The sequence below is a fragment of the Artemia franciscana genome, chromosome 2, assembly GCF_032884065.1.
Source record: "Artemia franciscana chromosome 2, ASM3288406v1, whole genome shotgun sequence".
NCBI classification, from domain to species: Eukaryota; Metazoa; Arthropoda; class Branchiopoda; order Anostraca; family Artemiidae; genus Artemia; species Artemia franciscana.
This window is the reverse complement of record NC_088864.1, coordinates 62,028,195-62,172,373: the sequence shown is the minus strand read 5'-3', so window position 1 is coordinate 62,172,373 and position 144,179 is coordinate 62,028,195. Positions and strand designations below refer to the sequence as shown.

Genomic DNA, 144,179 nt, shown 5'->3' with positions numbered 1-144,179 from the left:
TCGCTCCTTACTTTCAGCTAAAAAAATTCTTTTTTTTTTATTTAATTTCTGAACGTTTTTGAATTAATGCATGTTTGGTTTTGGCTCTCCGCACATAAATTATTAAAATGCAATTTGTATAATAATTCTTTTTTGGGCTAAACGGCTTTCTCTTAGTTTTGATCAGACGATTTTGAGAAATAAGGGGTGGAGAAGGAGGCCTAGTTGCCCTCCAATTTTTCGGTTACTTAAAAAGTCAACTAGAACTTTTAATTTTTAATGAACTTTTTTATAAGTAAAAAATATATGTAACTTAAGAATTAACTTACGTAACAAACTTTCATAACCTTATATTTTTATTATGTATACGAGGGGGTTTGTACCCTCGTTAATACCTCGCTCTTTACACTAAATCGTAAGTTTTGTCCCAATTCTTTAAGAATGACCCTTGAATCAGAAAGGCCGTAGAATAAATAGTTGAAATTACTTAAAATACTTTAGCATAAAGAGCGAGGTATTTATCTCCTCCTAAATACCTCGCTATTTATGCTAAAGTATTTTTAGAACCCCTCGTATGCGTAATAATCTCTGTTCATTTTAAGTTTCAATGCTACTCCTTCCTTTCGTTTGAAAAAACGTTTTCATGTTTATTTTTCATTGTTTTCTCATAGTAATGCTAGAAAATCCTGCGCCCTTTCCATTGAATTTTTCTTCCCCCATGACAGATTCCTCCAAGGAAAGATCCTCCAACATAGCCATCTCCCCTCAGCCCCACCCCCAAACAAAATAAAATCCCCCTGAAAACGTCTGTACACTTCCCAATAACCCTTACTATATGTAAACACTGGTCAAACTTTGTAACTTGCTGCCCCTCCCCCAGGGATTGTGGGGGAGTAAGTCATCCCCAAAGACATAGTTATTATGATTTTCGACTATGCTGAACAAAATGCCTATCTCAAAATTTTGATCCGTTGACTCTGGGAAAAAATGAGCGTGGGAGGGGGCCTAGATGCCCTCCAATTTTTTTGGTCACTTAAAAAGGGCACTAGAACTTTTCATTCCGTTAGAATGAGACCTCTTGTGACATTCTAGGACCACTTGGTCGATACGATGACCCCTGGGAAAAAAAAAACAAAAAAAAAAAAAACAAACAAACAAATAAACACGCACCCGTGACTTGTCTTCTGGCAAAAAAATACAAAATTCCACATTTTTGTAGATAGGATCTTGAAACTTCTACAGTAGGGTTCTCTGATACGCTGAATCTGATGGTGTCATATTCGTTAATTAAGATTCTACTACTTTTAGGGGGTGTTTCCCTCTGTTTTCTTAAATTAGGCAAATTTTCTCAGGCTCGTAACTTTTGATGGGTAAGACTAAACTTGATGAAACTTATATATCTAAAATAAGCATTAAAATGCGATTCTTTTGATGTAGCTATTGATATCAAAATTCCAATTTTTTATAGTTTGGTTACTATTGAGCCGGCTCGCTCCTTACTACAGTTCGTTACCACGAACTGTTTGACTGTTAATGAACCATTCAAACGATACTACAATGAGGCCGCTACTTGTGGATGATTTCAAACCTAAATAGGAGGATTACTGTTTATAAAATTGGAATGTTTGTCAAAATCACTTTTCCCAAAGCTTTCATCATGGAATACATAGTAAGCGGGTTTCAAAAAACGGGAATATACCCTTTCAATAGAAACATTTTTCTTGACTTTCTCTGCACCTTTTTGACTGATCAACCAGCACCAGAGACGTCTCCATGACGGGCTAGTCTGAAGGAGCATCAACCAGTCCTTATAGAGACAGCTTGGGTAACACGGTGCTGCCAAATACCAGTAGCTCAGTGGCTTCTGTGACTATGCCAGTGACTCCAAATTCGGTTCGTCCTCACCCTAAGGCAAGTTTCTATGCAAGAGACGGAAAACAGTCTGGGAAAAGAAGAGAATTCTGACAAACACATCTGAAAAAAAAAGTGTATCAGAAAAAGTAAACCCAAGCCTCATTAAATAAAAAAACAAGTTTTTTAACTGAAAGTAAGGAGCGACATTAAAACTTAAAACGAACAGAAATTACTCCGTGTATGAAAGGCGCTGTTCCCTACTCAACGCCCCGCTCTTTACGCTAAGAGTTTGACTCTTTCTCTCAGTTCTACTTTATAAAACAGTAAATAACTTTAAAGTGAAGCGCGGGACGTTGAGTAGGAAACAGTCCCTTTCATACACGGAGTAATTTCTGTTCGTTTTAAGTTTTAATGTCGCTCCTTGCTTTCAGTTAAAAAACTTGTTTTTTTTTCATTTAATTTCTGAACGTTTTTGAATTAATGCATGTTTGATTTTGGCTCTTCGCAAATGAATAATTAAAACAAAATTTGCATATTAATTTTTTTTGCTAAATGGCTTTCTCTTAGTTTTAGTCAGAAGATTTTGAGAAAAAGGGTGGGGGAGGAGGCCTAGTTGCACTCCAATTTTTTGGTTACTTAAAAAGGCAACCAGAATTTTTAATTTTTAACGAACGTTTTTATTAGTAAAATATATTCATAACTTACAAATTAACTTACGTAACGAACTTCTATATTCGTATATTTTTATTATGTATATGAGGGGGTTTGCCCCCTCGTTAATACCTCGCTCTTTACATTAAAGCTTTAATTTTGTCCTAATTCCTTAAGATTGACCCCTGAATCACAAAGGCTATAAATAGGTGAAATTACTAAAAAATACTTTAGCATAAAGAGCAAGGTATTTAGGCAGAGATGAACCCCCCATATGCGTAATAGTCTTTGTTCGTTTTAAGTTTTAATGCTGGTCCTTACTTTCAGTAGAAAAAACTTTTTCATATTTATTTTTTCATTATTTTTTTTTTAAATAGTGCTGGAAAATCCTGCACCCCCTTCATGGAATTTCTCTTCTCCCATGACAAATTCCTCCAAGGGAATATCCTCCTACGTAGACCCCTACCCTCAACCCCCACCTCCCCAACCAAAAATCCCCCCGAAAAGATCTGTACACTTGCAAATAACCATTACTATATGTAAGCGCTGGTCAAAGTTTGTAACTTGCCCCCCCTCCCCTGGGGACTGTGGGGGAGTAGGTCAGCCCCAAAGACACAGTTATTATGTTTTTTGACTATTCTGAACAAAATGGCTATCTCAAAATTTTGATCCGTTGACTTTGGGAAAAAAATGAGCGTGGGAGGGGGCCTAGGTGCCCTCCAATTTTTTTGGTCACGTAAAAAGGGCACGAGAACTTTTAGTTTCCGTTAGAATGAGCTCTCTCGTGACATTCTAGGACCACTTGGTCGATACGATCACCCCTGGAAAAAAAACAACAAAAACAAACAAACAAATAAACACACACCCGTGATTGGTCTTCTGGAAAAAAAATACTAAGTTCCACATTTTTGTAGATAAGAGCTTGAAACTTCGACAGGAGGGTTCTCTGATACGCTGAATACGACGGTGTGATTTTCTTTAAGATTCTATAGCTTTTAGGGGGTGTTTCCCCATATTTTCCAAAACAAGGTAAATTTTCACAGGCTCGTAACTTTTGATGAGTATTACTAAATTTAATAAAACTTATATATTTAAAATCAGCATAAAAATCTGATTCTGAGTATGTATCCATTAGTATCAAAATTCCGTTTTTAGAGTTTCGTGTACTATTTAGCCGGCTCGCTCCTTATTGCCTTCTAGACCCAGAATACCTAAGGAGGCAAGTAAGGTAACGAATTTGAGAGGTTTTACAAAAAATATTAATCAATAAAAATTATTTTTACATTTTCATTAAATTTCAGTCTGCTGAAATCTAGGTTGATTTTTTTTTAAAGGAATAATTCAAAAGTTGATTTTAAGATTGGTTAAAAGTATATTAACTGAAATTTAGAAAATAAATAATCTGATTGGGAAATGCAGTGAGAGAAATGCCTTGACTTTGTTAATTTAATTATTTGAAAATCCTCGTTTTTATCAAACAGTTCGTGGTAACGAACTGTAGTAAGGAGCGACTGGGCTCAATAGTAACCGAATCTCCAAATCTACTTTTTAAAACAATAAAAACTTTAGCATAAAGAGCGGGGCGTTGAGGAGGGGAGAGCCCCTTTCATATGCGGAATAATATCTGTTCGTTTTAAGTTTTAATGTCGCTCCTTCCTTTCAGTAAAAAAACTTGTTTTTATGGCACTTGGTATTAAACAAGTGAAATATAGCAATCGCCAATTCTGTCGGTCTGTCGGTCCCAGTTTTGCTACTTTAGGCACTTCCAGGTAAGCTAGGACGATGAAATTTGGCAAGCGTATCAGGGACCGGACCAGATTAAATTAGAAATAGTTTTTTCCCGATTTGACAATCTGGGGGGGGGGGAGTGGGGGGCCGGTTAATTCGGAAAAAATAGAAAAAATGAAGTATTTTTAACTTATGAGCGAGTGATTGGATCTTAATAAAATTTGATGTTTGGAATGGTATTGTGTCTCAGAGCTCTTATTTTAAATTCCGACATTGGGGGGAGTTGGAGGGGGGAAACCTAAAATCTTGGAAAACACTTAGAGTGGAGGGATCGGGATGAAACTTGATGGGAAAAATAAGCGCAAGCGTAAGATACATGAATGATATAATCGGAACTGATTCGCTCTCTTTGGAGCAGTTGGGGGGGGGGGGGGGGTAATTCTTAAAAATTAGAAAAAATGAGGTATTTTCAACTTACGAACGGGTGATCGGATCTCAATGAAATTTGATGTTTAGAAGGATATCGTGTCTTAGAGCTCTTATTTTAAATCCCGACCGAATCTGGTGACGGGGGCGGGGAGTTGGGAGGGGGAAACCTAAAACTTGGAAAACACTTAGAGTGGAGGGATCGGGATGAAACATGGTGGGAAAATAAACAAAAGTCCTAGATAGATGATTGACATAAACGAAACGGATCCGCTCTCTTTGGGGTAGCTGGGGGGGGGGGCGGTATTTCTGAAAAATTAAAAAATGAGGTATTTTTAACTTACAAACGGGTGATCGGATCTCAATGAAATTTGATATTTAGAAGGATATCGTGGCTCCGAGCTCTTATTTTAAACCCGACCGGATCTGGTGACATTGGGGGGGAGTTGGGAGGGGGAAACCTAAAACTTGGAAAACACTTAGAGTGGAGGGATCGGGATGAAACTTGGTGGGAAAAAAAACACGAGTCCTAGATACATGATTGACATAACCAGAACGGATCCGCTCTCTTTGGAGTAGTTGGGGGGGGGGGTTAATTCTGAAAAATTAGAAAAAATGAGGTATTTTTAACTTCCGAACGGGTGATTGGATCTCCATGAAATTTGATATTTAGAAGGATATCGTGTCTCAAAGCTCTTATTTTAAATCCTGACCGGATCTGGTGACATTGGGGGAAGTTTGGGGTGGGGAAACCTAAAATGATGGAGAACGCTTTGATTGGAGGGATTGGGATGAAACTTGGTTGGAAAAATAAGCAGATGTCTTGTATACGTGATTTACATAATTGGAACGGACCCGCTCAATTGGGGGGGGGGTAATTCTGAAAAATAAGAAAAAATGACGTATTTTTAACTTACGAAGGAGTGATCGGATCTTCATGAAACTTCATATTTAGAAGGACCTCGTAACTCAGATATCTTATTTTAAATCTCAACCAGATCAAGCGTAATTTGGGGGGGGGCCGTTGGGGGGGACCGGAAATCTTAGAAAATACTTAAAGCTGTGTGATCAGGATGAAACTGGATGGGAAGAATAGAAACCAGTCTAAGATGCGTGACTGACATAACTGGACCGGATCTGCTCTCTTCGGTGGAGTTGGGGGGGGGGGTAATTTTGAAAATTGAGTTATTTGTAACTTACGAAAGGGTGACCAGATCTTAATGAAATTTGATATTTAGAAGAATCTTGTGCTTTAAAGTTCTAATTTCAAATTCCGACCAGATCCTGTGACATTCGGGGGATTTGGAGGGGGAAACTGGAATTCTTGGAAAACATGAAAATTGATGTATTTCTATCTTACGAATAGATGATCGGATCGTAATGAAATTTGATTTTTAGAAGGAATTCATGTCTCAGAGCTCTTATTTCAAATCCCGACCAGATCTTTTGACATTGGGGGGAGTTGGAGGGGTAAATCTTGGAAAAACACTTGGAGTGGAGGAATCGGGATGAAGCTTGGTAGATAGAATAAACAAATGTCCTTGATACGTGATTGACAGAATCGTACTGGATTCGCTCTCTTTGGGGGAGTTGGGAGGAGGGGTTCAGTGATTTGGCGAGTTCAGTGCTGCTGGACGCGCTAGGGCGATGAAAATTGGTAGGCGTGTCAGGGAGCTGCACAATTTGACTTGATAAAGTCGTTTATCCAGATTCGACCATCTGGGGGGCAAAAGGGAGAGGAAAAACTAGAAAAAAATAGGTATTTATAACTTACGAGTGGGTGATCGGATCTTAATGAATTTTGATACTTAGAAGGACATCGTGACTCAGAGCTCTTATTTTAAATCCTGACCGGCATTAAGCCTCTTATTTTCCTTTTTAAATTAATCTATTGATTCATAGAATTTTGTTAGAGCTCATACCGTATGATCTCTTGGCTCTTAGCTCTTCTCGCCTCGTCACAAGTGCCATATGAGCTCTTAGGTCTTGTTTTTTTTAATTTTATGTAAGAATGATTTCTTTCATAAACAAACTTTTATTGTAAGCTTTTTTTTCTTCTATGTCTCTTCATTCTATTTTTACCTGAAGAGTTTATCAAACAGTTCGTGGTAACGAACTGTAGTAAGGAGCGACCCGGCTCAATAGTAACCAAAACTCTAAAAATGGAATTTTGATACCAATAGCTATATCAAAAGAATCGCATTTTAATGCTGGTTTTAAATATATAAGTTTCATTAAGTTTAGTCTTACCCATCAAAAGTTACGAGCCTGAGAAAATTTGCGTTATTTTAGAAAATAGGGGGAAACACCCCCTAAAAGTCATAGAATCTTAACGAAAATCACACCATCAGATTCAGCGTATCAGAGAACCCTATTGTAGAAGTTTCAAGCTCCTATCTACAAAAATGTGGAATTTTGCATTTTTTGCCAGAAGGCAGATCACGGATGCGTGTTTATTTGTTTTTTTTTTTTTTTTTTTTTCCCAGGGGTGATCGTATCGATCCAGTTGTCCTAGAATGTTGCGAGAGGGCTCATTTTAACGGAAATGAAAAGTTCTAGTGCCCTTTTTAAGGGACCAAAGAAATTGGAGGGCACCTAGGCCCCCTCCCACGCTAATTATTTTCCCAAAGTCAACGGATCAAAATTCTGAGATAGCCATTTTATTCAGCGTAGTCGAAAAACCTTATAACTATGTCTTTGGGGACGACTTACTCCCCCACAGTCCCCGTGGGAGGGGCAACAAGTTACAAACTTTGACCTGTGCTTACATATAGTAATGGTTATTGGGAAGTATACAGGCGTTTTCAGGCGTTTTTTTCAGTTTGACTCTTTCTCTCAATTCTTCTTTCTAAAACAGTAAAAAACTTGAGCGTAAAGAGCGGGGCGTTGATGAGGAAGCAGCCTCTTTCATATACGAAGTAATTTCTGTGCGTTTTAAGTTTTGATGTCACTCCTTACTTTCAGTTGAAAAAACTTGTTTTTTTTTGTATTTAATTTTTTACATAGGTGTACATACTGCGAATTCTCTGCGAACGAGATTGGAAGCGCGACTTGAGACAGTTACATTTCAATTTGATTATTCAATTAAAATTTTTGTGAAATAGTTAATGAATACAAACTTCCATTTGGAACCAGAAAAGATGACTATATATATATATATATATATATATATATATATATATATATATATATATATATATATATATATATATATATGACTCGAGAAATCTACAATTTGGATCAATCCTACAAGACCCGTGAAGTGACCAATTAAATGACATTTTGTGCGGTATTTTTTTTCCTTTAATGTTTTACTTTTAAAATGATTTTTATGCCGGTATAAAATGCATTACATAAATTTGTTTTATTATATTTGGAAAGTTATTTTCGATAAAATAATTTTGAAAAAAGGGTGATATCTGTAAACTTTCGAATGTAATTCTTGGAACAGGAAGCATATCACCTAATTCTTATGCAATGTGGGTCAATTTTATCTTGCAATTTATATTGGATTCTAACGCCCTAAGTAGAACACGGATTTATAGAATTCATGATGCTTTGTCTTTTGGAAATGAGAAAAACCAGATTTATAATACCAGAGAGCGGAACTGTGGCGATTTTGATACAGAATGTGTTTCCAACAATCTTGGAAATCATTTATTTACAACCTTCTAAAGTGTTTAAAGATCTTCTCGTGCTGAACTTCTGTAAAGTTCTTCTGTTGTATTTGTTTTCAAACCATCTATATAGACTTTGTAGAATAAATGAATAGTTTATAATAAAGAGACTTTTCTTCTATCTCCTCGCACGTGAACCTTTATGTACGGCCTTATAAGGTGTTTAAAGGAGAACCTCTCGCGCAGACCTTCTGTAGAGTTCTTCTGTTTTGTTTGTTCTCAAACCATCTATATAGACTTTGTAGAATAAATGAATAGTTTGTAATAAAGAGACTTTTCTTCTATCTTCTCGCACGTGAACCTTTTATGTACGTCCTTCTAAAGTGTTTAAAGAAGATTCACTCGCGCAGACCTTCTGTAGAGTTCTTCTGTTGTGTTTGTTCTCAAACCATCTATATAGACTTTGTAGAATAAACGAATAGTTTATTAGTAAAGAGACTCTTCTTCTATCTCCTCCCACGGGAACCTTTAGCTCTGAAAGATTTGGCTTCACGCTTACCAGTACACGCTCATCAATATTAGAGCACTATCAATATAAACCTAGACATCACCAGAAAGGAGTAGAAATGGTTTACAATCTAATAATTTAGCAAAGTGATTGATCAGGGTGGGGGTGCGTTGGGCGCACGCCCCCACCTAATGTAGTGATGAATATACAGTTGCGATTGGGACTGTTTGCTTTTCTTGGTAAGCTAACTTTTTATTGTCGAAAATTTGTTTTCGAGTCTTTTTATGGCCAGAGGTGTCGTTTAGGGGGGGGGGAAGGGGACAAGTTGTCCCCCAATAATTTGGAGAAAATACTGTAATTCATTAAGTGACGTTACAATTGTTCATCGTTTTATATTTCAAATTCGTTATTTACTTTGACCAGAATTTTTTTTAATTAATCCCAGCTCGTTTTTAATGTAAAAAACGCAAAAACAGGGGTACATTGCGCTTCCTCATTAATATATGGACAAACATACCACCTTTTATGTCTTATCATCAAGAAATTAGGTCATCCACTTCTTATACAAGCTCAGCTTAACATCAACCAGGGAGAATTTTGCTCTTGTTTGCAGGTCTAAAGCTTGAAATAGATTATACTGAGAAAAAAGTTAGAGATTGAATTAGACTATAGTATGTTAATTTTGCGTTTTAATGTAGACTAAGCAAATATTTGATATTTGGTCTCGGCTTTGATCCCGAGTATTGAATGGTATTTTACTTTTGTTGCTATTGAAACTATTTCCAGTAGCACTAATCACAGGGGGGGGGGTATTTGCCTCCTGAATTTTCCCTATCTCTCGATTTCAAAATAAATTGTTACTTGATATTTTCATTCGAAAAAAGAAAAGAAAAAATTGCCCCGCTCTTTAATCTTGGATTTTTCTCATTCGCTATTATGGCGACTTTGAATTAAGATCAAATTTCTTATAAGTATAGAATTGGGGCCGTTGAGAAGGAAATATATTAAAAAAAACAATTCTTAGGCCCACTTCATAAAGTTAAGAATAATTGTAGTTGGCACGTTTTGACTGCAGCTACACTATAGTTTACGCACAATCCCGTCCTAGTATGCAAATATATAACCAAAATTATACATTTCCCGTGTATTTTGCCATGCGTCATTCTTGTTTCAACCCATGAAATTAAATAAAAAATATATTAAATATCCATAATATTAAAGATAAATATTAAATAAAAAATATGGTTTGTTCTAATTTTGTTCGTTTTGGGTTTCATTTATTTGTTTGATAAAAATTATTTTATCAACAAATGAAAATGTAAGAAAAACGAAAACAGCAGACTAGTATACTCTTAGAAGAGTTTATTTTTTGAGTACATTTATTTGCCACGATTTTCTGAAAATGTAAATCTGTAAAGACCTCGATGATATGTTGAAAGGATTTGAATTAAGCATTTAAAATTCTCTCATTTCTATAACTATCTATATATTATATGGCGTTCATTAAACATTAAGACAGCGGCCACACTTACGAGGAAAAAAAAAAACTAACAAGCGATCAAAATGAAGAATAGATGACTAATACAGTCTTAGACCATTTTTACTCTCTAGTACATGTACTCGTCATGATCAGCCAATTCTTAAATGATATATTTTTTAAAGACATTTTTATGGCTATTTTAATGTTTAGATGATTTATATACTATATTAGAGTGAATTAGGTACAATCATGAGACATATTCTACCCTCAAATATAAATTACAATAATTTTTGGACTTAACGGAAGGGAGGCCAGGAAATGTAAATTTGTGAAGGCTTTGATTTTAACCTGGTGCCTTGCAATCTTCTTACATTTGTTTCCGAATATACATACGGAAATGGTTTTCTGAAGCCAATGAAAGAATTTGCAGGAACAACTGACTTGAGAAAAGAGGCATCGGCTTTTCCTCCTCGACATCCCGCTCTTTACGCTAAAGTTTTTTATTGTTTTAAAAAGTAGAGTTGCGAGAAAGAATCAAACTTTAGCGCAAGGAGCGGGGTGTCCAGGAGGAAAAGCCCCTTTCATATACGGAGTAATTTCTGTTTGTTTTAAGTTTTAATGTCGCTCCTTACTTTCATTTCAAAATACTTGTTTTTTTTTTATTTAATTTCTGAAAGTTTTTGAATTAATGCATGTCTGATTATGGCTCTCCGTACATAAATTATTAAAATGAAATTTGCATATTAATTCTTTTTTTGGCTTAATGGCTTTCTCTTAGTTTTTATGAGACGATTTTGAGAAATAAGGTGTGGGGAAAGAGGCCTAGTTGCCCTCCAATATTCCGGTTACTTAAAAAGGCAACTAGAACTTTTAACGAACGTTTTATTAGTAAAAAATATAGGTAACTTAAGAATTAACTTATGTGACAAACTTTTGTATTATTATATTTTTGATTATATATATGAGGGGGTTTGTCCCCTCCTTAATACCTCGCTCTTCACACTAAATCTTAAGTTTTGTCCCAGTTCTTTAAGAACCCTGAATCAGAGAGGCCGTAGAATATATAGTTGAAATTGCTAAAAATAATTTAGCATAAAGAGCGAAGTATTTATCTCCTCCTAAATACCTCGCTCTTTATGCTAAAGTATTTTTAGAACCCCTCATATGCGTAATAATCTCTGTTCGTTTTAAGTTTTAATGCTTCTCCTTACTTTCAATTGAAAAAGGTTTTTCATGTTTATATTTTCATTGTTTTTTTTAATAGTAATGGTAGAAAATCCTGCGCCCTTTTCATTGAATTTCTCTTCCCCCATGAAATATTCCTCCAAGGAGAGATCCTCCCATATAACCCCCTCCCCTGAACCCCACACCCAAACCAAAAAAATCCCCCTGAAAACGTCGGTACACTTCCCAATAACCATTACTGTATGTAAACATTGGTCAAAGTTTGTAACTTGCAGCCCCTCCCCCAGGGACTGTGGGGGGGGGGGGGGTAAGTCATCCCCAAAGACATAGTTATTATGGTTTTCGACTATGCGGAACAAAATGGCTATCTCAAAATTTTGATCCGGTGACTTTGGGAAAAATATGAGCGTGGGAGGGGTCCTAGGTGCACTCCAATTTTTTTGGTTACTTAAAAAGGGCACTAGAACTTTTCATTTCCGTTAGAATGAGCCCTCTTGCAACATTCTAGGACCACTTGGTCGATACGATGACCCCTGGAAAAAACAAAACAAAAACAAACAAACAAACAAATAAACACGCACCCGTGATTTGTCTTCTGGCAAAAAATACGAAATCCCACATTTTTGTAGATTGGACCTTGAAATTTTTTCAAGTTAATTTTTCGTTAAGATCCTATGACTTTTAGGGGCTGTTTCCCCCTACTTTCCAAAATAAGGCAAATTTTCTCAGGCTCGTAACTTTTGATGACAAAGACTAAATTTGATGAAACTTATATATTTAAAATCAGAATAAAAATCCGATTCTTTTGATATATCTTTTAGCATCGAAATTCCGTTTTTTAGAGTTTCGTTTACTATTGAGCCGGGTCGCTCCTTACTAGTTCGTTACCACGAACTGTTTGATTATGGCTCTCAATGACACTCAAAATAGCTCAGTTTCCAGTAAAGCGCTAGTTTATTTGACCCTAGAGAAACTGTAAATCCCCAAATACAAAATCTGTCAAAGTATTTTTTCTCAGTAATAAATCTAAAAATCGTTCAGTTATCCAAGGTTTTGTACGATTTAGCATTTTACTTTCTCCCATTAGAATACGGACAAACTAGGGTAATACTTTCATTATAATAGTAGGGGAATTTTGAGCGTAATAGATATGACTGTAACCTTTTAGGGTATTTTTCAATGAAAAGGCCGCCTCCTCCGAACTTAAAAATTTATTTATTCCAAATCCTGGGTGGATGAAACAGTTTAAAAAGGGCAGATTACTCATCCTTAAGTTGACATTACTGAGAAAATTCCTTTCGACAAATGTCAAATACGCAAAATCTGCCCAATCATATTACTCTATAGCTGTTAAAAACTATACAAAAAATGTTAAAACGTTTATACGGTTTATACCAAAAAAATGGCCATTTGAACAGGTATCTCCGTTTTTCCCAGGTAATGCAAGATATATGCATCCAATTTAACTTAACTCCGGGTAAGTGTAAAAGTAGTCCGTCCAAAAATCTACTGGATCAGAATTTTTTATTTTTTATCTGTGTCTCTTGCTCAAGAAGACTGAAATCCTCCTTATATACCCTGATAATTTTTGCTGTTACGTGGGCAGTGCTTATGTTGTTAGCATTTTGACTAGTAGAGTTCATCCGCAGCATAGTAGAGAGAGTAAAAAACAAGCTGTCTTCTTGATCTGGAGTCAATGATGCATTTTGGTTAGTCTGTATTGATCAAGCCTACATAGATACCAGTTGCGCAAATATTTTTCAAAAGCAACAAATAGCTATCGTCGCGATATTGCGTCAAAACCAGACACTCACAGTTGGAAACTGGATTCCGAAGAGGCTGATTTGCTGTGGGAGAAATTTCTGTTTTCACCCCCGGAATAGAGCCAAGATCTTTCCATGCTGATTGGCTGTGGGAGCGCCGGAGGTTAACGCCTAGTCCAAAAGATGTGTGTTGAAATCCTTCTATGGGCAAGATACGACTCCGCGCAACTGGTGTCTATATAGGTTGTGGTCTTGATAGGAAGGACCCCAGCTTAGATACCAATACAGTTATGAAAACTCCTATCAGGCCCATGAGAAGCTTTAGATACAGAGCTCTGAACTTGGCGCCTCCTCGAAGCCCGCGCTCTGACGCGTAGATCGTAATAACAACACCACCGGCAGGAATAAAGTTATGAAAACTCCTATCTTGCCCATGAGAAGCTTGAATAGTTTTGTTGAATACGTGCCAGTTTCCTGTCTCCAGCCGCTAGCATCGCTACCGCGCGCTAATAACTATATTGGTATCTAAGCTGTGGGAAGGAGGTAGATTGAAAAAAAGAGTACAGCTGGAGAAGAGACGGCCTGATGAGCTGAATATTTATTTATCTTGCTCATATTTTCCCTAAATTACAGGGTAAAAAGCCAGCTTTGTGAAGAGTACCATATAATCTGTGAATTTTGAGCTCTCTGATTTTAGCGTCACGAAGGTTTCGGTTTAAGAACTCACCAGAATTTCTTAATTCAATAGAATTGCTTATTTGACACCTCATGACTTAAAATAGAAGAATAACACAATAATTAAAGGTTAAGTAAAACAAGATCTAAGAGCTCATAAGGCCCTTGTGACGAGGCCGGAAGAGCCAAGAGCTCATATGGCATGAGATCTAGACAAATTCTAAGAATCAAAAGATTGATTTAAAAGCAAAATCAGAGGTTTAATGCCAGTCGGGATTTAAAATAAGAGCTCTGAGTCACGATGTCCTTCTAAATATCAAAATTCATTAAGATCCGATCACCCACTCGTAAGTTAAAAATATCTCATTTTTTTCTAATTTTTCCTCTCCCTTTAGCCCCCCAGATGGTTGAATAGGGAAAAACAACTTTATCAAGTCAATTTGTGCAGCTCCCTGACAAGCCTACCAATTTTCAGTGTCTTAGCACGTCCAGAAGCACCAAAGTCGCGAAAGCACTGAACCTCACCCCCTAACTCCCCCAAAGAGAGTGGATCCAGTCCGGTTACGTCCATCACGTATCTACGACATTTGCTTATTCTACCCACCAAGTTTCATCCCGATCTCTCTACTCTAAGCGTTTTCCAAGATTTCTGGTTTCTCTTTCCAACTCCCCCCAATGTCAACAGATCTGGTCAGGATTTGAAATAAGAACTCTGAGACATGAGTTTCTTCTCAACATCAAATTTTATTAAGATCCGGTCGCCCGTTCTTAAGTTAAAAATGCCTCAATTTTTCCAAAATAACAGCCCCAGCTCCCGTAAAGAGGGGATCCGTTCCAATTATGTCAATCACGTATCTAAAACTTGTGCTTATTCTTCCCATCAACTTTCATCCCGTTCTCTCCACTCTAAGCGTTTTCCAAGATCCGGATCTGATCGGGATTTAAAATAAGAGCTCTGAAACACAAGATGCTTCTAAATATCAAATTTCATTAAGATCTGATCACCCGTTCGTAAGTTACAAATACTTCATTTTTTCGAATTTTTTGAATCCCCCCCCCAGCTCCCCCAAAAAGAGCAGATCCGGTTTGGTTACGTCACTCACGTATCTTAGACTTGTGCTTATTCTTCCCACCAAGTTCCATCCTGATCCCTCCACTCTAAGCCATTTCCAAGATTTCAGCCCCCCTCCTCCAATGACACTGGATCCGGTCGAGATTCGAGTTACGAGGTCCTTCTAAATATAAAATTTCATTAAGATCCAGTCACTCCTTCGTAACTTAAAAATACCTCGTTTTTTTCTAATTTTTCAGAATTACCCCCCCCCCCCCCCAACTCTCCCAAAGAAAGCGGATCCGTTCTAATTATGCCAATCACGTATCCAGGACTTGTGCTTATTTTTACCACCAAGTTTCATCCCGATTCCTCCATTCTAAGCATTTTCCAAGATTTTAGGTTTCCCTAAACCTTAAAAATACCTATTTTTTTCTAATTTTTCCGAATTAACCGTCCCCCCACTCTCCCAGATGGTCGAACCGGGGAAACGACAATTCATAATTTCATCTGGTCTGGTCCCTGATACGCCTGCCAAATTTCATCGTCCTAGCTTATCTGGAAGTGCCTAAACTAGCAAAACAGGGACCGACAGACAGACCGACAGAATTTGCGATCGCTATATGTCACTTGTTAGATACCAAGTGCCATAAAAACCTTTAAGGTTAATGCAAAAATTAAAGGTTAATGTAAAAAAAACGTGGAAACGATTGAAATTCTTAAAAATGGGAAGAAGCTTAAAGGGAGAAAGATAGCAAACTAGGTAAACATTTGTGTGAGTGATGATGCCCCATTTTTTGTGAGAGAGGCAAGAAAAAAATTATATGAAAAAAAATTGTGTCTTAAATCGATGGGTATCATTTCATAGGTATCAAACACAGTTCCCCCATATCTTCAATTTGAACGTTCGGGTGGTATGAAAGTGAAGTTTACGTTTGATGAATGGATTGAGGAGCTAACACATAAGCCTCCCCTCTCTACAGCTTTCAGAAGTGCTAAGAAATGAGTGTTTTATTGAATGTGTTTAGATTATTTATTGATTAATTATGATTAATTATGTATTAAAAAGTTGATAAAGATGAATTTGAAATGTTTGGGTTAATGTTGCTTTTTATTTGTGAGTAAATAATTTTACATTTTTGTTAATGATAAATTTTTTGAATGGGTGATAGTCTTTTTGAATGGTTTTGCTTTATGTCATGAAGCTTTCATTAATATATCTTTTTTTAATTGTATGTCCGCTTTGATGGAATATATTGTTAATTTTTTTATTTATCAAGGTCTAGATAAATGTTTAGTTGTAATGATTTCTTTCACCGACACCACCCTATACCATCACGTGCATTAACCCTTACTGATAATGGTTAGAGATAGGTTGATGAGATGAGGTTGATGATGAGATTGAGGTTGATGAGAGATAGATGATAGAGATGAGGTTGTTTTACCTCCGGGGAACGGTAATGTCACGCAACTTGAAAGTCGAAAGGTTTATTTTTGTGGACAGTTTAATGAAATGATAAATAGAAATTTAGATAGTAATGGTACTGAGATTTTCCCAAATTAACCATCAAGACATTTTTAAAGGAGGATACACTACCCTTGTATTGTGACAAGGGCCACTTTGGCCTTAGCATTTTTCATTTGAATTGTCAGGAACTGAAGTCTTCGCATAATTTTTTAACGGAACTAATAAGTACTAAGGACTTGTAGATGATCTCTTTAGCTGAAACGAGGTTGAAAGATAATAACTAACAACTACTAGATATCCCTGTTTACAATTTAAATGTAAGGAATCTAGAGTATTACCAACGCGAAGGCCTGGCAGCTTATATTCAGGTTGAGTATAAGGCTTCTATAAGAGAAGATATTACAGTACACAGATAGAAAGTTAGCAAGTGTTTTGTTCTGCATGTTACTAGAGAAAATTTGAACTTTTGTATTGTTGTAGTATATAGATTTTTACGTGACGTTTAATGTGACAAAGCTGCTAACAATTGACCAAATTGACACATCTATTCTAAAAAAGAAAGATTCTAAAAAATCGAAATCGGATGACTTTAGGGGAAAGGGGCATCAAAGGGGGGCTAGTGGTCCTCTGGTGAAGATCATCAGTGGAAATATGCATTTTCATTAAACACCGATCAAGATGTGTGGCAATCATGACGGGTGTGTTCTGAACAAGGCTTATAAGCTTAGAAGGCATTTTATACAGCCACGTTCTTTGGAGGTCCTCAGCAATATTTGAAAGTACACCTTCACTAAACGTATTTTTTAACAAGCTAAGCAAACTTATGCATAGAGGTATGTATGCTGTGTATCAGCATGCATCATTGTTATTCTTCTTGGTCATTTCCGAAACAATTTTCTATGTTGGATCTTGTCTGCAGGATGTTCACCGGTAAATAGAGGAAAAAGCAGAAAAAAGTCAAAAGTTTTCGAATATCGGTCTCTATGTCGATATTTACGTTTCGATATTTGCTGTGATATATCGATAAATTAATATCGATACTGATTATCGCCAAACACTACCTTTAACCTCCTTTGTTGTAGTATATCGATAAATTAATATCGATACTGATTATCGCCAAACACTACCTTTAACCACCTTTGTTGTAGTATATCGATAAATTAATATCGATACTGATTATCGCCAAACACTACCTTTAACCTCCTTTGTTGTAGTTCCAAAGCTAGCTGAAACTCCAAAGTGGTCAGATGCATCGTTGATATTGACCCTGAGAAGACTCAAATGCATATTAGAAAAGATAACCTATTATCCAGAAGCTTAGCTGATATTCCCATAATTCTTGTAGGGATATTTACCCCCGTCCCACGTGAAATTTCTTCCGGACACTTCCATCCTCGCTGAAAATCCCACTCCCCGTAAATTTTTTGGAGAACATTCAGCCTGAAAAATTCTCGTTAGTATACTTTTATTTGAAAAAAACTAAGTTCTAATCGTTTTTCCGATCACTCCGGAAATCCCCCCTTCTGTGGAAAATATTTCCTAGGGATCCAAAACACTGAAAATGTCCCCTAGAATATCTCCACATGCAAAATTGAATAGGCAAATAGAAAATAAGACAAATAGAAAAACAATTCGTTCAGGAATTTTTGTCAAATTTCCCCAATACCAATTTCCTCTGGAGAGTTCACCCCTTGGTTTAATAAGACACACTGTGTCAAATCAGGTTGTCGAAAGAGCTTAGCAGTAATATGTTAAGAACAACTTAGAGCATTAAGTTGAAATTTCCAGGGCGTGATGAGAGGGATGTTCAACTGACCAAAGGGCAACATATACATACTATTACTACTGCTACGGTTGTTACTACTAATGCCACTACGGCTAAGAGTATGAAGGGAGAAATTTCAGAGAATATTAAGAGGGAAGTTAAACTAAATCAAAACAAACAGTGTCCATACAGGTTGTCAAAAGGGCGCATCAGCAATATCTATAAATAAGAATTGTAATCCGTAACTAGCAATTTATATTTTATGGTTATTTACTTGTCAAATCAAACAGGACCGGGGTCTCATAAGGGACCCTTCCATCGACGTCGTTTTTCCTTCTTCAGGTTTATACCTAATACTTTTCTTGGTTTTTACTTTGTCTTTTTCTGGGCTTTCTGCCCAGTTTTTTGTGATGGGTTATAAATAAAATGATGATGATTATTTGATCCTTTCAATGTAGTTAATGCAAAAACAAAAAGGTATCTGGAACGAGAACTTGTTATATATCATTCAAATTGCTTTAATTTAAAACCAACATTTTGACTTTGACGTCTGCATTTTTTGTTAATTGATTTCTTGTTAATTGTAAGTATTTTGGTGTTCTTTGTTTAGTTTTTATAACTTCATTGAAGACGCCACTTCACTGACAGCCAAAATATTCGTAGGTTTCATTCTAGTCATTGTCTTCGTAAAGAAAGTGACACACAAATCCCCATTTTTATGAAGGCAGTGGTTGACACCACTGATGGGTCTGGTTGACGCTTTGCAGTAGTCCCAGAGACCTTTCTAAGTATAGCTTAATTGTGCCTGTTTCATGTAATATGACGAAAGGATAATGTTTATTATATAATTATTGACACTCCTAAGTTTGTCTAATGTGTGTGCCATGCTGTTGAAATATGATTAAGTAGTCTTAATCGGACTGTTTTCACCTGAGTTAACTGTGGCGCCATCTTTTTTTTTGCAAAAATTCTAAGTTCAGCTTAATTGTACCTGTTTCACGCAATATAACGAAGGAATACTATTTATAATATAGTTATTAACACTATTAAGTTAGTCTTATGTGTGTGCCATGCCATTCAAATATGATAAAGAAGTCTTAATTGGACTGTTTTCACCTGAGCTAACTGTGGCGCCATCTTTTTTGCAAAATTCGTAACATTAAATTTGCTCGGAAGAACGCCAGATGACAGACCATTGCCCCAAGAGCTCCTGTCTAACCGTAAGAAGCGGAAGCGATGCCGCAAGCGTGGTGGAAAACGAGGTCAGCTGATGATCCCAGTTATCGTTTCATTAAGATCAACTAGTCTTGCTCCGAAAACCTCACCCCATCAACGTATCCTTGTTAAGATAGACTGTTCTACAAATGCCAATATGCCATCTCTTATTCCCTTCAATCAAGCTCCGGTATGTTCGACTAGTAGTGATCTGCCTCCCCCTCTATTAAGGTCAGTGACTTTTAATTCGAAAAATAGAATGCCGAATTTTCTCGTTATAAACTGCCAGTCATTGTGTAACAAAATGGAAGAATTTGAAGTTATCGTCCGTCAAAATAGTATCCCAGTTATCGCAGTTACAGAAACTTGGAATCTTGATAGGTTGTCAGGTCATATGGCAGGCTACGAAATTTTCCTGAGCACACGTGCTGATCGAGGTGAGCATAGACTAGGTGGAGGTGTTGCCTTGTACATACGGAAAGACATCCCTTGCAAATTATTACCGCAATTATTTGATCCAGCTCATGAAGTAATCTGGGCTATTTGCAAACCTAAATCTCTTCCCCGGCGCTTTTCTTGTATTATAGTTGCTTCAGTATATTACCCGGAAAGTGCAAGAAACCGGGGTGACTTGGTCTTCTACCTCCAAACGACTGTTGATCACCTGAGAAGTATATACAGTAGCCCTGCTTTTATTATAGGAGGAGAATTTAACCAAACCAAGAAGAGTTGGTTATCATCTTGTTTGTCTTTAAAACAAGTAGTACACATACCTACCCACTCTTTGGGGGGCATATTGGACCTTATACTCACAAATTGTGATGATTTTTACTCCCCTCCCTTTTTTCTTGGTCCTATTGGTATGTCAGACCACAACACAATTCTTTGGAAAGCAAGAGAGTCTTTACCAAAGCCCAAACTATCTCGTGTCACTGTTCGTCCTTGTACGAAGTCGGCCATCTGTGAATACGATCGATGGATTGGCACATATGACTTCCCCGAAGTGTACAATATCGGGTTCTTGGAAACTAAGGTATCCGATTTCAATGCCACGTTATACAGTCAATACCTAAAGATCTTTACAACAAAATCATTTGTTGTTAGTGAATACGACAAACCATGGATATCTCCAGCTATTAAATCACTAATAAAAGAGAGGTCTCGCCTCTACTCCCGTGGTGATATAATCAACGGTAAGAAATTGCGAAATCAAATAGTCTCTTTGGTAAAGAAAGCCAAAGCTCGGTATGGTCGTGAAACCATGCCCTCCCAATTACTCACTTCAGACCCCAAAAAGTGGCACAACGCTGTGAAAAAGGTGGCCGGCCAAGCTTTTGACAGCAGTGTAAAGATCAGCAATGATGGCGGGTCCTTAATCAGTGCAGAAGAAGTGAGTGAATTCTTCACCAAGATCTGTACTACCTATCCAACTATTACGGCTCATGAAAAGTCCACCATACTTGAAAAATGTGAGCCTGAGAACAACATAATAGTCAGTGAGTTTGATGTTTACACGGAATTACGGAAGATCAAACCGAATACATCTTCATACCCTGGTGAATTACCTGCCAAACTGCTACGTGAATATGCAGCCTTCATAGCATTACCACTGTCCAGCATCATTAACGAGTGTTTTGCTTCTGGCTTTTTCCCGTCACAGTGCAAAAGGGCCTATATTAGAATTATTCCAAAAAAAGCGCCCCTAGTGCATGCGACGATCTCCACCCGATCTCACTTACACCTTGTTTGGCGAAAGTAACTGAGGCCTTTATACTCAAGTTTCTTCTGAAACAAATTCATGGTCGTATTGATAAATTCCAGTACGGTGGACTCCCCAAGTGTAGTACTACAGTCTACCTAGTATGGATGTTTGACTGCGTCCTCCAATGGCTTGAAAAAGGTAGCTGTTTCGTCGACATTTGCGCAGTGGATTTCCGAAAGGCCTTTGACCTAATCCGCCACCGGACTGCAGGCATGAATCTCCAGGAAATGGGGGCCAAACGATGCACCCTTGGCCTTGTACTTGACTTCTTAACTGGCCGAAAACAAAAAGTCTTTGCACTCCACGAAAACGATTCGGATTCATCATGGTCAGATACTTCTTGCGGGGCCCCGCAAGGCACGAAATTAGCTGGAATAATTTTACTGGCTGTAATTAATTCCCTGCTTAACCATCACGACGACCGTTACAAGTTTGTAGATGATCTGTCCATAGTGCTCGCTTACCTGGTCGAAAACACTATCATAACAAAGCAGTTTTCAGACCAGTTATTTGATCAGCTAAAGACCGAATGCTCAAGTCATGATCTTACCATTAACGTAGCCAAGTCGAAGATAATTCGTTTCAACCCTCTGAAGCGGAATATAGATATGCCTCTAGTCCCTTTCCCGATTGTGAACGAAATAAAAATCTTAGGAGTAACTTTCACTAGTGACTGTAGTTTCAGTGCCCATATTAATTTAACCGTCCGCAAGGCTAATGCAAGCCTTCAGACATTTACCAAAATGAGGCGTTTTGGGTGTGATACTAAAAGCCTTCTCCATGCCTACACGTGTTATGTTCGCCCGTTGCTCGAGTACACGTGCCCGGTGTGGGGTCCATCTGCTATCCGCACAGCGTACCTATTACGCGACATAGAGTGCGCCCAGAAAAGAGCAACAAGGATTATACTCCGAGACCGTGGCATACCCTACGATCAAGCCCTCGCTAAATTAAATTTATCTCCACTTAAAGTCCGGCTGGAACACCTTATTCACCAATTTGGAAAATTCATCCTAGCTAATAAGAGCCACCGATCTTTACCACCCGAACCAGCCCCTCCTAATAGCCGAACTCGATTACGAAATAAACTTGTACCCCCTAAAGTACGAACCAATCGATACGCAAACTCATTTGTGCCTTTTTTCACATCAGTTTTTAGTGCTGAGTTGTAGTGTGTGATTTTTGTTTAAATGTATGATTTTTGTGAAAAAACTGAATTTAGCTCTATGCTATGATAGTTTTTAATAAAGCTGTACTCATAAAGCTCCCACTCTTTTTAGCTAGTTTCTTGTATGCTCTTCCCATGCCGATCGAAGACATTCGGCTTTTTGTTGGTTTGTAGGATTTGCAAAACAGCAAAATTTTATAATAAATTATTATATAATAATTATTAGATTATAACAGATAATTATTATATAAAACAGCACAATAGTAGATAAATTATCATCTAATCAATTTAATTGACTCTGCGTTTCGGAAATTTGTTTTTTACAAAATAGCTGATCTTGGTGAACTTTCAGACGGATTTCATTTAATTTTTGAAATTTATGCTTCCAACTCTTTGATACAGTCCCTGACTAACTTCGTATTCTTTCTGTTTTCTGACATGGATTTGCTAGTGAAAATTTAAACAGAAACTGCTCATCATCCGGCGTGTAGAACATCATCATAACACGGCAACAACATCTTAACTCTTAAACTGTCGGTCAGCCAGGACTGCAACAACTTGAGGTTATTCAAAAGATCTCAGAACCTCAGATTTTCATTTTACGTATGTTATTGGAGGCCTATTAGCCCTATTTATCATAATATATCATATCTAATATTATTCTTCAAAAGAATATTTACTACTACAGTTAGCACAAGCGTCACTCAGAGCTTCACTTTTTACCCCCCTCCTGAATCCCCCGCTCTTTACGGATGGTTCAGAGACTGCTCAGGAACTCTAGAAAAATCTTTCTTGAATATTTTTTTTATTGTTGAATAGGTTTGACTAGTTGTAATTTTATATTTTTAGTTGGAGTTGAGGGGTTGAGGGGAGGGGATTACGTGAAGGAATCTTTCCATGGAGGAATTTACCATGGGGGAAGAGAGTATTCGAGAAGGGGACGCAGGATTTTCTAGCATTATTTAAAAAACAATGAAAAAATAAATATGAAAAAGTTTTTTAAACTAAAAAAAGGAGCAGCATTAAAACTTAAAACGAACAGAAATTATTACGCATATGAGGAGTTCCCCTCCTTAATACCTCACTCTTTACGCTGAAGTATTTTTAGAAATTTCAACTATTTATTCTATGGCCTTTGTGATTCAGGGGTCAAGTTTTTTTATGGTTGATTAGGCTCGACTAGCTGCAATTTTGAATTTTTTGATTGAGGGGAAGGGGTTACGTAGGGGGATTTTTTATGGTTGGAAGTTTTTTTTATGGTTGAACAGGCTCGACTAATTGTATTTGAAATTGATTATTGTGAATAATGCTCCATTTTCCTTCATGATTGGTAAGTCTTTTAAAACTGCATAAATGACCAAAAGACTGGTAGATCAAATTTACAGAACTTTTTCTCATTTTTACTATATTGATTTCTTGTTATATTTGAACACGACAAAATATGAGTTAAAAAAGGACTTTTGAAAATTTAGATGTTTTAGAGGGTCTGAGCAAACAACGCTTTTAAATATACTATCAGTTCTTTAAACCATTTTTTGCAAGGAAGGGGGGACTCGTCACGCTAAAATAGATGGGGATGGCTCTAGCCTGCTAGGGAAAATAACTGAAATTATAAGTTTCAACGAGAATTATGACCAAGACAATGAATGTTTCGAAATATGATCAAATTCTGCAAAAACCTGTCTATAAAGTTCTTAGAATCATGCTTAAACTCTTGAATATGACAGAAAATCAAACAGTTCGTAGTAACGAACTGTAGTAAGGAGCGACCCGGCTCAATAGTAAACGAAACTCTAAATAACGGAATTTTGATGGTAAAATATACATCAAAAGAATCGGATTTTCATGCTAATTTTAAATCTATAAGTTTCATCAAATTTGGTCTTTGTCATCAAAAGTTACGAGCCTGAGAAAATTTGCCTTATTTTAGAAAATAGGGGAAACACCCCTTAAAAGTCACAGAATCTTAACAAAAATCACACCATCGCATTTGGCGTATCAGAGAACCCTATAGCAAAATTTTCAAGCTCCTATCTACAAAAATGTGGAATTTCGTATTTTTTGCGAGAAAACAAATCACGGGTGCGTGTTTATTTATTTTTTTTTTTTCTTTTCCCCAGGGATCATCGTATCGACCAAGTGGTCCTAGAATGTTGCAAGAGGGCTCATTCTAACGGAAATGAAAAGTTCTAGTGCCCTTTTTAAGTGACCAAAAAATTGGAGGGCACCTAGGCCCCCTCCCACGCTCATTTTTTCTCCAAAGTCAACAGATCAAAATTTTGAGATAGCCATTTTGTTCCGCATAGTCAAAAACCATAATAACTATGTCTTTACGAATGACTTAATCCCCCACAGTCCCTGTGGTAGGGGCTGCAAGTTACAAACTTCGACCAGTGTTTACATATAATAATGGTTATTGGGAAGTGTACAGTCGTTTTCAGGGGATTTTTTTTTTGGTTTTGGGTGGGGTTGAGGGGAGGGGGCTATGTGGGAAGAGCTTTCCTTGGAGAAATATGTCATGGGGGAAGAAAAATTCAATGAAAAGGGCGCAGGATTTTCTAAAATTACTATAAAAAAAAAACAATGAAAAAATAAACATGGAAAAGTTTTTTCAATTGAAAGTAAGGAGTAGCATTGAAACTTAAAACGAACAGAGATTATTACGCATATGAGGGGTTCTAAAAATACTTTAGCATAAAGAGCGAGGTATTTAGGAGGAGATAAATACCTCGCTTTTTATACTATAGTATTTTTAGTAATTTCAACTATTTATTCTACGGCCTTTCTGATTCAGGGGTCAAACAAATACAACGTAGAGACAATAGGGAAATTTTTTTCAAGACAATGGAAATTATTTATGTAGATATTTCGGCCCTATGTCCAAGGGCCGTCTTCAGTACAATACAAGAATAAGAGAGAAACTATATATATATATATAAGAACTTACATCAAATTGTGAGAATTAAAACTGATTAGTTAAAAACACTTATTAAAACATTTTTTTTTTAAATATATAGCCCTAGCATCCTTACTTCAGCGAAGTTCAACCAGGACTGGCGAAAAGAATGAAACGAAGAAATATAAGCTCATTCAAACTAAAGAGAACAAAATGATTAGATGCAATTTCTTAAAGCTAATCTTGCTTGTTTAGCAGCCTGTCTCAAAGGCCTTTTCGTAGTTGGTTCAGTACTATTATAAATTGGTTTAGTAAAATATTTTGTTAGATCATTTTTAATTAAATTTGAGTATAAAGAATTTAGTGAGTATTCCCCCAAGTCCCTGTTCAAAGAAATATTTTTATTTATTTTGAGATTAATTTCAATTGATTCTCGAACCACCTGTTTTATTCCCAAATCATTACTAATGAGTGAAGAGTTTTCAAAAAGTATCATGTGGGACGGATTATTAAATATATGCCAACCTTGAGCAGAATCAAAGGAGTTTTTGGAATTATTTGAAATTAAGGCCTTGTCTATGTCATTTTTATGCTGTTGTAACCTTTTGTCTAGATTCTGATGGGTCCTGCCAACAGTATTTTCCGCAATCACAGGGTATTTGATAGACCCCTCTTTGGCGAGTAACTGGGGTCTTATCTTTACCCGAATTTAAGAAATTGATGATTTTAAAATTATTAGTAAAAACTACGTACAGATTATTTTTTGTGCAAATATTTTTTAATTTTGTTGTAATCTTTGGGATATACGGAAGATAGACAATATTTGAGGGCTTATCAGTAGCCTCACATTGTGAAGTATCTTCTTCGATTTTACAAGAATGTTTTCTTATTCTACGGCCAATTATTTTATTTACAAAAGGAATGAGGTATCCATTACCAAAAAGAATATCTCTGATAAAATTTATTTCTGCATTTATATATGAATGGGAGCAAATATTTAGGGCACGATCAATGAGGGAAGTTACAACTGCTCTTTTAACTTGTGGGGGGTGATTTGAATTAAAGTGAAGATATCTATTGTTTTGTGTTGGCTTTCGATATATAGTAAAATCCAGTTCATCAGCATTACGAATAATTAATACATCTAAAAACGGTAGTTTATTTTCAATTTCAACTTCAAGGGTGAACTGCAAATTTCGGTCATAAGTGTTAAGATGATCTAAGAAGCCCCGAAGTTCAGCTTCCCCATAATTCCAAAGTGAAATTACGTCATCCATATAACGACCCCAATAGACATGTTTTAGAAAATAAGAATTCAATGCCCAATTCTCAAGATTCTCGACGTAAATATTTGCTAGTAGCCCGGATAAAGGTGCCCCCATGGGAACCCATTTTTTTGCTGATAAAAAGAATTAACGAGGGTACAAACCCCCTCACATACATAATAAAAATTTAAGAATATAAAAGTTTGTTACGTAAGTTAATTCTTAAGTTACGTATATTTTTACTAATAAAAAAATTCGTTAAAAATTAAAATTTATAGTTGCCTTTTTGTGTAACCGAAAAATTGCATGGCAACTAGGCCTCCTTCCCCATCCCTTATTTCTCAAAATCGTCTGATCAGGAAAGGAATTAAAATGTAAATTTCATTTTAATAATTTATGTGTGGAGAGCCAAAATCAAACATGCATTAATTCAAAAACGTTCAGAAATTACATAAAAAAAACTAGTTTTTCTAACTGAAAGTAAGGAGCGACATTTAAACTTAAAACGAACAGATATTACTCCGTATATGAAATGGGTTGTCCCCTCCGCAATCCTTTGCTCTTTACGCTAAAGTTTGACTCTTTACCACAATTCTGCTTTTTAAAACAATTAAAAGCTTTAGCATAAAGAGCGAGGGATTGCGGAAAGCTTTCCATTATTACATAAAAAAACTAGTTTTTCAAACTGAAAGTAAGGAGCGACATTAAAACTTAAAACGAACAGAAATTACTCCGTATATGAAATGGGTTGTCCCCTCCGCAATCCCTCGCTCTTTATGCTAAAGCTTTTAATTATATATATATATATATATATATATATATATATATATATATATATATATATATATATATATATATATATATATATATATATATATATATATATATATATATATATATATATATATATATATATATATATATATATATATATATATATATATATATATATATATATATATATATATAACTGTTCTTTAGTCGTTTAACGGATCGAACTTATTAGAATGAATGTTATTTAGTCGTTTAACGGATTGAGCTTACTTGAATGAACTGTTATTTAGTCGTTTAACTAATTGAGCTTATTTGAATGAAGAAGTCGTTTAGCGGATTGAGCTTATTAGAATGAACTGTTATTTAGTCGTTTAACTGATTGTGCTTATTAGAATGAATGTTATTTAGTCGTTTAACGGATTAAGCTTATTTGAATGAACTGTTCTTTAGTCGTTTAACAGACTGAGCTTATTTGAATGAAGTGTTATTTAGTCGTTTAACGGATTAAGCTTATTTGAATGAACTGTTCTTTAGTCGTTTAACAGATTGAGCTTATTTGAATGAACTGTTCTTTAGTCGTTTGACAGACTGAGCTTATTTGAATGAAGTGTTATTTAGTCGTTTAACGGATTAAGCTTATTTGAATGAACTGTTATTTAGTCGTTTAACTGATTCAGGTTATTTAAATGAAGAAGTCGTTTAGCGGATTGAGCTTATTAGAATGAACTGTTATTTAATCGTTTAATGGATTGTGCTTATTAGAATGAATGTTATTTAGTCGTTTAACGGATTAAGCTTATTTGAATGAACTGTTCTTTAGTCGTTTAACAGATTGAGCTTATTTGAATGAACTTTTTTTAGTCGTTTAACAGACTGAGCTTATTTGAATGAACTGTTATTTAATCGTTTAATGGATTGAGCTTACTTGAATGAATTGTCATTTAGTCGTTTAACTGATTGAGCTTATTTAAATGAATAAATCGTTTAGTGGATTGAGCTTATTAGAATGAATGTTACTTAGTCGTTTAACGGATTGAGCTTATTAGACTGAATTAATTTCGTCGTTTAACGGATTGAGCTTACTTGAATGAACTGTTATTTAGTCGTTCGACTGATTGAGCTTATTTGAATGAAGAAGTCTTTTAGCAGATTGAGCTTATTAGAATGAACTGTTATTTGGTCGTTTAACTGATTGAGCTTATTTAAATGAATAAATCGTTTAGCGGACTAAGCTTATTAGAATGAATGTTATTTAGTCGTTTAACGGATTGATTTTATTTGAATGAACTGTTATTTAGTCGTTTAACGGATTAAGCTTATTTGAATGAACTGTTATTTAATCGTTTAACGGATTGATTTTATTTGAATGAACTGTTATTTGGTCGTTTAACGGATTAATCTTATTTGAATGAACTGTTCTTTAGTCGTTTAACAGATTGAGCTTATTTGAATGAAGAAGTCGTTTAGCGGATTGAGCTTATTAGAATGAACTGTTATTTAGTCGTTTAACTGATTGTGCTTATTAGAATGAATGTTATTTAGTCGTTTAACGGATTAAGCTTATTTGAGTGAACTGTTCTTTAGTCGTTTAACAGATTGAGCTTATTTGAATGAACTGTTCTTTAGTCGTTTAACAGACTGAGCTTATTTGAATGAACTGTTATTTAGTCGTTTAACTGATTCATGTTATTTAAATGAAGAAGTCGTTTAGCGGATTGAGCTTATTAGAATGAACTGTTATTTAATCGTTTAATGGATTGTGCTTATTAGAATGAATGTTATTTAGTCGTTTAACGGATTAAGCTTATTTGAATGAACTGTTCTTTAGTCGTTTAACAGATTGAGCTTATTTGAATGAACTGTTCTTTAGTCGTTTAACAGACTGAGCTTATTTGAATGAAGTGTTATTTAGTCGTTTAACGGATTAAGCTTATTTGAACGAACTGTTATTTAGTCGTTTAACTGATTCAGGTTATTTAAATGAAGAAGTCGTTTAGCGGATTGAGCTTATTAGAATGAACTGTTATTTAATCGTTTAATGGATTGAGCTTACTTGAATGAATTGTCATTTAGTCGTTTAACTGATTGAGCTTATTTAAATGAATAAATCGTTTAGTGGATTGAGCTTATTAGAATGAATGTTACTTAGTCGTTTAACGGATTGAGCTTATTAGACTGAATTAATTTCGAACTGATTATTCGACTGAATTAATTAGAACTGTTATTTAGTCGTTTAACTGATTGAGCTTATTTGAATGAAGAAGTCGTTTAGCGGATTGAGCTTATTAGAATGAATGTTATTTAGTCGTTTATCGGATTGATTTTATTTGAATGAACTGTTATTTAGTCGTTTAACGGATTAAGCTTATTTGAATGAACTGTTATTTAGTCGTTTAACAGATTGACCTTATTTGAATGAAGAAGTCGTTTAGCGGATTGAGCTTATTAGAATGAATGTTATTTAGTCGTTTACCGGATTGAGCTTACTTGAATGAACTGTTATTTAGTCGTTTAACTGATTGAGGTTATTTAAATGAAGAAGTCGTTTAGCGGATTGAGCTTATTAGAATGAACTGTTATTTAGTCGTTTAACGGATTAAGCTTATTTGAATGAACTGTTATTTAGTCGTTTAACAGATTGAGCTTATTTGAATGAACTGTTCTTTAGTCGTTTAACAGACTGAGCTTATTTGAATGAAGTGTTATTTAGTCGTTCTACTGATTGAGCTTATTTGAATGAAGAAGTCTTTTAGCAGATTGAGCTTATTAGAATGAACTGTTATTTGGTCGTTTAACTGATTGAGCTTATTTAAATGAATAAATCGTTTAGCGGACTAAGCTTATTAGAATGAATGTTATTTAGTCGTTTAACGGATTGATTTTATTTGAATGAACTGTTATTTAGTCGTTTAACGGATTAAGCTTATTTGAATGAACTGCTATTTAGTCGTTTAACGGATTGATTTTATTTGAATGAACTGTTATTTGGTCGTTTAACGGATTAATCTTATTTGAATGAACTGTTCTTTAGTCGTTTAACAGATTGAGCTTATTTGAATGAAGAAGTCGTTTAGCGGATTGAGCTTATTAGAATGAACTGTTATTTAGTCGTTTAACTGATTGTGCTTATTAGAATGAATGTTATTTAGTCGTTTAACGGATTGATTTTATTTGAATGACCTGTTATTTAGTCGTTTAACGGATTAAGCTTATTTGAATGAACTGTTATTTAGTTGTTTAACAGATTGACCTTATTTGAATAAACTGTTATTTAGTCGTTTAACGGATTAAGCTTATTTGAATGAACTGTTATTTAGTCGTTTAACAGATTGAGCTTATTTGAATGAACTGTTATTTAGTCGTTTAACGGATTAAGCTTATTTGAATGAACTGTTATTTAGTCGTTTAACTGATTGAGGTTATTTAAATGAAGAAGTCGTTTAGCGGATTGAGCTTATTAGAATGAACTGTTATTTAGTCGTTTAACGGATTGAGCTTACTTGAATGAATTGTCATTTAGTCGTTTAACTGATTGAGCTTATTTAAATGAATAAATCGTTTAGTGGATTGAGCTTATTAGAATGAATGTTACTTAGTCGTTTAACGGATTGAGCTTATTAGACTGAATTAATTTCGTCGTTTAACGGATTGAGGTTACTTGAATGAACTGTTATTTAGTCGTTCGACTGATTGAGCTTATTTGAATGAAGAAGTCTTTTAGCAGATTGAGCTTATTAGAATGAAATGTTATTTGGTCGTTTAACTGATTGAGCTTATTTAAATGAATAAATCGTTTAGCGGACTAAGCTTATTAGAATGAATGTTATTTAGTCGTTTAACGGATTGATTTTATTTGAATGAACTGTTATTTAGTCGTTTAACGGATTAAGCTTATTTGAATGAACTGTTATTTAGTCGTTTAACGGATTGATTTTATTTGAATGAACTGTTATTTGGTCGTTTAACGGATTAATCTTATTTGAATGAACTGTTCTTTAGTCGTTTAACAGATTGAGCTTATTTGAATGAACTGTTATTTAGTCGTTTAACGGATTAAGCTTATTTGAATGAACTGTTATTTAGTCGTTTAACTGATTGAAGTTATTTAAATGAAGAAGTCGTTTAGCGGATTGAGCTTATTAGAATGAACTGTTATTTAGTCGTTTAACGGATTGAGCTTACTTGAATGAACTGTCATTTAGTCGTTTAACTGATTGAGCTTATTTAAATGAATAAATCGTTTAGTGGATTGAGCTTATTAGAATGAATGTTATTTAGTCGTTTAACGGATTGAGCTTATTAGAATGAATTAATTTAGTCGTTTAACGGATTGAGCTTACTTGAATGAACTGTTATTTAGTCGTTTAATTGATTGAGCTTATAGCGGACTAAGCTTATTAGAATGAATGTTATTTAGTCGTTTAACGGATTGATTTTATTTGAATGAACTGTTATTTAGTCGTTTAACGGATTAAGCTTATTGAATGAACTGTTATTTAGTCATTTAACAGATTGACCTTATTTGAATGAAGAAGTCGTTTAGCGGACTGAGCTTATTAGAATGAATGTTATTTAGTCGTTTACCGGATTGAGCTTACTTGAATGAACTGTTATTTAGTCGTTTAACTGATTGAGCTTATTTGAATGAAGAAGTCGTTTAGCGGATTGAGCTTATTAGAATGAACTGTTATTTAGTCGTTTAACGGATTGAGCTTACTTGAATGAACTGTTATTTAATCGTTTAACTGATTGAGCTTATTTGAATGAATAAGTCATTTGGCGGATTGAGCTTATTATAATGAACTGTTATTTAGTCGTTTAACTGGTTGAGCTTATTTAAATGAATAAATCGTTTAGCGGATTGAGCTTATTTGAATGAATAAGTCGTTTAGCGGATTGAGCTTATTAAATGAGCTGTTATTTAGTCGTTTAACGGATTGAGCTTATTAGAATGAATGTTATTTAGTCGTTTAACAGATTGAGCTTACTTGAATGAACCGTTATTAGTGGATTTTCATTGGGATCTCTTCGTTCCTTAAGCTGAACGGATGGGTCCTTTAGAAATATGCCTGGAAAACACAGTTGACCTTTGTCGGTTTTAATCAAATAAGAGGTGAGATATAAAAGAAAAAAAAAGCAACAGGCAATTACCTTTGATGCCCTATCGTGTTTTTCAGTACAAAAAACTGCATTATTTAGCATTACTCTCATATCCCTTCTTTTTTACTTTTTCCTTTTTCCTCCTTTTTTACTTCTCTACTTCTTTTTCTTTTTTTTGTTATCTACAATTTCTGGTATTCTTTGTCTTTGAGAGAATAAAAAAGAAGAGGAGCAAAGAAGAACAAAAAATGATAAAATAGTGATAAAACAAAACATAGAAATTAAGTTAATCAATATTTTATTATTGCTTGAATCCGAGAAGCATAAAACTTATAAAACAATGAACAGAAGATTTCACTATAACCGTTTCATTAAAAAACCAGGCGAATTAATTGTGTTTTAACATTAACACATTCCAATAACACATATTAGTTAATGTTGATGATCGGTTTTTTAGTTGATGGTGATGTTGATGGTAATGATTTTAGTTGATGATCGATTTTCTTTTTTTAATCTGACAAGTATCTGTCTGACACTGTGTCTATGTCGGTGTTTTTCTCTTTTTTTATTTGACAAGTTTTATCTGACTGTAATACCTGACGTAAAGTGCTAATTTGGCGCCACGCGCTGTGAAAGTCGTCTCTAAAATAAAAGTCTCTCTCTTTCTCTCACACACACATATTTAACAATATTAAATGAAGAAAGTATTTTTATACATATCTATAACCACAGTAGTATTGTTATTTGACTAGAATTTCAGAGTTGTAAAATAAAACACCATCAATTTCCAATTTACTATTTTGTAGGAAAATCGTTGTAACTTCTTTAGTTTTTGTTGACTTTAAAATTGAGTTAAAGTTAATCATTAGAATGCGTTAATTTTAATATGCATGTCGTTTTTATTAATAATAAAGAAGCAAAATTAATCCGATTAGATATTAACTAAATTAAATAATCAATTAATTATTCAAACTGATATAATTCATTAATTAAAAATAACCTAATTTACCAAACTAAGTAAAATTAAAGAAATTTTTATGAAAATAAAAAAAAAGAGAAAAGACTAATGAAATGATGATTAAAGCATCAAAATTTTAGCGTTATTCAAATATAGGAACTATACTGCTTCTAAAATGCAGTATGAAATTTAACGTTAAAATTCTTTGGTTAAAAATCAGGCAAAAGAATAAAAATCAACGAAATACAAAAAATGACGAAAACAACATTAAAATTAAAAAAAAAAACTACAACTAACGTTTAGACTTTTTAGAACTTAAGCCCCCCACAATACCGGTTTTACATTTTGAATCAACGGTCTCCCCGGGCAGTATGGTTTCAGGCACTCGACGCTTCTTCACTGACGTTGGCGAGGTTTGCTTCAAAATTTCTACGTCATTGAGAACGACCTGTGCCCCGCCTCCAGCAGTAGGAAAAACATTGCCCTGAAAAAAAAAAACCTTTATGCGAAAAATAAGACAGAAAAATAACGATATACAGCTTCAAAGTTTTAACATCCTTTAAAACGACTTATGCATCGCTTCCGGCAACGTAGAAAACAACGCCCTGATAAATATAAGCCCTAAAAAAAAGAGGAAATATACGAAAATAGCTAAAATTAAGAATAAAGAAGTAAAACAACAAGACAAACTGCTGAAATTTGAACGTCACAGAACCACCATCACAGGGAGCTAGTGGCGAAAACATTGCCCAAAAAATAAAAAACCCCAAAACCTTGTAAAACAAATGAAATTATCTAACAAATTTAGTTTTTAAATGAGACGGTGAGAAAAAAAACTAATAATGTGATACTTCAAAAGCATCTGTATATGCAGAAACGCCATCTAATTGTATTTTAATGCCACTCATTGCGCAATCTACATTTGCCAATTAGTAGCAAACTCAAGTACCGTGAAAGCCCATAGAAGACTCCGTAGGCTTGGTTCCCAGAACTAATAATGGCGAGGTTGTAGAGGACAACGAAACAAACGCTTCCTAATCGCAGTTCGTACCTCAGAGCAACGTTAACTGCAAATCACCCTATGAGATTTCATCAACTCTAAGACCATGGTATAACGACCCGGTGCTTCCTCTAGTTCATGCAAACCCATCAACGCTTGAACCACATTGTTTTTCAGCAAAGATGAAATTGCCAAACATTTTACTCTGCAATGCCCGCTCACTGAATGACAGAATAAAGGAGCTTGAAGTCCTGATGAGACAACTTGCTGTCCCGTAGCAGCAATGACTGAATACTAGGACGTCACAGAAGAAATCGATCACATTCAAAGCTATATGAGCTTTTTCAGTGTGGCTCAACCACCTAATTACTCAATGGCTACTATAGTAGATCTCCTTTTGTTCGACAATTGCAAGATGTCCAATTTAACACGCCCCTTGCCACAGCATGGTAGAATCTAAAACGGAAGGGCGCTAGAAAAGACGTTCTATTACTGATAGTAAACTTCCTGAGACACAGATATCAGTGCATCTATGAGCACTTTTTACAAGGGATTTTGACTCAAAAAGTGCAAAAATAACATGTGACGCTCCACAAGGAGCTAAACTAATTGCCCTCTTGTTTTTGGCCGTCATTAAGTATGTTTTGTGTGAAAACATTGACGAAGATTCGAATTTTTGGATGATTTGTATTTCCTGCGAAATACAATCTTTTTGAGAGGTCTCGAGTAATCTCCCAGTTTGATAGTGAACTGAATGACAAATTCAAACATGAGTGCAGTTCAAATGATCCTCAGATAAACGTTAATAAGACCAATGTGACGTGCTTTAATCCTCTGAAAAGAGACGTTGCTTTCCCTGACGCAAACCAAGATTAGAGTATTGGAAGCTAAAGTGGAAAAAATGGTTATGAAGCATGGGCGCTCCGAAAAGTGGATGAAGATTTGCTACATGTTTTCCAGAGAAATTACCTACATATTGTTCTGTGTTGGCCTCAGGCGGCTTGGTGCTGCGGTGAGTTGTTAGTAGTAGTAATAGTATTTTTAATATAATTCTTGTTTGAACATGCTTGATTAAAGACCGAAAATATGAATAAAATTTGCCTTTATTCTTTATACAAAGAAAACAATTTTCAAAGTTCTCCTACCCAAACCCCAGAAAAGAAAATTGTTAGGAACAAAAAGGAAAAAGACCAAATTTTACCTTATAAAGTCTGGTTTCCAGTTCCCCACCCGAATCCTTATCCTGAGTGGTCAGCACATACCGATCACACTTTCCAACAGCCTGCGGAGATCCAAGCTCTGTGACTGATTTTCTTTTGCGCATCAAAGGTTGGAGAACAGTTCCCAACGGCACAGAAACACCTGGCGATCTATGATCAAGCCACTTTTCACCACCAACAGACTTGGATCGACGCTGTCGGAAATTCTCAACACGATCCTTGAAAATTCAAAGAATGTCAAAGTAAATCTTCAAAAAAATAACCAAATATTTCATTTTTGTTTTAATTAATTGCACAGTGCACAGCGAATGTAAAACAAACAAATGCCCAGTGAAAGTGGTATATATACACTGTGGTGGATACTGTGGCATAATGTACCCTAGCAAATTCAGTACCAAAAAAGTTGACATATGAATAAAGAGTCAAAAGGGGAGGGGGTGGGTCCTTTGAAAAAAACAAAAAAAAAACATTTAGACAAGCAAAGTAGCAATATTTATATAGACATTACTTTCCGTTTTTACCCCCATGGGGTTTTTTTCCTTAGTAGAGAAGACTACCGATGTTACTTTAGAACAAGAGTTAAAAATTATTTTTGAACCTGAGAGTTTTTTTTTCAAGTTCAACAGCCAATATAATTGAACATTCAGAAATTTCTTTCTGATGATTTGACGAAAGAATAATTACGATATTTTTTTATACTACGATATTACGAAACGATATTTTATACTCAAGTATATACAGAATACTACGATTACGATATTTTATACTAAAGTATATACAGAATTTCAGATAAAAGTTTCACGGGGTGGGAGGGACCAACCCGCTCCCTCCATCCTGGATACGCCAATGGTCTCGGGTAATGATTATTTTACACTGTCATTTTCCATTGTTCTATGGCAACTGAACCACCGGATAGCTGAACACCAAGCAACTGAACCACTGTAACACAACCACCGTACAACCGAGCCACAATGCAATTGGACCACCTTACAACTGAGCCACCATGAAACTGAGCCACCGTGTAACTAAACGACCGTGCAACTGAACCCTCATATAACTGAACTCTCGTGCAACTCAAACACCGTACTTAACATTGGGTAAAACACAAGTTGGAATCTTTGCTTGTTCAACCTTGTTGGAATTGTTTGTTTTTAAAGTCATAATATAAATGACTGTAAAGATGACTATTAAAACAGCTCTATTTTGTTGTCAACAAAAAAGGAAAATCAGATGTCACAAACTCTTAAAGCCAGATATATTTCAACTTTTTGTGTCTGTTAATGGGATTTCCCTTCGCCCTGTCACTGTCTAAGGGCCTAGGCGTTTACCCCCTCCCCTCCTCTCCCAAGGAAAAAGCCTCCCCTCGAAAATACCCCATCACGGAAAATATGGTTATCCGAATTGGAATGTTTTATTTGGGTTCTGTTATTTATTTTAGTTTAGCTGAAAACTAATAAAGAAAGAGGAAAAGAGGAATTCATATCTAAGTCTTGCCCCTCCCCCACCGTGCAAAAACATTCTTCTCATAGAAAATCCCACAAAAACTTCCTCCCTCCCTTCAAAAAACTCCCACACGAAAAATATCCGTATGTTTCCCAATAACAAACACTATCTGTAAGCAATAAACAAATTACGAAACTTAAAAAGGTACTTAAACTTCTGCAATGGGGTTTTCTGAATGTTTTGTAGCTAGGGACAGAGGGAGACACCTCAAAGGGTTCATTTTAATGCCAAAACATCTCAGCTCTCATTGAGCCTTCGGATAAATACACGATTAGTTCTAGGGGAGAGAGACGAAAGGAGGATGGAGGTGGAAATTAGGTTGGGACGGAGGTTATAATCACCATGCAGTTTTAGTCTTTTTTTAAAGTCGAAAGTGATTGGATATTAACCAACTGCAAGGGGTATTATTTGGGGGGTATTTTTCACGGGAAGGTATTTTCCAGGGGGGGGATATTTTCCGCGAGGTGGTATTTCCCGGAGGTATTTTCCATAAGAGTTATTTTTCTCGAGGGAGGGGCTGGTTGTCCTCCAATCCTTTTTCACTTTTAAAAATGGCACTAAAACTTTCAATATCCAATCGAACAATAAAACGTGATTAATAAGCGTGATTAACAAAAACCAGTCTACGGGGCAAGGGCTGTAGGTTATTTCAAGTTACTTATTGTTAAAATCTAAGGATTTTATAGAAGGGATGGTCGTAAAAACTTTGGAGAAGGCTCATTCGATTGGTAACTGAAATTTCAAGTTCAATTTTGAAAAGTCACAAGTAATCAGAGGACAATCAGCCTCTCCCTCTTAACTGCTATTATTCTCCCAAATACATCCGATCAAAATTAATTTTTGTTCAAAATAGTCTAAAGGTCAAATAACCATGCCTCCAGGGTTCACAAACCCTAGCCCCATGTGCAAGGGCTATAAGTATTTAAGTTGCAAATTGTTAACATACAGGGTGTTTTTTTTTATGAAGAAGAATGGGCATGTTTGATCCTATAAATAGAAAAAAACATGGAGCATTAAGATCAAACCTTAGGGAAATGTCAAGAAGAATGCCAAACACAATTAGAAGATTTTTTTTTCCTTTATTGGTTGTGAAAAGGAAATGCCAGCAATATCTTCAATTGCTGATGGTGTTAGCCATCACATCGCACGGAAAATGTTTAGGAGAATCTTCAACTAAATCAAAAGTACTTTTGCATCCAGTTTTACAAGACGACGTATCTGCAATGTGTCAAGAACAGCTGAGGGTATAGACCTGAGGGTATGAAGTTTAAACTTTCTGGGCATGTTGAAGGAATGTTGAAAAAAAGGCAGGAGTGCAAGCAGTCCCCCTCCCATACCCTTTTTAGCTGCAATCTCCTCAGAGACATCTGATCAAAATTCGTTATCTAGACTGACAAAGGTCAAATTTTAGCAGGTTTTTGCAAATTAGGAGATAAATGTGATTTTGTAGAAGTGCTCATAATTGCACTTATGTCGTTTTTACCTCACTGGCAAATGCACTAAAGCAAAGTGCAATTTTGACCATGTTCCTTTATGTAAATTAGCATCAAGCGGGCGTTGTTTCGGATCTGATAACCTGCTTATTTATGTCCCCTCTTCCTTTTTGCGAAAAAAAAAAAAAAATCAAGCTGCAAACAAAAGTCAAGTGCCCAAGCTTAGATAGTCCCAGCTGATACCAGTCAAAGATTCCACACTGGACAATCCGCTTTTTTAGGCAGCACTTCGGATCGCATTCCTCCCTTATTAAATACCCCTCATTATCTCCCTCCCTATCCGATACAAAGCAACATGTCCCAGGTATCCTCTCCCCGAAACGCACCTCCAACCCAGAAATTTACTCACGGCAAGTTATATCACCATTGCACTCAAACCCTCCCGCAATCCCCTTACTCATATCCTTCCTAGTCACAAACCCCCTTGCATACCCTATCCACCCCTTGCACCCAAGATGTTGTTGACTGGTTCGGGCCTCCGCCCGTCATTTGCCAAAGTAAATCCGACCCCCCGTCCTCCCAGGAAGTTCCCACCCCACTTCCGTTTCCAAGCACCTTCTTGCCTTCCCATTTCCCCCTTTCATCTCTATCAAAAATCCTCCCAATTCGACTCCGTCTTACCCTATCTCCACGAAACCCCACCTACAGCCCATTCCTTTTATCCCTCGTGCCTACCTGTCAACATGACTCATGTCTGAGACTTTTTGCATTTAATAATTGTCTTGTAATAAATCCCAATTGTTCTCACTTCCCGTCTACTGGAAACAAGTTGCACCTTTCTCATCAGTTTTCGTCTATATCCTTCCCCACCCCCCAACTCCAAATCCCCAAGGTAAATCCTTTTCTTGCCCTTCTTCTCCAAAGCATCATAAAATTAATTAAAACCCCACCCAGGAAATTTTCAATCTCATCAAGTCTCCCTGTCGCGATTCCCCAATCGGTTCGTTTTTCCTAAATTTTTAGTTACTATTGCTGGAAGTCTTAATTTCGAAAAGCTTACCGAACTAGAGGTGCTTTCAGAATCAAATCTAATAGATATTATAGCTGTTACTGAAGTAGTCCCATGACTCAGGGTCCCTGTGCCTGAAAAATTATTCATAGCTTATTAAACCCCGACCTTTTAACCACCCACTCGGAGAAAAGGTGACGGTGCTTTGTTCTTTACTAAGAGTAACCTTTACCCAAAGGTTATTCGAGTCCCCAGTTTATCCGAGTATGATGAGATCCTCTGGCTATGTGTTAGACCAAAAGTACTCCCTCGTCCATTCAATATTATTGCAATAGCTGTTTTCTATTACTCCCCAAATCAAAATATCGATTCAAAACGCAAATTCATCCAGCAATTGCAAAAAAAGTGCTGAATTTAATATTTCTATGTACCCCAATGCTGGTCTTTTTTTTTAGTTGGCGATGCCAACGACCTTAAAATGGATTCTTTTTGCTCCTCACTTAAAGTAAAGCAAATTGTTAAAATACCAATGACTCGGGGAAATACCTCTCTTGATTTTGTTTTAACTAATATGTATAATTTTTACAGCCCTCTCTCAGCTCTGCCCCCATTAGGTGGGAGTTATTATGTTTCGATTCTTTTATCCCCCCTCCTCAAATTTTAAGCATTCTTTCTCAATGTCTTATGGTACTTATCACCCCCTTCAAAATTCTGGTCTTCTTTCTTTTGTTATGTGGCTGAATACTGAAGATTGGTCTGATATTTATAATTTAAAAAATATTGACGAGAAAATGGCTACAATCCACAAAAAGCTAACGGATAAATATCAAATAGTTTCCGAGAAAAAGATTTAAAAAGTGCTCCACTGATAAACCCTTTATTAATCAAACTATAAAAACATCAATTAGAACCTAATTGAAGCTTTTCAAAAACGGTAAACTAGATGAAGCCAATAAACTAAGAAAGTAAATTGAAAGAGAAATTCGTAAATTGGCACGACCGTAGTACAAAAATAAAGTCAAAGAATTGCTCACTAATAAACTAAAAACTGGTATTTCGAGGTTAAAAAGGTGTGCGACAGGAGGCTTGTGTGGCTTAACTTCAGTCTACCCGAGCCCCCCATTGTTACTGCCAAAAATCTAAATAAATTCCTCGGTTCCATTGTTCAGAGCCTTCCGGCATTGTCCGACCAATTACCAGCCGAAGCCCTATCCCCTTCTTTTCCCACTGTTTCCCCGTCTGAGATAGAACGGACAATTGAAAAATTAAGGAAAACAAGTCTTTGTCCTCTGCATATCCCGTTTCCTCTTATTAGTGCCTTCGGTGGCTTGCTTTCTAAACCATTGTCTGTTCTGTTTAACGAGATTACCGAGTCTGGACGAATTCCAAAAATTTGGAAACATGGTTTAATAACCCATTTGAAAAAGAAAAACGGAAAGCCTGGTTTTGAAGGTGTTCGTCCTATTATTCTTATTCCTATTTTCTAGAAACTTTATGAAGGATTCCTTGCAGATTGGCTAAAGGAAACAATCTTGCCTCTTACTGACCTGAGGCAATTCGGGAACCTAAAATCCACTTCTACTTCCCACTACCTCGTTTCTCTGATTGACCACATCGGAATATCCTCAAAAAGACTAATTCCTGGCTAAATTTAATTGACCTTCAGAAAGCATTTGACCTTGTTTACCACAATATTTTAATTGAGAAACTTGTCAGCGAGTTCAATATTGATCCCTTACTAGTGAAACTGGTTGTCCCCTTCTTAACAAATAGATCACAGGTTGTCAAATACCAGAATAGTTATTCAAATCATCTCCGTGTCCACAATGGCATACCCCACGGTACTCTCCTAGATCCCTCCTTTTTCAGTCATGATTAACAGCCTCACGAAGGAATTTCGTGACCGACGGAAATTTGTTAATGACCCAACGGTTGTTGGAGGTTGCTTCAGAAATTAAATAAGCGACCTTATGAGTATCCTCTATGAAATTGGAGACGAGGCCTTGGACTTAGATATGACAGTAAACCCCTCTAAGTCCATGATAATGCCGACTTGTTTCCCCAAATCCTCGCCCTGTTTTCTTAATCCTATCCCTCCTGAAATTTCTGAGTCTTCATTTAAACTACTTGGCGTCACAATTTCTTCAAATTTAAAGTGGGATATCCACGTTAAAGACATCATCTATAGAACTAATGTGTCTATCGCCCTCTTAGATAAGTTTAGCGCCCCCCTCCCATTCCTTAAGGATTTACATGTCTTTTTCCGCCCCCATTTCGAATATTCTTGTCCAGTTTGGCACCCTGGTATCTCTCGCGGAGAACTGAAAAAAATTGAATCAGTCCAAAAAAGAGCCTTGCGAATAATTTTCAAAGAAGGCAAGGTGCCATACTCTCTGCTCCTAAAAAAAGCTAGTTTGGAAACCCTTGAACGAAGGAGGGTTTCGCTGTGCCTCCCTTTTGCAAGAATTGCAATAACAAACCCTCGGACGGCAAGTATTTTCCCCAAACGTCACTCCCCATCCGGATTACGCCCGCCTCAAACTCTTTCTGAGTCATTCCTATTTTCCCCCCATTCGGTGCGTTACTTCCAGATATGAAAAAACTTTTGTCCCCTCTATCACAGAAAAAAATGAACAAAACATCCCACTAGTTTTTACCTTTTTTCTATTGACTGATGGTGCTGCAGAGGTTGTTGCACTTATTTGCTTGTCCCTCCTCCCCTTTGTTTTTTTAGTTTCCGGTTCAATTTTTATATATTTTATATTTCGTTCTTCTTTTATGTTCATTCACTTATTTTTATTCCCTCCCCGTGTGTATGTATGTGTATATATACATTATATATATACATATATATATACATTATATATATATATATATATATATATATATATATATATATATATATATATATATATATATATATATATATATATATATATATATATATATATATCTTGTTCTTTTTTTTTGTCTTTATTTGGTTATTTTGCCCATACTACATTTATATTGCCCATAATATTTTAAACACATATGTTTATTAATTAACGTCTAGAAAGGTCTGATTCATCTGAAAAAAAAGAGAAACAAAATTAGCTTTAATGGTTTGTGACATCGGATCTTCATTTTGTACAAAAAAACAAGCTTTTTTGTGAATGATCTTGACAGAAGTTTATACCATGACTTTAAGGAAGAAACACTTCCAACAAGGCTGAACATGTAAAAATTTTAACTTGTGTTTTACCCAATTATATTGCCTCATATTTTTAGAATACTGAAAAACTGAGATCAGTTGTTCAGCTGAATGATGGTTCACTCACACGAGGGTTCAGTTGCACGGTGGTTCAGTTGCAAGATGGTCAAGTTGAATGGGGTTGAGTTGCACGGGGTTTTAGTTACACGAGGGTTTAGTTAAATGGGATTCAGTTACACGAGGGTTCAGTTCCACAGAGGTTCGGTTATTCAGGGGCTCAGTTGTTCGTTGGTTCAGTTACAGGGGTTCGGTTGCTTGTTTTTCAGTTACATGGTGGTTCAGTTGCACACACCATTCTTCCTATTTGACTAAAGTGAAGTATACATTATAAATGTATGATATAGAAACTAATAGATTTTAGGCAAATATTTTGTACTTATTACAACATTGAAAATAAAATAAAAATTGCAGTGAAACCAGACCAGAATTTACTAATAGGCCATCTACAACCTGCGACTCTCACTATTCCCCATGTTTTGGAGATTTTTCCTAAAATCTATTAAAAATGGAGCGGCAAAAACGCTAGGGCCAAGAGGCATAAAAGCTTAATCTGTTTCGGCTATTAGACACAATTTATGTCTAAAGTTGTGACATAGATAAACCGAAAAACGGTTTATCTATCCTAAAGGACCAGAATCCTCCACAGACAGCACTAGCTAATAAGTAAAGGCAGGAGGCTTTACGGTTAATAGCTCGAAGATTTAGGCGGTGTTATATTTACATTAGACGCAGTTAATTTTGCAGTTTACACTGTGATTTTTCTAAAGTCCTAAAGTCCCAAAGCTCTAAGTCGGCTTTAACCCATCACTCGGAGCTGTTTAAAGGGAGGCGGATAATAGATACAATTTACGTCAAAATATAAAATATAAAAACAATAGACAACAAAAATAATATAAAAGAATAGACATATTTAAAATTTTCAACAGAAACAAGTTTTTGTACGTTCCTACTACCTTTGTTTTACTTCACAGGTTACATAGCGTTACATGGGTTATAGGCGCATATATAAATATGAAAATATATATAAAATATGAAAACTCTATATAAAATATATTAAATATATAAATATGAAAACTCTGAAACATCTCTATAAATGTTTAGCTCAACAGCAAGACAAATGTAAAAATATAAACTTTAAAGGGCGAAAGGGCAGCTACGATAATACATTATTGACAGACGGCTATCACAAGCTAAAAAGAAAAGGCTAAAAACATGGAATCAAAGCCATAATACAAGTCAAAATCATTAAAAAATAAGAACCTAATATTGCAGATATACTAACCTGGGTATTATTCTTTCATCCTTCTGCATTTGAGATGTCATGACATTTTCCAAAGGGGAAAAAACCTTGGAAAAGTGTACTTAATTGCTTTTCAACTACTTTTTGAAGGCAGTCCCAAACAGTTACTACAGATGAGTTTAAAGATAAGGGTCCATATAGATAATGAGACCCAAGAAAAATAGACTGTGAGAAAGAGAGCAGGGAGAGGGGAGTCGAAATTAAAGTCGAAGAGAGGGAGGGAGAGGAGAGTCGAACTTGAAGTCGAAGGGAGGAAAGAGCTGAAGAGAGGGAGGGAGACGAGAGTCGAAATTGAAGCCGGAGAGAGTGAAGAGAGCCGAAGAGAGGGAGGGAGAGGAGAGTCGAAATTGAAGTCGAAGAGAGGAAAGAGCCGAAGAGAGGGAGGGGGAGGAGAGTCGAAATTGAAGCCGAAGAGAGGGAGAGAGAGAGGAGAGTCAAAACTAAAGCCGAAGAGAGTGAAGAGAGCCTAAGAGAGGGAGGGAGAGTCGAAATTGAAACCGAAAAGATGGAAGAGAGCAGAAGAGAGGGAGGGAGAGTCGAAATTGAAGCCGAAGAGAGTGAAGAGAGCCGAAGAGAGGGAGGGAGAGGAGAGTCGAAATTGGAACCGAAGAGAGAGAGAAGAGAGCCGAAGAGAGGGAGAGAGAGGAGAGTCTAAATTGAAGCCGAAGAGAGGGAAGAGAGCCGAAGAGAGGGAGGGAGAGGAGATTCGAAATTGAAGCCGAAGAGAGGAAAGAGAGCCGAAGAGAGGGAGGGAGGGTCGAAATTGAAACCGAAGAGATGCAAGAGAGCAGAAGAGAGGGAGGGAGAGGAGAGTCGAAATTGAAGCCGAAGAGAGGGAAGAGAGCCAAAGAAGACAGAGAGCTGTCTTCTGGTATCAATGGGCAAGCAGTCGGCATATCGAGCAAGGATATTCTTTGGAGGAGTGGATGTCAGTCAAATCTTCGACTCCCTTGTCTATGCGGAAGTTTCTTCCTGCTCCTAGAAGGGGTGTAAAAATTTGCCTCATTAGAGTATTCTCTGGGATTTACTCTTAGATTTAAATCCCTCCGAATAGTCATCTTGCAGTACATAAGGAGCCAAAATTCAGGGATAGAAGAATTCATGTTTAAAATGGATCAAACCCAAATTTAGAATATTTATAGCTAACGGACCATTGTTATATAATCTTTCAAGCCTTACAATTCGGGAAGGAGTAAAGAATCGACCTTGAAAATATCTTTCCAGTCTCTATTTCGCGCTGTAGATCCATTCTTATAAGGGTATACACACATGAGAGATTTATGACGAATCATTGTTCGAAGAATGGGAAGGAGTAGGATGTGGGAAGATATAATAGGAAGAAAGAAACAAGAGGAGGAGTATAGAAAGAACTTAAATCTATAGCCTATAGCCTTAAATCTAGTTTGGGGTGCTCCGTCTATTCTTGACAGTTTCATTTCTCTAGTACACTAACTTTTCATATTTACGATAATTCAGTTAGAATAAGTCGTCAGTCTAAATTAATTCCAATAAATTTGGACTTTCTATTTTATTCTAGTAGTCTATTTTCTTCTTTTTCAAAAGCATGTGATCAGTCCTTATCCAACCATGGTTTACAGCAGTTGCCGCAATCTGTTTAAGAGCAAACCACTATGAGTTAAGGATTGCATTTTATGGCGGATCCATACGCTCTTTGGAGGTTCAGATTTCCGAGGCCTTTTTTTCTTTCATATTATTACTTATTACTAAACCAACTATTTTTTTTTAATTCTTTTAATTATTAAGCAACAGTTTTCATGACTAACACTGTCAAAGACCTCCACAGACAGCTTTCATGACCTCCACAGACAGCATTAGCTTAAATGCAGAGGCAGGAGGCTTTACGCTTAATAGCTTGAAGATTAAGGCGGTGTTATTAAAGCTTGAAGATTAATGCGGTGTAAGATTAAGGCCTTACGCTTAATAGCTTAGACATTAGACGCAGCTAATTTTGCTGTTTACACACTGATTTTTCTGACGTTCTAAAGTCCTAAAGTTTCAAATCGGCTTTAACCCATCACCCAGAGCCGTTTAAAGGGAGGGGGATAAATAGGACAAGCTACCCCGGCTGTTGCTGGGACTTGCCCATTTTGATCAGATTTTTCACTTTGATTCGGAGTTTTTGCTTATATTTGAGTCAGAAGGTGGGGGGGCACTGTAATTATTTTTGCCAGGCACCACCAACCCTTGGAACGGCTCTACCGTCAACCTAGGTAAAAGTTTGGAGAGTAGACACGGTTAGCATTACATTTTCAAAGATTTGGTCTTCTAAACAATTTTAAGACAATTTAGAAAAAAAAAACAGATAATAAAAAAAAAACACAAAAAAACTTGACAAAATAGGAAACCACTAAAAAGACATATTTACTGAATTCTTTGCTAATAAAAGCTTTCACTGTCTAGACAGTCAAAGTAAGTTTCTTGTAATCAAAAAGACGAGGAATAAGTCTAAAAGGAAGTCTAAAAAGAATTATATCAGAAATACTACAAAATAAAATGAATTGTCAAGAGAAATGAACTCAAGTCAATAAAGAAGTACACAAAAAAGAAAAAGAAAGCATCTTACCCGTCTAGATTCTCTTTCTTCTCGTTTTGTTGTGGCCATGTCCAAAGCCTGCAAATCTGTGTCTGATGCAGCCGGGGGCTTTGTAGCTAAAAATGAATTGTTGCGAATGTGAGTAGAATCTTTTGTTTATTCCTTTATATTATTAAAAGTGGATTGCTAATCGAGGCTGATAAAAGTTGATAAAAAGAAAGGGTACGGCTGGCTTTTTCTGAATGATATCACGGAACAAGAATCGATTCTTTTAAGGGGATGAACCCTTCCTGTTAGCCCTCTCTCATTCTTTTAACCCTCCACAATATTAAGACGAAATCTTAAGAGTGACAAATTAATCACGTCAAAGTGTAGAATGAAAATTCATCAATGTGCTCAATGATCTCAATTTAAACACTGTTTCATTTGACAGTTGAAACACAGATTATACGAAAAATTAAAAAAAAATTCTTACATAACTATTAAAAACAGTCAAATAACTTATATTTTGTCTCCATAAAATTATTACCTTTGCATATATTGTAAACAGGCCCCCCCCCACTTTGGATTTTTTTTTTTAAATATTCAATACTGAACATTAGGTTTTTGGTGCAAGATTAAGAGTGTTTATTGTGAGATAGCATGCTAGTTCTTATCCTTTCAGAAAAAGTTGAAGCTATAGTTTAGAAACGGCAACGCATCAACCCATCACCTTTCCTACACTTTGCATGGACTTGATTAAAATGGCTTCTGAATAGTTAAAAAAATTGACATCAGCCAATGTTCAGATGACAATTTGATTTTAAATTGTGTCTACCGTTTTTTAAACTGGAGATAGATGAAATTGGTGTAATGGAGATGGAGGAAATTGAAGCTTGCCACAATACACAAACAGCAACAATTTCTTTGCCCTCGGACGCGATCAAATGTTGACAATGGATCTGACGGGTTTTGAGTTTATATATTCTGCTTGTGGCCCTTTTATTTCTAGTCTGTTTACCTGTTTTTTTTTTGTTTTTTTTTTTTAAAGAAATAAAGTTCACCCGTTTAAGAAGTAAAGTCTGACGAAGTTAAAAAAAAAAAACTATTAACAAGTTTAACATCCACATGTTAAAACCTCTCCTTAAGTTTCCGTCCTCCCTAAAATTCTGACAAATTTTATGAAAGTGAGCTAATGCCTCATTAGTAACACTAACAAAATTTGTTACTTAAAAAATGAAATCATTTTTTAAGCGTCACAGGGAAGATTTGGTCCCGTAAAGGACAAGATTGACAGCAAAAACTTTTCAAATCTTGTGATTTTTGGAAGTGAAATTTTTGACATGTTTGCTACATTTGTTTCACTTTCGAGAAGATTGGAGGCTACTAAATAATGCCCAATGTGGCTCTAGGTGAAACTAAGGTCTAAGGTTGCTACATTTGATATTTTGTCCAGGAAAACATTCCTGCTTAAGGCAAAAGTACTACGACTCACGAAAGAAATGGGCCCCTAGTATAAATAGTGCACCACAACGAAGATCCTCAACAAGCAGTATGGCATCTCACTAAAACAGCTCTAAATCACTTCTGGCTGATTTAAATTTTATCCCTTCAAAAAAGCTACAAAACTAGTAAAATTAAATCCAAGCCTTACGGATTAGTGCTACGTGTATCTAATTTAATTTTTTCCTCGTTTTTGCGTTGTCTTTCGTTTTCTCGTACTGTAATATTTAAAACCTTGAAAAATTCCAGACTAGACCTTTATCAAACTGAGACAATCTAAAAAAAAAATCTTCAGATGTTTTGAAAATGTTTTTCTATTATTTCATACATTTTCACTAGTTTGTGAAACTTTCCAAATAATTGAAAACTTTACAAAACAAGAGATAAGAGCTCATATGGCACTTGTGACGAGGTTGGAAGAGCCAAGAGTTCATATGGCATGAGCTCTAGCAAAATTATGAGAATCAACAGATCGATTTAAAAGGAAAATCAGAAGCTTAATCCCGGTTGGGATTTAAAATAAGAGCTCTGAGACACGAGGTCCTTCTAAATATCAAAATTCATTAAGATCCAATCACCCACTCGTAAGTTAAAAGTACCTCATTTTTTCTAATTTTTCCTCTTCCTTCAGCCCCCCAGATGGTCAAATCGGGGAAAACAACTTTATCAAGTCAATTTGTGCAGGTCCCTGACACGTCTACCAATTAACATCGTCTTAGCACGTCCAGAAGAACCGAATTCACCAAAGCACTGGACCCCCCTAACTCCCCCAAAGAGAGCAGATCCAGTCCGGTTACGTCCATCACGTATCTACGACATTTGCTTATTCTACCCACCAAGTTTCATCCCGATCTCTCCGCTCTCAAGCGTTTTCCAAGATTTCCGGTTTCTCCACCGACTCCCCCCAATGTCACCAGATCTGGTCGGGATTTAAAATAAGACCTCTAAGACACGAGTTCCTTCTAATATCAAATTTCATTAAGATCCGGTCACCCGTTCTTAAGTTAAAAATACTTCAATTTTTCTCATTTTCCCGAATTATTACCCCCCCAAACTCCCCCAAAGAGAGCGGATTCAGTCCGATTATGTCAATCACTTATCTAGGACTTGTGCTTATTCTTCCCACCAAGTTTCATCGCGATCTCCCCACTCTAAGCGTTTTCCAAGATTTCTAGTTTCCCCCTCCAACTCCCCCAATATCACCAGATACGGTCAGGAGTCAAAATACGAGCTCTGAGACACGAGATCCTTCTAAATATCAGATTTCATTAAGATCTGATCACCCATACGTAACTTAAAAATACCTCTAATTCTTTTAAATTTTTCCTCTCCCTCCAATCCCCCAGATGGTCGAATCGGGGAAACGATTGTTATCAAGTCAATTTGTGCAAGTCCCTGACAAGCCTGTCACTTTTCATCGTCCTAGGACGTCCAGAAGCACCGAACTCGCCAAAGAACTGGAAATCCCCCCAACTTCCTCGAAGAGAGCAGATCTATTCTAATTAGGTCAATCTACTGCTTATTCTTTCTATCAAGTTTCACCCCGATCCCCCCACTCTAAGCGTTTTCCAAGATTTCTGTTTCCCCCTCCAACCCCCTATGCTCCCGGATCCAATACAAATTGAAAATGGAGCATCTGAGACGTAAGATCTTTCTATATATCAAGTTTCATGAAGATCCTATCACCCATTCTTAAGATAAAGATACCTCAATTTTCACGTTTTCCAAGATTTCCAATTTCCCCCTTCAGCTCCCCCAAATGTCACTGGATCTGGTTGGGATTTAAAATGAAAGCTCAAAAGCACAAGATCCTTCTAAATATCAAATTTCATTAAGATCCGATCAACCGTTCGTAAATAGAAAATACCTCATTTTTCTCATTTTTCCGAATTACTCCCCCCCCCAACTCCCCCAAAGAGAACAGATCCGGTCTAGTTATGTCAGTCACATATCTTGGACTTGTGCTTATTCTTCCCATCAAGTTTCATTCTCATCATTCCGCTCTAAGCGTTTTCCAAGATTTACGATTCCCCCTCAACTCCCCCCAATGACACTGGATCCGGTCAGGATTTAAAATAAGAGATCTGAGTTACGAGGACCTTCTAAATATGAACTTTCATTAAGATTCGATCACTTCTTCGTAAGTTAAAAATACCTCATTTTTTCTAAGTTTTCAGAATTAACCCTCCCCCCACTCCCCCAAAGAGAGCAGACCCGTTCCGGTTACGTCAATCACGTATCTAGGACTTGTGTTTATTTGTCATCCCGTTCCCTCCACTCTAAGCGTTTTCCAAGATTTTAGGCCCCCCCAACGTCACTGGATCCGGTCGAGATTTAAAATAACAGCTCTGAGACATAATATCAACCTAAATATTAAATTTAATTAAGACCCGATCACCCGTTCATAATTTAAAAATGCTTAACCGTCCCCCCAGATGGTCGAATCGGAGAAAAGACTATTTCTGATTTAATCTGGTCCGGTCTATGATACACTTGCCGAATTTCATCGTCCTAGCTTATCTGGAAGTGCCTGAGCTAGCAAAACCGTGACAGACAGACCGACAGAGCTTGCGATCGCTATATGTCACTTGGTTAATACCAAGTGCCATAAAAAGTAAAATTCCAAAGACAGTGAATTTCCCAAAAATTCCAGATTAGGTCCGATTATACCTTTCAAAAATCAAGATACGTTTACCATTATCTAAATCAAAGTTTTAGCAAATTAAACCCGCGGTCAATTTTTATCACTGATGAAATTTCGTGTGTTTAAGCCAAGGCAAACTCGGCAAGATTAAAGTAGACTATACAAAAACAATATTAATTTTAAAATTAATTATAATTATTTATATATCTGGCAAGATCAAAGTAGACTATAACTCTACTTATATAGACTGGCAATATAACTCGACAAGATTAAAGTAGACTTTACAAAAACAATATTAATTTTAAATTTAATAATAATTATTTATATATCTGACAAGATTAAAGTAGACTATACAAAAACAATATTAATTTTAAATCTAATTATTATTAAATATAATTTAACTTAATTTTTGAAGCAGCAAAACTTTCCTAGTTTGACTGGATTACTCTCTTGTGCAATAGTCCTTAATGTGTATTAAGCCCTATTGAAAACACATAAAGATGCTTTCATTCAGTCCCTTACTGTTGTTGATCCTACCTAATCCCCTTATGTTAATAGACTCGAATCATTGTTGAATTTAAATTCAATGGTAACATATTACATTCAGGATTTCGAGCTACATATAAGCAATATACTATAAATTTCGAGCTATATACTATATTTCGAGCTACATGTTAGCTACGGTCAATGTTAATATAATAAATGAACAATCAAACGAGTACGTAATAGACAAAAAGAAACAATTTCTGTATTACAATAGAGCTTCCATAAATCTAGGAACAGCCCAACCCCTCAAAAAAGGGATTTATACCAGGATCAGGGCAAAATTACATAAACAGGGAAGTCTACCCCCCACTCCCTGTGTACGTCCTTGACTGATGTTGAACTTCCTTTGGAAGCAAGACCTTTTAGATACAGGCCTAATAACATCCTAACAACTGACTCCTAACAACTCCGATTGAAAACAAAAGCCAACTGAACACTAGTTCACAAAACTAGTTCACTAGTCCTCTTTTTTCACGTTCACTAGAAGACACGAGCCACCAAAATACAACAAAACCATTTTTGATCGAATGCCTAGTTTCAACAAAAAGGATTTAAAAACCCAGAAAATGAAATTAAAAGCAGCAAGAGACAAAAAAACTAAAGAGGGAAAACATTTGAAAATAATAACAAAACACAAACGAGCTCCAGCATTGTCAAACTCCGTTCTTAAAGCCACGCTCTTTTAGGTTTAATAGGCGTTGATAGATAAACAAAAAAAAAACAGAAGGACAATAGAAGGATAATTAGATAAAAAAGAAAGGAAAGAAAATTATTTATATGTAAATGTACTTATCAGTAAAAGAAGAGAAGTAAAATTAATTTTTTAATTTAATTCGTGTTTCCCGAATGTGAACAGTTAATTCCACAATTAGGCTAAACAGAAAAAAAGAAAAAGAAAGAAAGAATAAAAAGATAAACAGAAAAGAATAACAGAAGGACAATAGAGGGATAATTAGATAAACATAAAAGAGAAGAAAATTATTTATATATGAATGTACTTATCAGTAAAAGGAGAGAATAAAATTAATTTTTAATTTAATTCGTGTTTGCCCAATGTGAACAGTTAATTCCACAATTAGGCTGAAAAGAATAAAATGAAAAAGAAAGAAAGAATAAAAAGATAAAAAGAAAAGAATAATGAAAGGACATATTATTTTATGCCTTTATCCGAATCTAATATTAGTTCTTCCTGTGTTGAATTTTACATAAGTTAGCAATAGATCTTTCCAATCGAGACTGAGCTAGCTAGTTCATGGACAATGCTTAGAGCCGGGCCGACCTTACTCACAGTTTAAGTATAAATTTAAGGGCAACATACATAGTAAAATTTAAGTCATTGTTGGTATATTTGACAACACATGCGCTGCCCCCAGAAACGGCTTCAGAGGGTGATGCTACTCCTGCCAGTAGAGCCGCATTTTTAATATTTGGCCTAGTATTTGTTCCGATTTATGAATGGGACCCTATCCAAGCTTTTGGTTTGGGAATGGAGCGAAATATGTTATTTTTAATTTCGACAACACGAAAAAATCCAAACAAAGAAGACTAAAAAGTATTTACTTTTTGCATTTAAATTTCTCTTTAGAAGTATTCAGGACCATATAACAAACACACTTTAAAACACAAAACTGTGTTTTATTTTGCCCCAAGGACTTTTTTCTATTTTTTGACAACACGAAAAAATATAGAAAAAAAAAAAAAAACAACAACTAAAAAGTCTGCTTTTCAAGTTTATGATTTCCCTCTAGAAGTCTTCGGAACCATATAACAAACACACTTAAAAACACAAAACTGTGTTTTATTTTGTCCCAAGGACTTTTTTTCTAATTTTTGACAACACGAAAAAAAAAATATAGAACAAAAAAGACTAAAAGTCTACTTTTTATGTTTAAGATTTCTCTATTGAAGTCTTCAGGACTATATAACAAAAGCACTTTAAAACACAAAACTGTGTTTTATTTTATCCCAAGGACTTTTTTCTACTTTTTGACAACACGCCTTGTTTTTCTTATTTGTTTTAACATTTTCTCGTTTAGTTTAGATTAGCCAGCGTGGTCGCAAAGATTGTTGAAAACATTTAAGCTGTTTGTTTTGTATGCCCATTTGTAAATTTAAATAAGGAGGAAAACACGTTTAAACTTATAAGCACACTTTTCGCTTGGGGATTTATAAATTTCACCCAAACTTTAGGTCTTATTACCCTTTTTCTAAATTTCTACTTTCCTATTTTACTTCTTCTACTACTTCTACAACTACCTCTTCTACTTCTTCTTTATTTCTTGACAGAAACATCAATTTACAAAAAAAAACGACATAAAAGAATAACAACAGAAAACAAAAGAAACGAAACAAACAAGAGAAGGGCAAAAGAACAGAAAACAAGGGAGAACGAAAAAAAACAATAAAAAAACACTTACGATTTCCAACGTTGTCAAACTTTTTTGTTGAAGCCATATAACCTAACTTCCTCAGATATCTCTCCCTCGCTGCCAGTTGATGGTTCAAATTTTCTATTTCCTCTGCATTCTTTCGTTCGGCATTCCTTTGAATTCTCTCCTTTTCATCAAGTAATTTTGTTGAATACTTCGATTTCACTCTCTCTACTTCCATTTGACTTTGTCGCAGTTTCAGATCTTTATCATTCAGTTCTTGGTCTTTGCTAGCAAGACGACGCTCTAGCTCAGCTAGGCGTCGCGTTTTAGTGTCGTTAGATTGCCTTGCATTCATGTAATCGGTGTCGACTTTTCGCCTCTAGTAATTGATAAAAAAAAAATAGTTTAGCAACAGCTCTGACTACTAAAAAGCTTTTAATCGTTTATTAATATAGCTAAATGAGGAATATTCTGAAGAAATTATAGATAATTTACAAAATTATAAGTGGTATAAGAAATTAAGGTAACTTATAGATCCATGAAAAAAAAAAAAAAAGGAGCTAAGAGCTCACATGACAGCAGCTCTAGCAAAATTCTAAGAATCAATAGATTGTTTGAAAAGGAAAAATCAGAGGCTTAATGCCGGTTCGGATTTAAAATAAGAGCTCTGAGACACAAGGTCCTTCTAAATATCAGAATTCATTAAGATCCGAACACCCACTCGTAAGTTAAAAATACCTCATTTTTTCTAATCTTTCAACTCCCTTCAGCCCCCCAGATCGTCGAATAAAAAAAAACGACTTTTAAAGTCAATTTGAGCAGGTCCCTGATACACCCATCAATTTTCATCGTCCTATCATGTCCAGAGGCACCAAACAAGCCAAAGCACTGGACCCCCCCAAGCTCCCCCAAAGAGAGCGGATCCAGTCCGGTTACATCAATCACGTATCAACGACATTTGCTTGTTCTACCTACCAGGTTTCGTCCCGATCGTTTTCCAAGATTTCCGGTTTCCTCCTCCAACTCCCCCGAATGTCACCGGATCTGGTCGGGATCCGGGGATCCCCGGAGACTTGCATGTCTGCAAGAATCTTAAAAAAGGTTGAAAAGAGCATGCTCATTGCTAAGGCCTTGACTTTGACCCAACTACAAAATGCCTGGTACGCCCCAGGGGTACAAAAAAATTGTTGAGGCACCTTGCCAGAAAAAATTGATATTTGAAAGAGTAACGAAAGATGCTGCGAGAGAAGATCACTAGAATATTCGAAATGCTTAGCAGATATTTACCGGCAGATGTTTTTTTCCTAATCATTTTTAGAGCAAGTCAACACCGGCAGATGTTTTTTTCCTAATCATTTTTAGAGCAAGCTTAGTACCAAGTGGGGTCATTGTCCAAGCAGAGCGCATAGAATTAGCCATCAAACTGTCAAGCTATTTTTCAAATTTACTTTCCGCAACAAGGCCAGGCGACAAAAATTACTTTGTAGTGATTATTCAGCAGAACATAAAATATAAGGGGGCATAGGTCTGTCCTACCCCCGTTCTAATTGACGTCACTGGTGATTTCAATGTAATTGTGAGTTCAACGTAAAACAAAAAGGAATTTTTTTGGGAGGGGGGGGGAGGGAGGCTACAAATGAAGGAGAGTTGCAAATTTTTAAATCTAAATTTATATTTTCGACAAAAAAATGCAACATTTTGACATATTTATTAATACAAAAAGCTTCTAATAAGATCATGGGAGGGACGTTCCCAGGGTGGGCTCGAAACCCTATATGATGGTGAGTTTCTCGATAGTTCTTATTCAAATTATCAAATAAAATTGTTTGTTTTCTTTATTAGATCTCTGCGTGCGTGCCGAGAAATCAATAGCTTTTTTCAGGAATACTACCAATAATTGACATGTCACTATGTTTAAAAGTTTTCCGCAGGCACTTGCAATTTTATCAAGATTTTTTTTTAATCAACATTGTTTAATGGTCTCTGTGGGTTCTTGTGAACTTTCTTTTTGTCTTCAGACGCAATACGTTTACTATACCGGAGCGCGGTCTATTGGATTCATGCTGACTATGACTACCTTAGTTCTATGACTATCTACCTTAGTTCTTCTGCCCTAGGAGTGACGCATGGACGGATAATAGATAAACTTATCTATTAACAAATGAACTAACATCATTTTTATACAATCCTAATAAGGGGATTAATGCCAGATTTGCCTCTCACTCATTCGAACTATCTGTCTTGGCTTTTTCTAGTTAGCCACAGCTTGATGCCCACAACTATTCGATTTTAATTATACGGAACTGCATGTATGCATTCAAAAATACAAGATTAACATTAAAAAGTTCCAACTCTTATGACAAAAACGGTAAAAATACTAATATGACAACAAAGGTGGTAAGTTGGTAACCAAAACAAAATAGAGTTGCTTTTATTGAACAGAATTTAAATTATAAATTAAAAAGAGAAAACTAACCTTACTAATTTCCACATCAAGCTGACCCTTCAAGGTTTGTACTTCAAAGTTGAGCTTATGACTGTCATTATCCAAAGCAACAAGACGATCTCTAAAAGCAATTCCTAAAAAAAAAGACGTTACTACCTTTCTTTTTAGCCGAAGAGTTGCGACCGTTTACAGGATCAAGTTCAGGATTTTTTTTACGGGGTGGGGGGGTAGTATTTACCAAAAAATCCACCCGTGGCTAATAAATTAGTTATTATCAAGTTTTCCGAGCGCAAAAATTAGCTTACATGTAGTTTGTTATTTTTGTACGAGTTGGACAAATATTTCAGGAGAGAAAGGGGGGGGGGGGAGGGCTTCAGGTAGCCCATACCCCTGGGTGCCTGACTGTTTATCTAGGTTATATTGATAGTTTTGCTTCCCAAAAATCCAGCATATGAGAGAACGTGATAATGAATACGACGATCAGGTTAGATTGTTAAATTGGATTAATTAGAAGCAAAACTACAACTATTATGATAAATAGATACCTACGCAAAAACATGAAATGTACTGAAAACATACTGAAAGTAGAGGGTGACAGTTGTAGCGCTTGGATATCCTTTAAATCAATAGTACTGAGAGAGAAAAAAAAATATAAAAATAAAGAAAAACTCTTCAAAAAAAAGTATCTCTTCAGTCTAAAACTATTCTAACCTTTTTTTTAAATAGCTCTCTCTTTGATTTAAATTCAACATATAATTTTAACGTCCTAAGTAAAAGTGTCAGTGACAAGAATTAATGTTCTAAGAACCCAGGGCGCAGGAATAGATATGAAAACTAATGCTATTTCACATTAGTTATGAGTAAGGGGGGCTTAAGTCCCTGTCTGAGCACCTCGAGCCTCGACCGGTGCGTTGGAATTGTCATCGAGTCCACCTACCCACACAAACGCTCGCCCGACTTATTTCCGACTTTGACCCAACTACAAAAGGCCTGGTGCGCCCCAGGGGTAGGCCACGCAAGAGATGGGCGGGTGTCGTACGCAGTTGACTAACTTCTTAGAAAACTGGCTCCAATAAAGCTCCAATCATCACCAAAGACAGACCACTCTGGAGACGATCAACGGCACTGACCCCGGCTCCCTCTACGCTGGCAACGTTGCTGAGCAGGAGCTTTAAGTCAAGATGGGTGACGTTGAGTACCAAGAAAATTAACAGAAAGGAGTTTTCTTACGCTATGTGGCAATATTATTAAGTTACAATTAATTGTTGATGCTGCGACAATATTAAAAGTAGAATGTTCATGGCGCAGAATGTCACTTAGCAGTTAATAAGTTCAGAAGAAAAAGGAAAAGAATTAGAATTTAGATTTGGATAGTAAAAGAGGTTGTCGTTACTATGACATGGCCAATATGCCCTTTTGATGACCTGTATATTCATAGTTTTAATTTAGTTCGACTCCTTCCTCAACACTTCCTGAAACTTTCATCTTAATAATCTGACCTTGCTAGTAGTTGCAATTGAAGTAGTAATAGTAGTAGTAACAGTGGTAGTAGTAGCATACACATATTGCCTTTTGGTCAATTGATCTTCCCCTTTAAGCATTGCCTGAAAGTTCCGACTTAATCATCATCATCATCATCATTTTATTTATAACCCATCACAAAAACCTAGGCAGAAAACCCAGAAAAAGACAGAGTAAAAAATCAAGAAAAAAAAGAGACAATAGAAATAAAAACACACTTTGACAACTGCAAACAAGGGACAAAGAGAAATGACTAAAGATGGGAAGACTTCTGGCATTCGGTAGTGAAATCTCAGATACGCTCCTCAATAACTCCAGCTGGGTTTACCAAATGATACTTTCGTTGCAGAAAGGAGTTACTTGTCCAAGTTGGAAGTTCCATTAAATACTTTGCAAATTTAAAGTAAAGGAGATGAACTTGCTTTCTTTCGCCACAATTATGAAAAGACCAAACAGGAGCAAGGACAAGTATGTGAGCAACTGTTAGGCTATTATATAAGTGAGCACGGTAAACTCTACTTAGATACGAAACGTTTGAAGCCAGAGAGGCATACGCAGCCCTGGTCTTACTTGAATAATTTTTAAGTGCCAGGTTTGCAATTTCTTTCAGATTTGCTCCGATAGGCATGCCCAGGTAAGTAAGGCTGCTAGCAAAAGAAACCTCAGAGCCGGGTAGACTTATTGAACTTTTATTCCCTTTATAGTTGAATGGTAAAACAACTGTTTTATCGGTGTTAAAGCTTAAACCAATGTGTTCGTACTCTTCTTGGAGAAACTCAAAGGTCGAAGAGCATCCTCGAAAAGTGCAGAAAAGGTTTAGTAGGTCGTCTGCAAACGTATCTAATGAGAGATCAACTCCTTTGAAGATAAAAATACAGTCCGGCTTCTCCTGGGCACCGGTAACACAATTGTTAAATAAAACTGGAGAAGTGATAGCTCCTTGGCGTACACCTTTCAGAATCGGAAATAGTATAATCCAATAATACAAAAATTCATTCCTGAGATATGTGCTTTTGACAACCTGCATGCACATGGACTGTTTCTCTCACAATTTTAACCATCATGCCGGTTGTCAAGTTTAAATCTGAAACTTGACCGATCTGAAAAGTTGAGGAGGAACAATTTAAAAGGAAACTATTAGTTACTCGTTTGATTGGTTAGATATCAAAGAATAAGCAGTGCGAAAATGTAGATTGGTCCAATAGTCAAGAGCTATAACAAAAACAGATTAAAAGCGTAAGCGCAGAGGTTCAAACCGGAGCGAAACTCCCTCATCGCTACAATTTGATTGCTCAGTTTTGACAATTTTAGTTGCCCTGTCAAACAATGTATCTAGAAGAAACAATTAATATTGAAAGTGATTTGACAGAGAAGCTGATTATGGCTGCCCAGTTCCAAAAGAATATTTACGAAAAAAGGGACGCAAAATTGTAGATTTATCCAGAAAATATGGCAGTAAAACATCATCCTGATCCATTTCAAATACGCTCTTTCAATTTCAAATATTTTGCCAGTAAATGTTTAGTGTCTTGAAAATCCTGAACGAAAAAAAAGGCACCTGACATTGCTCACTGACGAATATCTTCTGTCACCACAGTTTTTTCTGTTTGACCCAAGGATTAAGCCACGTTTTTACGGAAGAAGACTCATAGGAAGTGTGTTCATAGTGTGATATGAGGAACACTGAAAGCACAAAAGTTGTGCCTTTTGGCATTCCGGCTTTGGTTAAATTAAAAGTCGAACATCCTCAAATGAAAAGAGAGAAGATTGGCAAAAATATTAAACAAAGCAGGAATTTCATGATAAGAAGTAAGTCAGAACGTTTTAAACAAGGGACGTCCTGGAGTACTAGGTAGAAGGAGTGCGCACCGCTATGATAGCGTCAGTTGGCTTGGTGCAATGTGTGCTGGACCAGCCCTGGAAGCTCTGGCTAGTCACTCGAGAATCTTGGGCTTGGCTCCCAAGACAGCAGTGATTTGTCCAAGAGACTAGCTTCAAATAAGATGACTTGATACTGGGTTACTAGTAATGGTCACATTATGTTAACCCTGGAATACTATAGGGGGATACCGAGGAACATTATTGCTAAAGGGAAACGCCTTCATCTTTGACATCGATGCTCTGATAATGTTTTTTCTAAATGATTCGGATAAAAATTAGAACAAAAAAGCAGACAATACTCTTCATCATAAAGCCAAAGTCATAAGTACAAAAGTCATCATAAAGCCACACCACTAACGAGGTTTACATCCCAGGAGGTTTGCATTGCGTGCGTAAATGAGAAACGAGTTGATAAAAGCCACATTCACCTTGCCATACAGCAAACACACAAACACAGCCAAGACATTGGTCAACCACAATTATTTCGCCGGCACAGCTTCGCCAACCATTATAACGCCGACACAGCTTCGCCAACTACATAGAGCAATTAAGAGCAGAGTCAGCTTCGCAATAAATTAAAATAAACAATTATATTAACCATTAAGTTTACAAATACGGATACAGATTAATAAATAAATTACATAAGGAATAAAAATTAAATCAACTTTTCAAGTCATTCTCAAATATTGAGAAATGAGACCACTGGCTGAAAGCAAAAAAAGTTGCAAAAATACTGAAGATGAGTAAAACTTGCCCCCTCACCTCCTATAGCTTTGTCCCCGTTGAAGTCTGATACAAGACTAACTGACAAAGTACCTTCCTTACGGCCAAAGACAAAAGGCCAACTCCTTTTGATAACTCTCAGGGTAAGAAAAAAGATAGATTCGATTTCACAGGGGTAAATTTTAAGCACCATTATTATTCTCGGGTTAAGATAAGTTCAAATAATATAAACGATTATATATAAAATGGTATACAGTGAGTGGTACAAGAAAATCCTCGTTTCTAAGACCAAAGAAAATTATTTTATGAAAGCTTTATATTGGATTAAATTAAAGAAAAGGATTTTTTTTTAACTGCAAGTAAGGAGCGACATTAAAACTTAAAACGAACAGAAATTATTCCGCATATGACAGGGGTTGTCCCCTCCTCAACGCCCCGATCTTTAAGCTAAAGTTTTCATTGCATTAAAAAAGTAGTGTTGTCAGAAAGATTCAAACTTTAGCGCAAAGAGTGGGGCGTTGAGGAGGGGACAATCCCTTTCATTTACAGAATATTTTCTGTTTGTTTTGAGTTCTAATCACTCCTTACTTGCAGTTAAAAAAAACTTTTTTTTTCATTTAATTTCTGAACGTTTTTGAGTTAACGTAATAATGTAATGTATCAATTCTTTAAGAATGACCCCTTAATCACAAAGGTCGTAAAATAAATAGTTGAAATTACTAAAATACTTTAGCGTAAAGAGCGAGGTATTGAGGAGAAGACGAACCCCCCTTATATACGTAATAAGTTTTGTTCGCTTTCAGTTTTAATGTTGCTGCTTACTTCCAGTTGAAAAAACTTTTTTATTTATTTATTTTATCACTGTTTTTAAAAAAAAAATAATGCTAGAAAATCCTGCGCCCCTTCCATGAAGATTATCTTCACTCAAGATAAATTCCTCCATTGAAAAATCCTCCGGCGTAGCCCCCTCCCCCTGACTCATCCCCTCCCCAACGCAAAAAAGTCCCCCGAAAACGTCTGTACACTTAAAAATAACTATTGCTAAATGTAAACAATGGTCAAAGTTTGTAACTTGCAGCCCCTTTCCCAGGGACTGTGGGGGATTAAGTCGCCCCAAAGACATAGTTATTAGATTTTTCGACTAGGCTGAACAAAATGGCTATCTTAAAGTTTTGATCCGGTGACTTTGGAGAAAAAATGAGCGTGGAAGGGGGCTTAGGTGCCCTCTAATTTTTTTGGTAACTTAAAAAGGCCACTAGAACTTTTAATTTCGGTAAGAATGGGCCCTTTCACGACTGTCTAGGACCACTGGGTCGATACGATCACCCCTGGACAAAAAACCAAACAAAAAAGAAACAAATGAACACGCATCCGTGATCTGTCTTCAGGCAAAAAACACAAAATTCCACATTTTTGTAGATAGGAGATTGAAACTTCTACAGTAGGATTTCTGATACGCTGAAACTGATGTTGTGATTTTATTTAGGATTCTATGACTTTTAAGGGATGTTTCCACCTATTTTCTAAAACAAGACAAATTTTCTTAGGGTCTTAAATTTCGAGGGGTAAGACCAAACTTGATGAAACTTATATATTTAAAATCAGCATTTAAATATGATTCTTTTCATGTAACTATTGGTATCAAAATTCCGTTCTTTACAGTTTCAGTTACTATTGAGCCGGGTCGCTCCTTACTACAGTTCGTTACCACGAACTGTTTGATATGATGTGGTATTTTATCGATTTTGCCACATTGATCTTTCAACTTGGAATATAGGGCAGAACAAAGTATATCTGAGGCACAAAGCACCAGACACAGCATTCCAGCAGGACCATATCTAAGATTTTTGTTCAGGGGGGGGGGTGAGTACCTCTCGTGGAGCTTTATTACGGTCTCAGTTAAGCTTATTTCTAACCTGCATTTTTAATACAGACTTGCGAGTCGGAAAAAAGCCTCTTAGTCTTTTAGGAGGTTCAAAGTGAGACCTTCCAGCACCGGTCTGAATAAGATCCTTCATTCCAGGCTAGGATATCCAAATTTCTGCCCTTACCGCACAGATTTTTATGTAGACCAGCTAACATCAGTGAAACAGATACAATATTTCCTATACTAGATTAGGGGATAAGGATTCCTCCCAAAGGACCTTCAAAAAATTTTCAAATCCAAATCCATTTCAAATTTTCAAATCCTCATCCAAGGACCTTCAAAAAATTTCAAAGGTTTAGAACTAAGCCAGCGCTTGCCTCAGGTTTCAGATACTAAACGGAAATACATTCTTTACCTCCTCCCTCACCCTCTAAAGAAATTTTGGCAGATTACCTAAGAGCTACTTACTTCTTAACATAATGTTTGAATTCAGTTGTGACCTGGTGTCAATACGGTGCTTAAGATGACTTTCCAAATTTGTAAGTATTTCTTGTATATCTGCATTTTGAAATAATTCATGGGGCGGGAAAGTACCCAGACTGAAGACGACATTTTGGTCAGAATTTGCATGCTCTTCACGTGAAATTCTATCTATCTCTTGCTGAAACTAAAAAAAAAGTAAGAAAAAAAATTATTCAATGAATGATAAGCAAAAATAGAAGCGAACGAATCTTTGAACGAATATACACATTATATATACATATATATATATATATATATATATATATATATATATATATATATATATATATATATATATATATATATACTAGCTGTTGGGGTGGCGCTTCGCGCCACCCCAACACCTAGTTGGTGGGGGCGCTTCGCGCCCCCCCCAAGCCCCCCCGCGCGCGTAAGTCGTTACGCGCCATAATAGTTACGCGCCATTGTAGTTGTGTCCCTATGTCCCACCTGTGAATATAGATAGATATATATATATATATATATATATATATATATATATATATATATATATATATATATATATATATATGGTTTTAACTACGTAAAACTTGCGAATATACAACATTCTTTGCTGTCCCATTGTCTTTGCATATAAATAGATTGTCAGGTTTACCGACTCTTGAACATGCAACATATAATGGTCCATGGGAAAACAATCTGTATTCAGATCTATACCTCATGATTCTAATGATTGCCCTTGAGCTTTGTTGATGGTGATTGCTAATCGACCATTCCCTGTCCCGGTGTCCCGGTCGTCATTTACATCCCCCTGTTTCCCCCGGTGTCCCCGTTGTAGTTGTGTCCCTGTGTCCCGGTCGTCATTTATATTCCCTGTGTCCCGGTCGTCATTTGTATCCCGGTGTCCCGGTCTGTATATACATTCGTTTTTTAGTTTTGTTTTTCTCCTTTATTTTTTTCCTTTTTTTTCTTTTTTAGCTTATTTAGATTTTTTAGTTTTTTTATTAGTTTTTAGTTTTTTTTTCTTTTTAGTTTTTTTGTCCCGGTCGTCATTTATATCCCCCTGTTTCCCCCGGTGTCCCCGTTGTAGTTGTGTCCCTGTGTCCCGGTCGTCATTTATATTCCCTGTGTCCCGGTCGTCATTTGTATCCCGGTGTACCGGTCTGTATATACATTCGTTTTTTAGTTTTGTTTTTCTCCTTTATTTTTTCCCTTTTTTTTTCTTTTTTAGTTTATTTAGATTTTTAGATTTTTTAGTTTTTTTATTAGTTTTTAGTTTTTTTTTCTTTTTAGTTTTTTTGTAGTTTTTACCTTCTTTTTAGTTTTGTTAATTTTTTTTTTTACTTATGTCCTGGTCGTCATTTATACTCCCTGTGTCCCGGTGCTTTGTTGATTGCTAATCGAACATTCCTTTCGTCCTGGTCGCTTTCTCTTTGAGTGTCGTCATTTATTTTTTTCTTTTTTAGTTCTTTTAGTTTTTTTTAGTTTTTTAGATGAAAATTTTTTTTAGTTTTTTCCTTTTTTTCTTTTTAGTTTTTTATTGGTTTTTACCTTTATGTTAGCTTATTTTTCAGTTTTTTCCTTTTTTTTTAGTTTTTTTTTATTTTTTATTTTTTTTAGTTTTTTTAGTTTTTTTAGTTTTGTAGCTTTTTTACTTTTTTTATTAGTTTTTAGTTTTTTTGTAGTTTTTGCCTTTTTTTAGTTTTTTCAGTTTTTTTTTTAGTTTTTTATTGGTTTTTACCTTTATTTTAGCTTATTTTTCAGTTTTTTACCTTTTTTTAGTTTTTTTAGTTTTTTTAGTTTTTTAGCTTTTTTATTTTTTTTATTAGTTTTTAGTTTTTTTTGTAGTTTTTGCCTTTTTTTTAGTTTTTTTAGTTTTTTAGCTTTTTTATTAGTTTTTAGTTTTTTTTGTAGTTTTTGCCTTTTTTTAGTTTTTTTAGTTTTTTAGCTTTTTTATTTTTTTTATTAGTTTTTAGTTTTTTTTGTAGTTTTTGCCTTTTTTTAGTTTTTTCAGTTTTGACGTCACCTGATCCAGTTTTTTCAGGTGACGTCACCTGATCCACGATCCACAGATCCTTTTTAGTTTTTTACCTTTTTTTAGTTTTTTCAGTTTTTTTTTTAGTTTTTTATTGGTTTTTACCTTTATTTTAGCTTATTTTTCAGTTTTTTCCTTTTTTTTAGTTTTTTTTAGTTTTTAGTTTTTTTAGTTTTTTACCTTTTTTTAGTTTTTTTAGTTTTTTTAGTTTTTTAGCTTTTTTATTTTTTTTATTAGTTTTTAGTTTTTTTTGTAGTTTTTGCCTTTTTTTTTTAGTTTTTTTAGCTTTTTAGCTTTTTTATTAGTTTTTAGTTTTTTTTGTAGTTTTTGCCTTTTTTTAGTTTTTTTAGTTTTTTAGCTTTTTTATTTTTTTTATTAGTTTTTAGTTTTTTTTGTAGTTTTTGCCTTTTTTTAGTTTTTTCAGTTTTGACGTCACCTGATCCAGTTTTTTCAGGTGACGTCACCTGATCCACGATCCACAGATCCACAGACAACTTATTTTTATATATATAGATAGTTTTTTTTTTTTACTTATGTCCTGGTTGTCATTTATACTCCCTGTGTCCCGGTGCTTTGTTGATTGCTAATCGAACATTCCTTTTGTCCTGGTCGCTTTTTTTGTAGTTTTTGCCTTTTTTTTAGTTTTTTTAGTTTTTTAGCTTTTTTATTAGTTTTTAGTTTTTTTTGTAGTTTTTGCCTTTTTTTAGTTTTTTTAGTTTTTTAGCTTTTTTATTTTTTTTATAAGTTTTTAGTTTTTTTTGTAGTTTTTGCCTTTTTTTAGTTTTTTCAGTTTTGACGTCACCTGATCCAGTTTTTTCAGGTGACGTAACCTGATCCACGATCCACAGATCCACAGACAACTTATTTTTATATATATAGATAGTTTTTTTTTTTTACTTATGTCCTGGTTGTCATTTATACTCCCTGTGTCCCGGTGCTTTGTTGATTGCTAATCGAACATTCCTTTTGTCCTGGTCGCTTTCTCTTTGAGTGTTGTCATTTATTTTTTTCTTTTTTAGTTCTTTTAGTTTTTACCTTTTTTAGTTTTTTTTAGTTTTTTAGATGAAAATTTTTTTTAGTTTTTTCCTTTTTTTCTTTTTAGTTTTTTATTGGTTTTTACCTTTATTTTAGCTTATTTTTCAGTTTTTTCCTTTTTTTTAGTTTTTTTTTATTTTTTATTTTTTTTAGTTTTTTACCTTTTTTTAGTTTTTTTAGTTTTTTAGTTTTTTTAGTTTTTTAGCTTTTTTATTTTTTTTATTAGTTTTTAGTTTTTTTTGTAGTTTTTGCCTTTTTTTAGTTTTTTTAGTTTTTTAGCTTTTTTATTAGTTTTTAGTTTTTTTTGTAGTTTTTGCCTTTTTTTAGTTTTTTTAGTTTTTTAGCTTTTTTATTTTTTTTATTAGTTTTTAGTTTTTTTTTGTAGTTTTTGCCTTTTTTTTAGTTTTTTCAGTTTTGACGTCACCTGATACAGTTTTTTCAGGTGACGTCACCTGATCCATCCACAGACAGACAGACAACTTATTTTTATATATATAGATAGATAGATATATATATATATATCTTCTATATATATAAAAATAAGTTGTCTGTCTGTCTGTCTGTGGATGGATCAGGTGACGTCACCTGAAAAAACTGGATCAGGTGACGTCAAAACTGAAAAAACTAAAAAAAGGCAAAAACTACAAAAAAAACTAAAAACTAATAAAAAAAATAAAAAAGCTAAAAAACTAAAAAAACTAAAAAAAGGCAAAAACTACAAAAAAAACTAAAAACTAATAAAAAAGCTAAAAAACTAAAAAAACTAAAAAAAGGCAAAAACTACAAAAAACTAAAAACTAATAAAAAAAATAAAAAAGCTAAAAAGCTAAAAAAACTAAAAAAAGGTAAAAAACTAAAAAAACTAAAAACTAAAAAAAACTAAAAAAAAGGAAAAAACTGAAAAATAAGCTAAAATAAAGGTAAAAACCAATAAAAAACTAAAAAAAAAACTGAAAAAACTAAAAAAAGGCAAAAACTACAAAAAAACTAAAAACTAATAAAAAAAGTAAAAAAGCTAAAAAACTAAAAAAACTAAAAAAAACTAAAAAAAGGTAAAAAACTAAAAAAAAATAAAAAATAAAAAAAACTAAAAAAAGGAAAAAACTGAAAAATAAGCTAAAATAAAGGTAAAAACCAATAAAAAACTAAAAAGAAAAAAAGGAAAAAACTAAAAAAAATTTTCATCTAAAAAACTAAAAAAAACTAAAAAAGGTAAAAACTAAAAGAACTAAAAAAGAAAAAAATAAATGACGACACTCAAAGAGAAAGCGACCAGGACAAAAGGAATGTTCGATTAGCAATCAACAAAGCACCGGGACACAGGGAGTATAAATGACGACCAGGACATAAGTAAAAAAAAAACTAACAAAACTAAAAAGAAAGTAAAAACTACAAAAAAACTAAAAAGAAAAAAACTAAAAAAAGGCAAAAACTACAAAAAAAACTAAAAACTAATAAAAAAGCTAAAAAACTAAAAAAACTAAAAAAAGGCAAAAACTACAAAAAAAACTAAAAACTAATAAAAAAAATAAAAAAGCTAAAAAACTAAAAAAACTAAAAAAACTAAAAAAAGGTAAAAAACTAAAAAAACTAAAAACTAAAAAAAACTAAAAAAAAGGAAAAAACTGAAAAATAAGCTAAAATAAAGGTAAAAACCAATAAAAAACTAAAAAAAAAACTGAAAAAACTAAAAAAAGGCAAAAACTACAAAAAAAACTAAAAACTAATAAAAAAAGTAAAAAAGCTAAAAAACTAAAAAAACTAAAAAAACTAAAAAAAGGTAAAAAACTAAAAAAAATAAAAAATAAAAAAAAACTAAAAAAAAGGAAAAAACTGAAAAATAAGCTAAAATAAAGGTAAAAACCAATAAAAAACTAAAAAGAAAAAAAGGAAAAAACTAAAAAAAATTTTCATCTAAAAAACTAAAAAAAACTAAAAAAGGTAAAAACTAAAAGAACTAAAAAAGAAAAAAATAAATGACGAGACAAAAGGAATGTTCGATTAGCAATCAACAAAGCACCGGGACACAGGGAGTATAAATGACGACCAGGACATAAGTAAAAAAAAAAACTAACAAAACTAAAAAGAAGGTAAAAACTACAAAAAAACTAAAAAGAAAAAAAAAACTAAAAACTAAAAACTAATAAAAAAACTAAAAAATCTAAAAATCTAAATAAACTAAAAAAGAAAAAAAAAGGAAAAAAATAAAGGAGAAAAACAAAACTAAAAAACGAATGTATATACAGACCGGGACACCGGGATACAAATGACGACCGGGACACAGGGAATATAAATGACGACCGGGACACAGGGACACAACTACAACGGGGACACCGGGGGAAACAGGGGGATATAAATGACGACCGGGACACCGGGACAGGGAATGGTCGATTAGCAATCACCATCAACAAAGCTCAAGGGCAATCATTAGAATCATGAGGTATAGATCTGAATACAGATTGTTTTCCCATGGACCATTATATGTTGCATGTTCAAGAGTCGGTAAACCTGACAATCTATTTATATGCAAAGACAATGGGACAGCAAAGAATGTTGTATATTCGCAAGTTTTACGTAGTTAAAACCATATATATATATATATATATATATATATATATATATATATATATATATATATATATATATATCTATCTATATTCACAGGTGGGACATAGGGACACAACTACAATGGCGCGTAACTATTATGGCGCGTAACGACTTACGCGCGCGGGGGGGCTTGGGGGGGGGGCGCGAAGCGCCCCCACCAACTAGGTGTTGGGGTGGCGCGAAGCGCCACCCCAACAGCTAGTATATATATATATATATGTATCCCCCTTTATAAATCAACAGTTCGACCTATACTCGAATGCAAAATAATACATATGCAAAATAATACATATATACAATAATACAATGCAAAATAATAATGCATTGAAGAAAAAAGACAGAGCAAGGGTTGAAAAAACACAGCAAGGAGCTACTAAGCTTGTGCCTTATTTGAGACATTTGCAATATGAAAATAGACTGCACAGGCTAGGATTGCCAAGTCTTCAATTCCGAAGGGATAGGGCAGACAGTATTAACACATTCCATTTAATCAAAGGCATTGATAATATAAGTACATCACAGTTCTTCACATTTAATGACAGTAACAGGACCCGTTATCACCCACATAAATTGTACCCCTCACTTTCAAAAAGGAAAATAGGCCAACGTTCATTTTACAGCAGGGTGTGGAAGCCATGGAATGACCTTCCACCTGAAACATTTCTAACAGGTGACATAAACAGATTCAAAACAAAACTAGCAGAAACAAATTTTCAAAGTAAATCATTTTAAATAATTCATAGTATTATTTGTCTGTGTTTATTGTAGTTGTTATTTTCATTGATTTGTATGTGTGTATTATGTAGTCAGTATTGTCATAATTTCTTTTTATTATGTTTAGTGCGACAAGCTTGAAAGCTTACCGTATTTGCTATTAATAAATAAATAAATAAATAAATAAATATATATATATATATATATATATATATATATATATATATATATATATATATATATATATATATATATATATATATATATATATATGTACTCCCCCTCTTTTTAGTAGCTTTAAGGAGTGAAGCCACCTTCTGAGAGACTAGCAAGTTATTCAAAATGATTCTAACACCAACTTAAAGCGTAAAAGTCCATGTGTTATAACCCAAGAGCCCCCCCCCCCCACCCCAATTATAGTTTTAGACATTTCTATAACACCTTTCTAAAGGAAATACCACATTTCTTCCAATTTTCTACTTTTTTTGTACGACTTCATTGCCACAATAACAAGCTGCCCAAGGTTTTCCATTATTACCCATGCGTTTACCCCCCCCCCCCCCAGTTGTTTTTGAATTTAAACTAATATTATTGCATTGAGTATCCATTATAAGTGAGAAAATGCATAGCAAGAAAGTGACTGTAAGCCACAAAAGTATAAACAATTTATAAAAGTGTAATAAAAATGTGTTAAAGTATAAGCAAATGAGAAAATTAATGAACGGATAATCAATAGATAAAAAGTACGATACTTATAAATAATATATAAAAGTGTCATAAAAATTTGTAGAGTATAAGTAAATGAGAAAATGAACACATGGCAAATCGATGGATAAAACATACAATACTTACATGATTTTGTTTTCGCCTTCCAGGAATATACGGATCAGGACGAGCAGGAGGCAAAGTCTTTGGCTCGATGGGAACTGATATTTCACGAGCCATTTCAGCAAAACGAAAAACAAGCTGAAATAAATAATAGCAATAGTAAAAAATAATAATATTAAGACACAAGTTGACACCCCTCCCCCCTAAATAGATGTCGCATAATTATCAATTAAGAACTGAGAATGTGCCAAAAGACAGGGTATATAATATATTGTGGTACAAAAATGTATGCCTCGTATGTGTAGTTTGGGCGAAACTTAGTTTAAGAACGAAGGAAAGTGAAAATGAAATGTGATATTTATATATTATAAATATATATATTATATATATAAAAATAAATATATTTAATTAATTTATATATTTAATTATTTAAATAAATATAAATAAATATATTATATTATAAAACTTTAGGAAAATCAGAAATTCTATTCTTAAGTTCTTGTGTTTTTCAGTTCTTGGTCAAAGCAGGCAGCAGATCAAAAAAGATAGAAAAGCAAGTACAAAATAAAAAAAAGGCTTAAAAACACATGGGACCATACACCTTAAGAAGGTGTAGCTTTTCTTTGAAGACATGATTGTCTTTAGGAATCAGCATACTGTTAATGTGTGGATTTAATTTAATTGAATAGTTTCGCATGCTTATTTTCGCGGTTCAACGTGGCAACACTGACGAAAATAATACACTGATCTAAAAACTTCAAAACACTGAAACAAGAGGTAGAAAATCGTAGTTTTCAGGTATTAGAAGACCTAAAATGGGTTCAGAATGAAAATGTTTTGATGTCGTTGGTAGGTAAGGTTCCTTTCATATGCAGTCTTTTAAGCTGCGTTGAATGATGCAACCCAAAAATCCTCATATTCAATAAAGCAAAGGAAATATAGTCAAAGGCAAAATCCTTTATTACTTTTTATATAGCCTTAATATTGACGCGTTTAAGGAAAATTCATTTTCCCCTATATAGGTGAAATAGCTGTAATTACTATTCATTACCAAGAGAAAACTTGAATAAACGACAGACTGATCCTTGAGGTTGAACCTCAATACTTATTTTGTAAAAATTGTCAAATAAAATGAAAAACCTAACCCCGTTTTAACAGGCATATTTATTTTTGATCCATTTCAGCAAACCAACAACAAGCTGACAGACATACATAAATTATTGAATGAAAAAAGTAGGAAAAGCTAAATGCCCAACTCCCCTTTTTTAAAAAAAAAGACATTTTTCTTAGAAAAAGACTTTTTTTAGAAAACGACTTTTTTTTAGAATAAGACAGAAATAAATTTGGGAATAAATTATCTCAAGGGAACAATGGAGAAAAGGGGATAGCCTCAAAAAAGAATTTAGAGCATGAATTATCTCAAGCAAAGAACTATGTCATGGAATTTTTTTTTTAATTACCCCCCCCTTCCAACTAAAAAATTTACAAAGAAAAGGTGTTGCAAGACCATTAATGTAGACTCGAGTGTCAACTTTCTTATAAGGTCTCAATAAAACGAATATCTGTTGGAACTAATTTTTTTCTCGAAATAAACATGCCGAGTAGTGACAATAAAATGATATTTTGAATTTGAGTAAATATATCGAAGCACTTTGACGTTTCCTTCTAATATTTCAGGTCTCATTCATAGAAATGCGCCACGCATACAAATCGGAGGCGGTTTTAAAGGAGGGATAGAGGAGACATTTGCCCCGGGCGCAGAAATTTGCAGGGCGCAAAATTTTAAGTAAATAATCTAATGGTTGTAATCATTTTGTAAATCCTGAAATTTTATTTATATTAAAATAAAACAAAGTGTGCAGTTAATACGTAGAAAGAACTAACATATGTTAATTAGTTAATATGATAAATAACAATTAAATAATTCAAATAATTAATTAAAATATAATTAAACAATAAACTATTCATTAATCAATAAATTGAAAATAATTTACTAATGAATGAAAATTTTGCTAAAATATGGCCTGAAAATCTTGCGGGAGACAGGGTATGGGTGGGGGAGGTGCACTAATCTAGATTTTACCCTGGGCGCAAGAGAGGCAAAAACCACTACGGATACAAATATACAACAGTTAAACTCACCATTGCAAAGAATTTTTTTTATATAGCGAAATTAAATAAGATTTTTAGCAGCAAAATGGGGAACGATTGAAACCTCAACACTAAGGGCATGACCAAAAGTAAAAAATATTCGATTTTTATTTCAGAAAAAAAAAAAACAATAGACAACCCGAGCTGTTACAGAGAACGTGATTCTTTCTTATTTTGTTTTGTATTTAGAAGGTCTCGACTAATAAAACACTTGAGGGGTTTCAAGAATTCCAGGGCTAAGCGGACCCCATTGAACAAAAGAAATTCGGGCTGGGAGCATGGGCCCCTCAAAATAGGACCTTAACTTTTTTCCGGTTGGATTAAAACTTGTTTCTCTAAGTCCTCGACCCGAGTGAACCCTAATTTGAATTGGAGGAATGGCCTCCTAAAGCCTGTCCAGTATCCGAAACTGACAACCCCAATAGTTAAAATGGCAAATCCCATGAAACTTTAAATATTTCCATTCATCATGAAGAACTCAACAGGAATTGTGGTTGAAGTGAGTTTCAGTCAAAATTTATAAGAAGTAGGAAAAGATCCCTTTGATTGTTCTGTGTCAATTTGTATCGTTCAAAAATACTTGCACCTTTTAATTGAAGTATTATTTGAAAATAATCTCCGAAAATTATGTACAGTCCAGATAATAAACGTTATATAGGGATTGCCACTAGAAAATTAGAGGCCCCCCACCATCAATGTTTTTTTTTTTTTTTTTTTTGGAAAAATAACACGATTACGAAGACGACAAATGTAAGAACGAGGCACATAGTCACAATAACATTCAAACAGATTTAATATATGCATTAAAACAAAAATTGTCAAATTAAACAATTTCGAAAACGTCAAAAACATAAAAATATTAACTGAAAAAGCTTAAAAACTGATGTTTTGAAATCTTACGATCAACCTTACTTTAGCCCTCAAACTTACGACTTCACAGCTGGCGCCCTTGACTCTATACCTTAAAGTACAAAAGAAACTAAAAATGCAAGGTGATTCTTAGTAGAAACTTACATAACCATACCCGTCTTAAAAAAATTAGGAAAACCCGAAAAAAAAATTTAATCCAAAAGTTGTTGGATGAAGGTATGTATTTTTATGACTTAGAGAGTACCACGCTTCAAACAGTTCGGGGTAACTTATTGTAAATAAGGAGCAGCTCGGCTCAATAGTTACAAAAAAAAGATATCAATATACATGTCAAGAGAATTGGCTTTTCATGCTGATTCTAAATATATAATATTCATTAAGTTTAGTGTTGCACATCAAAAGCTACGATTCAGATAAAATTTGCCTGATTTTCCAAAAACAGGGGGAAACGCCCCAAAAAAGTCAAAGAGCCTTAATGAACGCCGTACCTTCAGATTCTGCGTATCAGAGAACGCTGTTATAGACGCTGTAAGTACCTATCTCCAAAGATATGGGCTTTTGTATATATATTTTTTTTTTAGCAGAAGAAACATACGGATGCATGTTTATTTGTTTTTTTCTCAGGGGTGATGCTACCGAACCAAAGGTCCTAGAATGTCGGAAGAAGGCTCATTCTAATGAAAATTGAAAGTTCCTATAGCCCTTTTTGAGCAGGCAAAAATATTGGACGGCAACTAGCCCCCTACATTTTACATTCAGAAATCCTATAGGAAATTACTTTTATTTGTCCTACTTTTATTTACGACTCGATATTGATGTGGATATGTTCCCGAGAAACTGTCCGGAGAAATTTTTCACCACTGTGGAATTGTCTGGACGATTCCACCGCTGGGTGGGGGATTTTCTGTGGGAGCAACGAGAGGGGATTACCGGGAACATTTTCTACGAATGGGAATTTCCGGTATGATTTGAAAAACGATCGGATATTAAAGATTTTTTTCAAATGAAGTGTGCCAACGATAATTTTTGAGGCAGAATCGTCACCAAAAAAATTTCCGGGTGGATTCTCAGGGAGTAAGGAACTGTTTGGGGGAGGAAAATTTTTCTAGAGGGGGGTATGCAGGAGGAGCTTTCATGGTGGAATTCCTCTGGGGAGGCAACTTTACATGGAGGGGGCCAGATTACAAGGTGCTATTTGAGAAACAATCAAAAGTTAAATACAAAAAAAAAAATATTTCCAACTGACTGTAAGGAGCAATATTAAAACTTGAAACGAACAGAAATTATTTGGATATGAGGGAGGTTATCCCTCCTCCATACCTTGCTCTTATCGCTAAAGATTGACTTCTGTTCAAATTTTTCAAGAACGACTCTTGAAACACAAGGGGTGTTTAATTAAAAAGAGAAGTTTTTTAGAAGTACTAACAACTATAGCATGAAGAGCGGGGTATTAATGAGGGGACAGCCCCCATCATATACGGAACAATTTCTGTTCGTTTTAAGTTTTAATGTTGCTCCTTACTTTCAGTTGGAAAAACTTGTTTTTTTTTTAACTTAATTTTTTTTTCAATATACAACGCGTATGAAAAATTAGCACAAAATCGAAAAAAACATCACCATATAGCTCTAGAAAGTGCAACTTCCCTGAAAGTGTAACTACCAATAATTGAGGGTAAAGAGGGTATAAAAAAACAACAACAAACAGTGAGTGAATGATTCAAACTATGCAAGAATATAAACTTAACATCTTGTTTCAAAATAGGAGTTGAAAAGAAATATATATGATACCGTGAATGTTCGAAATTGCTGAATGTCGACATTCACCGGTGAAGGTCCGAAATACTTTTTTCCTCCTTGGATTTAGTCACCGTTGACAGTCAACCTTTTCAGTTTTATACAAGGTTTTGATGGTGACAGGTTAGGCTAGGTTTTTGACCCATTTCCAAGATGCATAACCTAATTTAACCTAACCAAACCTAAACTGACTTTCATTTTTACTATCACAGCTTGCATAAGACTGAAAAAGCTGATTCGCAAAGCTGATTGAATCCAAGCAGAGGAAAAGAAATTTCGGACATTCAACGGTGAATGTTGACATTAACCAGATTTTGGACATTCAAGGTGCGCGCGTAACTGAACTCCTGTAACTGAACCTGCGTACAACTGAACCCTCACATAACTGAAACACCGGCCAACTAAATCCAATTTAACTAAACCCTCGTGCAACTCAACCCCATTTAACTGAACCCCTATGCAACTGAACCACCTTGCAACTGAACCGCCTTGCAACTGAACCCTCGCTTAACTGAACTACTGAACTCAGTTTTTTAGTATTCTAAAAATATGAGGCAATAGCATTGGGTAAAACACAAGTTAAAGTTTTTACATGTTCAACCTAGTTGGACTTGTTTGTTTCTTAAAATCATGATATAAACGCCTGTCAAGATCATTCATAAAATAGCTTTGTTTTATTTTAGAAAAAAAAGAAGATCCCATGTCACAAACCATTGAAGATGATTTATTTCTTTTTTTGTCAGATGAATCAGACCTTTCTGGAGGTTAATTAATAAACATATGTGTTTAAAATATTTAATCTTTGTCAATCTAGATAACGAATTTTGATCAGATGTCTTTGAGGAGATTGCACCTAAAAAGAATGTGGGAGGGGGGCTGGCTGCACTCCAGGATTTTTGTCTGATTTCCTTCAGCATGCCCTGCAAATCTAAGTTTCATACACTCAAGTTTATACCCTGAATCGTTCTCGACACATTGCATATACGTCTGTCTTTTAATACTGGATGTAAATAGTACCTCTTGATTTAGTTAAAGATGTTCCTAAACATTTCCTGAACAATGTTACAGCTGATACCATCAACCATTGTAAATATTGCTGGTATTTCCTTTTCACAACCAATAAAGGAGAGAATATTTTTTGGTTGTATTTGGCATTCTTCTTGACATTTCCCTAAGGTTTGACCTCAATGGTTCATACTTTTATCTTTTATTTGTAGGATCAAAATACCCTCTTTTCTTGATGAAAAAACACCTTTTATGTTAACAATAGGCAAAATGCTTAACTTACAGCCCTTGCACCAGGGTTTAGGGGTTGTAAGCCCTGAAGGTATAGTTATTTAACCTTTGAACTGTTTTAAATAAAATGGTCACGTCAAAATTATCGATCGGGTGCATTTGGGGAAAAAAGAGGGTAGGGTGGAAGCTCTTTGGTCACTTTTAACTCTTAAAAAGTTCGATGAAATTTCCAATCGAATGAGCACCCCTCCCCTCCCCCTAGTTCATACAAAATCTTTTCCATAAAAACCTTATGGGGTAACATTGAGTAACTAGCTTTATTTACAGCCCTTACTCCAGGAGCTGCTGGTGGGATTGTTAACACCAGAGGCATGGTTATTTGACCTTTAGATTATTTTGAAAAAAACTATTTTTTTTATTTTAATCGGATGCATTTGGGGTAAAAATGGCGGTTAAGAGGGAGAGGCTGATTGTCCTTTGATTACATTTGATTCTTCGAAATTGAACTTGAAATTTCAATTTCCAATAAAATGAGCCCTTTTCCAAAGTTTGTACGACCGTCCCTTCTATATATATTAAATCTATATATTATATTTTAAAAATGATTAAAGAAATTAATATATATTTTAAAAATTTAATATATACTAAGTTTTAACAATGGGTACTGCAGAAGTTTAAATACCTTTTTAGTTTTGCAATTTTCCCATTGCTTATAGATAGTGTTTGCTACAAGGAAAAATATGGACATTTTTCCTGTGGGAGTTTTATTAAAGGCGGGGGGGGGGGAGAGTTTCTGGAGTATTTAATACGAGAAGAAAATTTTGGCACGGAGGGGGGGGGGGCTAGACTTCCACAAAATACCTCTTTTCCACTTGTTTTAGCACTTCTCGACCAAACTAAAAAATAACAAAACTCAAATAAAATATTCAAATTTGGAAAACCGAATTTTCTGCGAGGGGATATTTTCCAGACGAGAGTTTTTCCATGGTAGAGGGGGGGTAAACGCCTAGACCCGTAGATAGTGACAGGACGAATGGAATCCCCATTAACCGACATACAAAATGGGAGAACAAAATCTGGCATTAACAGTTTGTGACGTCCGATTTTTTTTTTTGTGACAATAAAACAGAGTTTTTTCATCAATCATCTTGACAGTCATTTATATCAGTGAATTTAAAAAGCAAACAATTTTAACAAGGTTGAACATATTAAGATTCTAACTTGTGTTTTACCCAGTGTAAGTATGGTGGTTGAGTTGCACGAGAGTTCAGTTATACGAGGGTTTAGTTGCATGGTGGTTCAGTTGCGCGATGGTTCAGTTGCACGGTGGTTTAGTTACACGGGGTTTAGTTAAATGGGGTTAAGTTGCACGGTGGTTCGGTTACAAAAGGGTTCAGTCGCATGGGGGCTCAGTTGCACGGTCATTCAGTTACACGGTGTTTCAGTTACACGGTGGTTCAGTTGCAATGGAACCGGTTGCAATAGCTTCTCGTTGTTCTAACTAAACGACCCTTGTGTTTCAGAAGTATTTCTTAGAAAATTGGGACAAAATTCAAACTTTAGCATAAAGAGCAAGGTATTTAGGAGGGGGAATCCCCTCATATACATTATAATTTCGGTTATTTCTAGTTTTAATTCAGCTCCTTACTTTCAGTAAAAAAAAAATTGTTTTTTAATAATAATGTTCTGATCGTTTCTTAAGCATCACAATGCCAGGAAACCTGGATCCACCTCCATGGAACCCCCCCCCCCTACAGAAATATCCTCTTGAAAATACAAATGCAGTAAAAATTTACCCCCCCCCCCCAAAAAAAAAAAAAATACCCTTAACATCTCAAAAAGTAAAATGTGCAGGCAAAGAGAAAGTAAACCAAATAAAAAGAAGTTAGCATGGGAATTCTGGCAGATTCCCCAGAGTAAAATTTCCTCTCAAAAATTCAACCTCAAGAAACTTCCCTGCCCATGGAAAATCCCCCCAGAAGAAAATTAACCCCCATCGGAAAAATACATGCATACTTCCCAATACCAAATACTATACGTAAGCAATGGGGAAGTTTATAACTTGCCCATTGCTTACAACTTTAAGACCTTTACCCAAGGACTGCGGGGTCATATTATTTTCAAGGAAATAGTTATTGGGCTTCTCAACTATGTTGAACAATAGGCTATCTCTAAATTTTGATAAAATGATTTTGGGGAAAAAGGGGCGCGGGAGGAGGGCTAGTTACCCTCCAGCATTTTTGGCAACTTTAAAGGGGCACCAGAAATTTAAGTTGCGTTCGAACGAACCCTCTCTCGATATTCTGGGACAACAGTGTAGATAAGACCACTCCTGGGAAAGTTAACCTCCAGCATTTTTGGAATTTTAAAGAGGCACCAGAAACTTAAGTTGCGTTCACACGAATCCTCTCCTGATATTCTGGGACAACAGTTTAGTTAAGACCACTCCAGGGAAAAACAAAAACAAACAAATAAACACGCATCCATAATTTTTATTCTGGCAAAATATACCAAATTTTTTCAGACAGGAGCTTGAAACCACTACAGTAGGGTTCTCTGAATTGCTGAATCTGATGGTGTGAATTTCATAAGGTTTTTTTTTTACTTTTAGGGGGTGTTTCCCCCTTTTTTGAAAATCAAGCAAATTCGCTCAGGTTCGTAGCCTTTAATGGGTAACACCAAGCTTAACCAATCTTATATATTTGGAATCAGCATACTAAGCCAATTCTTTTAATTTATTTATTGGGATCAAAATTTCGTTTTTTAGATTTTCGGTTACTATTGAGCCGCGTCGCTCCTTACTTACAGTGTTACCACGACTGTTTGAAACAGAAAATTTTTCGTTTGTCGATTCATTGTGGGAATAAAGAAGATAATTAACGCAATGAGAAAAATCTTAATAGCTGTACAATAACCAAAACAAAATGGTAGAAAACACAGATTTCCAGAATATACAAACCTATGATGAATCTATAGAGACAAAATTTCATTTTGATGTCCTTGGTAGTTTAAACAAAAACAAGCTAAGCAGATAAAAATACACTGATAAATATAAGCATATAAAAATATGCTTAGCAAAATAAGTTTAAATAAAAATAATCGCATAGAGCTGAACAAACTTTTTTTTTCTTTTTTTTTCAAAACAAGCATTTTTTTTTTCTTTTACCAGCGTTTGTAAAACATACATGTTTGAGCGTTAGTTTGGTTTTTTTTTCAGGTAACTAGTATTACTTTGAAAGCAAAAAAGTTGTTTCAGGATAAAGGATTTTGTGTTACACTGGATAAAGTAAGCTTTATAAACATTTATAAGGTTAAACATTCAGTTTTACTGAACAGAATCTAAGAGAGAAATAGAGAAATATTACTGCTCTTGTTACCCTACAGCCTACTTAAGCCTACTTTCATGCCAGTATTTGTAAATATTAGAGCAAATTGACTCTAAAACGATAGCTTTTTAGAAAATGCCGGAGTAATGAAAGTAGTAATGGTAGTAATAATAAAAGCTTTCATTTTCATTTTTTCCGACTCGTAAAAAAGTTACAAAAATGCTATAAATAAATTTGATGCATTTTGCAAAGTATTATTTTATGCTCCAACTTTCCCCCTAAAAATAACGGTACTTGTGCATAATGAAAAAAATAGTAATGAAAGCTTTTAGTAAATGCAACCTTGAACTCTACTAGGACCCTAGGGGTCAAGTGTCAATGATAGGTATAAGTATAGCTACTAGTATAACATACTAACTCCTCATCAGAAAGATGACTAAGGTACAACAGCCAATTATTACTTTAAATTCCTTCCCTTGTCTTAAAATTGGAACCACATTTAACATTGGAACCATTGGAACCACAGTTAAACCACATTGGAACCACAGGTATACTACAACACTAAAGTTGTCAACTCCTTGAAAATTTTAATGTTATATCGCATCAACAAATACTTTGTTAGGCGTTGAAATTTTTTTTATCTATGTCGGTTCATCAAAATTTGATTTTCTTACCACGAGCAAACTTTCTAATATTACTACTTAAAATAGGAGCAAAGGGAATGCTTTAGCCTTATTTGGCAGTGGGGCCAGGCAACCCAAACATATTATGAACAAAGCCCAATAACTTACAAAAACAACTCTCTTTGACCCTGGCAGTGTTCCAAAAATAATGCCACGTTCGTCAATCTGGCCTAAGATTCACACTTTCCACAAAAACGACTGAAAATATACTCTTAAAACTTCCCAACAACAAGCTGAAATAGGCGGGCTAGAAAAAACAAACAAAAAAAACAAAACAAAGTGAAACAACAAAAAGTATGAAAACCTCGAGGCAAAACTAATATTGAGAGTAACCTTGCTACGCAAAAGTGGGATTGATCTCTGCTTAGTAAGACAGGACCTACAGCTTAATGTCAGCTGCCGCAGGACCAGAGAGCCCGCTGCCGCAGGACATGGAGATTTCGCAATCATAGTATCTAAATCAAGGTGTCTAATTCAAGTCTCTAATTCAAGCTGCAACAACAAATACTGCGAAAACAAAATTAAACAACATTTAAAGTAAAAATCAGACCAGGAGAAGGAACAAAAAGAAGAAGAACGAAGGAGGAAAAGGAGAAGAGCATTAGATGAACCAATAAATGAACTTAAAGCAAAAATCAAACCGAGAGAAGGAACAAAAAGAAGAAGAAGAAAGAAGAAGAATTCAATGTGCACCAATAAATACTGTCACAGCAAGCATTAGACCTGAGAACTTACCACAGTCTCATCAAAATCTTCAGCCCTTGGGTTCACACAAAGAAAAAGGAGAAAGAAAGATTAGAAATTAAAGGAGAAGAAAATTAGATGCATCAATAAATGAATTTAAAGCAAAAATCAGACCGGGAGAATGGAGACATGGAGATTTCCCAATCCGAGTCTCTAAATCAAAGTGTCCAATTCAAGTCTCTTATTCAAGGTGCAACAGTAAATACTTTCAAAGCAAGGACCAGGCTTCAAAACTTACCACAGTCTCATCAAAATCTTCAGCCCTTGGGTTCACACAGAGAAAAAGGAGAAAGAAAAATTAGAAATTAAAGGAGAAGAAAATTAGATGCATCAATAAATGAATTCAAAGCAAAAATCCGACCGGGAGAATGGAGACATGGAGATTTCCCAATCCGAGTCTCTAAATCAAAGTGTCCAATTCAAGTCTCTTATTCAAGGTGCAACAGTAAATACTTTCAAAGCAAGGACCAGGCTTCAAAACTTACCACAGTCTCATCAAAATCTTCAGCCCTTGGGTTCACACAGAGAAAAAGGAGAAAGAAAAATTAGAAATTAAAGGAGAAGAAAATTAGATGCATCAATAAATGAATTCAAAGCAAAAATCCGACCGGGAGAAATGGAGACATGGAGATTTCCCAATCCGAGTCTCTAAATCAAAGTGTCCAATTCAAGTCTCTTATTCAAGGTGCAACAGTAAATACTTTCAAAGCAAGGACCAGGCTTCAAAACTTACCACAGTCTCATCAAAATCTTCAGCCCTTGGGTTCACACAGAGAAAAAGGAGAAAGAAAAATTAGAAATTAAAGGAGAAGAAAATTAGATGCATCAATAAATGAATTCAAAGCAAAAATCCGACCGGGAGAATGGAGACATGGAGATTTCCCAATCCGAGTCTCTAAATCAAGGTGTCTAATTCTTCAAGTCTCTTATTCAAGGTGCAACAGTAAATACTTTCAAAGCAAGGACCAGGCTTCAAAACTTACCACAGTCTCATCAAAATCTTCAGCCCTTGGGTTCACACAGAGAAAAAGGAGAAAGAAAAATTAGAAATTAAAGGAGAAGAAAATTAGATGCATCAATAAATGAATTCAAAGCAAAAATCCGACCGGGAGAATGGAGACATGGAGATTTCCCAATCCGAGTCTCTAAATCAAAGTGTCCAATTCAAGTCTCTTATTCAAGGTGCAACAGTAAATACTTTCAAAGCAAGGACCAGGCTTCAAAACTTACCACAGTCTCATCAAAATCTTCAGCCCTTGGGTTCACACAGAGAAAAAGGAGAAAGAAAAATTAGAAATTAAAGGAGAAGAAAATTAGATGCATCAATAAATGAATTCAAAGCAAAAATCCGACCGGGAGAATGGAGATTTCCCAATCCGAGTCTCTAAATCAAAGTGTCTAATTCAAGTCTCTTATTCAAGGTGCAACAGTAAATACTTTCAAAGCAAGGACCAGGCTTCAAAACTTACCACAGTCTCATCAAAATCTTCAGCCCTTGGGTTCACACAGAGAAAAAGGAGAAAGAAAAATTAGAAATTAAAGGAGAAGAAAATTAGATGCATCAATAAATGAATTCAAAGCAAAAATCCGACCGGGAGAATGGAGACATGGAGATTTCCCAATCCGAGTCTCTAAATCAAGGTGTCTAATTCAAGTCTCTTATTCAAGGTGCAACAGTAAATACTTTCAAAGCAAGGACCAGGCTTCAAAACTTACCACAGTCTCATCAAAATCTTCTGCTCTTGGATTTACACAGACAACCATTTTGATTTTTCCTTCGCCTTCAAAATAGGACTTGAAAATGTGAGTAATTTTGGAATCCCTGTATGGCACAATCTTGTTGGTGCCACTGAGTTGATTCTCTCTAAGAACCTCGATGCAATTACGGAGCGTCATCAAAGTATTGTTTATATTACCTACAAATGATAAATTTCTTCTTTAAATATGGATAATGTTGGTATATTGATAACTACCTTTGACTTTTTATTATCACAAAAAAGCAAGGAAATAATAATAAGAAATTTAAGAAACTTCTTATTATTAGTCAAAATAGAGTTAACAGAAATACAGAAAGGCGACTAAGATTTATTCAATATGCAAAGAAATATATTTAGTACTTCGGAAAAGAAAATTTTAAATCCAGCATATCTGCACTTTACTTTTGGTAAAACCTGAACAACCAACAAGTCATAAAAAACGTAAACGGAAAGAAACAGAGAAAGTAAATGGAAAGAAAGTGTGAGAGAGAAAGAGAGAAAAAATAGTTTTTTATTAAAACCCTTTTACATTTTGCTCATTCATCTTAAATACAAGGAGAAAAGATTGTGTTTTAACCTGTTATTTATAGCTAATATTCATGTTATTTAACAATATGAAGCATTTGTAGCTAAATACTCACATAGTTCTCAGATTTAGAAGAAACAAAAAGGAAGGAACCCAAAACAAAGCCAATTTTTACAGCCAATACAAAGCAGTATTTAATTTGTTTCTGCAAAAGAATACTGAATGTCGATATGAACTATGTGAAGACCATCAGAAATAATCTACTATTTATATGAATGCGTCCGTATCAAGGCCGTACCCAGGGGGGGGGTAAGAGGTTAGATCTCCCTCCCCCCGAAATGTTTGCCTGACTCATAAAAACGTAACAAAATGGATACAAACAATTTTTTGTGCTTCTGAGGTTTTTTGTATAACCCCCCTCCCCCGAAAAAAATCCTTGTGTAAAACAACCCCCGAAAAAAAAAAATCCCGGCTACGGCCTTGATTCCCATCTATCTTTTTTCATCAGCCTTTATACAGGTCATTGTGTCAGCTGAACAGTTATCTTAACAGCTGAAGCCAGAAAAGTAGCTTTCCTTTCCCAAAGTATTCTATAAAGTTAATAAAAGACTGAAGAGCTCCTTTGCATTTGTGTGGCTACTCCTTTCCAATTCAGCGAAATCTACCAAAAAGTACAATTAATCTACCGATATCTACCAATGAGAGCTGAATCTACAATTGATCTACCGAGATCTACCATTGAGAGCTGAATCTACAATTGATCTACCGATATCTACCAATGAGAGTTAAATCTACAATTTATCTACCGAGATCTACCAATGAGAGCTGAATCTGCAATTGATCTACCGATATCTGCCAATTAGAGCTGAATCTACAATTGATATTAGACAAAGTGCGAGAAACCGACCAGCTAACGAAGTTTTGTAGTACAAAAAATAATGAAAATTAAATCTAGTTGTTTAAACTAGTCATATATACAAGAGAGTTTAAGAGACAAAAACAGGTTTGATTTTATAAAAACAGGGAAAAACGTACTAAAAACAAACACCAACAAAAACCTTTAATTAATAAAACAAATTCCGTATATTTTGACTCTACATCCGGCAGCCTTTATCAATGGGAACGACAGCTAAACTTGAAAATAAAAATAATAATGAAAACAGAAACCAACAAAACATTAATTAATAAAACAAATTCCGTATATTTCGACTCTAAATTTGGCAGCCTTTATCAACGGGAACGGCAGCTAAACTTGAAAATGAAAAATATTAATGAAAACAGAAACCAACAAAACATTAATTAATAAAACAAATTTCGAATATTTTGACTCCACATCCGGAAGTCTTTATCAACGGGAATGGCAGCTAAACTTGAAAATAAAAAAAAAATAATGAAATTAAACCAGCAAAGCGTTAATAAATAAAACAAATTCCGAATATTTCGACTCCACACCCAGGAGCCTTTATCAACTGGAAGAGCAGCTAGCCTTGAAAAAAAAAATAATAAAATAATGAAAATTAAACCAACAAAACGTTAATTAATAAAACAAATTCCGAATATTTCGGCTCCACATCTGGGAGCCTTTATCAACGGGAACGGCAGCTAAACTTGAAAACAAAAACAAATTAAAGCAAATTAAACCAACAAAACGTTAATTAATAAAAAAATTCCGTATATTTCGACTCCACACCCGGGAGCTTTTATCAACGGGAACAGCAGCTAAACTTGAAAATAAAAAATTCACTCAATTTAAAATGCATGAGTTTCGTTGACCTGTTTGCCATATTTGAATGGTTCAAGGGTTTTCACCTGTAAATTGAATCAGAGGTGGTAATCTTTTTTTTTCAAATGAAAGTAGTATTTTATTTTTGATAGATCCCATTTGCCAATCCGATCTTGTAGAGGAACATTATCTAGAGTTGGGTGTCTTTTCTATGATTACAATTTTGCTGTACTTTGGAAGCTTTGTTAAAATGTTAGTTTTATTTATTTGTCTTGTCTGTTTTTTTCTTCTCTTGTTTGTGTTATTCTTTGTCTTTTTCTTTAGATGATTATCTAAAAAAAATTCTTTTTCTTTTTTCCCGTTGATAAAGGCTCCCGGATGTAGAGTCGAAATATTCGGATTTTTTTTATTAATTAATGTTTTGTCGTTGCTTTTGTTTTAAGTACGTCTATCATTGTTTCATTTAAACTAAAACCATTTTTCTCTTCTAAACTTTCTTGTAAATAGAAAAGCAATGTGGTCTAAGAAATTATTTGCTGGTCACATATGTCTTTAAAAACAGAGAAAAACCGAAAACTCAATTTTTAATCAAAAAGTCATTTATATGACATTGCACAGCGGTTGTAGCGGACGTCACTTAAAGAAAAAATAAAAAAATGGCTAAAAATTAAGCCAAAATGATAAACAGACAAACAGCTTAAGAAGATTTAGCTTTCTTTTAAAACTGGAGTTGGAGAGTCAGCAGGTTGTCAGTTCTTGAAAATTTTGCGGACTAAAAGCTTTGGCAAATTTAACGAATTAGATTTGATTATCTAATTCCCTGTTTAACGTGGCAATGCTGACAAAATTAAAACTTAACAGTTTTGAAACTTAACTTAAAAACTTAACAGTTTTGAAGCAACAAAAACAAAAGTCTTAAGGTCTATTTTATTGAGATAGATCATTCTTCCTCATTCTTTAGATTAAAAAATGATGTCAACTTTAGTTAACTAAAGGGGAGTAGGCATACTTTACTTCTTCTATTAAGGAGGGGCAAGTCCAATCGAATTAAGGTCGACTAGATTTCTTTACCAGACCCTAACTTGATTGGACAAGGAAGGAATATAATAAGGAATTCCGTAATAAAACAAGAAAAGTTCATCTATTCCTCAACAGAATTATATCATCTCTTATGAAAAGATCAGTATGTTATATCATCTCATGTTGTTATATTAAGAAAAACCAAATAAACATGAATCCATGATCTTTCTTCTGGCAAAAATGCAGAACACCATATTTTGTGTATAGGAGCTTGAAACCTCTAGGGTTCTCTAATATGCCGAATCTGATTTTGTAACTTTCATTAAAATCGCTTGACGTTATGGGGGTATTTCTCTCTTAAAAAAAAAATATAATAAAAAACTGGAAAATATTCTCCGACTTGTAACTTTAAATGGTAAAATTAAACGTAACAAATTTTATATACTTTAAATTAGCATAAAAAATCGATTCTTTCGATGTATCTATTATTATCAAAATTCTGATTTTTAGAATTTGAGTCACTATCGAGCTACGTCGCTTCTTACTTACATCTCATTACCATGAACTGTTTGATCGATTAAAAGACTGAAACTGAAGAAATGCACAAGCTTGGCACTTAGTTTGCCAAAGGTTGATAGAACACAAATAGTGGTTGATAAAACAGGAATCTGCCGGTGGAGGATTCTACTACCATAACAGTTTGAGAAGGAAAAAGTACCTGCTTCTTTCAATCTATCTCCCTTTGTGTTAGTACGGTTCCTCCTTTCACATCCAGCTAAATCAACTAGTGATAGCTGAGAAACTGTCATCGTACTTTTATCAACGACCTCCGCAGTGCTTCCGCTTAAGCTAGCCTGAAATGAAATTAAAGAAAGAAAAATACAGAAGCTGCGTTTTCATAAATACAAGTCCTACAACGAGCATGAAACATGTTGAAAACCGTTTTTCTTCTGTGTTCCAGATTTCAAAATGATAAAAATTACAATGATAAAATGACAAAAATGATATAAATATACGACAAAATTATTGTTTCGGAGTATATACACCATACATCTACAAAACTAGCTCAAACAAACTGACTCATGATATTTCCCTATATTTATAAAATTCTTCCAACATTGGCCCATATTGCCCTATTTGTTGAAATAGGGCAATAGGCAATAGGGTATTAGGTATACGTTTTACTTTGATTTTTGTCACATAAAGAGTCCAAGGGACAATTCGTAATTTTGGCTCATTGTGCCGTAGAGTGAGACGCATATGTTTCTATTTTTTTTTTTTGGAGCCATCTTTTGTGCTTAGAACTTGATTAGGAGGCTATACATATTTAGTGACTAGAATACTTTGGGAAGCTTTTTTATGCGTGCTATTTTCTTGTTTTTTAACTCTTGCTTATTTTTCTATTATTTTTACAAAAATAATATAAAATTGGTAAAAGAATGCGCCCATTTCTAGCAACTGTATTCAAGTCATAAAAATGAAAGACCAAGTCAGGCTGCTTCGGTACTTAGATAAATTATTGAGTAGGAACACGTTCTGCTCAAATTGACTGAAATAGATTATTGAGTGCAGACTGCACAGCGAAAACATTGTAAAGAACAGAAAAACGAGGATAATAAAAGTCAGTGAAAAATCTGAGAAAACTATACAAATATTTCGGTCAAGAACTCCCCTTGACCGTCTTTAGGGCAGAATAACATACAAATACAGGTAAAAGTCCAAAGGATAATATAAAAACTAAACCTTAATACAACAAGAGCTAAGAGCTCATATGGCACTTGTGACGAGGCAAGAAGATCTAAGAGCCAAGAGCTCATATGGTATGAGCTCTAACAAAATTCTAAGAATCAATAGATTAATTTAAAACGAAAATCAGAGGCTTAATGCCGGTCAGGATTTAAAATAAGAGCTCTGAGTCACGATGTCCTTCTAAATATCAAAATTCATTAAGATCCGATCACCCACTCGTAAGTTATGAATACCTAATTTTTTCTAATGTTTCCTCTCCCTTTAGCCTCCCAGATGGTCGAATCTGGGAAAACGACTTTATCAAGTCAATTTGTGCAGCTCCCTGTCAAGCCTACCAATTTTCATCGTCGTAGCACGTCCAGAAGCACCAAACTTGCCATTTCACTGAACCCCTCCCCCCAACTCCCCCAAAGAGAGCGAATCCAGAACGGTTACGTCAATCACGTATCAAGGACATTTGCTTATTCTATCCACCACGCTTCATCCCGATTCCTCCACTCCAATTGTTTTCCAAGATTTCCCCCTCCAACTCCCCTCAATGTCAAAAGATCTGGTCGGGATTTAAAATAAGAGCTCTGAGACATGAATTCCTTCTAAATATCAAACTTCATTAAGATCCGATTACCTATTCGTAAGATAAAAATACCCCAGTTTTCACGTTTTCCAAGAATTCCGCGTTTCCCCCTCCAACTCCCTCCAATGTCACAGGATCTGGTCGGAATTTAAAATTAGAGCTTTAAAGCACAAGATCCTTCTAAATATCAAATTTCATTAAGATCTGGTCACCCTTTCGTAAATTACAAATACCTCAATTTTCAAAATTACCCCCCCCCCCCAACTCCACCAAAGAGAGAAGATCCGGTCCGGTTATGTAAGTCACGTATCTTAGACAGGTTTTTATTCTTCCCATCCAGTTTCATCCTGATCTCTCCGCTTTAAGTATTTTCTAAGATTTCCGGTCCCTCCCAACTGCCCCCCAATGACGCTAGATCCGGTTGAAATTTAAAATAAAAGATCTGAGTTACGAGGTCGTTCTAAATATGAAGTTTCATTAAGATCCAATCTCTCCTTCGTAAGTTAAAAATACGTCATTTTTTCTAATTTTTCAGAATTAACCCCCCCCCCCCCAATAGAGCGGATCCGTTCCAACTATGTAAATCACATATCTAAGACTTCTGCTTATTTTTCCCACCAAGTTTCATCCCGATCCCTCCAATCTAAGCGTTTTCCATGATTTTAGGTTCCCCCACCCCAAACTCCCCCCAATGTCCCCAGATCCGGTCGGGATTTAAAATAAGAGCTTTGAGACACGATATCCTTCTAAATGTCAAATTTCATTGAGATCCGATCACCCGTTCGTAAGTTAGAAATACCTCATTTTTAAAAAATTTCAGAATTAACCCCCCCCCAACTACCCCAGAGAGAGCGGATCCGTTCCGGTTGTGTCAATCATGTATCTCGGACTTGTGCTTATTTTTCCCACCAAGTTTCATCCTGATCCCTCCACTCTAAGTGTTTTCCACGATTTTAGGTTTCCCCGTCCCAACTCCCCCCTCCTAATGTCACCAGATCCGATCGGGATTTAAAATAACAGTTCTGAGACACAATATCCTTCCAAACATCAAATTTTATTAAGATCTGATCAACCGTTCGTAAGTTAAAAATACTTCATTTTTTTCCGAATTAACGGGCCCCCCACTCCCCCCCCCCCAGATGGTCAAATCGGGAAAACAACTATTTATAATTTAATCTGGTCCAGTCCTTGATACGCCTGCCAAATTTTATCGTCCTAGCTTACTTGGAAGTGCCTAAAGTAGCAAAACCAGGAACGACAGACAGACAGACCGACAGAATTTGCGATTGCTACATATCACTTGGTTAATACCAGGTGCCATAAATCTGAAACTAAAATAGGGAAACTCTTTCTAAGTAACGCTGAAATGGCAACTGAACGAAAAATACAATACTGAATGGAGAGGGTCATCGTTGCTTGGAAAGGGTTCTATTTAAGTTTCAGTAGTTATTTTAAGGCTGTGTTTTCAGATTATATCTTTTATCTGAATTTTTCTATTATTCTGTACTGAAGACTATCAAGCAGAGGTTTCAACCAAAATATCTGCTTAGTTATCTTCGATTTTCCACTGGCTGTCATTATCCTCGTTTTTCTCTTCTTTGTAATTCTTTTGTTTTGTCATGATTAGCCAGTGTGGTCTCAGAAATTATTAATAGACTGACTGTCGCTTGATTGCCACACTGTGACATCGAAGAGGACAAAGTTTGTTCAAAGCACTTTCGCAAATAAAATTGTATCACAGTGCTGTAACTTATAGCCTTTGTGATATATCCATAAACATAGCCTTTGTCGTCACATTTGTATCACATATGTGATATAGCCTTTGTGATACACCATAAGCATTTAAATTCTAACAGTTGTGTCTCATAATGCATCCACAGCGGAGAAAACGAAAAAGGAGATTCATTGCTGGTTGTAATTTTAAGGTCTGTTTGCGCCATTGCGCCGTTGCACAAATTGTTGCTAACAATTTTCATTGGCTCGTAGTAACAGAATTACCAACTGAATTTACAATATGCAACCAATAGTATGTGGAAACACACTATTTCCGCATGCGTATTAATTGGGCCAAAAGCAGGAAGCCAAATGGCGATTGTGTCGTTTGGCAAAAAAAAAACAAAAACAAAAACCATAATATCAATTTTAAAAAACTTTCAAATATACACGTTTTTTACTGTTTCCAAACCCATTTTTTTGGCAAAAAGAAGTTTTACAAATGGTCCTTTCATTAAGCAATAAGAATGTCAGTTAAAACGATCAGAAACAACACTTTTCCACAAGAACAAGAACTTTTCCACAAAGAAGTTTTTAAAAGAAAAGTAAAGAGCTACATTAAACATAGAAGAACTAAAACAGTCGAATAGTATATTCAAACTTAAAACAGACAATCAATAATGTATGACATCGAAAACGTATAGTAATTACAATGAAAAATCAAGTCAAACTTAAAACATGCAGAAATTACCCCAAACAGGAGAAGGATTAACAACCCCTAAGATTTCTAATTACCAGACCGTCAATTCTGCTTTACTGAAAGTAAAGTAGATTTTAAAGGTTTTCTCTTTTATAAAGCTATTAAATCCAAAATTGTAGAGACTTCCAAGAATAAATATCGACTATGTATTAAACTACCAATCTACATGTTGTATTTCTTTTCAGCATTTTGTTCAACGATTATTTTTTTTTTCGACGTTAAGGCAAAAAAACACACCGCTAGAGATAGAGATTGTTTTCAATAAATTGCAAATGACGCTCTGATATTTAGAAGGTTAGCCTTCCTGTTCTCAGTAATTTTTCTGTTTAAACTAAAATCAAGTTGCCATCAAGCCATGGCTAATTGGACAAAAAGCCAAGACAAATAGTCTGAGTGCGAGGCAAAGCTACCATAAGCCGCTTTCAGAATTGTATAAAAACAACGTCATTTGACTTGTTGATAGAACTTTGACATTATTATTAATTGAAAGCACTGTCCGTTCTTGGTCTCACTTATTTATTTCTTTTCCTTTTAAGCTTCAATTATTGTTTGACTTTACTTCTAATCGTCTTACTGCTTACTTTTCTTTGAAAAACTGCTTCTGTGGAAAGTTTGTTCTTAATTCCTTAAAATAAAGAACTAAAGAATTTAGGTATACCATTCGAACATTTTCTGTTAATGACTAAAGTTGTCATGTTTAGAATAGCGTATACTGTCTGATTGTTTACAACAAGAAAATTTGGAGATAATACCACCCAATTCAAATAAAAAGTACACCTTTAAAGTCAAAAACCCTTGGACGGAAGTTTACAGTCCCTAAATTTGAACAACTTGAAAAATCCACATTTAAATGTGTGGCCCTGGTGTGTTTCCCCCCTTTTCTTCTTCGTTAGAAGAAGAAAGAGAGGAATAATTTACAATATCTATTAGTTGTTATTTACTATATTATATTTGCTATATAAAATGAAGCTAGACTTCCTGCCTTTAAGTCACTTAAAGTCTTGAAAGTGATTTTTTTGATGCCTTTTATCACATGAATAGCTTATATTGACTAGATTGAAGAATAACAGAAACTTAAGAGTGGATAATGGCACAAGTGACCAAAAAAAAAAAAAAAAAACCAAGACCATCTAGCATTTTGTAATTTTGTTTCTTTTCTTTACAGAATTTTCTTACCAATAGACTTGTCAATTTTAAGTCAACTGGCCAATCTGACCTCGTACTCAGTCTAGCTTGGGCCTACTTTGTGCAAAATGTATTTTAACTAAAAATAATTCTTAAGAAAATATACAATAAATAATTACAATCATTTCTTACATAGAGACTTAACCTAAATTTTACAAAATTATAGATTAGTCACGTAAATTATTTAATTTTTTTAGATTAATACTTGTTTAATTCATACCATTTATTCAAGTTCCCCACATTAAATTACTAAATATCAAACTATTACAAGTTAACCGTTCTCTTTGAACTGGACAACGAATGTCTAGTTATTCATTAACCAGATTAATCAATAAAATTAATGTGACAATAAAATTCCATTGAGTAAAATTTATGTTTAAAATAATAAACGTAAAAAATAAACAATTTTAGAAAGTTTTTTTTTAATTAATAAAGTTTATATTTATCTTTGAAGTGTGAACCAAAATAAATAATGTAATCAATTAAATAATAATTCTTGTATAACAGTTCAATGTCATCATAATAGTCCATTTTATGTGCCCTTTTTATGTCACTCCTTGACTTCTCTCTAACTTTTTCTTAAATGCAACTAACTCTGCTATAACTTAGTTATATTTTCATAAATTTTTATTACTTAAATAAAGAATTTTTTTATAAAAAAAGAAAATAAATAAAGAAAATAAATTTAAATAAATAAAGAAAATAAATTAGAATTTTTATTTCTTAAATAATATAATTAATTAATAATAAAATTACTAAATTTTTATTTCTTAATTTTATTTCAAAATAAAATTAAATAATATTTCTTAAATTTCTTAAATCTTTATTTCTTAAATAAAGTTATATTTTCTTAAATAACTTTTGCTATAGCTTAGCATTGAAGCTGGGCTTTTGATAAAAAACATCAAAGACTTGAAACAAATCTTCAAGAAGATTGGTTGGACTATACAAGGTTATGAGGCTGATTTACCCCAAGTAAATTTTCGTTTCAAGACAACTTGTCCAAAATATGATAAAAATCCCAACTGCTTTTAACAACAGATAAGCATTATATGAATTGCATGTAATATGCGAGACACACCGCAGTGGCTTTAGCTTCCGAAACAATACGGAATATTTCCTAATGTCTTCTTATGTAATGTCCGTAAAAGTATCCAATCGGTTCTTGATCTAAATCTACTCCAAAACATCTAATCCATTTAAATTTCTTTTTTTTACTAAAATCGTAAATTAATCTAAAAAATAGAGGCAATGAACAGCCTACCCTCCCAAACAAAAAAATCTTGAGGCACCCCTCCACAAACAATTTTTATCTTTTGAATTTTAATTGCTTCTTTCTCTGGAACGAATGGTCACTAAAACCTTCAAGATTTAGAATGGAATAGTTGTGGGCATCAAGTCTTGGCTACTTGTAGAAAAAGCCAAGACAGATAGTCCAATTGAGTGACTTTTTGAGTGTCTTTTTCTACAATTAGCCAAGACGTGATGCCCAAAACTATTCCATTTTAATTCAGAATTGCCTCTCCCTCAATTGGACAATCTGTATTGGCTTTTTCTACAATTAGCCAAGACGTGATGCCCAAAACTATTCCATTTTAATTCAGAATTGCCTCTCCCTCAATTGGACTATCTGTATTGGCTTTTTCTACAATTAGCCAAGACGTGATGCCCAAAACTATTCCATTTTAATTCAGAATTGCCACTCCCTCAATTGGACTATCTGTATTGGCTTTTTCTACAATTAGCCAAGACGTGATGCCCAAAACTATTCCATTTTAATTCAGAATTGCCACTCCCTCAATTGGACTATCTGTATTGGCTTTTTCTACAATTAGCCAAGACGTGATGCCCAAAACTATTCCATTTTAATTCAGAATTGCCTCTCCCTAAATTGGGCTATCTGTATTGGCTTTTTCTACAAATAGCCAAGACGTGATGCACAAAACTATTCCATTTTAATTCAGAATTGCCTCTTCCTCAATTGGACTATCTGTATTGGCTTTTTCTACAATTAGCCAAGACATGATACCCAAAACTATTCCATTTTAATTCAGAATTGCCTCTCCCTCAATTGGGCTATCTGTATTGGCTTTTTCTACAATTAGCCAAGAAGTGATGCCCAAAACTATTCCAATTTAATTCAGAATTGCCTCTCCCTCAATTGGACTATCTGTATTGGCTTTTTCTACAAATAGCCAAGACGTGATGCCCAAAACTATTCCATTTTAATTCAGAATTGCCTCTCCTTCAGTTGGACTATCTGTATTGGCTTTTTCTACAAATAGCCAAGACGTGATGCCCAAAACTATTCCATTTTAATTCAGAATTGCCTCTCCCTCAATTGGACTATCTGTATTGGCTTCTTCTACAATTAGCCAAGAGGTGATGCCCAAAACTATTCCATTTTAATTCAGAATTGCCTCTCCCTCAATTGGACTATCTGTATTGGCTTTTTCTACAATTAGCCAAGATGTGATGCCCAAAACTATTCCATTTTAATTCAAAAATCCAACCCAATCAGACACTGAAAGTTCTAATGCCCTTTTAAGGATCAACAGTGACTTGGAGGGGGGGAGAAGGTTCCTAGACCTATATTGCCCTCATTGACCCCAAGATATCAGGGTAAATTCAGAGATATAAGAAGAAGTACCTGGACTAAACGAATTGTGAAGATAGAGTGAGAGCGAGACGATTCATCATTTGACGTTGTTTGAGCAACACGTCGCCTCTTTTGACCTCGTTTAAAAGCCTCCAAAGCCTCATCTGCATTCCTCACCTCTAACTGGGTAGCATTGTGAACATACATTCGACGTAAGCTATCTTCCCTGAGAACTTTGGTTTGAAAATATGCTCTACAAAAAAGCAAAATTCCATTTAATTGAATCAACCAAGAAATTATAAGCAGGGAAAAGGGGACGACAGGAATCACAAAAAACTGGTTTTAGGTCAAAACTATTATATCACGTACCCTTGAGGTATCAACATTTTACCCTCGACCTACCAAAACATGTCAAGACATTACAGTTATTATATAAAGAACGTCTTAAATAAAATTAAGAAAACCGACAAATATAGCTTTTTCATCTTTCTTGTAACAGGCAAAAGAAAAAAGTTACATAAAACAATGAAAACAAACGAAAAGCATCAAAATTACAGAAGTTATGGGTATGATAGATAGATAGATTTATTCACACGAAAAGCCCAATTGGGCCATGGTGACACACACAAAACAAGTGAAAAAAATACAGCAACAAACATAGACTGAAAAGACATTAAACTAATTATTTAAGAAAACATCACGATGCCTCATACCTACCCGGACGAACTTTCCAATATTATTTATAGTTAAGTAACACCTACTCCTCAAATTTCCGAAATCCAATCTCTCCCCCCAACCTCCATAACAAATATTTCCAAGCGCAACTCCCTCAACTCCCTACAATCCCCTAAAAAATGTTGCAAAGACTCATCCATCTCTCCACACATAGGGCAACTATGTTGGCAACGACCCCTAAAAATATATACTTAATTCGATTTTGATTAAGAAAACAAATGACACCTCACGTTGCCCTCGCAACGACCCCTAAAAACACAGGCTTAATTCGATTTCGATTAGGAAAACAAATGAAAAACAAGTTGAGAAAACTCACGTACGGAAAACTGAAAGAAAGAGAAAAACAGGAGAAAAGTGATGAATAAACATAGGTAAAAACGAGAAATTGAAAAGCCGAAACTAAACAACGAAAAAGACGGCTGAAAATACGACCTTAAAAAGCTGTTTCACAAGATCCTTGTTACATGTTTGTCATTGCACATGTTCCCATTTTCTCCTATTTCAGCGCATTTCTCCACTTAGTCACCGTGGGCTTAGAGTTTATTTAATCCCATATATAGAAAACATAACTAGCAGAATTTTTTCACAATCAAATATTAAAAACAGCTTCTAAAACTCTGTTTTCTGAAGTAAAAAAAAAAAAAAAACAGTTTTAAATTTCCTTTCATCCTCACGGTCATCATGTAGGTCTGAACTACGAAATAGATAACTAAATTGAACAGTAATTTAAAAATAAGCAACCAACCTAACTTATTTCAAATGCTTTGAATTTTAAAGCTATAAAAAGCCATTAGCTTCAGGCCATACTTAGGTATGGTGGCGCATTTGTCCCTAAGCATATATACATTATACATACATATATACATATTATTCCAATATAATATATATTGGTTTATTCATAGGCCTATATGTATATGTATATACAAATACATAAATATACGCTTATTATAAATACTTATAAACATATGTACAAAATGAACAGTTGTTGCACATCATGTGTAGGATAATACTAATGGCTAAAGGGTATGATATGGTTGAATGCCAATCATTAGGTATGATATGGTTGAATGCCAATCGTTAGGGGAGAGTTCATCAGATCTTTTAGTTGGGAGAGGAAGCAGGAGGAAGTGGTTTAAAATTCAAAAGTTAATTTTCCAGACCATCTCTTTATTTTAAATGAAAGTTCCAATAGACATATTTTCTTTTATTAGCCAGTGAATAAACAATAAAAAAATACTGGATATTTCGGTCACACATGCAGTGACCCTCATCAGCAGAAATATATATGACCGGAACACCCAGTATTTTGATTGTTTATTCACTATCTAAAAAAGGGATTTATCCCTATTTGAACTGTTATCTATCGTCACGGAAAGGCAGTAGGGTCTTCGAGAATACTTTTTTAGTTTTTCAAGGGACTCCGTTCATAAGCACATCTTTCTCTATGATTGTCCAAAGACTTCCCACCTCTGCACAGGCAAAAATACGGTTATAATCTTTTATTTCAACCTCAAAATACTTCTGCAAGAAGAGGGAAGCCATCTACACGTAAGCGGTCATATTGCACGCTAATTCAAAATACAATCTTTGAAACGAAGGGATGTCAGGAGGAATTTTCTTTGTATCGATTTCAAGAAAATCTCCAAAGACTTCATCATAATGGTCTAGTATCACTAGAACGGCCTACTATTTTGCAATAAATATCTTATTGTATGTTGACTGTATACTTATTTGAGGACAAATACGAAACTGTTCGGTAATACGGATGCTGAAATTGGGAGACAATGTAAAAAGCTTCAAGAGTTTTGAACCAATAGGTTGTCTCAGAACTGTCACTATATTGTGTTTTGGCCCTAGCCGGGCCAAATAAGTTTAAAAAAAAGGCATATTTAACTCATTCAACTCCTGAGCCCGTTGGTTGATATTCTGAGAATTCAGAAACACTTTTTATAAATTTTGACACAAAGGAGGAAAGTAAAAGAGAAGGAAATAGAATAGTCCTTTCAGATGCAGCAATACATAAAAAAGAGAAACATAAAAGAGAGACAATTGACTCACTTGGGTCTCGAGTCCGTTGGTTAATTTTCTAAGAGTTCAAAAATGCTTAGTATTAATTTTGACACAAAGGAAGAAAGTAAAAGAGAAGGAAATAGAATTGTCCATTCAGATGCAGCAATACATAAAAAAGAGAAATATAAAAGAGAGACAATTGACTCACTTGGGTCTCGAGTCCGTTGGTTAATTTTCCAAGAGTTCAAAATGCTTAGTATTAATTTTGACACAAAGGAAGAAAGTAAAAGAGAAAAAAACAGAATTGTCCATTCAGATGCGACAATAGATAAAAAGAGAAACATAAAAGAGAGACAATTGACTCATTTTGCTCTCGAGTCCGTTGGTTGATTTTCTTAGAGTTCAAAAATGCTTATTATAAATTTTGACACAAAGGAGGAAAGTAAAAGAGAAGGAAATAGAATTGTCCATTCAGATGCAGCAATAGATAAAAAGAGAAACATAAAAGAGAGACAATTGACTCATTTTGCTCTCGAGTCCGTTGGTTGATTTTCTTAGAGTTCAAAAACGCTTATTATAAATTTTGACACAAAGGAGGAAAGCAAAAGAGAAGGACATAGAATTGTCCATTCAGATGCAGCAATACATACAAAAGAGAAACATAAAAGAGAGACAATTGACTCACTTGGCTCTCGAGTCCGTTGGTTGATTTTCTAAGAGGTCAAAAACACTGTTGTTATAAATTTCGACGTACGTCACAAAAACTGCATACAAACAATCTGAATCAACTCCGCTCAGAAATGAAAGGTCTTCAGTTCTAGGCTCTTTGGATTCATAAGCATCTTGCCTACTGCAAAAAAAAACCAATAAAAATAATAAAATAAAAAATGCGACAATTAGTTTCTTAAAGGGTTCTAACAATAGCCTAGTCATTATAAATGTCATCTAGTCAATATAAATGTGCTGATCAAAGAATTATTACCACTGCATTACAGGTTGAAAATAGAAAAGGTATCAAGATTTGAATCTGATTTAGGAGTAGTACTGAAGCAGAGCGTCTGTTTGTGACTTAAAAATGGCAAAACCATTTTTAGAATAGTCAATAGAAAACTATTTCTGATTTACACGCGTCAGAAGAGCAGTTTCGAAAGCAAGATAGTGGAAAACTACACTTCTTACGGCAAAGGTGCTGTCAAATTGATTGAATTTGCTTTGCTGCATAATCAAACATGTTGTACCTGATCATAACAAAAAGTAAATTTAATTTGATCAAATTTTAATGAATAAAATACTAATTTAATTTCAGCCTTGAATAATTATCTCTTGTAGATAGTTATCAGTTTTCCCGAATAAAGTTTTTCAGTTTTTCCCGAAGGGGAAATAAAATATCAGTTTTTCCCGAAGGAACTTCCCGAATAATGTTTGACGACATCGCTAAGGATCTAAGGGCTAATACTTCGAAAAAAATGTGTGCCAGCTTTGTAATGATTTATAATCAGTGGATAATACTATGTCATTTAAGTTGTGTTTTTTGTTTTTATTTCCTTGTGGGTTACGTGATTTTTGTTCTTTAGTCCACATTTATTATTGTATTATTGCGGGTTATAAATGAACTTACTTATTTTGTTATTTTAGTTTTAAAATTTATTTAATCGATGAGATTTTTTTAGTATGATTGTTTTCTTCATTTTATATTTTATTTCGCTGATGACGGCTGTGGCATATTTATCCAAATATCTACTTAGGTTGTTTTCAATGTCTCCACGAGTTTCCTCTTATTCTTATCCTGAAGTTAAAATGCCGCTGACCACCGGTAAAGGGTGGACAACCATCACTTCTGTTTGAAAGGAAGAGCCAAGCAGCTATTATGGCTATTTTATTTTCTTTTTTGAAGGGGTTTTTGTGCTTGCAGGCAACGAACCTTTGTGGCCTAATTTGGCCCGAGCCTCAACTTAATTGTGTGAATCCGCCCTTAACTATAATATAAAAATCACAAACAAGAAAAATCCTATGGCTTTTTCTTATTTGGAGTAGTAAGAGACGAAATTTAGAGAATCAGGCATCTAACCAAGTCTAAAATATGGCAAAGTTTGTTCTTTATTAATTAACTTTTAGTTAATATGTGCCATGGTTTGTTCTTTAATAGATATTTAATATAATACTTTAATTGCTATTGGGTATGGTTCGTTCTTTAATATAAATTACAAAAGCATGTAGAGGTGACAAATTCCTGATGTTATAAAAACATAAGCTACTACAGCGGAATAGAAAAATACAATTTTTCATAAAAAATCGATTATATTTTAACATATATTTTTTTATTGTAAAAGGTTTTTAACCACATCAATTTCCTTTAAAATGAGCCAATAAACAGCACTCTACGATGCTCGAGTGCCAAGCTATCTCATATGGAAAAAAAAGAAAAAGAAAAAAGGATGCCTTATATGCAGAATATTGTGGTTGCAGCCACTGGTCTTGATTTTCAAGCCAATAAATTCAAGCTAAGGTATGGTAAGTTTCCTATATAGGAGTTTCAGACAAGGCAGTTTTAATAGTATACTTCTTATTTTGATCTGACTCTATTTTTAGGAGTTATGGGATATTATATTTGATAGTACCGGACGTTATCGTCTCTTACTAGGTTGCTAGTTACTGCTGCTTACCCGGATAACAATATGGTAAACCCAGTATGGGTTACCCCATACTGGGTTAACAGTATGGTTAACCCATTAATTCTCCGGGAAAAAAAACCAGAAAAATGACAAATGACATAAAATAGTACAGCTTCTCAAAGGCTAAGCCTTTTCATGGAACCCTTTACAAAAATAAACTAAAGACTTAAGTTACTAAATAGATTTCTCTTCAAAGTAACAATATATATTTATGTTTCTCCTCTCTTTGAATCACTTAACAATAGACACCAGCTATTCTATTAACAGAAGCTAAAAAAGACTTGACATCCCCCCTTACATAGGAAATCAACAATTCAAGATCACACCATATAAAAATCGTCACAAATTCATTCTAAGGCACACAACATTAACCCTTCTACGCATATCAATAATGCTCGTATGTTTCATAGTTCACCCTCTATAGCTAGCACTTTAAAGAACTTCTAATGACATAAGAAGCTCGTTCTAGTTCCTCAGACGATTTCAATTCATCTGGAAGGTTATTCCGTATATAATAATAATGATGATTTATTTATTACCCATACAACACAGTGCAGCAAGTATTAGAAAGTGGAGTAAAAAGAAATCAAAAACACACAAAAAATATCAAAAAGAAAATAGAAAAATATTCAAATTAAAAAGAAAAACAAGTCGATTATAAGGATAGAGTTGATCAAGAGTAGTATTTCGCACACAGTTGAACACGCTAATTTCTGCGTTTTTATGTCCTAATATCAGCATTTGTCTATTTAGCAAATTTTTGGCTTTTTTGCCTTTATTGAACTTGCTTCTTCTAAGCCCAAGAATCAGGGAACAAAACGAGAATACGAGTATTCTTTGGTGGCCAGACTCGACATCCCTGTTAGGTGCGAAAAAAAAATCATCGACATACAAGATGCAATAATTTGTGACTTTGATAGGTCCTTACGTTTACTTTTTTTCTTATAGTATAAGACACTACAATGTCAACTTGAAAAATATTACTAAGTGAAAAACACTCGTAATCAAAACAACTAACTAAGGACCAAAAACGAATCGGAAAAGAGGTTACTAGACTAAGTTTTTCGACGTTTCGTGATTCATCTTTTCCAAATGATTAGTAACTCAGCTTTATTGTTTTAAGGTCCATGTCTACCTTTTGCACCTAGCTTAGATGCAAGTGAAGAACGAAGATGGGTCATTTTATGTTTTATCTATGAATGCTGAACCTCCTTCAGGCTCATTACTTGAATCATCACCACGTCATGATGCATGAAAGGCCTCCAGTCCTGTGGTGCCGCAGTGGATTTGACCTTAGCTTGGTAATACGGGACCCAGAGATCGAATCATGCTGCAGCTATGCACTGCAGGGCCGACGCAGGGGCCTTAGTAGTCAAGAAGCGTCGTTAATCTAATAATAATGAAAGGCCTTCAAAGCGTTTTCACAATATGATCAGATCTTTCTTGGCCGTGAAAGCACATTTAAGCACTTTTTAAGCACTGGCTGGAAAATAAATGTCCGTCTTAAAAACCTGAGATGGAATAAGACGTGATGATATAGAATGGACCTTGAAACAACTTTATCAAGGTTGAGCGCAACGACCATGATATATTCACAAATAATAGCGGCAGTTACAAATTAACATTTTGCGTAAACTGTAACTGTCACATAAATGTGTAACGATAGGGAGAAAGCTACACGACGGTAAAAATCACGATAAATGACAATATTATCCAGTATTTGTTGTCAAAAACCGTGACACACATTAGTAGATGGACATTATCAGACGAGATGGATGGGTCAAGCTAAGCCTGTATACCTCCATGGCGGTGATGGTAGTTACAGGCAATGAGGCTCGATCTTCCGTCCCTGGCCAGCAGAGGAAATCCGGCAGCGCATCTCAAAGCGGTGGAAGAGTGTAAACACCACTGAGCTCCACGCCGAGCGATTTGCTGGCCAACGCGCTCCGGGTAACCCGCAAGACTGGGGACCTTGCGGTCAACTCTATTCCCAAGAAACATCGATGGATCTGAGACCTAAAAGAAAAGTTGTAACGGCTACGCCATCCCCGGCAAGCGACGCGGCCCCCCGTATTGGCACGGGTGTCGAGAAGTAAACTAGCCAACCATACTACGGCGTTCCCGGCAGGCGACGCGACTTTGAATATGGCGACGAAGTCGAAAAATCCTTTCAGCGCCATAAATATAGAAAAAACTACTACAGTCATTAAACAGGCAAAATCCAGAATAAATGTTGGATGCTGGAATGTAAGATCCGTTAAACAAGAAGCAACACAAGCTTTTCTTGTCCATGAGATGGAGAAGTACAACATAAACATACTTTGCATATTTGAGACCAGAATCGCCGGTTCTGGCTCTATAGTTATAACGGCTCCTGAAACACTACATCAGTTCAACTTTTTCTATTCCGGAGTAGAAGATAATTCAGGACTCCACGGAGTTGGTTTCATCATGAACCAAAGAACCAGAAACACTCTCTTAGAATGGAAACCAGTCGCCTGTAGACTTGCTAGAATCAGACTAAAAGGAAACCCTGCAAATGTGTCGATAATTTCTACCTATGCCCCCGCCCGTGACGCTACTGAAACGACCAAGGATGATTTCTACAGCGAGCTGCAGCAGTTGTCTTCTTCTATAGCTGCACGTGATTACTTGATTGTTGCTGGAGACTTCAACGCAAGAGTTGGTCCGTCTGACCAGACCACAAGACAAATCCTGGGAAAATTTGGACAGGGTCACAGATGCGAGAATGGGCAGAGGTTCGTAAACTACGCCTTGATGAACCACCTTGTCATCACCAATACCATATTTCAATACAAAGCTATCCACCCTTTAACTTAGCATTCAAATGACGTTATCACTAAGGCCCAAATTGACTTCATTCTCGTACGCCAGCGCTGGAGAAGCTCCGTGCAGGACTCTCACTCTTACAACGGCACGGACACAGGCTCGCAGTCTGGGTCTGACCACAGGCTCGTTGCAGCAAAAATTTGCTACGTCTTGCAACTCGAAGAAAAACAAGCCCAAGGTCGGCTTCGATATCGGTAAACTTCAAGAAAGGAGGGCGACAGGCCCTCAACTTGGAACTAACTAACCGGTTTGACACCATCAGCTCTGATGAAAACCTAACCCCCGATAAGAGATGGGAGACCTTTAAAACCGTGATGAAAGAGACTGCCGATGAGATCCTAGGCCGAGCAAAAATCAAACGACAATGCTGGATAACCGCTAGAACCCTGTGTATAGTCGGTGAGCGAAGACAAAAGATGGGTGGCCCTAAAGAAGAAACAAAGGAGTTACGCAGACAGGTAAAACGCTCTGTTCGGCTGGACCGCCGCAAAATGTGGGAAGATACGGCCGAGTCGTTAGAGAAAGCAGCACGCTTACATGACACCCACAAGCTTTACCAGATCCTGAAGGAATCCGTTGGTAAGAAAGCTGCCGTCTCAGAAATAGCCAAAAACAGATCAGGAAAAATCATTAGTTGTCAGAAGGAACGCTCAGCAAAATGAAAGGATCACTTTCAGTTCCTCCTAAACTGATCCCCTACATCTGCTCATAATACCTTTCCACCTTCTGTATCTAAAGAGCCTTACGATATCAAGCTGGATATACCGACCAGATTCAAAATACTAAAAGCGATCAAGACCCTAAAAAACCACAAAGCCCCAGATGAAGACAGCTTCCCCCCGGAACTATACAAACAAAGCCCTGAGGTCACTGCTGAACAGCTCCATGGCATTCTCGAAGAAGTGTGGAGGACCAACACTTTTCCAAAAGATTGGAAGACATCAGTAATCCTCCCTTTCTATAAGAAAGGAGACAAAACCAAATGTAAAAATTACCGCGGATTAAGTCTCATAGACATTGCAGTAAAAATATTCGGGATCATACTCTTGAACCGCTTCAAAGGGGCAAGGGAGGAAAGAACTCCAGGAAATCAAGCCGGCTTTCAACCAGGTAGAGACTGTATTGATACTATCTTCGCCTTTCGCCTTATTATCCAGCAGTTTGATAAGTACAACCTACCCCTAATCTTGATGTTCCTGGACTTTATTGCCGCCTTCAACTCTGTCACTCGCCGGAAACTTTGGAAGATCCTAGAGAATGACGGAATGCCACTGAAGTTTGTTGAACTGATGAAGGCATATTATGACGCGTCAGTGAGCCGAGTTAGAGTCTATGGCGAAGAAACCGAAGAATTTCTGCTTGAGTTCGGAGTAAAACAAGGGTGTGTCCTCTCTCCGACTCTGTTCAATTATTGGATCGATTGTGTGCTTGAAAATGCTCAATCGTCTTATCCAGGAGCGCAGATTGGACAGAATCTCTCACTGACTGACCTCGATTATGCGGATGATGTTGGCCTCCTGTCAGACCCTGTAGAAGCCCAAAACATGCTTGACAGCGTTGTGGCCTGGGCAGACCTGATCGGCTTGAAAGTCAGCACAGAGAAAACGAAATTCATGGCTATTAACCACGACACAGGACCATTCCCACTAACTGTCAACCAAGTTCAGCTGGAAAAAGTCAACCGTTTCACATTCCTAGGCTGCCAGCTTTGTACTGACGGAACTTCCGACGCTGAAATCCAACAGAGAATACGGAAAGCGCAGACAGTCTTTGCCTCCCTTCGGAAACCCTTATGGAATCGCCGCGAAATCAGTGTCCGAACGAAAGTTCGAATTTACATGGCACTTTTCCGCACCATTCTCCTTTATGGGTGCGAAACATGGTCTTTAAAACTACAGCATGAGAATATACTTAAGGTGTTTGAGCATACTTGTCTGCGAAGAATTCTCAGAGTACAGCTACGTGACCATATCTCCAACGCGAATATACATCGAATGTGCAATATTCAGAGAGATGTTGTGCTCACTATTAAAGAACGCTGTTTGAAATGGATGGGCCATGTATTACGGAAACCGCCAGAGTACCTGCCTCACCAAATACTTCTAGTTGAGCCCATTAGCAACTGGAAGAAACGCCAAGGAGGACAGAGGAAGAACTGGTAGAACTTGGCCAAGTCAGACCTAGAACCAATCGGGGGTTTCAGAAAATTCGTTCACAGATGGTCAACACAGTGGCTCACTTTTGCAGAGCAGCTGGCACAAGATCGAACAACATGGTCCAAGAAGGTCTCTAAGATCATCGATGCCGGGCGAGGTGGAAACGCCTGATTCCCGCCACAAGTACAAGTACAAGTAAGTAAGAGATGGATGGGTATTATCTGACGTCGTAGATAATTTTCTTCAAAACAATACGAGATGACCATGGCAAATAATTTCTTGGACAATAGGAGGGAAATTTTTTTGCAAGAAAAAAGAAAGCTTTTTGTACAAATAGCCATCAAAGTCCGTACATTTTACCTTCATATCCGGAAACAAAATCATAAAAAAGATGAGAAAAAAAAACTATACAAAAAGAAAGCAGCACATGAAAGAAAACTCACATCTAAACAGTCTACTATACTATTTCAGTTAAAAAATGCATATTTCAGTAAAAAAAAATTCGAAAATTCAGTTAAACGAGGAGGTTTATTTGAATTATATACTACTACTAATACTAACTCACGGCAACAACAAGCCGCCTGAGGCTAACACTCTCTACGCACGCTCCTCCTGCATCCCAACTTATTCATAGCCTCCCTCTTTGCACCTCCCAGAGAGTAGCCATTTCGTTTAAGCTTACGACATCCTCTCACTCCAACCTGAGACAACCAACTTTTCGTTTAGCCTTAGACAGTTGGCAGAAAAAGGCAATCTATCACCCTTCATCCGGGAAATATAGAATATCTATCTTGATTTTTTTCATTATAGCCCTTGAAAATGGGATTGAACCACACTTTTCATACAGCCTACACTTTGACATATGGTCAGTCACAATCCAAAAAAAAACAGTAAGCAATTTCTCTGGAAAATATCTAGCAAAATATCCTTTTTTGGAGCGCCCATATACTTGACCACTGTCATCACTGTATCTTCCACTATTCTAATCTGGGTTCGCAGACTTATCATCACATTCCTCCAATCTTTTTCAAAACGTGTAAAAACATCCTGGGCCTTGGCTATTCTGCTTTTAACCTTGAATTATATACAAATTACTATACTATTTAATTTGTAACTTTGTTACTAAATACAATTATTCAACTATATCTATAAAAGAGTGAACGAGTTTCGGAAAAGTATATTTTATTAGAAAGCACTATCACAAAGCAAGCAAGAGTTGATTTTTGGATTAAAATGGAATAGTTGTGGGCATCAAGTCATGGCTAATTGTAGGAAAAGCCAAGAGAGATAGTCCAATTGAGTGAGAAGAAAAACATGGCATTAATTTTCACCCCGTTCACTGCCGACGTTACCATCTCGCTACACCTCTCAAGTCACTTCACAATGCCGAACTAGAGCATTTGCATTTGCAAGAGACAAGAGCGAAAGCTTGATAATTATATTTTGATAATTAATATTAATTTTTGATAATTACAGCAGTAACACAATAATGACCATAAAAATTTACTTTTCTTGAAGAATATTCAATCTGAAAGGGCTCTAAAGACCGTCAGCTGTTGGGGATTTTTTTTTTTCAAATTAGCCCACTTACTTTCTGCTGGGAGTTCTTGGTGGAAACGGAACTTTCTCCGCTGGGTCTTTGGAAGTTTCCGCCAGAGCATCAACAGGCGATAAGACATCAAAGCTGTTCATTTTGTCGGACTTGAATGTTTTCGGAGTAGCCTATAAGTTAAAAAAAATGTTTTATATACTCTAGTTTTATACTAGACAATCAGAAAATTTTAGACAGAAAAACAAGCAAATTGTAAGGAAAATGCCGCAATAAAATAAAAGAAATCCAATGAGTGGTTTAGTATTTGGAATACAATCGTGTTTAAGTGAAGTTGAAGTTATTTGTGTGTTTAAGTAAGCGCTTATCATAAGCTACAAGATGTGCTGTGTTAGCGGCACCGTTCAAGCCCTCTGGGGACCACAGGCATTTCTAAATTTGCTTTCCATCATTCGTGAATAAGGGCTATCAGAAGCAGAGCTCTAGGGTTGCTTAAGCAAAGAGCTATATGCCCTTACTGAATTATTCCTTACACTGACCACTTTGAATGCAGGGTTCAGTCGTTTAGACTTAAAGGGAGATTAATTAATTTGACAATGAAAGTTCTATTCTTATGAGTCGGAAGTAACTGGTGTGTAACCAATCCCCCTTCTCCAGCCCTTTTTGCTATTTTAGGATAATTATTTTGTTCAAAATGGTCGAAAGGAACAATGAATATGCCTCCGGCGAAGAGACAATCATCATAGCACCAGAGACAATGTCGTAAACAATTTTACTGCCCGTCGTCAAAAGAGCGAATTTCAAAGAAAAAAGAGGGGCTTGTTTAATGTTGGGTGAAAGATTTACTAAACAAATTTCAGGGATCATTCTCTAAGCCAAAGGATCAATATTTTTCTTCAGGAGGAGAAAAGGGTTAACGGTCTAAAATTTATTTTTCTCTGGCCGTTATCAAAAGCTACAGAAGCCCTCGGGGCGAAAAGAGCCTAATCTACAAAACAAAATATTCTAGGGCAGGCATCAAACCTCCTCTTTGTCCTCCAACATATGGTTAAAAAGAGCAAAAAGCTTTTTTCTGTTCGGTTTGAAACTTCCACCCTTAAGTCAGGTTATGGCACCCAAATGGAAATTGAAAAATTGAAACAGAATTTGCCCCTACCCCAATCAGGACCCAGCGAAGAATTTTTTTTTACCTAACATAAAAGGGGTGATTGTAAAGACTTGGAAGGTACTCATTGGATTGGAAATCTAAAATTCTATTACGACTTTTAGTACTGAAATTAGTTGAAGGGAAAACACCTTCCCATCCCTTTCTGCAGCAACCCCTCATCGTAACTTTTATGGTACTGAAAATTTTTTTCCGTCGATTCATTTTTTTTACAAAATGACTAATCGTCATGCGTTTGGGATCAACATTATCCCCACAACCCTAGGGGTTATTCCCCTTAATTATGGAAATTCGTCATAGTTCTAATGCAGATAAGCTTTAATAGAAAAGGAGATCACGTCTGATCATGATTTAAGCAGATAAAAAGTAAGACGGATCGTTCGCTAGGCCAAGATTCCAGGCAAATCTTAAGTAGAGTAACTAAAAAAAACTTTTGTCATATTCCTAATATTAGCCAATAACTAAACAGTGTCAATTAAAATGATCAGAAATTCATTAAAAAAAAGTTTTACAAAAAGTTCTTCTTGAAAAAGTAAAGCGCCATATAAAAATTCAAGATTTGCAGAATTGAAGTCAAACAAACTTAAAATTCAAATTATTTCAATAATTAATTAATTTGAACTCAAACGAAGAGAAATTACGGTAAATGAATAAATGCAACTCAAACCAAAGAGAAATTTAAATTTATAACCACAGTAAACATAAAAAATGATAGATACTACAGCGAACGAATACATGAACCTCAAAACGAACATAAATAAAAACAAGAGTTAACGCTAATATGGCACTTGTGACGAGGTCGGAAGAGCCAAGAGCCAAGAGCTCATATGGCATGAGCTCTAGCAAAATTCTAAGAATCAATAGATTAATTTAATAGGAAAATCAGAGGCTTAATGCAGGTCGGGATTTATAATAAGAGCTCTGAGACACGAGGTCCTTCTAAACGTCAAAATTCATTAAGATCCGATCACCCACTCATAAGTTAAAAATACCTCATTTTTCCTAATTTTTCCTTTCCCTTCAGCCCCCCAGATGGTCGAATCGGGGAAAACGACTTTGTCAAGTCAATTTGTGCAGGTCCCTGACACGCCTACCAATTTTCATCGTCCGAGCACGTCCAGAAACACCGAACTCACCAAAGAGCTGGACCCCCTAACTCCACCAAAGAGAGCGGATCCAGTCGGGTTACGTCAATCACGTATCTACGACATTTGCTTATTCTACCCACCAAGTTTCATCCCGATCTCTCTACTCTAAGCGTTTTCCAAGATTTCGGTTTCCCCCTCCAACTCCTCCAAATGTGACCAGATCTGGTCGGGATATAAAATAAGAGCTCTGAGACATGAGTTCCTTCAAAATATCAAGTTTCATTAAGATCCGGCCATCCGTTCTTAAGTTAAAAATACCTCAATTTTTCTAATTTGTCCAAATTAACACCTCCTCCAACTCCCCCAAAGAGAGCGGATTCAGTCCGGTTATGTCAGTCAAGTATCTAGGACTTGTGCTTATTCTTCCCACCAAGTTTGATCCTGATCTCTCCACTCGAAGCGTTTTCCAAGATTCCCCCCCCAACTCCCGCCAATGACACTGGATCCAGTCGAGATTTAAAGTAAGAGATCTGAGTTACGAGGTCCTAGTAAATATGAAATTTCATTAAGATCTGATCACTTCTTCGTAAGTTAAAAATACCTCATTTTTTCTAATTTTTCAGAATTAACCCTCCTCCCAACTCACCCAAAGAGAGCGGATCCATTCTGGTTATGTCAATCACGTATCTAGGACTTGTGCTTATTTTTCCAACCAAGTTTCATCCCGATCCCTCCACTCTAAGCGTTTTCCAAGATTTTAGGTTTCCCCTCCAACTCCCCCCAATGTCAACGGATCCAGTCGGAATTTAAAATGAGAGCTCTGAGAAACGATATATTTTTAAATATCAGATTTCATTAGATCCGATCACCCATTCGGATCTAATGTTCTAAAGATCTAATGATCTAAAGTTAAAAATATATCATTTTTTTTCTAATTTTCCGAATTAACCATCTCCCCCACTCCCCCCCCCCCGATGGTCGAATCGGGGATACGACGATTTCAATTTAATCTGGTCTGGTCCCTGATATGCCTGCCAAATTTCATCGTCTTAGCGTATCTGGAAGTGCCTAAACTAGCAAAACCGGGACCAACAGACAGACAGAATTTGCGATCGCTATATGTCACTTGGTAAATACCCAGTGCCATAAAGAATAATTAAGATAAACTTAAATAAACAAAAGTTACGAAAACAAGGTCACGCACCCTTAAACCTACTAAAACCGAGAGCATCATTTGCACTTTAATAAAAACAAAAGATATTTTAAATGTTTTCCTTTAAAAAATATTAAATAGTTAACAGAGCTATTTAATTTTCTGCCAATTTTTAATTGACTCAGTTACATAATTGGCGAATATTAGAAATATTTGTAAAGTTTACATAGAATAGTGTCTACTTTTAACAAAAAAAAAGCTAAGATTGGAGCCAAAAGAATACACTCATTAGCTTTTCTGATACCACCAAACATCTAACCTCAGATTGGAGGCGTAGTAAAAGATATTTGTGTAAATTAGCAGAAATAGAGCAGAATTCTTTTCCATGCCTAAGATGGGTATAAAGAATTCATCATAAAAATTTTGACAAGAAAATATACTTTTTAGTATCCTTCACGCCTCCCCTTAGAAAAATCGCTTACCCCCCTCAAATTGGCTTTTTGTACATCAAAGTAACTAAACTGCAAAAAATTGGATTAAAGTTCTTGTCAATGAAGCCACGGAGACCCATTCGTAATTTTTTTTACAAGAAAATACACTTTTTTTACCCTTCACGTCTCTCCTAAGAAAATTCGTGTACCCACCCCCTCAGATTGGCCTTGTGTACATATATGTAACTAAACTACAAAGGAATCAGATTAAGTGTCTTGTCAATGAGCCATGGATTTCTTGCATTATGGAGGTAAATATTAAATATAACAAAGGATCTAAATCATAACAGTAATTCCAAAAAATTTTAAACCTATATTTTACTAGAGCAGAAAACTAAAAATACATTATTTTTTTTAATGTTTAGATGAACAGCCTCCATCGAACAGAAATGAATTCTGACACACACGTTTACACTATGTTTAAACAAACATCACATTATTGGTATAAGCTAAGAACCAAAAACACGATTTTAATAAAACTGTCGAGTTCTTCCTTAAGGTCTCATATTAGTTGCTAGCATAGACATACAAAGACTATCTCAGAATCTTCGCGACCCCGTCACTATGTGGTTCAATGTCATAAAGATTTTATTATTAATTCATTTTCGGCTGTTCCCCACCCGGAAGTGAATTCCTGTTCAGAGGCTGCTCTAGGTCTAACCCAACATATTATACTATGGCTTTTTAGTATCAGTATAATCCCCAGATCTAAAATCCACACGTACATTTTTCTGAATTAACTAATTGAACTTTGAATGATCTGGGACAAACCATATTTAAGTGGCTCAGCAGTCATTATTTTCAAAAAAAAAAAAAAAAAATCATTAATAGCTTCCCTTTTTTTACTTTTACCCATTCCTTCGCTTTCTCAAATTTGCGTTTTTATCAACTTTTTTTTTATCTCTTTATGACTTTCACTAGTTATATTGGTTTATAATATTTTTGGAATGTTATCAATTCTTTTTTTTTTACCAACTTTATCACATGGCGCCTTGACCAAACTTACGCAACAAATAATGCGTTTGGTGTTGTTTCGCGTTAATTTATTTTTTAACCAGATCTATGTGAATTTTTGGCTTTGAAATATTTTATTTTCTTGATGATAAATTATTTTACCTTCTTTTTAATTTATTGGCCAGGTTTTTAAATTTTGTCGTTTTTGTTTTTCTTGTTCTGTTTTTCTTACTCTAGAAAAATAAATTCAACTCATCTGGGCCCATTTCAGACAATTTTCGAAATAGATATCGTATCTAATCTAATATTTGGTGACTCACTTTTACAGGTCTAGAAAAGGCCTAACCCGAACTTGACAGAGCTAAAGGGCTAACAAGGAAGGTCAAACAGAATCATCAGCAACTTCGTTATGAAAAAACAAAAGGATTCAAGTTTTGAAGCGTTTTTTTTCCGCTAATTAATTAGACACTAAAATAGCTTACTAAATACATCGATATTGAATTAAAAAGGACATCAACAGATCGAGGCAAGAGTCCCCCATTTCTATTATCACCAGTCATTGTGTGCGTTTTTCCACTTCCAGAGTTACCATATGCAAAGAGTAAACCATTTCGGCCCTTCAGCAACTCAGAAACAAGGCTTTTTGCAGTATGATCAAATACTTCTTTTTGATCTGCCTGCAAATAAGGAACATGTGATTGCAAATTGGAACACGATGATTTAAGATACAAATGAATCGATGGGGTAAACTGAAGATAATAGGTAAAGAATAGAAGGAAAAAGAAAAGAACGACAGAAGAAGGAACAGTAAAGACTGGGGTTAGTATAAAAAAAATCACCCGCGTCATCTAGCGCTTGACGTTTCTTGGCATTTTTTTTCACAACTTCGTGCTTTTTATGGCACTTGATATTTACCAAGTGACATATGGCAATCGCAATTTCTGTCCGTTTGTCGGTCCCGGTTTTGCTAGTTCGGGCACTTAAGTTCGGCCAGATAAGCTAGGATGATGGAAGTTGGCAGGCGTATCAGGGACTAGACCAGATTAAGCTAGAAATGGTCTCTTCCCCGATTCGACCATATGGGGGAAAACGAGCAAACGAGATAGTTGAGAAGAATGTTATTTGCCGATAAAACAAATGATTGTTCTTCTTAAGTATGGCTGCTGGTCTAGGGGTATGATTCACGCTTAGGGTGCGAGAAGTCTGTTCGATTCCTGGACCATCCGAAATTTTTACATGAAGATTATTAGAAATTAGATACGTGATCAATATAGCGATTGCTGAGAGTTGGCAGGTGTATCAGGGACTGGACCAGATTAAATTAGAAATAGTCACTTCCCCCATTCGACCGTCTGGGGGGAAGTAGAAGGACGGATAATTCTGATACAAGTTCTAGATACGTGATTGACATAACCGGACCGGATCCGCTCTCTTTGGGTGAGTTGGGGGGCTTTCCAGTGCTATAGCAAGTTTGGTGCTTCTGGACGTACTAGGGCGATGAAAATTGGTAGGTGTGTCAGGGACCTGCACAAATTGACTATGATAAGAATCGTCTCCCCGATTCGACCATCTGGGGGGGGGGCGTTCCCAGATGGTCCTCCCATCTTATCTTTGTAATAATTGCCAATAAACAAAGAACAGCAAAATCGATAACTCTAATACTGAGTCTAATTTTAGGTTCCGGCCTCGTCACAAGTGCCATATGAGCTCTTGGCTCATGTTTTTTTTTTCAGAAACTGAGACAAAAGAACCAGCTTTTGGTGTTCATGGACCTCCTGCTTTACGAAGGAAAAGACTAATTTGAGAACACAAACTTATTACTACACTAAATTTGCCTAATTATCATGCTAACAAAATGCCAAGAAACTCCAAAGGCTAGATGGTATTGATAGTTATTTTTTGTAGACACCAGCACTAGTTTGCACTCTTATAGTTTACCAACGCTTTTTGGCAGTAACCATAACCAGGGACAACTTCAATCTCAGTTCACCAACTACAAACTTTCCACAGGCGTCATAAGAAGTTAACAGCCTTGACCTAACTTAAATATACTTCTAAAACTAAAATCAATGTATCAGAAGTTTAATTTATTTGTGTTATTACACGACCAAGATTAGAAGCTACAGTGATGACATTGGTCACGTATGGTTTGGGCAAACGTTGGCACTCTAACAGATGGAGGAGGAATTAATTAATCCATAGGATAAATTGTCTACGGATTCGTTTGATACTCGTCTGACTAACCATAATTACAACAGCAAGATGTACAAAAAATGTGGTTCTATCAAGGGTTCTAGGGCTATAATTAGAGGGAGGTTGAGATGGCTAGGACACGTTCTGTAAGAATTATGAAATTGCCAAAGATCGCCAAGTTCGTCCCCAAATGGGATGAGAGGAGTTAATAAGGAAGGAAGTAATGGAAATCAGGACTTCTCGGGAGGGTGTAAAAAACAAGAGATTGAATAGATTATGGTGAAGCAGGAGCATGCATAGCTGTGTTGATTTCAGGCAGCTTGTTGCTGAAGTGAGTTGATAGTAGTAGTAAGTTAGTAGTTATTACACGAATGAATTTAAAAAATTACTTCTATTTTCTTTTATAAATTTCTAACAGGTTTATATCTTTTCAGAAATAAAACTATTTGAAGACGTGAAACATTGTTTTTCAAACACGATTGACCTATAATTTTTCAAAGAGTAAATAGAGACAATATTGGACTTTAGTGTTTTCTATATTCATCTTTTCAAATTTATTCAACATCAAAATTGCCTTAGAATTGAGATATTTTCGAGAACAATAGCTTTGGTACACTAATTTAAGATTACACAAATGAGGCTCACTTAAAATAAGGAGCAAGAATTCGAAAAAGGGTATGCTGATGAGGGAGGGGAGGCGGCCACTTTTTAAATAAAGATACAAAAAAAAATCTATTTTTCAAAATCTAAGGGACACTTATTTTCAGTAAAGATACCAATGAAGTTATTTTCCAAAATCTACTTTCTAGGAGGAGAATTGGAACCTCCCAAATTGGAAGCTTTGGTTGTCCGACACTCTTTTTCGGAAACCTTTTTAATAAATTCTTAGATTATATCTTGAACCATTCGTCTGCAGGTGAGATCATATTACTCAGTAGGCTGCGGCCCAGGTGTTCTGAACGACTCAGAGACTCAATTATATTTTTTTTAAAGTAATAACTTTCTGTGTGAAATGTGTATATGTTGTAAATTTTGTACCACAAGTCCATTTATTTATCTTTGAGCAAGGTAATACGAGAACTTAAAAATCACACAGAATTTTTTTTAAGAATATATTGTATCCAAATCATGATTCAAAATATAATATTTCTAATAAAACAAAAATTATTGAGTACAATAACTTTCTCAAATAAATGTACAAAGTATTAAAACTTTAGCAAATTAGATCCATTCCCATAGATTCAAATCAAAATCTTCCTTGGAGCAATTTAACAAAGAATTTGTAAAATCCCCCTGAAAAAGCAACCCTAATTACGGTCTCTTATGGTTTATGATAAGACTAGGGGCATCAATCCTTGGTTTTAGATAATAGATTTAGCGCCTCATTTTTCTCCTTTAAGAGCTTACTGTGATGTTTAACAAGTATATAGTATTTATTGTTTTCAAGAATACCCTCGGTCTAGAGACACAAAAAAATCCTATGTGGATCCAAGCTTTTGAAGAATAACAAAAGATTGACTAAATTTAGGCCTTCTGTACTCAGATGGTATTTTTCCACAATTTTAGCTTAAGTTTTATTCCATTAGTACTAAGACGTTAAACCAATAATAAGGGAATGATTAGCTCGGGTCATTAACAGGGAATTTGGATATTTAGGTGTGATTTTGGAAATGACCTGTACAAAACAAATGGTATGATGCGTTCTTAAATCACTGTTTCAGCATTAATCTTTGACCCATTCTAAAGGGGATGCAAGATCTTGTTACTAGATTCAAAGGGGCGCAGTCCCGAACGAAGGTTGGAAACTTCCGAAATCCTCGAAAAGCAGCCCAAAAATATGTAAGACTTTAGAACTTAGATCCGCCCCCTTGCCGCCAGAGGCACCCGGGGCATCCACGAAGAGCCGCCAGTCGTTCCGCATGTGCGGCACCACCCAGACATCTTTTCATTGGGGTTGGATCACCGTGTGAATTATCGACATGTCTCGTTGATAGATACGACGCATGATGTTCATTGGTCGACCTCTACTGCAGACTGGCAACTTGGAAAGTTGCCATTCCAAGATCTGTTTCGGGATCCTATCGTCCTTCACACGGATCACATCCCCAAGGTATCGCCACCTCCGTTGCCAAATATCGTTTGTAACTATAGGCTGGCCTGAGATCGAGTTGACTATCTGGTTAGTGACGTGGAAAGTACGTAAGATCCATTTTTTAAAGCAAGTGAAAGTAAAAACTGAAAACAAGCAAAAAAAAAAAAACAGACCTACTTCACACAACTTCAGCATAAGAACAAAACTGGGGAGGAGTCATGGGTTTGCCAGCTAAGCACCCTAGCTAACATCATTTAGACAATTACTTCGGAAGGCAAAGACACCTGCAAACAAAAATTCACAGCGAGGAAGGAGGATAAATTCAAAAGAGTGGAACAAAAAACGGATGAAAAAAAACTTACAGTTTCATCAAACACTTTTGTGAAAGTATACTGCATAGCCTTTGCATTTTGCGTTTGCGATCGGATAGCTAGACTACCACCTGGAGGGGCAATTTCCAACGTTTTATTATCCAGGACTCTAATGCATCTTTCTTCAGCTAAAAAAGAAACGATAAACATTCAAATGATCCTGGTCAAATCTTAAACTACTGAACATTCTACAACTATCCCATAAGGGCTGCTTATTCTAACTACGTTATGAAAAAGCATTGAACCAATTTTGTCAAAACTTTAACTTGTTGGTCCATTGTTGATGATGGGTATAAGATGCTTGGGTTCCATTACCCATCCAAGGAGTACACTGACTCTTCGACTACCTTGTCCCTTTGCTGGTTCCAAAATCAAAGGTAAATGCGTCTTGGATAGGACGGATTCCTCACGAACAACGTTCTCCTTGTCCCCAGATTACAAAGACAGATTCGTTTACGGAAGCACATCGTAATATAAGAAGTATACGGTCAGTATTTGAGAGGCATCTTCATCATAGACAGCGCAAAAGCGCAGACTAAGTAAGCAGCGATATTGGCACAATGTATTATTTTTTTCCTATTTTATTTTTTTTGGGGTTTTAGATCAGGGCACTTTATATCAAAGGGGCTCTTGTAAAAACTTCGAAAAGGGCTCATTCGATTAGAAATTGAAAAGGCTAGTATCCTTTTTTATAGTCAAAAATGATTGGAGGGCAACTAACCCACCTATCGCGCTCACCATTTCCCCAAACCCATCCAATCAAAATTTTAAGAGAGCCATTTCGTTCAACGCAGTTGAAAAGTCCGGAAATTGTGTCTTTGAGGATGTCAATCATCCACAGCCCTCAGGGCAAGGGTTGTAAATTAAGCCCTGGGGACATTTGAGGTTTAAATAGAAAGGGTGATCGTACAAACTTCGGAGGGAGCTCATTGGATTGGATATCAGTAGTTCTAATGCCCTCTCTAAGATTCAGAGGGATCGTAGGGTTGCAACCCCCCCCCCCCCTATCTCGTATTCAAATACATCCAAAAGAAATTTTGAGATGGCCATTTTTTGTCGTAGAAACTTCTGAAAAGGCTCATTCGATTGGAAATTAAAAGGGTTAGTGCCCCTTATAATAGTCGAAAGTGATTAGAGGGAAACTAAATCCCCACCCACGCCCACCATTTCTCCAAACATATCCAATCAAAACTTGGAGATAGCTATTTTTTTCGGCGTAGATAAAAGGTCCAGAAATTATAAATTTTAAGATGACAATTCCCCATAGCCCTCAGGACAAGGGTTGTAAGTTATACCATATGAGCATATAAAGCTTTTACAAAAAGGATGGTCGTAAATACTTAGGAGGGGGAATCACTGGATTGGTAATCAGGAGTTTTAGTACCCTTTTTAATATTCAAAATGATCAGAGGGCGGATACCTCCCCCCCCCCACACACTCACTCACATTACTTTTTCGTGAAATGCATCTGATAGTCGTAAATTGTAAAATTGTCGTTGCATTTCGTGAAATGCATTTATTGTCGTAGAAACTTCTAAGAGGTTCATTGGATTGGAAATTGAAAAAGTTAGAGCCTCTCTTAGTAGTCGAAAGTGATTGGAGGCCAACTAACCCCCCTTCCACGCCCACCCTTTCCCCAAACACTTCCAATCAAAACTTTGAGATCATTTTGTTCAGCGTAATAGAAATGACCGGAAGTTACTTCATTGAGGATGATAACCCCCCTCATAGCCCTAAGGACAAGGATTGTAAGTTAAGCCCTAGGGGCAAATAAAGTTTTTTATAGAAAGAGTGGTCGTATAAACTTTGGAGGGGGTTCATTGGATGGGTAATGAGGAGTTATAGTACCCTTTTGAAGATACAAAGTGATCAGAGGGCATATACACCCCGCATCTCGTATATTTCTGAAGGCCTTTGAGGTGGACAGTATCCCCCAAAGTCTGGGTTAAGGGTTGAAAGTTATGCCCTAGAGGCATATATGGTTTTTATGGAAGGGTTGGTCGTGTGAACTTTAGAAAAGACTCATTTGATTTGAAATCTATAGTTCTAGTTCCTTTTTAAGAGTAAAAAATGATGGAGTGCAAATAGCCCACCTCCCTGACATCCTCTTTTCTCAAAACGCATTCAATAGAAATTTTGAGATAACCAGTTTGTTACCAATAGTCCAAAATCATATAACTATGTCTTTAGGGTGGAAATAATCCCCAGAACCCATTAAAAAGGGTTGTAGGTTATGCACGGGGCATATAAGGTCTTTGCGGAATGAGAAGTCGTATACACTTTGGATCGAATAGAACTCATTGGATTGGTAGTTGGAAGTTTTAGTGCCCTTTTTAAGAGTCAAACGTTAATGCAGGCATCCCCTTACTCCCAAGCCTATCATTCCCGAAAACATATCCGATCAAAATTTTAAGAGAGCTATTTTGTTCAGCCTTGTTGAAAGGTCTCGTAATTATGTCTTTGGGGGTGTCCACCTCCCCACAGTCCTTAGGACAAGGGCTGTAAGTTGGGCTATTCGTTCATTGTTTACACCTAATATAAGTTATTGAGAAGGTATGCATGTTTGAACTTTACTTTCCAAGAAGACGATGGGTATTCAGGTGAGACTTCCAGAGAATGCAGAGGGAAGTGTTGAACTAAATCAAAACATGCGATGTGTGTACGGATTGTCAAAAGGGTGCAACACAAGAATAACTGAGTATATTAATTTGGAAAATTCGGGAAATATTATGGGAGATGATCAAAAAGGCAATATTTGTATGTTATCAATACTACAATAACTACCACCACTACTACTACTACACTACTCCATATACAGTATTCAGGGGAAATTTGAACTAAATCCAAAGACGCTATGTCCGAGCACATTGTCAAAATAGCCTATTTCAAGAATTGATTAGGGTATTAAGTAGGAACTTTCTGAAATTTAAATAAAAAAAAGAACAAGTTCTTTTAACTGAAAGTAGGGAGCAATAATAAAACTTAAAACGAACAGAAATTATTACGTATATGAGGGGGTTCCCCCTTGTCAATACCTTGCTCTTTATGCTAAAGTTCAGATTTTGTTACCATTCTTTAAGGATGACCCCGAAATCACAAAGGCCGTTTAGTTAGAATAAATAGCTCTTTTGAAAGTACAAAAAAAAACTTTAGCGTAAATTAGCGTGATTAGTCATCAATAACAGCAATTTTAATGCTAATCACAAAATATGACTTTATAATTAAATAACTCATCAGGAGTGAACCGACTTGTATGACCTCTCTCTGTCTTATGGACTTGAGCAGCTTTTTAATTACAGGACATAAATAGATATAAGTTTCTATAAGACGGAAGTAAAGAAGTCCCTACTTCCTTCTTTGCATAAAAACCACCCTTCCCATGTCAAATATTTTGCTCTGGAAGTCCAGCAGACACTATAGCCCCTTGATGTCGCCTAACCATCCCGTTTGACTACATATAAAACGCTGTCTTCAGGAACTGTGGTCACAATTCCTAGTCTGCTATCACTCTGGATCCTTGCAAGCGTTTGAAAATTTGTCCATGTCACCCCTCTCACATAGCCACACAGAAACCATACCCAAATTCATTCATATGCATATGCCAATATTGTAGTGAGTTTTTTTAACTGACTTGACTTAAAAATTAATAGATCATTTAAAGGCTTAACAAGCAGTCGTCCAAAAAGAGTCAAAGCTCTGGTGACAGATAACTCCAACCCTTTTGCACATTTCCAAAAAGCTTATTAACAACAAGCAGTATATTTCCCTCCAGAAATACTTGAAACTTGACTGTTCGACAATTCCCAGCATCACACTAGGTGAACTTCTGTCCTAAGGGCACTATATGAGTGCTACCCGTTGATATTGCAAAAGCTGCAAATAGAGTACCTGAAAAAATTCAAGCACACAGAATTTGTGGCTTTCAACTTGAAGTAATTGAGATTTTTTCATAAAATCAAAATCTCCATTTAGTTTTTCATGGGTTTACTTCCAGCTAGCGTCTACTGTAGGGCGGGGCTTCTAAGGCTAGAATCATGGGACCCTCACTTTCCTGGTGTTCATTGATAACATAGGAGACAATGTAACAAGCCCCCTGCACCATTCTGATAGCCATATCATTGTCCATGAAGCTATCGATTAATAAGATAGTGCAGTACAAGTTGTCTGATACCTGGTTTTTCAAATTCGATGCATTTAAAAATAAAAAGGTATTAATCACCAATCAAAGTCATCATGCTTACAATTTTGTTTTTTTCTTCAAAAGTAAGCCTATCAAGGGAGTAAACAGACTTCCGCCTTTGGGAATTCATTTTTTATGGCACTTGGTATTAACCAAGTGACATATAGCAGTCGCCAATTCTCTCGGTCTGTCGGTCTGTCTGTCGGTCCCGGTTTTGCTACTTTAGGCACTTCCAGGTAAGCTAGGACGATGAAATTTCGCAAGCGTATCAGGGACCGGACCAGATTAAATTAGAAATAGTCGTTTTCCCGATTTGACCATCTGGGGGGGGATTGGGGGCCCGGTTAATTCGCAATAAATAGAAAAAACGAAGTATTTTTAACTTATCAGCGGGTGTTTGGATCTTAATGAAATTTGATGTTTGGATTGATATTGTGTCTCAAAGCTCTTATTTTAAATCCCGACCGGATCCGATGACATTGGGGGGAGTTGGAGGGGGAAAACCTAAAGTCCCGGTTTTGCTACTTTAGGCACTTCCAGGTAAGCTAGGACGATGAAATTTGGCAAGCGTATCAGGGACCGGACCAGATTAAATTAGAAATAGTCGTTTTCCCGATTTGACTATCTGGGGGGGAGTAGGGGCCGGTTAATTCGGAAAAAATAGAAAAAATGAAGTATTTTTAACTTATGAGCGGGTGATTGGATCTTAATGAAATTTGATGTTTGGAATGATATTGTGTCTCAGAGCTCTTATTTTAAATCCCGACTGGGTCTGATGACATTGGGGGGAGTTGGAGGGGGGAAACCTAAAATCTTGGAAAACACTTAGAGTAGAGGGATCGGGATGAAACTTGGTGGGGAAAAAACACGAGTCCTAGATACATGATTGACATAACCAGAACGGATCCGCTCTCTTTGGGGTAGTTGGGGGGGAGACCTAAAATGATGGGAAACGCTTAGATTGGAGGGATTGGGATGAAACTTGGTTAGAAAAATAAGCAGAAGTCTTGCATATGTGATTTACAAAATTGGAACGGATCCGCTCAATTGCGGGGGGGGGGAATTCTGAAAAATAAGAAAAATGACGTATTTTTAACTTACGAAGGAGTGATCGGATCTTCATGAAACTTCATATTTAGAAGGACCTCGGAACTCCTATATCTTATTTTAAATCTCAACCGGATCAAGCGTAATTGGGGGGGGGGCAGTTGGGGGGACCGGAAATCTTAGAAAATACTTAAAGCGGTGAGATCAGGATGAAACTGGATGGGAAGAATAGAAACCTGTCTAAGATACGTGACTGACATAACTGGACCGGATCTGCTCTCTTTGGTGGAATTGGGGGGGGGGGGGGGTAATTTTGAAAATTGAGGTATTTGTAACTTACGAAAGGGTGACCAGATCTTAATGAAATTTGATATTTAGAAGGATATTGTGCTTTAAAGTTCTAATTTCAAATTCCGACCAGATCCTGTGACATTCGGGGGAGTTGGAGGGGGAACCGGAATTCTTGGAAAACATGAAAATTGGAGTATTTATATCTTACGAATAGATGATCGGATCGTAATGAAATTTGATTTTTAGAAGGAATTCATGTCTCAGAGCTCTTATTTCAAATCCCGACCAGATCTTTTGACATTGTGGGGATTTGGAGGGGGAAATCTTGAAAAAACACTTGGAGTGCAGGAATCGGGATGAAGCTTGGTGGATAGAATAAACAAATGTCCTTGATACGTGATTGACAGAATCGTACTGGATTCACTCTCTTTGGGGGAGTTGGGGGGAGGGGTTCAGTGATTTGGCGAGTTCGGCGCTTCTGGACGTACTAGGGCGATGAAAATTGGTAGGCGTGTCAGGGAGCTGCACAATTTGACTTGATAAAGTCGTTTTCCCAGATTCGACCATCTGGGGGGCAAAAGGGAGAGGAGAAATTAGAAAAAATTAGGTATTTATAACTTACGAGTGGGTGATCGGATCTTAATGAATTTTGATATTTAGAAGGACTTTGTGACTCAGAGCTCTTATTTTAAATCTTGACCGGCATTAAGCCTCTTATTTTCCTTTTTAAATCAATCTATTAATTCATAGAATTTTGTTAGAGCTCATACCATATGATCTCTTGGCTCTTAGCTCTTCTCGCCTCGTCACAAGTGCCATATGAGCTCTTAGCTCTTGTTTTTCTGAGAACCTTCTTAAGAAGTACATTTTGATCAACTCCAATGATGTTGCCCAACAAAGGTGCATGCAGCTGCTTAGCATTAAAGGCCGGCCACAGGTAACTTTCCTTGGCAGTGGGCAAATGATTTCAGTACAAAAACAGCGTCCTTTACAAGTTTCAAAACTAAACAACATGGATACCAATAGGAAGCAGGACTGTACGCTACCCTCGTTTTACCTTTTTAAAAATGCCAAAGTAGCTAAACCCCCCCCCTTGGGAGGATAAAATCAATGCTATGGAGGAGCATCGGCCAACATCAAGCCCTCAAGGACCCCGAAGGATGGAGTCTGAGTGCTTTCTGCTGAAGAAGAAGAATAGTCAGCTGCAATTTAATAGTTGCATAACTGATCTCAACTTATTTCTTTTGATTCTCCTACTGAAGAAAAGGAAACGATTGAGGATTGAAACACTTCAGGCAGAACATTTTTTTTTATGATCGCGATGAAATTTCATGCCATTTTTGTAAATCGGCACTAAAAACTAGAAAAATTTTTCAAGCTTGAATTGCTGCCATTTTCTTTGCCATTCAGTGCCGAAAAAATCTACGTGTGTCCAGCCCTTTAGAAACTGCTATCAACTAGCTTGATTATCCCTTTATAAAAGGCTTGCATTACCCCACTCCAGACAATACAAAACGGGGCACCAAGGCTGACTAATGGCACAAATTAGGTACCTTTACACCTTCAAACTGAGACACTTGTACCATGAATGGGTGCTTTCTAAAAGTACAAGCATTGTCTTCCCTTCAACAAGCTACCTCGAAATGCACAACCATTTGTTCATTCAATTTACCAAAACTGCAAAAACATGGCATGATCAAATAACATACAAAAGGAGACCCTCCATATGGAATAATCAATGGACAGCTATGTGAAACACTGTACCTCCACTGTATCCCTCGAAACCAAACTGTTGATTCTTTTAGAAGAAAGTTCAAGAGATGCAACTAAAGGGAGAAAACCTGGGTAGATTGAGGAAGAGTGGCATATTATAAAAATGTATAGTGGTCCAGCATCATGAATTTATTGCTAGAAAAATAAAAACTGATAATAGATTGGACATTTTTGTGTTTATTTTAGAATTGTATTGGCTCTAGGAGTTATTGCTATCATATTGTGACTGCCTCTACACTATTATGCTTATAAAGTTTTCATTCATCACTACTGAACATCAGCTGGATTTCAATCTCACAGCTTTAAAGAATTAAATGCTCTAAAAGTTCAGGCACTTTTTGTAATTTTCAAACAAATACCCAAGTGTCCAAACTTTATTTAACTTTTCAATGACAACAGTATGGACAAATTAAGGACCAGGAGACAAGTTTGAGCATTGGTCCTGACCACACAAGGTCTTTAAGTACTCTTTAACTTAAATACTTGAACATAGTTGTAACAAGTTTTGTAATATATGATATTTTGTCTGGAATAAAGTATTATATTGAATACAATGCTTTTCGTTTGGTCCTTAGCAAAAATATTAAAAACAAACGGAACGGCAAAAATTCCCGTTTTTTGGCAGAACATAACATTTTGCAATGGCAAGATTTCTTTGTTACCTAAAAATGGCACTAAAGCCTTTAATTTCAGTTAAAATAAGTCTTATCATGATGACCTACTACTTCTGGTTTCATGTGGTCACTCCCAGTGAAAAAGAAGAAGAAAATAGCCAAACCCAACACGCATGGTATAATGCGATTCTACTTTGTTTTCAAGATGAGAGACTTAAACCTCCAGTTTTAGATATTCGACCAAATCGATTGGCTAACTAAGAATTTGTTCTCTCTAATTTTTTGTTCCGTTTTTGTCAATAAATATGTTTTGCAGCACGCAATCACAGGAATCGCGCTTTATTACCATGCAATTTATTTGGTCAGATAATTATGTCAAATAAATAATGGTCATTATTTATTTTGGGCATTTGGGTCCTTAGCACATCATTGGCATTAGTAGATTCAGATAGGATACTTGGATACTAGTTACAAACCTTGGCCTTAAATATAAGCTTTAGAGAAAGTCAAACAAGATTTCCACTTTTTTGTTTTGGGGCTGTCACACTCATATCTGACACTTTTAATAATTCACATTTTATCTATTAGGAGCTGTCCTAGAGTTAAAAGCAGGGCAAAGTACCTATAAGTATAAAATTTGGGGCCATGAGGAAGGGGCACAAGGAATCCACTTTAATCCTTGTATCGACAAGATCAAAAATTACTGTATTAGTTTAATTCAAAAGGCTAGAACATGTCAATCGACCTACTGTAAAATTTATTTTTATTGTCTTTGATTTTGGACATTATGAATTTTCTATTTATAATCAACATCCATCCACTAATGACTGTTCTTTGAATAATAATCCCTGATGTTTTCTATATTCTATAGCACTCTCTTATATCCTCTATATAATCCTGAAGTTCTATAATATTCTCTATAAAATCTTGATACTTAATAGTATTCTCTATATAATCCTGATATTCTATAATGGTTTCCATATAAGAATCCCTTATATTCTCTATATTCTATAATATTCTTTATATGATAATCCCTGATATTCTCTAAATTATCTAATATTCTCTATAGAATCTCTGAATGATTGCAAGTCAAAAGGAGTAAGTAGGGGCCCAATGCCCTCACTTTTGGCTTTCAAATCATATATATCCTACTGAAAATACTTTTATGGATGGTTTTAGCAAGCTGCAATAAATTAACCTTTTGAAAAAAAATTATTTATGAAGCCACAGTCTTAATTAAACTTTTTCATGATTCAGAGCTTTTACATCTTAGATGGGCTATTTTGTCCCACAGAGTTATCTTCAAATTTAAATACATTATTATATAAAGTTTCAGGGCCCCCATGACATTGAAGAAGCACTAGGCTGCCTTCTCCTCACCTTTGACCTACAAAGAAAGGTACTAAAACTTTTGGAACCATATGAGCCCTCTCTCAATTTTTAATGCATCATCTCTTCTACAGTTGAGAGAGAGAGAGAGATAGGTTTATTTAAAACAACATCGTAGCTAACAGCTAATTTGCGTTGCTTCACTGTGCTAAATAACAAACTAACACAAAAAAGGTACAAGCGAATTTGCGTGGCGGTTCGTGCGTAGAAGTAGCTCTACTGTGAACAGTGCTGACATCTAAAAAAAGGGACGGTAGCAGCATCTGGTGGCTTCGTCGGAAGATTGGAAGTCAGTAGTCCCACCCTCAGTTATCTGGACTCATGAGTAGTCCAGACTACCAAACTTAATAATGAAAAAAAAAACTGAATTTTGAAGTTAAATATATACATGTCCAAACCAGTTTGGACTAGTTGATGGATGTCCAAACTAGTATTAGCTGCCTATAACATGCTGCTATCTGCTCTAAACATTTTCTTACTGCATTAATTTAGTTACCAGATACTGTTATTAAACTCCACTGTGATGTACCACAATGAAATTTCAAGCCCAAATTTTTCATTATTGTTTTATAGTTGAACATATAAGTTTGCTGTGTTGTAACGTATGTTTGCACTTATGTTGAAATGTAAGAAAGAGGTGTCAATGGTTCAAGAATCAAGATAAAATTAATATTAGTGATTCATTAAACCAACAAGAAACCAGCAGTAAATTAACTGATGAGTATGTTTAGGGTACATCTAAAATTAGCAGTATCATAAAGAATGTTACGTTTTACCAATTTTTCTATTTGTCATTAATTTAATTTGGATATTTTCAATAATTATCTAACATAGCTAATTTTGTATATGCACAAAAAAAATCCTTTCCCATATGTTCATATCAAGATGCAGACCAATAATTAGTCTGGATATTTTAGTGTCTAGGCTACTGTATATGATGAGGCCTGGAAAAAAATCCATGTTCCTTAGTATGTGTATTTAGTTCTAAAAACCTAAATTGAGCAATAGGTATCAAAGACATATTGAATGCAATTGAACATTTTCTTAAAATCTTTTCAGTGTTCTGTGAGACTTAAGATACTTATACAAAGATTTAGAATATTTGGACTAAATTTTCAACATTACTTTTTTTCTTTTAAGGAAGTTAATATCTCTACACATTTACATGTATTAACACCTCTGTTTGCTGGGATTAGATAGAAATTAAACCAGCACAACATTTGATAGGCTACATAATTAAACCACTATTGTGCATCCAAGGGGTTTGGCAACTTAGAAACATACTATTCACAAACAAAATGACGTGCACACAATCTCCAGTAAAGCATACATACCAAGCTTTATCCTCTACAGATAAACATAGTTGAAATTTTAGTGGGAGGGTATCAGGGTTCCTATTTTTAGGAACCCCACTCAGTCTTAAATCAGCAAAAGTTCATTTCTGGGTGTATGCTATGTAAATTTACTTCATAGTTAGATTGTCACCCTAATAATAGGGAAAACAATTATCTCTATCTGCTTTTCCCTCAATATAGGCTGCTGACTTACCTTCATCTATAGGCCTTATTCTGCAGTAGATTTCAACAGGCTGCCATAACAATGCTTCATCACTATTAAACCTGACACCGGGAGTTCTGCCTGGAGTCCTTGCTCTTGCATGCCTAAAATGATAAGAAAGGTAAAACCATTTTCTCCCAGTTAAACCAACTGACCAAAGATGTTACATTACATTTCCGACATATTTCAGCTTTTTAAACAGAACTGGGAAACACTGCTGCATTCAGTTCATTAATGGTTCTCAGTTCATTCAGTTGAATTTTTCTTTGGTATAGTCCACAATAACTGTCTACAGATAATGGAAAACTTCTTGAGACAAATTTTGGAACATAAATTAGCACATAGAATGCAATTTAGAAGAACAGACAAACACACTTGAGAGTATGAAGTCACAGGAAGCAGTATTTTACAAAGTATGAATAGTTTGGTGCAGTGAAATGATTAGTACCTCAATTTGAATGAGCTTTACACTGTAGAGTTGTTAAATAAGGTAGCATCTAAATATTTTTTTAATATAGTTTGCTTAATTGTTTCACTTTTTATCATTTGTTTAACTGGTATGTTGTTTACTTAATCCCATTTTTTTTTAATTTCTGGGCATTTCTCTTTCAAACTATACAATTGTTTTGTCATCCCCCCCTCGAAAATTTCTTTTTGTGTATGTACCTAGTAAAATTTCTAAAACCGTATTTTTTTAAAAACAGTTTTGAACATGACAAAGATATAAGAAAAAAATGATGCAGCATTATTTTTTTGTATTTTCAAGAAATTGAGAATATGATGGGGTACAATCAATCCAGTGGCTGCTGTTGACATCAAGAGGTATATTAGAGGTAATAATGACCAATTTTCCCAAAGCTAAAATCATGCCAAGTTCTAGAGACTTTAAATTGGCTAATTAGATTGAAATAAGATGTCTGCAGGTTACACAGAAGCTAGTTAGAGAAAATTACAGTGATGTACTTGTTGATGGCATAAATAATTTCCATTGTCTTGAAAAAACTTTCCCTATTGTTTCTACGTTGTATTTGTTTGTTATGGAAAGGCAGTGTGGTCTTCGTCGCTATTTTCGTCTAGCTTATGGGGAGCAGTTGACCTATGATATCTTTTATTTTATTAGTCTAGGTAAAAAACATGCTAATATTATCAATCAACAAAAATTTTTAGAATCCTGTAGAAAGGAAAACCTTATTCCCAAGTCTTTAAGATATAAATTACATTTAAATACCCGAAAAGAAGCGCAATTTGCCCATACACTACAGTTAAAAACCTTAGTCCATATTATTAAGGACAAAAAACAGAAACGACATATTATTTCTTCAGAGAGAAAATCGTTGGAAACTTTTTTGCTGGAAAACCTGTCCACCGTTGATTTTGCTCAAGTTGTTAGATTAGAAAGGAATTTGTTTAGCCACGATTTTCGCTTGTCCAAGGAACGCCTCTATAAAAAATTAGAGGGCTTACGAAATGAATCTTCGATGAGAAACCGTATTTATTCTCCAAGATTCACTCCTGGGCCTGCTATCGTTAACCTCTCTTCTAAAACATTGGAACCCCAGGAAATCGAAACACTAGAAAAAGGTCCAAAATTTTCTTTTCTACCGAAACAGGTTCCTGTGGCAGATATAGTTTCCTCTCTAGAGTCCGCTTTGCATAAACACTATCCTTCTGTCTCTAACCCGGATGAAGTTAGATCTGGTCTAATAAATATCCTCTATAATAGCCAAAAAAAGTTTAAGCCTCCTACTATTTCCACACCGGAAAATCTGCATGACATAAAAATACTATCTAATCTCCGAAAAGATCCTTCTATTATAATAACTAAAGCAGACAAAAGCAATTCACTTGTTGTCATGAATACAACAGACTATGACAACAAAATTTTTTCGCATTTAAATGACACAATTACATATCAAACAATAACTCATGATCCTACTGATCAGTTCACTAATAATATTATAAATGAATTAAAGCAGCTAAAACAAAATGGTAAAATCACCCCACAACTATACAATAAATTTTTTCCCCGTGGTAGTTTCTGTCCTAAACTCTACGGTTTACCAAAAATACATAAACAGGGTATTCCTTTAAGACCTATTGTGGCTTGTACTAAAGCTCCCGCTGCCAATATTGGAAAATGGCTTTGTGCAGCTTTCAAACCTTTATTATATTCTCAAAATTCCTATATTCATAACTCGGCAGATTTGATTAAAAAACTTAGCAACACAAGTATTTCAGAAAACACAATAGTTAGTAGTTTCGACATTGTTTCCATGTACACAAATATAGATGTAACTATTTCAGAGGAATTATTAAAAAACAAAATAGAAGAAAATTACCACTTGATCGAGACTTCAGCGACAGGAATTGATTGTGAAGTTTTAATGACTCTTGTTAAAATTTGTAATAAGTTTTCTATGTATTTTCAATTTCGCGATTCTTTTTATCAGCAAAAAAATGGATTACCCATGGGGGCACCTTTATCCGGGCTACTAGCAAATATTTACGTCGAGAATCTTGAGAATTGGGCATTGAATTCTTATTTTCTAAAACATGTCTATTGGGGTCGTTATATGGATGACGTAATTTCACTTTGGAATTATGGGGAAGCTGAACTTCGGGGCTTCTTAGATCATCTTAACACTTATGACCGAAATTTGCAGTTCACCCTTGAAGTTGAAATTGAAAATAAACTACCGTTTTTAGATGTATTAATTATTCGTAAAGCTGATGAACTGGATTTTACTATATATCGAAAGCCAACACAAAACAATAGATATCTTCACTTTAATTCAAATCACCCCCCACAAGTTAAAAGAGCAGTTGTAATTTCCCTCATTGATCGTGCCCTAAATATTTGCTCCCATTCATATATAAATGCAGAAATAAATTTTATCAGAGATATTCTTTTTGGTAATGGATACCCCATTCCTTTTGTAAATAAAATAATTAGCCGTAGAATAAAAAGACATTCTTGTAAAATCGAAGAAGATACTTCACAATGTGAGGCTATTGATAAGCCCTCAAATATTGTCTATCTTCCGTATATCCCAAAGATTACAACAAAATTAAAAAATATTTGCACAAAAAATAATCTGTACGTAGTTTTTACTAACAATTTTAAAATCATCAATTTCTTAAATTCGGGTAAAGATAAGACCCCAGTTACTCGCCAAAGAGGGGTCTATCAAATACCCTGTGATTGCGGAAAATACTATGTCGGCAGGACCCATCAGAATCTAGACAAAAGGTTACATCAGCATAAAAATGACATAGACAAGGCCTTAATTTCAAATGGTTCCAACAATTCCTTTGATTCTGCTCTAGGTTGGCATATTTTTAATAATCCGTCCCACATGATACTTTTTGAAAACTCTTCACTCATTAGTAATGATTTGGGAATAAAACAGGTGGTTCGAGAATCAATTGAAATTAATCTCAAAATCAATAAAAATATTTCTTTGAACAGGGACTTGGGGGAATACTCACTAAATTCTTTATACTCAAATTTAATTAAAAATGATCTAACAAAATATTTTACTAAACCAATTTATAATAGTACTGAACCAACTACGAAAAGGCCTTTGAGACAAGCTGCTAAACAAGCAAGATTAGCTTTAAGAAATTGCATCTAATCATTTTATTCTCTTTAGTTTGAATGAGTTTATATTTCTTCATTTCATTCTTTTCGCCAGTCCTGGTTGAACTTCGCTGAAGTAAGGATGCTAGGGCTATATTTTTAAAAAAAAATTGTTTTAATAAGTGTTTTTATATTCAGTTTTAATTCTCACAATTTGATGTAAGTTCTTTTATATATATATATAGTATTGTATTGTGCTGAAGACGGCCCTTGGACATAGGGCCGAAATATCTACATAAATAATTTCCATTGTCTTGAAAAAACTTTCCCTATTGTTTCTACGTTGTATTTGTTTGATGGCTCTAAATAATAAAACAAGTCCTGAACTATTTTTAGCTATGAGATTTGCAGACATGGAAAACTTCAATCAATATCTACTTGGTTTGAAACCTTCTATTTGTTAAAGCTAGAAAATAAATTAATACTAAACAGGACCCTCAAATGGTATTACATACTAAGCAGCATGAGCAATTGTTTTGCGAGTTCAGGGTGCTAGAATAGGTTCAAAATTAATTTTAAGAACTCTAGTGATCATACCAGGAAACTAGAAGGAGTTGTCCCTATAAGTGATAGAATAGCCAAAGCGACAGAATAGCAAATTCATCAAAGTAGCAATATTCGTGGATTCTCGGACTGCTCTTAAAATAATGATAACCTCAACCTGGAATTCAAAGGACACTGATATGCAGGAGGTAAGAGAACAGCTTGATTCCCTATGTAACATTGACATAGCAGTGGCTTTCGAGCATATTCATAGCCATGTAGGTATCCACTATATCAAGAAAGTGTACAGTATTGCTGCAGAGAAAGCAAAGTCTATCAACCCATAGCTTGCTCAAAAGTGTTCAATTGCACTTAGATATACAATTAGAAACTCGCATCCTTACAGAAAGCCTCCTCTTGCTCTGGTTCTGATTTTCAAAGAGCCTGAAATAGATACAGCCTACTTTAAAATAAAAAGATAAGCCATAACATTAAAACAAGAAGAATACAGATGGAAGCAACATAGTGACCCAAATTGTAGACTCTGCAGCTTGACTGAAGAAACTTTGCAACAACTTCTCTTTAAATGCACTGCAAGTAATCCTAGAATTTATAAACTTTATACTCTATCTCAAATTTTTTCAACTTCCACTAGGTACTAACATGATTGTGTGGATGATCCTTTACCAGTTTCCATTAAAAAGATGTTTTACAGAGAGGCAATTGATGTGTTAACAAATTTAGATGTGCTTCGAAGGATTTTTTTTTGTATTTTGTAAACTTGTGCAGAAGAGAGCTTAGATGAGCAGGAATAGTCATATTGGTACTAGCTGGCCTGTAGGCCTTAAACTTCTGGGAACAGGCAGCTTAAGTACATGCATTTTCCACAAGTCAATTCAATCCTGTATCTAACTGTAATTGAAGTTGGATTATGCATTTTTTCTTCTAATTGCTTTATGGTTCTGAAAAAGTGAATAATGAGTAAAAAGGTACAGTAGAAAGCTGAAAGGAACCCATTTAGGATTCCATGTGCTTCTTTCAAGAAGAATTTTTTAAGGCTAGGAATAAGTGAAGATGGAAAGGCAAAAAAATGAAGATGAAATTAGAAGCTACAGTTATGACAGTGGTCACTGAAGCATGGGCACTCCAAAAAGCAGATTAAAATTTGCTAAATGGTTGCTGGAGAAATTGCCTATGGATTCTTCTGGGTACCTTGCTGACTGACCATATTTCAAACAGTAGGTTGTAGAAAAAGTGCAGTTCAATCTCACTTTCTAGATCTATAATGACAGAAAGGTAGAGATAGCTAGGGTATGTCCTGCAGATAAAGGATGATAGATTGCCAAAGATTGTCCTTACTAATTGAAATGAATTAATGTTTTTTTTTAAATACTAATAAAGCTTTTATATGTTAAGGATGTCTTAATGAGATTTAAAAACTCAAATGAACTTACACTTGCACCACTATAAGCTGTAATGGGGTTCTGATTATGAGAGGGTAGAGGTTTTCTTAACTGAAGCAGTTCATTCTTAAGACTTGAAATTACCCTTGCATTTGGGCACTTAGGTTGTTGCAAAGAATAAGTCTAAACTCTATCAATTTTTCTTTGAACCCAGAGCCATCTGAAGCTATCCTATTTCCATTGGTCCAACTGTCTAGGGCTAAACAAAAAGCGGGTTATTAGTGTTTGGGCTGAGAAGATGTCATAAGGAAAGATTAACGGAAATGGGAACTTCCTGGCAGGGTGTAAAGAGGGGGGCTTTGAATAGATCAGGATGGAGGATGAACATGTATAGCCATGTTGGTCTCAGGTGGCTTGGTGCTGTGGTGGGTTGTAAGTAGCCATTCAAACATTAGACTACCATTTGGAAATATTCCATTAAAGTACATTAATCTTCTGCTAATAGACACCTTTAAAAAAATAGTACAAAAAGACAATCCAATGCGCCCTCCCCTCCCCCAAACATTTTTCTGAAAGATCTTCAGGATGAAGTAGGCCTACAAACGTATTTCGCTTCCTTTGCTTTGGAAAAACATACATACAGGCTGCCCCACTTATGTTTGACCCATTTAAAACAATATTTCAAAAGTGATGTTCCATATAAAACTAAATATAAAAAGTGCAAAACTATCCATTTTGGAAGAACTAACCCTGGTCATATATACAATATAGGTACAAATAATACACAACCTAAACCTATTTCAGCTGCAACTCAAGATAGAGATCTCATGCTTATTCTTGATAACAGGTTAGAATTCATTGCCCACTCAAGAATGATTGTTAGTAAAGCATCACAAAGACCAGGGTTAATAAAAAGGGCAATCTCCTTCAGAGCTCCATGGACCATACTAAATTTGTAGAAAGCTTTAGTTCAGCTGGTCATAAAATATGGAATGACTGATGCCTCCCCTATGAATAAGGATGATATAACTGCCCTTGAGTTCATTCAATTAAAGTCCACAAAATGTATTGAAGAGAGTGAAAGTCAGGATTATCCTGCAAGAGACAAAGGACAGACATGATTATGACTGAAAAATTATTAACCAGCAGCAACCCTCTTTTTTATCTCCAACTATTCACCCTGCTGAAGACTAGTTGCTACTCATTGAAATTGTTCCAAAAGAGAGGCCAGATATATACAGCAAACCACTTTTGCTCCTATAGAGTTGAGTCACAATGGAATTTTTTAACTGATGAGATGGCAACAGCCCCTAACACCAATACATTCAAATCTGGAGTGAAAGTCAAAAACTAGCTGAAGCAACCATGGAAAAGAAAGTGGGATGCTGCCAATTTAGACCATTGCCACTGCTCACCAGCAACATCACAGGATTTACCTTAGTCACAGTAGTGTGATTTGAGGATTTAAGATTCCGCAAACATTATAATCTGACCCTAATTACTGAAGAATCACAAATACCAGATAAATATTCTCTGACATATACAATACATACTGTGTAACAGGTTTTTGAAGATATGAAAAGATAAACAAATCAACAAACTGAAATCCATACTTGTAATGAATCATTGAATAATGACAAATTAACTTTGCAATAAACTAGATTGATGCATGCAAGAGCTAATTTTTTTTTTTTAGCTTGAGATCCTTTGTCTCTGGTCCAAATTAGCCTAGTTTTGCTTATGAGGTCAGAAGCATTGTATGTTTATTGGAGAATCTTATTTTCCAATAATTGGAAAAATTGTATGCTTGTTAAAGGAATCTTTGTGACCTATGTATTGAAGCAACTCACAAAGAATACAAATTTTAATCTGAATTGTACATACTTCTCAGTTATAACCTTTGATTTTAGCAGTGTTTCTGTAAGCTAGCAAAAATATTGTTAGCTATATTACTAAAGAATTTTGCTGGAAATCAAATTATTGGAATAAATTGGATCAGTTTCTACATAGTAATGTATGTTTAGCAGTAGATAGGCTACTATAAAGGAGACAATCCCAACAGAAATATCATTAGCCAATTTATCTGAAACAGTTTCAAAATAGGGTGAATAAACTGCAAAGCAGTGTTTTCTTTAAGCTTCATCAGAAAAACATTTTTGAATTAATAAAGACAATCACAGAAACTTCCTAAGCTAGTAAAATATCATTCCTCCTTTCCTGTAGTATATTTTAATTCAACAATATTGAAGTTAAAAATATTATCTAAAGAAAACAATAAAATTTTAAAATATTTAAATTTCAGACATATCTTAATTCAAAAATTGACCCAAACTATAGAAAAAGTAGCCTACAATTTGAACCTATAATGTGATAGTCTAGAATTAAATGAAGGCAGCTAACTTTCAAGTGAGTAAAATGCTGTCCTCTTAAAATGACCTGACTGTTAGACAGCTACTTACCTTTACAATCTTACAAGAGGTATAACTTTTATTTATTTATTAATACCAAATACGGTAAGCTTTCAAGCTTGTTGCAATAAATAATAAATAGAAGTTATGACAACATAATACACAACATAATCCATATATATAAAAATAAGTTGTCTGTCTGTGGATCAGGTGACGTCATGTTTTTGTGTCGACTGACGTCATGAAGTTAGTTGTCGTCATTTTTGCTATGACGGTGACGTCATTAAAGATATTTAAGACATATATGTTCATGTAGAAATCTATTAATGTTTAAGTTTAAAATGACTGATGAACTTACAATGGCAAAAGCCAATGAAGATGCTCAAAGAGTCTATGCCAAAAAACTTGCTGCTGATAGAGAAAGTCAGAAAAGAAAGCGTGCTGAGGAATCAAAAGAACAGTAAGGAAACAGGCTTGAGGCTAAAGAGCGCAAAACCGCGCAGTTAGATGAAGATCCACCTGGACAGCAAGAGTCAAAACATGTCAAAACTGAAAATGATAGCAATGATGATTGGGTTTGGGATTTTGACTTGGATAAGGTCATCAATGCCTACCAGATTTTAGTTAAAAAAAACAAAGGTTCGGCGATATGTATTTCATAGTGAAGCTGAAAAATAAAGAAGAAAAAGAAAACTGAAAAAAGAAAAAATGTAAAAAACTAAAAAATACTAAAAAGAAAAAACATTCAAAGAGAAATTACAAACCGGGACACAAATGACAACCCGGACAGAGGGAATATAAATAACGACCGGGACACTCAAAGAGAAATTACAGACTGGGATACCAGGACACAAATGAAAACCGGGACACAGGGAATATAAATGACGACCAGGACACAGGTATTTAAGAATATTGTTCAAAAACAAATTTTTAATTGTAAGAAGACTGTTGAAAGAGAAATTTCTAATTGTAAAATGACTGAAGAACCTACAATGGCAACGGTACCACCATCGAAGTAGATAACCAGAGGGTTTATGGCCAACCTACCATCTTCAAAGATACCATGATAGGAAGACTCTACACTGTTCACCCCAATCAACATGAATGCTTCTTTCTACGCCTGCTTTTGGTGAATGTACCCGGTCCGACATCCTTTGAGTATTTGAGAACTGTAAACGGTACTATACATGACACTTACCGTAGTGCATGCCAAGCTCTGAATTTATTGGAGAATGACCAACACTGGGATAACTGCATCAATGACGCGTGCGAAACGTCAACCCCAAGTCAAATTCGTGCACTTGCTCTCCATCAGCTCCTACAGAGTTATGGGAAAAATATAAGTCAAAAATGTCCGAAGATATACTCCATCAAAAACAGTTAGAGACGTCAGATATGACTTTTGATTTTACATCAGAAATTTATAACTACACTTTAGTTATTATAGAAGATTTGTGCATACATATGGCAAACAAACCTCTTCAGGATTTGGGAATGCCTTCACCTAACCGTATTGCTGCTGTTTCGACATGTGTAGAATTGGATCATGAACAAAGTTACAGTACGAGTGATCTATTGTTGTATGTACAAAATAACATTTCCAAGTTAACGTCAGAACAAAAAGGCATTTATGATATGATAGACTCAATTTCAGGACGTATACAACTACCTGCTGATTTCTGTAATTTAGTGACATCCAAAAATGAATTGATTGAAAAAGTATTTCCGAATATTCTAAAAAATTATAAAAATAATAAATGGCTAAGTGAAAGAGTGATTCTCGCACCCAAAAATATAGACGTCCACGAAATCAACAATATTGTTTTGACCAAGATTCGAGACCAGGCAGTCCTTTACAAGTCAGTCAACACAGTTTTGGAACCAAATGAAGTGGTTAATTATCCATCTGAATTTTTAAATTCCATAGATCTTTCAGGGTTTCCACCACATGTGCTACAACTAAAAATAGGCGTACCAATAATACTTTTAAGAAATATCAACCCACCAAAGCTTTGCAATGGCACGCGACTTGCCGTAAAAAAACCAATGGAAAACCTAATAGAGGCCACAATCTTGACAGGGCCTTTTGAGGGTGAGGCTGTTCTTATTCCTTGCATTCCCATGATTCCAACAGATCTGCCTTTTCAATTTAAAAGATTGCAATTCCCAATTCGATTAGCATTTGCAATCACCATTAACAAAGCTCAAAGTCAATCATTAGAAAAATGTGGTATAGATCTTAATACTGATTGTTTTTCCCATGGACAATTGTACATTGCATGTTCGAGGGTAGGTAAACCTGACAATCTATTTATATGCAGCGACAATTGGACAGCAAAGAATGTTGTATATTCACAAGTTTTATGCAGTTAATTTGTATTGTATCATACTATCTATCTATCTATATAAAAACGAGTTGTGTGTATGCATGTTTGTTTGTTTGTAAAAAGAGGGTTTGTATATGACGTCATTATTAGTGCATACGGCTTTGTATATGCACAGACAATGGGAAAGCCAAGAATGTTGTATATTCGCAATTTTTATGTAGTTTAACTCCTGCAGACGAAATGAATGCTTGCCTGAAAAATTCTAATTTATGGGCACACATAAAAATATTAAAATTAACTACAAATATGCGTGTCCAATTGCAAAACGATGACTCTGGTCAAACATTTTCAGATCAATTGCTGGCAATTTGAAACGGAAAGCTCCCAGTAGTAGGAAAGCCAAAAATGTTGTATATTCACAATTTTTACGTAGTTTGAAACACATATATAAATCTATCTATATTCACAGGTGGGACACAGGGACACAACTACAATGGCGCGTAACTAATATGGCGCGTAACGACTTACGCGCGCGGGGGGGCTTGGGGGGGGGCTTGGGGGGGGCGCGAAGCGCCCCACCAACAGCTAGTACATAATACAACTGACAACATAGTACACACATATAAATCGATTAAAATAACAACTATAACAAACACTGACAAATAATACTATAAATTATTTAAAAATGATTTACTTTGAAAATTTGTTTCTGCTAGTCTTGTTTTGAATTTATTTATGTCATCTGTTAGAAATGTTTTAGGTGGAAGGTCATTCCATGGCTTCCACACCCTGCTGTAAAATGAATGTTGGCCTATTTTCCTTTTTGAAAGTGAGGGGTAAAATTTATGTGGGTGATAATGTGTCCTGTTAGTGTCATTAAATGTGAAGAACTGTGATGTACTTATATTATCAATGCCTTTGATTATACGGAATGTGTTAATAATGTCTGCCCTATCCCTTCAGAATTGAAGACTTGACAATCCTAGCCTGTGCAGTCTATTTTCATACAACAAATGTTTCAAATAAGGTACAAGCTTAGTTGCTCTTTGCTGTATTTTTTCAACCCTTGCTCTGTCATTTTTATTCAATGGATACCATACTGACGAATTGTATTTGAGTATAGGTCGAACTGTTGATTTATAAATGGCAATGAATGAACAGAGATTAAACTTACAGAAATTCTGTCTAAGACATAATAGCTGATAGTTTGCCTTATGAGTTACTTCAGAGACATGCTTGTCAAACCTAAGACTAGAATCAAAATGAACACCAAGGTCACGGACATTTTCAACAGGTAAGATTGAATGTCCAGCAAGATGGTATTGGTAACTTTGTTCTACTTTGCCGAAGTAATGGACAACCCTACACTTATTTCGTTGACAAACATGGAGTTAGCATTACACCAATTGTGCACTGCATCCAAGTCTTTTTGAAGCAACGAAGCTTCATCTGAATTTGTCAAGGAGCAGTAGAGCTTTACATCATCTGTGAACATTTTAATTGTGGAATGGTGGACAACAAAAGGCAAGTCATTGATGAAAAGGCAGAAAAGTACTGGACCAAGGCAACTACCTTGTGGAACGCCATTTAAAACTATCTCAGCAGAGGACAAAGCATCACCTACAATCACTTTCTGCGTCCTGCCTGTTAGATAATCACCAATCCAATTCAACGTTCTGGCACCAAGGTGATATACCTCACACTTTTGAAGTAAAAGCAGAATGGAAATTTTATCAAACGCCTTAGAAAAATCTATATAGATGCAATCAAACCTGAGACCTTCATCTGCCATCCTATGGAAGTCAGTAATTACTTCCAAAAGCTGTGTATTACATGAACGTTTTTTATGGAATCTGTGTATTATCTCCACTATATCAAGTACTTTTGTCTTGTATTACACCTGATGATACAGTTTTGACCAAATTATAAGCAATTTTGAGTCACTACAATGAGATGTCATTTGTTTTTTATTAGGTTGCAGCTTTTGCTGCACCCATGATGAACAAAGCTTTCAGAAAAAGATGTAGAGTCCAAACAAGACCTAATTTTTTTTCTGTTCTTATCTATATTTCTTCTCTGAGTACAATATCTTAAGGTTTTGTTAAAGCAGGTCCATATCTATCTTAGCTCATTTTGTTTGGTAATTATGCACCAGGACTCCTGTGAAGGAATATTATATTCTCTATTCAAAACTCTTTTTAAATATCATGGCAGATGCTATAGTGTCCCCTCCTCCGCCAAAATAAGGTCAAATATAGATTTAAACTATATACAAAACTTCACAAGAGAGCACAATAATAAAAAAAAAAAAATCAACTTTATAATATGCTACAAGTTTCTATTATTGTACTCAGACTTCCATGGACCTTTCTATTCTGATAAATGTTTCTTCTAGTGAGCAGAAATAGGATTACTATCAGGCTACACCAGGGAAAAACAATAGAGAAACACATAATTGATCAAAGAGAACAATAGAAAATGTGAAGTAAAATTAAAGATAGGGTGGGATACAATTAAGAGAATGGCTCCCTATCTATCCTACTGACCAGCAGTTCTATAGGATCATTCTTTATTTAACTAGATAATGCAGTTTAATGTGATGTAAGGAAGCATTCCACTTTCTAGCTGGTATAGTAGGTATTTTGGTAAAGGTCTAGATTAAGGGCTACTGAGGGGGAAACAAGATAAGAAGACAATTATTAGGCCTACTTAATAATATGCAGAATAACTGTAGCTCACACATTTTGATGGTAAAATTCTAGGCCTACTTTAGCTACTTTTCACTATCTTAGGGAATAGGTTAGGAAAAATGAAACTTTTAGGGTAAATGTGTGACAGTTTATATTATTGACTTACTAATAAATTGAACATACCACTTGATGCCTTTTTTCTTTATGCTTCTTAAAATATAAGAATCACTTCTATTGCAAATTCAAATTTAAGCACTTTTTGAGCTCTTAAAAATGACAAATTTTCAATTAAAGAATGAGTTATTGGTCATTTTCTGACAAAATAATACTACATTTTCTCAGTGCTGTATTCTCAGTTATTTACAACAAAATAATGCTAAATTTTCTTAGTGCTGAAATTATTTATAATAAGATTAGTTTAGGTTAGGTGAAAAAGTGCTTAAATTATAATTTGCAAAAGGAATGATTATTATATTCCTAAAGAGCATAAAAAAAGCATCAAGTAGTATATTAGATTTATTGGTAGGCCTAATTCAATAATATGAACTATCATACATCTACTACTTTCAATAGGCCTAATGAATCCAGGATCAAAAAACTTACTTGGGGAAGGTATTGCCAAGTTTCTGCATTAACCCTCTTCTGATTTCTGAGTCTTAGAAATTTGCCTAGCCAACTTAACAGGTCAATACCTATTGAAATATTGACAAAACAACATTTTTCATTAATTTTCAGTTATCCTTTTCTTTTTCTCTGGTTTTAAGTCTGAAGAAACAATTCCTGTGATTTGAGAAGAATTTTAACCCATATCAATTTTTTTTTTCTAAATTTAGAAAATGTATTTTGTTATAAATTTTGTTATAAATTATAAATTTAGAAATGTATTTTTTTTTAAACCTCATAAATTGGAATTGAGCAAAGATATGAAGTTGAAAACAGTTTTGTTGTACTTCACTTAAGCAGAGCATCTGTTTAGCAAAGGTTTCACTTTTATAACACAGAGATTTGTAAAGATTATCACAGGTCACTGCCCTCTAGCAGGAGGAGAGGAGGTAGGTACTTCAGAGTACCTTCCCAGGACATACTTTAGTTGGTAGACCTGTTCTTGAAACTTTCATTTTCTTAACTTAACCTCTTTCTAAGAGAGCAAAAACTAGTTAAACTTAGAATTTTGCCTATTTTGACTGCAGCTTTGCTATACTTTACCCCCATTTTCACTAATGTGCAAATACATAGCCATTAAAATATAGGCTATTTTCAACACATTCCGCCACTTATCAGTATTGTTTTGTCACACTTGATTCAATTTATGAGTGCAGAGGTTGACACAATAGACATGCATTGGCATGATGTGATGGAAGCATATAATTTGGGGGATATATTTGCACAACAAGGGAATATAGACCCACACCAAGATTTTAAACTGGTGATAAGCTGTTGAGGTCCTAGATATTTTTCCTTAGCTTCCCTTTCAACTTAGGCTAGCCTAGACCAGCTAGTAATTTATCCATATCAAGGCTAGCTATTACACCAGTATTTCGAGTAGAAAAAATTATTAAAAAATTAGAAATATTTACGTCGATTTCATTCTTTTAGCCTCATGGATGACTACTCACATATTTCAAATTTGAAGTTTTTGCTTTCCTTTGAACCTGACAGGAGAAAAGAAGACCTTTAATAAAAAGAGGCATATAATTTGTTGCCACTCACTACAGGGCCGTCGCAAGGACCTTGGTTGTTAAGAAGTGGTGCTAATTCATTGTAATACCTTTTGGGATGTCCTATAGTGACGCAGTGGGTTTTATCTTTGCATGGTAATACGGGACTCAGAGATCAGACCCAGCAATAGCAACACACCTCAAGGCCAACTTAGTAGTCAAAAAAGGTCTTTAATTACTATTACTATTACTATATTTTGATAGTCCTGTGGAGATGTATTTGGTTGGACCTCAACTCGTTAATACGGGCTCCAGAGACCAAACAAGGCCGTAGTAGCATACTACAGGACAGGCGCAGGAGCTTCTGCAGTCAAAAAACGTCGTTAATCTGATTACTTACTTACTAATTAGCATCTCTTGAAAACTTGCTTCTCTGAGGTATGGTGCCATGTTTGACTGACTTTGCTGCCTGTTTCTCTATGGTTCCTCTTTTATAATTTAACTATGTGTAATCGTATTTGTGGCAGCAGCTGTAACATCTTAAGAAACGAACACGACCCGTGACAAGCAATAAATTAGGTTGAATTCAACTATCACTAACTATCGTTGAACGAACTAACTATCACTATCTAACTAATGAAAAGTTAGTGGATTAGAGCAATTAGTGAGAACAAGCGCCTTTAACTAACGAACAAAAGCACTTGCGCCCTTTTAAGCAGTTGTAATGCTGTTTTTTGTTATTCTCTGTTGTAAAAATCGGAAACAATGCTATCTATATATATAAAAATAAGTTGTTTGTGTGTTGACTGACGTCATGCATGTTTATCGACTGATGTCATTATAAGGATTGAGGATGATGCCGCCATGAAGTTGTTTGTCGACTGACGTAATGTTTGTCATGACGTCAAAGGCTTTGTATATGACGTCATTATAAGTATATAAGAAGGCCTTTCAAAGATAAATTTTTAATATAGATCTTAAAATGACAGAAGAACCTACAATGGCAGAAGAAACAGCCGAGGAAGCTGCTCAAAGATTCTATGCCAAAAGGCTTGCGGCTAATAGAGAAAGTATGAAAAGAAAGCGTTCCAAGGAATCACAACAACAGCGTGAAAACAAGCTTGCGGCTAATAGTGAAAGTATGAAAAGAAAGCGTGCCGAGGAATCACAACAACAGCGTGAAAACAGACTTGCGTCTCAAAGAGAAATCTGCAAAAAGATACGTGCCGAGGAATCACAAGAGCAACCTGAAAGTTTTCGCCTGACATTCAGGTACAGCCCAATCGATGATTATAGCTTTAGTAGATGTGTTCAAATCGAGACTATGTCTAAAATTTGTCCCTATTGCAAGGCCTTGAAATTTGATGGTAATACAATGGGAATGTGTTGCGCCTCAGGAAAAGTTAAACTTCCTCAACGGGCTGCACCACCAGAGCCATTGAAGACTTTGCTTACTGGAACTACGTCAGAATCTAAGCGTTTTTTGTTAAACATCAGAAAATATAACTCGTGTTTCCAAATGACGTCGTTTGGTGCCCAAATCGAAAATCAAGATCAATTTATGCCTACTTTCAAAGTAAAAGGGCAAATTTATCATAGAGCAGGGTCCCTTCTACCATTCTCAGGCGAGAAACATTGATTTTTACAACTGTACTTCATCAGTGATAGAAATTCTGCATTGAATGCACGTTGCAAAATTTCTCCCGACGTTGAAAGGATTATCGTGTCCCAATTGCAACATCTTTTCCACGAAAATAATAATTTAGTGCGTCTGTTCAAAACAGCCATCGATTTGATGCCTACTGATACGCATAAAATTGTTATTTCCGCTGACAGATCGCCTACTGGCCAACATGTGTGTAGATACAATGCTCCAACTATCGACAAAGCGGCAATCGTTATGGTCGGTGATCAGTTTTAACCTCGAGATATTATTCTTCATAAGCGAAACGCTCAGTTGGTAAGAATTGCTGAAACTCATCGATGCTACGATGCCCTACAATATCCTATATTTTTTTGGGATGTAGCCGACGGTTATCACTTTAATAATAAATTGTAAGATCCATCCACTAACAAACAAATGGATAAGAAATGCAGCGCAATGCATTATTATTCCTATAGACTAATGATTCGTCAGGATGAAGACAATTATATTTTAAAATGCTGTCAATTGTTTCACCAATACATCGTTGATATGTATGCAAAAATTGAATCAGAATGGTTGCTATTTATCCGTCTGAATCAGACCAAGCTCCGCTCTGAACAATACATTCATTTGCGAGATGCAGTTGTAAATGACGGTAATACCACAAACGTTGGAAGATTAACGATTTTATCTTCGTCACATGCTGGCAGTCCCCGTCAGATGCATGCATATGCTCAAGATGCTATTGCGTATGTTCGTCTCTATGGTCGTCCAGATTTATTTATTACATTTACATATTATCAATCTTGGTACGAGATACGGCAGCTTTTACTTCAAGGGCAATCGGTCGTTCATAAACATGACATTACGGCCCGTGTCTTCCGGCAAAAGTTGAAATCACTGATAAACTACATAGTAAAACTTAAAGTGTTTGGGTCAGTGCGATGCTGGATGTACTCAGTGGAATGGCAAAAACGAGGATTGCCACACGCACATATACTAATCTGGCTACATGATAAAATTACTTCTAATGAAATGGACGATGTGATTTCCGCTGAAATTCCTGATGAAAATGTCAAAAAGGGCTTATATGATATTGCTGTAAAAAATATGATACATGGACCTTGCGGTGCACTGAATGAAAAATCACCATGCATGGCCAAAGGAAGGTGCACAAAGCAATATCCTCGACTTTTAGTAGGCAATTACTGGCACAATTACTGGCAATGACGGTTACCCACAATATAGAAGAAGATCTACTGAAGATGGCGGTGAAACAGCAATAATAAAGAAGCATAACGGTACCACCATCGAAGTAGATAATCAGTGGGTTGTTCCATATTCACCTTTACTGTCAAAAACATTTAATGCACACATAAACGTTGAATACTGTAACTCCGTAATGGCAATCAAATACATATGTAAATACGTCACCAAAGGCAGT

General features: G+C 35.4%; 1 protein-coding gene across 6 annotated transcripts; it reads right to left on the bottom strand.

Annotated features, from left to right (window-relative positions):
• Positions 1 to 32,611: 32,611 nt before the first annotated feature.
• On the bottom strand, positions 32,612 to 141,144 carry LOC136043903 (kinesin-like protein KIF23). Of its 6 annotated transcripts, none has more exons than XM_065728934.1 (16): positions 141,049 to 141,144; positions 126,473 to 126,585; positions 115,622 to 115,758; positions 111,457 to 111,651; positions 106,166 to 106,296; positions 97,582 to 97,746; positions 94,203 to 94,404; positions 86,290 to 86,425; positions 82,262 to 82,461; positions 69,766 to 69,879; positions 62,508 to 62,706; positions 56,078 to 56,181; positions 53,647 to 53,980; positions 46,588 to 46,673; positions 35,490 to 35,726; positions 32,612 to 33,772 (listed from the first exon to the last, which is right to left on the bottom strand). In XM_065728934.1, coding segments are annotated over exons 1-16 (2,547 nt in total). In that variant the 5' UTR covers positions 141,051 to 141,144; the 3' UTR covers positions 32,612 to 33,580. The 6 variants fall into 6 exon arrangements, with proteins under 6 accessions (XP_065585006.1, XP_065585005.1, XP_065585004.1 ...); XM_065728933.1 differs by having other exon boundaries at positions 141,010 to 141,080; XM_065728932.1 differs by lacking the exon at positions 141,049 to 141,144 and adding an exon at positions 140,036 to 140,079.
• Positions 141,145 to 144,179: the final 3,035 nt, after the last annotated feature.

What these genes read in the sequence shown, in the direction of transcription:
- LOC136043903 (XM_065728932.1), bottom strand. Translation starts at nt 140,064, where the DNA reads ATGCAGAAACTTGGCAATACCTTCCCCAA. An exon ending in CTTGGCAATACCTTCCCCAA is followed by an intron (nt 126,586 to 140,035) that starts GTAAGTTTTTTG and finishes TTATCATTTTAG; the next exon opens with GCATGCAAGAGCAAGGACTC. An exon ending in ATTCAATATCGATGTATTTA is followed by an intron (nt 106,297 to 111,456) that starts GTAAGCTATTTT and finishes TTTAACTTATAG; the next exon opens with GCTACTCCGAAAACATTCAA.